Below are 141,035 nucleotides of genomic sequence, written 5' to 3'. Positions count from 1 at the left end.
TGAGGGGGTTGGAGGGGTGGTGGTGGTGGGGGCCTCTAGTGGTAAGAGTGTGCTGTTGACGGTTGTGAAATGTCTCAGTCCAGTGCTTTACCATTTCAAGTGCTGGGTCTTGATGTGAACTGGCAGCGCTCCATGATCACATTTCATTCTTCAGTGGACAACAGGGGTGTAGCGCAGTACAACAGCAGCTCCTACACTAGAGGCTTCCCAGAGCCACTTCTCATCTCTCCAACTCTGTGCTGCACTAACCGTTAATGCAGCCCCCTTTTTTCAGATGACACACAGTACAGAGCAGTAAAGAACATAATTGTTCTCTCTTTCTGTCAAGGCTTACGGTATATTATTCACGCAAAGGAACACAAAGACACACACATGCACACACAGGTGCACATACGCACGCGCATACACACACACAGACACACACACACTTACACACGCAGCCTCAAACACATAAACTGAGAGCTTTAGTTTGTTGTCATGGACACATTATTCAAAACCCCACATGATCTGTGTCCATGGCAACTGAGTGCTGTTCAGTGTGCCGAAATGGATTGGGGATGGTCTGGAAGTACCAAGAATCCATGGATCATATGTTGACTACCTGGGCTGTCATGCGAGGGGAGGCAGCAAAGGACTTTAGTTAGTTAGTATTTCTCTCTCCAGTTCATTGTATTAATTGTGATGAATGAACAGAAACACACCCATGAACACGTGACATACAATACATGCCCAACTGCAATTACAGAGGAGTGCACATGCAAGGATGTCTGATAATGTCTGCTCGCATGCACTGCTCTCCCCGTTTCTCGACTTCTCTCACACACACACACACACACACACACTCACACACACACAAACGCTATAACACACAAACATACATAACACAAGTCATCCTCCTCGAGCCTTCTCAGATTGACTGCTATTTCCTGTTTCCTTATAAGAGCAGTGAGTGAATCGGAAATGAAGAGTCCCCCGTGTCTCTCCCACACATTTGCCTTTCATCATTTCACAATTAGCGAAAGCATTTTCTGAGGGGAGATGGATTTCCTCTTACATTGTGCCCCGTAATATTCAGGCTGGGTGGAGAGCCTCTCTTCACTATGGGTGCGTAATTGTTGGACAAACACAGGACAAACACTTTACGTAGGATGCGAGGATAAAGAAGGTGTTATAAAATAATACAATGTCAACAACATGCTCCACAGAATCAGTCAGTCTCTTTAGTAGCCACATGCTACACTAAGCCTTGATATCATCCAAAGTATGAACCATCAGGGGTAGTTAATTACAAAGACACATTTTCCCATCTCTCTGGTTAATTTAAAACGATTTATTGGCAAATACTTAGGAAGGAGGGTGGGAGGGAGCGAGGGAAGGAGAGACAGAGAGAGCTGGGAATGTAGCTGGGTTAATCCCGGTGCCTGGGCCAGCGAGCGACAGAAGATGTTTTAGCAGATCTCCTCTGGTCCACATGAGCGGCCCTGTCGTCTGATGTGCGGAGGAACGCCGGAACTGGATAAAGAGGCGATGATCCCTGTTTGCATAGCGCCAGACTTTCACACCGACAGGAAGAACTCAACTAAATAATCGTCCACAAAGCCAGTCGAGACGACTACGGCCTTTCCTCTGACAATGGAATGCTAAGACATCACAGAATATCAAGAACAACATGTCAAGCCAGGCGGAAGGAGGTTGAGTCACATGGCTACACATGGGCCTGGCAGCATGGCCCCTCCTGGATCAATAGCTGAGTTTAAATGTTTTAACAATAAAAAATAAATTCACCTGATCTTTATTGTCATGCATAGAAGTCTTTAGCTGTATTGTTTGGCAAAAATTTCATACGGTCTTGATCTGGCGTAGTGCCTAACTATAGCCAAAAACCAAGAAGGACAACACATCCACAACACTGCTATAGAATCTGCCCTTCTGATACTTGCTCTTCCCGTAAAGGGCGTATTTACTGTGGATCAGGATGCTCCATGAGAATTTCAGGGCCACAGTGGGGATTTGCTGAAGGCCGGGAGGGATGTTCAGGCCCCGGGGTGGTGTTCTGTCGCCAGGGATAAAGACGCTGTTGAGTGAACACACAGACAGCAGGGGAGGTGCTGAGTCAGCTGTCCGCCCGGCTTAGCACACGCTCACTGCTCTGGACTGAGCTTCTCAGGAAAGACCTGCCTGCTTTTGCCACATTCTTTTAACTGCTCAGTGATCAGAAACCCAGAGCACCTTTACCTTAGTGACAAACCCTTCTTTTACACACTGGCCAATGAAAAGCCCTCCATTCTCAACACAAAACATAAAACTGGGACTATCCTTTACCTGTAAAGACCGCAACAAAGGAAGTATGTTTCCCTGTGGCAAATAAAGAACAGTACACAATGATCTTTTGCTTTCTACAGTTTAGCCACACCTCAAATCTACCAAGATAAATGAGTCTCGTGCCCTGAACCCTCTTATTCCAAAAAGCATTGCGGTGAGTTGGAGGCTGATGACTGCAAGGAGCTTAGTCACTGTGGCTGCTCTGATTCAGCTCTCAGCATGATTGGACTCGTCCACACAGGTAGTGAGAACTGACTGTGGCTGCTCCTCGGCCCATGAATGCAGCAAACCTGCATTCCCAACCCTGCCTTGGGCTCACTCACTCACCTCTGTAGTCAGAGAGACACAGAAAGCAGAAAACATTTTTTGTGCAAACACAAACATCCACTTCAAACACATTATTTTTTTCTTTCCAGAGTGAGCAAGCAGGCGTAGATGATCTGAGAAGAGTGGCTGGGAGGGAAAATGCACATGCCACTGCCTGTATCTGTCCTTTAAGTTACTGTATGTAATGGGAGAACATGTTTTTCCCACTGTGAACATCTGTTTCTCTATTAAAACTAGTGAAAACTATAGGTTAGGGTAGAGAAGCACAACGTATGGTCAATGAGCTTGTACTGTATCTGCAGGACAATATCAAATATTGTGACCTAATGGTCTTAATATAAAAAAACTAAAGAGAAGTTTCAAAGGAAAGTATTTTTGAAAGTGTTTTATAGCATTGGAAATATCAAAGGCAGCCTCACTGCCAGTTTTCTCACAGCAAAGTGAAGCTTGTTCATACCACATCTGGATATGTAACAGCTCAATAGAACTGGAATTTGACTGATGCCCTGCTTTCCAATGGAACCCATTTAAACAGGGTGGGGGGTGGGGGGGGGGGGGGGGGGGGGGTGGGGGGGGGGAGTCCCAGAGAAGGTCTCTCTGTTCTGGAACACGAGCAGAGCTGACAGGTATGTTCATTTTGGAATGTGCTTCTAAGCCACACCTGTGTGGAACCCGCCCACCAAGCCTGGCTTCTCTAATACTACTGGCCGATCTCTCTGTGATTGACAGGTTAAGACAACTATTTGGCTTAAATCCACAGGCCCCAGGGGGCAGGAATGGTGAGTTTTAATTTTGAACCAATGACAGCCAAGAGATTGTTCTGAGCCAGGCGGGGTTGCAGTGAAATAAAACTCATCAATGGGGTGTGTCTCAAAAGGTAGGCAGTCAAACCGTGAGGGGTTACTGAGTGAGTCGCAACCTTGGTCACTGCTCCCGGCGAGCAATGGATCCAGACCTAAGTCTTTTTTGCCTCCTTCCGCACATCTTCCTGAGGATGAAGCAGATCTGAATTTATTGAAAAAGTCACAAAGGGACTTCTTCCAAAGACATTTGCAGAGATTGATAGGAATGGACATATCTTATTTGCTCATGCAATGGGACAATAGTTTTAGGCAATACATAGGATGTTATGGACATTGTGAGACTGGCTCTTTGGAGGGTAAATTGGAGTCTCACTAAAGTACCCATCAGTCTGCTAGGGCTGCTGCTTTTGTTGAACCTATGGTCGCTCACATCTCCTTATCACTTTTCCAGCCCAGCTATCGATTCCGTATTCGTTGGACGGAGAACTGATAAGGGCATGTGTCTGACATTAACTACATGCTATGAACCCAACTGGAAAAGCTTTGGGTCAGACTTTTAGTCCTGTATTCGGTTGCATTCGGGCACAGGTAGAGAAATGTACTGTAGATAATACTGAAAGAACCAAATTAACTAAATTTTTGTTTTACTGTCACTGACTGAATTTGTGTGTTACATTATGTAAATAAGTTAAGACAGTTGGATTACTTCAGGCCATTCAGAGATATTTTGTACAAAAAAGTGTAATTGATTATTAAGCAATGCGTTTTGTACGAACGAACAAAGGAATGAGAACAAGTAACAAGGTAAGTCATGTCTACCTGCTGATAGAACAGACCTTATCTACTAGTTAGTCATTAGAGGTTGTTAATACATTTCAAATATGTCATGTTCCACTCTGCAGGAATGTGCAAATATATGTTTTCATACAGAACTGGACATAATTGAAACACTATTATGAATGTCTTGATATGTCTTTGTTATGACCAATGTAAAGAATGGATCTTTACTGTATTCAAGTTGCTTGACTATCTGATGTAACTTTGTCCACAAATATAATTCAGGTTGCAGTAACTGTACTGAACACAAGATGGTACTATTTAAATTTTTAAAGCTGATTTTCATCCAACTTTTCTAACAACCTTTTTTCTTTATCATTCAAATTCAAACTGAAATTTGCATTTAGCAAGATGGGTTATTATAGTTTTCAAGTGATTAACCCTAAGTCAATCTCTTTGTGATTTTATACCACTGTTTTAAATAGTCTGTGGCCAAAACGATGACGTGTGTGCCACAAATTATGACTTTTTGACTAAAAAGAGGAAAACATAAACTTAAAATACTGAAGTTAGTCCAGTTGAAGGTGGGTTCATCCTATGATTGAGAACATCTGGATATCACATTTTTAACATGATGGTAAACTGTATGGAGAAATAATAAAGAGATACCCAAGGAAGAGCATGCAAACCTATCTCCAAAACTGTGATTCTTCTACCATGTTTAATATGCATTTTATATTGTCCTTTATTAGATAAAGCAGAATATTTTCATAAGAAAAAAACAACTGTTAACAATTATGAGAAAATACAAGAATTATCTTAGAAAATATAACTACTAAAGAATAATGTATTCAAAATTCAAGGTCTCCAATGATGATCCTACCACTGGATTACAACTAGAATATATAAATACCAGTAGTGGTATTTGATCATGTTTCACTGCATGTTTGAAATCCAACACATTGGATCAGGAAACATTATACTGGTAAGTTATACAAAGAGCAAGCTGTAGATACAGAGAACCATGGAGATTAAAGTATGTCCTGTCGCAGTATAAATGGAGCAACCAATATCCCATCATTCAATTATATCATAAGTGGTTCTTTCAGCCCTGCACTGATAATATGCTTATTTAGATCCTAAAATATCCAAACCTGCTTGCATTTTACATTTACATTGGACATTTTAGTCATTTAGCAGACGCTCTTATCCAGACCAACTTACAGTAAGTACAGGGACATTCCCCTCGAAGCAAGTAGGGTGAAGTGCCTTGCCCAAGGAAACAACGCCATTTCGCACGGACGGGAATCGAACCGGAAACCTTCTAACCTGCTTGCAATAGTGCCAGTAGCTTTACCTCTTTGAGGATATGGACGGAGTGACTCCATCAGGCAAAGCCCACCATGGAGGCACTGAGATCCCACAGTCGTGTTGCAGCCTCGTCATCCCGGCCCTGTGGGGGCAGCCTCTTTAGGGGCGCAGTCACTGCCCGGGGGAACACAGAGAGAAGAGGATCAATGAAATCAAATCTGTACACAACTGACTCTAAACTTTGTCAGATGCTCATTCTAAAAACGTGAAGGAATTTCTTGGGAGTAGGACGTCACTTATTTTCACTTTTTAAACATGATTAAAAAGGAACTAAATCAGTTTTTCGTTCCTGTTGGTCAATAAGAGTTTGAGAAAGGACTTTCCCCTAAGCAAGGGTGTCAAAGAAGGGATTCCCTTTCACAAACATTTAGTGCTAATGCACTGACCTGTAGTACAGGCCAGTGACGTTGGCTTGGCTCTCATCCACAGCACAAAAAATGGTAGTCTGAGCCCCTTCCCAGGGCGTCTTCATGAAATTAATGTGAAATTAATGGCACAGCCAAGATCTTCTTCCACAGGGCTAGGGTGGGGAAGAAGTGACGGCCCAGCTCTGTACGGATGACGCCTGGGTGAAGGCTGTACACGGTTACACCCGTACCTGTGGAAAGTATGCCATCAAATAAAATACAAAAAAACACACAGTTAAGAGACTACAAATATCATATTTTGTCTAGGCTCAAATATTTATATAGTTAAACCCACCGTTTAGTTTGGCTGCTAACGCTCTACTGAAGAGAACGTTGGCTAGCTTGCTCTGAAAGTATCTTATATCAGGGTCATAGTCTTTGTCAAGGTTAATGTCATCGAAATGGATCTTGCCTGTAAAAAAAGGTTTTGTATCATCATCATCAAACAAGCTAACATGCAATGATTAACAGTTCATAAATAAAGAAATAATAATAAAAAAATCTTGAACTAAAAAACATTTTCAGACCAAATTGTCATTCTTTTTTCAATGTTGGTCAGTTAAGTCTCAGTGAATTTACATAGAATCCCCTTTACCTCTCTCGTGGGCCAGACTAGACACGTTAACAACACGACTGGGAGTGGATTTCTTCAGCAGATCCAAGAGGCAGTTGGTCAAAAGGAAGTGTCCAAGGTGGTTTACACCAAACTGCATCTCAAAGCCATCCACAGTCTTCCATTTGGGACACATCATGATTCCTGAATTTAACGGATTGGAAAAACAAGAGTCTGTCTACTGTAAACAGAACAATAATATTTTTTTTTTAAATCAGATCTATGTATTGTACTTTCCTGGTCATCAAGGCTATTTGCTAAATGCAAGGCCGTAGCCATGGAGTCAACATTCGGGGGACGAATATTTTAGCACATTTATATTTTTATATCAATATATTGGGGGGGCTTTTTGACCAGATTTTAATATTGGGGGGGGGGCAATATAAATTATGATTACGGCCTTGGCAAAATCGTGTGACTGTACTGCACCTGCATTGTTGATAAGGATGTCAAGCCTGTCCTCATTCTCCAGGATATCTTTGGCCAGGTCCCTGACTGACTGCAGTGAGGTAAGGTCCAGATGTTTTACCACCACGTTCCCATTACCGGTCTTCTTCCTGATCTCGTCTGCTGCCTTGTTGGCTTTGGTCATGTCTCTGCAGGCCAGGAGCACTCTGGCCCCTGTACACATGCAAGCATGCAGTTAGGGTACCACTAGTAAACACTTAGTGGGGATTTACAAAGAACAATTTTGGGGGAATTCGCAAGGTTTCACCTCTGCGGGCCATGTCCATGGCTGTCTCCTTCCCAATGCCAGTGTTGGCCCCTGTAATCAGGACTGTTTTGCAATCCAGCCTGACCTTGCTCCTGCACATTCCACCGGCCTTCCATCTGCGCAAGGCCACAATGCTCACTCCTGTCAGATAATTGGAAAAAAATATTGCAAATCCAGATATTCAAACGTCCATACATTTGATTTAGCCTGCTATATACAGGCTGCAGCTTACAAAGTTAGATTTACCTGCGATAAGGGCGACTGCAAGACCAATTGCATGTTCCTTCGCAAACTGCTTAAAATCCATCACGTTCTGCATATTTAAATATTATAAACTCCTTGATTTGGATTTCCCCCTGTTTAAATAGGAAAACAAGTAGGCTGAGCTGACAGATGAACGACGTCGCTCATCTCAACATCTCAACAACTTGAATCTAAACTTTAACTTTACATGACGCTGTAAAACATATAGGATTCCGTGAAATGCAGACATTGCCATTAGTCAATTTACAGTTAGGCCTACACTCTCTCAAACAGTAATGCATTAGCCTACCTCTCAAACCCAGTGATAACGCTATCTGTGACTGCAGTCACCGCTGAACTTCCTAGTAACCTAAGTCGACGGTATGGTCAAGTCCCTCCCAGAGCCATAGAAAAAGAGAGTTGCGACACGCTTTGATCTCGCTGACACGTGATCACGTGGTTCATGTAGCTCGCTGTAGTTCCAAAAAGCTCCACTGCTGTCAACTTTTTTGAATGGTTTTCAATGGAGCTGGCCAACGGAAGTCGCTTTCTCAGGCAAATTACGAATGAAACAGGCTCAGTTGAAGAAATCCGATATTCTGGCTATCTTCAGCTGACTCTTATCTACATTAGACAGTCCTCGCTGACGTTTTTGGTGAACAATGGAGTGAACTACAACATTGTGAACACTCACTGCCAGTGAAACGCAGGAAAAAAGCTAGAGCTTTTTTTGTCACGTGGTTCCGGTAGCTCGCTGTAGTTAAATGAAAACCCACTGCTGTCAACGTGTTTGAATGGTTTTCGGCGGGACCGACAGCAGCACCATCTCGATTCACGGATATTTTCGGTATATTAACACAATATCAATTGGTTACTGGTGTGTTGTATCATGTATGTATGCTACTTTATTAACATGTATGTATAACATTAACTTATAATGCATAACGCAATATTGTGAAGCAGAGCTGGAAATGGCTATGCTAGCCTATATTGTTCCACTTAACGTTTAACCTTCGACTGTTGAAGTGAATGGGATTTGTTCAACTTTTTTTTTCTTCATCAGCCCACTAACAATTTACCAAATTAACAACACGTTTGTACTTGATGCAAGTTGAATCTAACCATGATCACCGGCAACTGTTCAATAGAAAAACATTGAACAGAATATACAAGGCAACCAACTGAGATTCAATAAAACATTTTATTGTACAATATGTCCAGTGTTCTTCCAGCTCCTTTTGTTTGTAGTGAGCAGGTGATCTTAATCATTAAGTGAGCAGGTGATCTTAATGTCTGCTTTTCACAAAACTTAGACCGCAGTAGTAGATGCATCTAGTTGAGCTAACTAACTAGCTAGCTATTGAGTGGACCTGAAATTCCTGCCGAGCGTTGCTGGACGATAGGGGACCCAAGGCTTTAATCTGCAATTCATTGTTGCTAGCTATAATCAGATGTACTATAGGCTAATAAGAGCAGATTCTGTAAACTGTGTATGCCAAAGAACACCAATAACTAGAACTAATTTGACAGACTATAAACCAACGAACTTCTGGTTGATACACATGCTCTTTAGCTAGCTACAGTAAATGTGTTGCATATAGCTCTACTATAGTCTACTGCAAACTGCATTTAGAATCTAACAAGCCATAATCTTACAATACATTTTCTCTACAGCTGGCTATATGAAATACTACTAATAACAATTGATATGTGGTGGTTGAAATATGAAAAAATGCAGGATTTTCATCAATTTACCAGCTCACTTGCTTCGGACCCCATAAGCCATATATGGCTCTAACAGCTCTAACTGCATTTAGAATCTAACAAGCTATAATCTTACGAAAATGTTTATCTTAAGTTGGCCATATGAAATACTACTCATAACAATTGATATGTGGTGGTTGAAATATGAAAAAATGCATGATTTTCATCAATTTACCAGCTAACTTACTTCGTAGACACTGAAAATGAATGGGGTTCAACGGTGGAAAATACAATGTTTGGAACTATAGGTTGCATGAGACATGCTTAACTTCCGCATTCCTCGATAACAATGGGAGTCTATGGAAGTGTCGCAACTCTCTTTTTCTATGGCTCTGGTCCCTCCCATAGACATACATGGTCCCTCCCACGGTAGGTGTCCCTGTGCTGTGAGTCTTTTTGTAATACTTTTTTTACTTAATTTTTTAATTAAATGTATTTATTAATAGCAGTTTTACAATACAATAGAAAAAGCAGAAACATCAAATAAGAATTCTGTGCTGGTTCAACGTCAGCGTTCGCGTCAACCAGTCTCTCTTGTTTACATTATGAAGAAGCACCGTGACCCGGAAGAGGTTTAATACCATGCCACGTCAGTTGTGGTTGAGATTAGAAAAGTTTTTGAGCCTCATATGTCACATTCACTGCAAGGAATAATTCTGTTTCCTAAAACGGCGTACTTTGTAATTGTGACAGTAAATATTTTAAAGTTTTGCTCTCCTATTATCTAGCTGCATCATGCGTTACCTTGGACTTTGCAGTTTGATGTTACATGTTATCTGTGTTTGTAGCACAGAGTTAACGTTTGAATTACCGGACAACGAAAAGCAATGTTTCTACGAAGAACTTGAGAATGGCGTGAGATTTGACATAGACTTTCAAGTAAGTGATATTAGATAACGCTGTTTGGAGTCATATGCATTATTAGCATGGTTGATTTTAGTACGATTTTTGTCTAGAAAAGGTTTAAACACGTAGCCGACATGAAGGATTGAACACCTTGGTTGACTTATATTCCTAATACTTTTCTCCCTTCCTTTTTAGGTAATTGCAGGGGGAAACTATGATGTAGACTGCTTTGTCACAGATCCTTTGAGCAATGTCCTCTATCAGGATAGGAAGAAGCAATATGACAGTTTTTCTCACACCACAACCATGAAAGGTGTTTACAAAGTATGCTTCAGCAATGAATTCTCCACGTTCTCCCACAAAATAGTTTACCTGGACTTCCGTGCAGGGGATGAAAGGCCACTTCTCCCTGACATGAACAAAGCCACAGCACTGACCCAGGTAAACTTCAGAACAACTGTCTGTTAAGCGTTGCCAGGTTCCTATTCAATGCTCAAAGGATCTCTAATGCTTCATATAAGAAAAGAAAAAAACTTTTTCTCTAAACAATCTATATTTCAGATGGAGTCAGCATGCCTCTCTATCCATGAAATTCTTAAGGTGGTGTCTGACTCTCAAACGTGGTACAGGTTACGGGAGGCACATGACCGTATCCGAGCAGAAGACCTTCATGAACGTGTGAGCTACTGGTCCATTGGAGAGACCTTCATTCTATTTGCGGTCAGCATCGGGCAAGTCCTGATGCTAAAAAGTTTCTTCAGTGACAAAAAAGGCACTGTGGCAGCCCCCACTTAGTCACTTGGCCATCCTCCTTTGAACTACATGGTCCTGAATCCGTTAAAGCAATCTGAATGGTTCCACAAAACTACTTGACAAGGATATCTGTAGTATGATACAGTTGTGAATTCTCATCTCCTAAAAAATGCAACTCTTAGAGCACATCATTGTAGATGCACTTAATGGGTTCTCAGCAGTCAGATTTTTTTTTTACCCTATTATGTAAAATTTGTTTGAACTATTTCAGAAATATTGTGGCACATGATTAGTTACCAAAGAGCAATGTCTGGCTTGTTTATGTTTCAGTCCTATTTGATGCTGTTTTATGTTTCACTTGATTATGTTAATTTATGTGCAATCTTTGCATTTTGTTACTTTGGCCTCTTTTGAACATACACTTAATGTACATGATAGCATCATAACCTGATCAGGGGTTTGTAAGTGCAATTAAATACAAAATACAGTTTTTGTTTTACTGTTACATAAGTATGTGCTTTATTGTCCTTTCTTGAATGGTCTATATTATTTTTTCAATTAACATCAAATTCCCAAAGTCATAAAAATGTTACTGAAGCTACTTTTTATTTGTTGTTGTTTTTATTGATAAAGTCTATGACAAAAATCCTTTATCCAAAACTGACACAGTACCTATGATGATAATTTACAACCTTAAAAATGTCCAGACCACATTATAAACTTGACAACTTCAGTGTGTGTGTGTGTAATCTACATTACCTCAGCAGGTGGTAGCTGTTAGGATAATTTCTCAAGTAAAGCACAGAGTCGTCGGATTCAAAGAAAGTACAATGGTTTAATGCTTGCCAGCAAGGAGACAAAGTCTGATCGCAATACAAAGTTTGTCTAACTCCCCAGTCTTCAGGTAAGACCATTTATTGGTGAGAAGTCCCCTCATCAGCATGTCAGCTGTCAATATGATCGATCCCAGAGACAGAGTACGCGTGCACATGGAAACTTACAGAGTTCCCTGACCCTAGGCTTGACCATATGATTCACTCAACACAGATACGGTTAACACATTTATTGCACCTCTAGCATGATAATGGTCAACCTAGGTCAGTTTGTCTACGTAAGCCTAGTGTCATCTATAGGTCATGTGAGGAGGGGGTTCTCTGCTGGCAAGGAATGCTAGCACCAGTATTTTCAGAATATAACATTTCATCCAAAAATTCTCCTACAGTAGCATATGCAACATTTCATGCCCCCCTTCTCACTAAAATCATTCCAGTCCCAAAAAAATGACACGTAGTGTGTAGTGGCCTTAAAAGTCATAATAGTACAAAGTCTTTATGGCTATGGATGTATCTAACTCTTAAGACACTGTATTCCCATGTATGGGGATATAGCATACGAGGAGATTTGAGGCAGTCAGCCACGCCCACCTTCATATGGCAATTTTACTCGAGTTGAGTCGGTAGTATATTAATTTGGAAAGTTTGGGCAATTCAACGGTTTACAGTCAGATAAGGAAATTCCCAAACATGTCTGTTAATCAAAAAAAAACAAGGTTACAGGAAACGTGAAAACTTTCACTTAAATAAAAGGCTACTAATTGGGACATCAACATTACGTGAAAGAGCACGAGAAATACATGAATGTCAAAATCATGTCACTGATTGGCCATGCGAGGTTTCGTTTGTGTAGACGCTGACGTGGTGTGAATTACAACCGCCCATATAGTTTTGTAACCTCGTTTATATACCGGTTAGTTGTTCACTCATTTAAAAAGTGGGCAATCTAGTTTAGCGGTGTACGAAAACAGTTGCAGTTGACTATGGCAGGGTACCTGAGGGCTCTTTGCTCCATCTCAAAATATGCTGCCGCTTCACTGTCGGAAAATCCCACTGTGCTCGCGCCTGCTGTAGTTTTCCATAATTTACAACAGAGGAACTGTGAGTCAACTGAATCATGTTGTATGTAGGGTAGTTTGTTTGTGTTCAGCTAGTTTGTTTGAATGAGCTAAATAATGTCTTCCGCTTTTGTTTTGAAAATGTCTGAATGCTATTGTTATATTTAGCCAAACATTAGTAGGTATAGCAGATAGGTCAGATGGCTATCAATTTGATGCGTGGCACAATATGGTGCGTGGCGTTATATCATGATACATTAGCCAGGCGAAACATTCCAAAAACAACAACCATACAATTAAAGGAGTCGTAATTTTCATTAACAAGCCACATTTAACTCAAGGCTGTTATCTAAAAGCTTGACAAGCATTTAGAATGCACGTTTAGCGTACGGTTTACTCCAGACAGGCACACGTGATGACAAGTAAGTAGACATGGGGAAAGGTAGGTAACTAACAGGTTGTCAAGCTGGTCTTTTCCCTACTGGACAGCGTGACCAAGTAGTTAAGCAAACTAAGGAACTGGCAGAGGGTAAAGGATATCGATGCCTGTCAGACGGGCACAAGGAAGGGAATGGACAGATGTAAAGTGTGGTGCGCCATCTTTTCATATAATTGACTGGTTAGACAAGTTATGACAAATATAGTTGTAGCCTATGAGATAGGTAGAAAAGTGGTTTATGCTCTTTTCCCTTCCCTAAAATCCTAATGAGTATATTCTTAATATTTTGCACATGTCAAAATCTCATATTGAATCGTTATAGATGCTACTAAACGTATCAAGGTGGACCAGCCCGTGGTGGAGATGGATGGAGATGAGATGACCCGCATCATATGGGAGTTTATCAAAGAGAAGGTACCCTAACTTATAACTATCAGGATCTTATTAATGTTGAGCCCAGTTGTAAATATGTTGCATCTGTCCTGCTTCTACAGCTCATCCTCTCTAATGTTGATGTGGAGCTGAAATACTATGATCTGGGCCTGCCATACCGTGACCAGACTAATGACCAGGTCACGATTGACTCTGCACTTGCCACCAAGCAATACAACGTGGCGGTCAAGTGTGCCACCATCACCCCCGATGAGGATAGAGTGGAAGGTTTGTTGTCTGGCCACCATGCTGTCAAAAGATTGATTTGATGTCGAATACAATTGTGCATCCCTTCTCAACATAAATCTTAATGCATATCCTCAGAGTTCAAGCTAAAAAACATGTGGAAGAGCCCCAATGGAACCATCCGGAACATCTTGGGCGGCACTGTCTTCCGTGAGCCTATAATCTGCAAGAACATACCCCGTCTTATACCCGGTTGGACACAGCCTATTACGATTGGCAGACATGCTTTTGGTGATCAGGTACTGTAGATGAATCAGCTATTGTTGGGGAATTACCAAATTGGCCCTGCAATTATACTTCTGTTTATTTGGGATGGTTAAAATGTAAGAGTGCATACAGTGAATATAGCCTTGTTATGATGTTCTGTATAAGTATATACTTAGAGGTTTGATTGCAATGATGTAACCTAGATTGGAATATGTAGGCCTCTGCCATTGTATAAAAAAGTGTAAACTATACGATTTTATAGATTGTGTAGGACAAAGACGTATACATTTTAAGGACTGTGACTATTTAGGTTTACTGATAACTTCTCCTGAGTCGGGAGTGAAAACGATCAGTACGTGCTAGCACCTGATTTACAACCCTTAGTTGAGGGTCATATCTGGGAAAGCCAGATAGGGCTTTTCATGCTACAAGAAAGACTGTGTTCATTCACTATTTTGTAACACTCTGTTCTTGCCTGCAAGCTTGTATTAAACTTGGAGCCCGAGAACTGTTGGTCACTTGATGCTTGGCAGCATTCAGCAGATTAACTCCAACACTATGCGCATACTATTTGAGGATGTAGATGATTCTTGAAGAATGCTAGGTGCCTGTATTTGACTTCATTTCTTTGTACAGTACAAGGCGACAGACTTTGTTATTACCCAGCCTGGCAAGTTTAAGATGGTGTTCACCCCAAGTGATGGAAGCAAAGGGAAAGAGTGGGAGGTGTATGATTTCCCCTCTGGTGGCTGTGGAATGGGCATGTACAACACTGATGAGGTGAGCGTGGCCTTATTGGAGATTGAATTAGAGGTGCTGCCAATCAATATCATTATAGCTGTCAGTCAGGTCACAGTTTACTTACTTTTTTGTTTCTTTAGTCCATCACTGGATTTGCCCACAGCTGCTTCCAGTATGCTATCCAGAAGAAGTGGCCTCTCTACATGAGCACCAAGAACACCATTCTCAAGGCTTACGATGGGAGGTTCAAGGACATCTTCCAAGAAATCTTTGAGGCGTAAGACTTGTGTGATAATATACTTCACTTAAAGCCCTTTACCATGTGAACAGAGCATAATGTTAAAATAGATTGTTTCCTGCAGGAACTACAAACCAGAGTTTGACAGCCTGAAGATCTGGTATGAGCACCGTCTAATTGATGACATGGTTGCCCAGGTACTCAAATCCTCCGGAGGTTTTGTTTGGGCATGCAAGAACTATGACGGAGATGTTCAGTCAGACATTCTGGCTCAGGGTGAGGGAAAAAAGGCTGTCAATTTTAACTTCAGAAGCTATGCAGATTACCCACTCATTGTCTCTGAACTTCAAAATGCCGAATACCTTTTATTGGCGGCCACGTCCACTCTATAACCTGTCATGGATCCACTGCATAATACTCCGTTACTCACATCATAAACACAGAGGACTTCCCCTTGACCTCCTTTATGAACTTGATTTAGTGAGTGGATCTACTACAAGGTATTGATTTAGTCTTGTTTTACTCTACACGTCTGTAGGCTTTGGCTCCCTGGGCCTGATGACCTCAGTGCTAGTGTGTCCAGATGGCAAGACCATCGAGGCCGAGGCGGCCCATGGCACAGTGACCAGGCACTTCCGTGAACACCAGAGGGTAAGGCCCGGTCAACACTGCCAGATGTTTTTGAAATGCTATTCTAACCATTTCTAAATGCTTTTCTAATTCTATTCCAGGGACGACCCACTAGCACCAACCCAATTGCCAGCATCTTTGCTTGGACAAGGGGTCTTGAGCACAGAGGGAAGCTGGATGGAAACCCTGACTTAATAAAGTGATGAATGGAGATACTCATTTTCAACTACAGCACAGTTGCGTAGCTGCCTTAGTTTTTACAAAGTGGGGACTGTAAACATGAAACAAACACTGATTGTTCTATGTTCTCCTCCAGATTCTCTCAGACCTTGGAGAGGGTGTGTGTGGAGACTGTGGAGCGTGGTGTGATGACCAAGGACCTTGCAGGCTGCATCCATGGCCTTGCCAAGTGAGTTTTTTAGTTTTAGAATGCTACTCGGTTACCCAGGGTTTCCACGATCCTTGAAAGTTCATGAAATTAAAAAAATATATATAATAATGGCCTCAAATGGTTCTTGAAAACAGAACATGAACCTTGAATGTGTTTGGATCCATGGCTGATGTCTAGTAGAAGATTTTGTTGCATTCTTCAATTTGTATATAATTCTTACAAAGTCTTTCTAAATGACAATGTGGCTTAACTGTAATTCATGCTTCAAAAAAATGTCATGCTGAGTCTAACTTTCTAATTTAAAATTGTTTGATTTACGTAAGTTTGGTAACTCCTGACTTACCAATTCAACATGTAGTGTGTAGACCCAAATTATTGGTAAATGGTGGTTAGTTTCTGAATAAACTGTATGTCTGTGTCTTTGCAGCTGCAAGCTCAATGAGCATTATGTCAACACATCTGACTTCCTGGATGCCATAAAGACCAACCTGGACAAAGCACTTGGAAAGTAAAAAAAAAAAGAGTAACTTTTTGTTTTTGGAGAGAAACAATTTTCCGTCCACAGTTTTGTACCTCATTTTTACTCCATATTTGTAGGAATATTTGTATCCTGTTTTGAGGGAACAATGTTTGTGCCATTTGATATTTGAAGTCAGTGTTTTGGTGCTCCTCTGCCTTCTCCTGTCCCAAAAGTGTTTTGTAAAAACATACTTGTTGTCTAATACTGTATTTTGTCTTTTAACTGTTATTGAGTTAACTTGAAAGGCCATTACTATGAAGTTAAATTCTTGTATGTTCAACTAGGTACTCATTCCAAATAAATGCTGTATGAACAACATTATGAATGAATGTGTTATCAAGTTTGAAAGTTCAGTTTTTGTATTTGTCACATGATTGTGTCTCTAGCTGGGTAGAATCAAAACGTTTACTAGTTGAATCATAACGCTTACCCTTATACCTTTGGACTGCCAATCCCACATGTTTTAGTAGGTGTGTATTTAGATAGGAGTGGACGCTACATGTGATGGATCATCTCTGTTCACTCACCAATAAGTCTCTTTCTACCTTATGCCACCATGAGCATAGGGTGGAAAGGGGGACCGCTCCTCCATTTTAGATGAACCATTTAGAAATTCTTTGTATTCCGTGCCTTCATTTTAGGGTACAATTATTTGTGGCCACAGCCGTTTCATTGAGCAGGTGTATATGACTTGTTTTTGACATATGAGCTGTTTATATACAATTTTAGGCTTTGCACTGGACTTTGACAGTGGTGTTAGAATTTGACATGGGAAACATAGCAGTGTACATGCTATGTAACGTGGGTGGGTTGAGGCTCATGAAAAATACTTGGCATGCCCAAATCAACAGTTTGGTTCATTATTAACAAGAAAATCTTTGGGTGTAGCACCAGGATCAACCGATCAACATATTGCACATCACAAACTCCTTGTAAGGCTAAAGAACAGGTTACAGTTTGATAAAAAGCAACTAAAAGGGTGTAAAGGACACAGACTTGTGGTGCCCTAAACGTAAAAGAGGACTGGAGTTTCTATATTTTATATATTTTATATTTAAATTGTTTTAATTTTTTAGATTTTGTTTCGATTGTTTCTGATTCTAAACAGTTCATCAGCTGTGTGTAGTAATATGCTCACATTCAATGTCAGCACTAATCTCAGTCATTGAATTCTGTCAAATTCAAAGTTAAAGATAAGACTAATGAACCAACATAACAAAAACATGTCACTATTCATTGTTGATATTCACTGCTACGTTTATGTTCTGGAAGTCAGTTCACCAGTAGGGGGCACACTGAAGGCCATCGCTATAGCGACCTGGTTTACTTGTTTCTGATGACAGCTTATCCATAGTGTTATATACAAATCTAAACAGCAGGTGGGGCTATTTTGTCTTAATATTGTCAAAAAATTGCTACCAGCTTTAATCTTGCACGGCTGAATGTTTGAGAGGCAAAGACATACCAACACAATTACACGCAGTAGAAAATAATCTATGCAGACACAAACTTGAGCCATTTAAACTAGAGAACCTTTATTAAATAACAATTTCTATGAGGTTTTCAGTTTGATATTCCTCATTCCAAAAAGACTAGTATACCATTTCTCATGTTTAGTGTGCATGTCAAGGCTGACCTGCATGGCAGGTCAGGGGGAGTAAGGTGTCTCCCCAAAACGGAAACATAGTGCTGTAACTGAAACAAACATACCACTCATTCTCCCTCCAAATGGCTCAGTTACCATTTGTTTTTACCAACAAGAAAGATCAAGATAATTAAAACCGCAGGTAATCTATTGAAAAAGGCAGAACTGTCTTTATAAAGGAATATTGCCGTAAGGGTGACTGGTACACTTGATGCCCGCTTCACTCTTTTCCTTAAAGGCCAAGTTCTCTCAGGGTCACCTCGAAGAACATTTTCACTGAAAATCTTTTGATGAAAAGTGCATTGTAATCAGTAAGTATTCAAAAACTAGCACAGTATTTCCACTACAGGGAGGATTAATGTATAGCTAAATCAAGTGAAGAAAGGTGTGGTGGTGAACACTGAACAATGCAATGTTGTTTGTACAGTAGGAGAGCTTTACATGTCAGATGACAGTGGTTGTAGTAATAACCAACATGAAGCAATAGCAACTTTGGTAAGTGGAGCCCTGACATCAGCTCACAAAACCTATATCATGTGCACCAACAGGCTCCTGTTCCTGTCTCCTGAAGGTGACTACTTATCTATTAGGACGTTTTGAGTAAGAGAAGCATTCAAATCTATGACTGAATATGTTGTGACTTTGTATTTGATATACACATATAGTATCTTTAAGAGGGTGTAGGTTTTGTTGAAAATACTATCTGGCACTTTCTTCAATAAAAAATATAAGGGCATACATTTTGGTGAATAATGAAATGGTAAACAAACTTCTAGCACATCAAATTTAAGTAGGATGGCTCTGCAAAACCATTAACTTTTTTCATGTTAAGTACTCGATACATACAACACAACATACCAAGGTACAGGTTGGACTGTCCTTTCAAACTGTTCAGTGAAATGGTGGTCCGTTTATTTATAGAGCCACCAGACAGTCAACAGTCTCACAGTCGCTCCCATCAGAGACAAACCCAAATGGCCCCCTTGAAGTGCATCTTCTTGAGCCTAACCCCAACCCCCCCACCCCCACCCACCCCCAATTTGGGTCCATTAGTTCTGGCTCTTGGAGGGGGCTGAAATCCACCCATTGTCTTTCTGCCAGGGTAGCCATTTTGTCTCGTAAAATTCCAAGTTCTACGAATCCAGAATACACTACTTAGGGTGTAGTGTAGCTGCCAGTGTCCTTCCCAAAGTTATAATACTCCTCCATGTCATCCATGTTGGCTGTAGTAAGTTTAGTAAGGTTTTGAGAGCCGCTATTGTCCATACTGTCAGGTGATGCAAAGCCAAAGTTGTCCTCTGAGTATTGCCCCTGGCCTTCCATTTCAGGAAGGTTATCTGTAAGTATATATAAACAAAGCATCTACTAAGCGGCACTGAATCTGGCAATGAGAATAACAAGCCCCAGCAAAACCACACCTAATAGATGGATAGGCAAGTGAATAAAACAAGGATAACCTCACCTGGGCCATCTGGCGAGACATCCATGCCATGCTTGACCTTCATGTGTCGGCTAAGGTTGCCCTTCAGGTTGAACTTGCTAGAGCAGTATGGGCACTTGAAGGGTTTGCTGCCAGCATGGAGGTGCATGTGGCCCAGGAGGTTGTACATTCTGTTAAAGGACTTACCACACACCTGGAAAACAATACAGGATAATAACAATAATATCTTATTGAGTGTCTCTAACAGACATAAACTGCAAATATGGACTTCGTCAGGTCTGCAAACGCCTTTGTAAGCAGAGATTTGTTATAACGTTTGTTGACCGAGACCGTAGTCCATATTTGGTTTCTTATATACTACAACAATAATCTGGCAGAAAAACTAAAAAGCAGATGCCATGTTGTCAAAATCTCCAAGGCAACCGCTTGTTGCTCGGTCCGTAAAAAAGTTAGCAGACCTCTACGAACTTTCAGAAGTCTGAAAACGGTTTTGCGGACTTCTTAGAACTTCTCTGGACCAATAAGAACAGCGTATTGGTCTAATTATGATGATAGTATATAAGAAACATGGATACCACTTCAACACTATCAATGTCCCTGGAGTTACATTTGACCTCACCTTGCATTTGAATGGTTTGACCGGCAGATGGACGATCATGTGGGTTTTTAGAGTCTGCTTTTGGATGAAGCTCTTGAAGCAGACGTGACACTGGAAGGGCCGGATGCTGTTGTGAATCAGCATGTGTCTCTTTAGGTTGGCAGACAGGGTGAACTCACGTGAACACACTTCACACTTGTGCCCTTTCATGCCCTGACAAACACAAATATTAAAAAGGTCATTCAGGAGGGGGGGGATCGAACACCATATACAGCTGCAGACTAAGTGCACATTTAGGACAAAATAGCAGGTGTAGTTAATGGAAAAAAGAACGGATTAATTATACATTTTTGTTCGTGTTGTCTAGTTTATGAAGATCAAAGACTCATATATTTGCTTATTTTGACTACCAATCCTGCCAGGCATCAGTCTAGCTGTCACTCAACCCACTATGTTCCCAAACCATTTTCCCAAACCACCACCAGGAGGAGCAGTGACTGCCAGTCTCACTGCCAGACAAATAATCACCACAAAGGAGAACTCTCTCACTACACTGGGTTTATCGTTGGCTCCTTTTAGATTTTAAGCACTCATAAAGCTAAAAGCCCACATTCTATACACTGTTTCATGTTGTGGACGGCTGGAAATTACTACAAGACTCGTGTATTTGTCTTTTGTCTCAGCTAAATAGGGATGATGTCATCTCATTTTCATGAAGGACATGACAAGAAAGACTAACTTTCCACTTAAGAAGGTCTTAATGTAACACGGGGAACAGACGGCAGATACAAAATCTAAAATGGTATTTGGTCGCCTTCCTCTCTTCATGTCCGTATCTTCGTCTGGATTGGCTAGACAACTGACACGTAAGGAAGGGAGATGGCGGAGGACTGTTAGGGTATGTGGTCTTACCTGTCCAGTTCACTTAGATGACTGGAGATGAAGGACAGAAGATGAACAAAGGAAGCCCTTTGGACAATTGAAGTGTTGCCTTCCATTTGGCGCTCCCGTTATTTTTATTTTTTATTTTTTGGGGGTCGCTCGCCACTGTCATTCATGTCATAAACAAACCTAACAGTCTAGAAACTATGTACAAACATTACATTACACTGTGGGGCCACAGCAGTCATTGAGTCTGAGTGGGAGCGATGTCCGGCGGTGTCAGTACCTTATGAGTGAGCGAGTGCTGCCGGAGGTGGTGGAGCTGCACAAACTCCAGGCCGCACTGGGAGCAGGTGTAAGGCCTTGGGCTCTGGTGCTTCAGGAGATGGTTTTGCAGCTGGCTACGGTAGGCAAATGACTTGTTGCACTCGGTGCACTGGAAGGTGTGGGGCCCCTGGTGGCTGGTCTGGTGGCGTTTGAGGTGGGCGTACGTGGGGAATTCCATGCCGCACTGCGAGCAGACGTGGCAGCGGCCGCGCTCGTGTTTCACCTCGTGGGCCCGCAGCTCGCTGGGGTAAGCAAAGCCTCGGCGGCAGAAGCGACAGCTGTAGGGCTTGACGTCCGAGTGCTGCAGCATGTGCCTCTTCAGGTGGCTGGTCTGGGTGAAGCCTTTCTTGCAGACGGTGCACTTGTGAGGCCTGGTGCCCTGGTGGGTGAGCAGGTGGGTCTGGAGGTGGCTGGGCTGCTTGAAGAGCTTGCCACAGTGGGGGCACGCGTGCGGCTTGATGCCGTTGTGGCCCAGGATGTGGGTGACCAGGTTGTACTTGGACGTGTACGACTTGTCGCACATGCGGCACTTCCAGCGCTTCAAGCCGTCCCCAACGTCCACGCAGTAGGACTCGTCAATCTGGATGTTAATGTCCAGGCGGTCGACCCTCCGGCCGCCGTGGCGCCGGTGAGGCGGAGGCGCTACACTGGCTCCGCTCCCATTGGCCTCCACGCCCTCGCTCCACATCATGCCCTGGCTGTTCTCGTCGTATTCTCCTGCCATGCCCATCTCTCCGGAGTCGTAGCTCCCCACCTCGGACGACTGGAAGTAGCTGCTCATCTCCTCCTCCTGACCGGGCTTCATCATGCTATTCCCGTGCTCCACTTCCTCGTTTTCCACCCGCCCGCGGCTGTGCCCCATGCCCCGGTGGTGCCCCTGCGCACCCCGGTGTGCCGTCTCCGCTCGGTGGCTCACCTGCGCTGGAGCGTGTGGATGAGCGTTTGCCTGCTGGGTTTGCGCGTCCCTCTCACACTCAGAGCAGTTTTTGTGGGCGCCTCTTAGGGTCGCCGGGTCCACTTGCACCAGCCCCCCTCTGGGAGCAAGGTTATTCAGCATGTGAACACAGGACGTCAGGCCGGAGTTCACCACCTCCCCTTTCACATGGGACGATCCGTCTACGTGGACTCCTGGATGGCGGTCAGGCCCTACCATTTTTCCGTCTGGGGGAGGCCCCTGCCACCTCCTCTGGCTGCAACTGGGCTGCATGTGGCCTTCTTCTCCTATGTTGTCTCCGAGATAGTCTCCGTTGGCCCCGATTAATTGGTCTGCGTATTCGTAGTCGACTCCGTCTACTGGGGGTGCGGGCGATTCTTTGGGCTCTCCAGTGTAGAATCCGTTGGGGGCAATAGTGGCACCAAATACTTCATTCTGTGAAATGAGACCCAGAACAGCGGCCTGGGCCAGAGACAGCACTACTACGGGGTCTGTCTGTGTGCCCGCGTCCACCTGCCTGGCCATCACCTTGGGCTCACATCTATCCAGGCGCCGGCTCGCCTCCTCCTGAAAACACACACGCACACAGTCAGTCATCACTGCAGGGAAGCAATTAGGCCGTCTTCACAATCGAATGTATTCTGGCAAATTAGGCCTAGGTGTCAACAGCAAAGGGATTCCAGGATCGTCTCTCTCTCTCTCTCTCTCTCTCTCTCTCATCCAAGGCAATTGTAGGGGAAAGGACGTATGCATATGTACAGGAAGACTTCTTTGGCACTGCAAGCGTTTTTCTGTTATTTTAGCCTATTTTGAAGCTTTGTGTTCTGAGGCTATCAATAACTAGAGTCAAATTTAGGAAGAGGGAAAAGGCAGAAGCCATCAAACGTCCCCCTTATCAATCTCACCCTCACTAATACTTACGCAAATAATTCACTTATCACTGCTTTATAAGGAGACAACATGCTTAAAAATGAAGCCATGCCCTGTGCTAATAAATACATGAAATCAGGAAATATGAACACTGGCAAAAACTATTCTGATGTCAAATGTAAGCCTTGAATAACTATGGCTGGTGATACCAGCGTCCCAAATAAAGTACCCAGTCTGGAGTAATTCATTAGAGATGTGTCCTTTATGTACATAGATGAAGTAGATCTTAGCTGTCCTTCTATCAGAATGTTTCATTCAGTTGACCACCGATAACCTACTTCCAAATGCTCTCTTTCACAGTTAAGCTGGATGTCAGGAGAGACTAACTGCACCTGTCAGTTCTTTAGGTGAACTTCTATAGGAAGTCTGCTGGGCAACACTTTCAGATGCTGACTGTGGATGGACTAGAACTGTGGATGAAGAATACATCTCAGATCGCAGAAATAATAAAAACTACAAGAAACCACATCCTAATCCTCTCTGTTTAGTGCACCAATGGGAGGCAGTGGAGGTGGGGGGGGTATACTTGATGGTATACTCACTCACTCACAGTCAGAGAAAAAGAGAACAGAGAGAGACAGGGCAGAAGAGACAGAAAGAGAGAGAGAGAGACAGAGAGAGAGACAGAGACAGAGAGAGGGCAGAAGAGACAGACAGAGAGACAGAGAGAGAGAGAGAGAGAGAGAGAGAGAGAGCAAGAGAGAGCAAGAGAGAGCAAGAGAGAGCAAGAGAGCAAGAGAGAGCAAGAGAGAGCAAGAGAGAAAATGAGTGAGCACAATAGACAGAGAATAGAATATGAGAGAGGGAGAGAGAAAGAGAGAGGCAGAAACAGAGAGAGGGAGAATGAGAGAGCAGGATGAGAGAGAGAATAGAAAATGGGAGGGGTGAGTGAGTGAGTGAGTGAGTGAGTGAGTGAGTGAGTGAGTGAGTGAGTGAAAAAAAGAAATGAAAGAGAGGTGGAGGGAGAGGAGAGTGAGGGAGGGATAAGGAGAGGAGGGGAAGGGGAGGGGGAGAGGAGGAGGGAGAGAGGTAGAGAGAGAAAAGAGAAAGACACTGGTGAGGGAGGGAGAAAAAGAGAGGGAGGGGTAGAGAGGGAGGGAGGAAGGGAGAGAGAAAAAGGGAGGGCAGAGTGAGAGGATGAGAGAGTGAGAGAGGCGGGAGGGGGAGAGCATGGCAGTGAGCAAAAGAGAGCAAGAGAAAGAGAGAAAAGAAAAGGGAGGGGGAGAGGGAGAGGCAGTAGGAAGCACAGAGAGAGACAGAGAGAGAGAAAGCGAGAAGGGGAGAGAGAGACAGAGAGAGAAAGCGAGAAGGGGAGAGAGAGAGAGAGAGAGAGAGAGAGAGAGAGAGAGAGAGAGAGAGAGAGAGAGAGAGAGAGAGAGAGAGAGAGAGAGAGAGAGAGAGAGAGAGAGAGAGAGAGAGAGAGAGAGAGAGAGAGAGAGAGAAAAAATGAAAGGCAGACAAAATGAAAGATAAAATTATGAAGTGAAAGAGACAAGAGAGAAACAGGAACAGAGAGTTGAAAGAGACGAAAGCTGTTGGGACTGATGACGTGTTAAAGCAAGAAAAGTCTCACCTACCAGGTAGGCAAACATATTAACGACAACTTTGTCAGCTACATTTCAAAGAATTGTTAAGGAGCGTTTTGTCTTTTCTCAACTCTTAATGCTTATCTATGATAATAGCTAAACTACCACTTAACATGCCATGGGTGAATACCACTGCTACCATGCCAAGAAACTCACCACATTCCTCCTGTTGTGATGTTTCAGGTGCTTTAAGGATCTCATTCTTCAATGCGAGTGAGTGAGAGAGAGCTGTGTTCTGCTCCTATTTATGTGAGGAGAGGGGGGCGGGCCCTGTAGCTCCTCCCCCCTCCGACAGTTTCAGTAGTGACTGTGGTAAAACCTACACTTGTGCTCATACAAACATATGCAAACACCCACATGTAAACATCACTCATAAATGTATATATCTAGAGCCACAGAATACACATGTAGAGTACACAGAATCCATTACAAACAAAGGTATCATGCAAATAGGCTGTTTGAAAGTCAAGCAATAGATCAGTATCTCAAAAGCCGCAAACACAACAAATACATACAGAAACACAGCAGTCGCAATCAAGACAGTGTCCATCTTTGTATAAATATTCCTCTGCCACCTAGCCTTCAATTGCTCTATGCTTCTTCCTCTCCCTTCATCATTTATTTTCTCCCCCAGCACACCCCCCCCCCCTCCCCCCATCTCTCTCTCTCTTTTCAGTCACTCTCATATTTCAAGTTGATGAAGATAGGGTTATGAGAACATGAAAGTACAGAGAGATTATTTCATGCAGACTTGGATACAAGTATATGGCAAGAGAGCTGAGAGAGATGGAAGGGGAAGAGAGAAAGAAAGAGAGATAGAGGGTGACTGACAAGGAGAGGAGCAAATGGAGGAGAGAAGAAAGAGAGAGAGGCGGAGGGAGAGACGGAAGAGAAGGGGGAAGGGAAGGAAAGAACACTGAAAAAAAAGAGAGAGAGAGAGCAAGAGAGGGAGAGAGAGAGAGAGAGAGAGAGAGAGAGAGAGAGAGAGAGAGAGAGAGAGAGAGAGAGAGAGAGAGAGAGAGAGAGAAAGGGCGAGAGAGAAAAAGGGGGGGATGGGAAGAGAGGAACAGAATGCGGTAAAAAAAGAACAAGAAGAAATGGAGGATAGAATGAAAACAGACAGAGGCAGAGTGAAAAGAGAACATTGAGATTATATCCAAACCAGAAAGAGGTAAGCGCTCGACCTGTGTGTTTATCTTGAGCAACTCTTAACAATGCACCAAATTCATTGTCAACATGTTCAAGTGAATTAAATATACAAAGGCCCAATTAAGATACTGACTGATGTATATAGACTAGGACTTCTTTTCCGCCACCTTCCTGTTTCTTCAGAAGAGCCAACTAGACGACAACGTTATTTGAGAAACATTTGATAACCAGTCAGTTGTACCCCTGAGCCCTGAGTGCCGAAAGGTCACATACACATGACAGACACAAGAGTAGTGTTGTGTGGGCCACAGAAACAGCTATCTGGGCTCTTCAGAAGCCTGTTTGGAGGTGGACGTAACTCCCCTTTCGTGTCACCCTTCCATCATGTCAACCATGGTGGATTAGCATCCAAGGTTACGAGCAGGTCTGTGGAAAGGACCTACCAGAACTCAAACCAAGGCCAGTAATACTCCAGTGAAGCAGTGGCAGGAGAGATGGTAAGCCCAACCATTGCCTCAGGCGCAGGTTTCGCCAAGCACCTTTGGAGAGACGCTGCCATACAGATATTAGCGTGCAGTGGCCTCGAAAAAAACCTTTGATTGCGGTCTTTTCAAACAGCAGCCATGAAGAGGTTGTCTGTGAGAGACAGACCAAATAAACTTTCAGTTCTTCAGGATGCTGTTCTCCGGTCAAACAGAACCTTAAAAGTGACTACAACATTAAGGTAAGTAAGTTGGTCTTCCTGGAATCATTTTGAACTTCAACGCAGTGTGAGCCCATTGGTTTAAAACCAAAACATACAAAAGGCATGGTTGTCAGGTGTCAAAGTGTGAACTCAAAACAGGGCGGCCATCTTTGTTTTCAAGCCCCCAGAGACGGGGCAGGGTCTCAGACCTGTGAGAGTGTGAGGGATCTGTAGAATCCTCCCAGCTGATGTCAGATAGAAGAAGGAAACTGTCCAAATATGTCATTTGTCTGTGAACCTGGGTGTTGAGGCAATCACCTGGTTCACCTAGTTTACATTCCTGGAGGTATGACTCCTCTTTTGTGACAGTCTATTACTAGATACCAATTGAATACATTTACCATTGCCATGTATACACCAACTTCTATCATGTAACATCACCAAGACATTGATGCAGTGGGTTTGTGGGACAAAATGTATATATATACACAAATAGGGTATTCAACCTTTTGGGGGTATAGTTGGATGCCAAATGACATTGGCAATTGTTCCATTTATATTAATTCATTTAAAAGCTGGCATGTGTAACATTCCATAAAATGTTTTATCAAAACCAATGTCCCCTAAAATTGTGAATATGTGTAAAGAAAGTTTATCGTGAATATTTTGAGTTTGTAAAACAACAGGATAGAGAGAACATGGAGGAAAGAGGAAAGCAGGGAGGATAAGCTAGAGAGGACAAAATGGGGGCGTAATAGAGGAAGCACAGAGAGAGAGAGAGAGAGAGAGAGAGAGAGAGAGAGAGAGAGAGAGAGAGAGAGAGAGAGAGAGAGAGAGAGAGAGAGAGAAAGAGAAAGAGAACAGATGATTGCATGGAATGAAAGAGGGATTGAGGGGGGAGGGAGGGGAGGAGATAAAGAGAACAGGGAGGGGAGGGGGAGTGAGTGAGTGAAATGGTGGAGTGAGAGAGAGAGAAAAGAGAGAGAGAAAATGAGAGGCAGCAGCAGTGGGGGAGGGGAGGACGGTAGAGAGAGCGTGAGAGAGAGAGAGAGCGAAAGAGAGAGAGAGCGAGAGAGAGAGAGCGAGAGAGAGAGCGAGATGGGGGCAGGGAGCAACGTGAGAGAGAGAGAAAGAGAGAAGGAGGGGCCGGGTGCAACGTGAGAGAGAGGAGAGGGAGGGAGAAAAGAGAGGGGGGAGGGAGGAGAGAGAGCATAAGAGGGAGGGAAAGAGCAAGACAGAGAGAGAGAGAGAGAGACAGACAGAAAGAGAGGAGGGAGGGGAAGAGTGAGATGGAAACCGAGAGCAAGAGAGAGAAAAAAAAGAGAGAAAAAAAGATAGAGAGCTATAGAGAGGAAGAGAGAGTGGGGGAGGGGAATGGAGAGGGGGAGGGAGGGGGAATGAAAGAGAGAGAGAGGAAAGAGGAACAGAAAGAAGAGGGGGAGGGGAAAGAGAGAGAGACAGAGAGAAAAAGAGAGGGAGGGAGGGAATAGAAAATCGCTAGCTCTACAAAATGTGGTTACACAAACATGGCTGTAACAAAAACAGCTTAATACACAAACAATACTACAATTGGTTTAAACCCATGTATTAACCAATAAAGCATTCTCTAGTTCCTGAATTCAAAAATAAAAAATAGGGTGATCGACAGTCTGTACTTTCCATTGACAAGGAGAAACATCGTTCAGGTGTAGTATATGTTCAGTGCTGTCTCAAGCTCAAACCGAAAGGGACCGTGAGGTATATGAATCTACTATGCCTTAGACTTACTACATGCTAAACATCATGTCAATGGCATGAATATAAGCTAGACATGAGTCTATGTCCCACAGAATTGGTAGAGAACATTTAACCTCAAATGAATGGAAAAGATGTCACTGACTTAATTCATAGCCCTGATTGTAATGTGTCTCAGAGGGGAATCCAAACAAGGCCCCACTTTGACCTTTAGATCCCGGACACCTAGTCTATGAACCCACTGTTTCAGTTAGCTTGTTCAGCTAGACACTGCTAAAGGCTAAGTGTAGCCTAATCAAAATAACCAATTGTGTAATGAATACTATTTAACGTAATAAAAGCTATTTCTCAAAGCTCTGCTTTCCCCATATCTTCCATCACTCCTTATTCATGTTTCCATGGATACACCCTTTTCTTTCACTCCATTTGTCCCCCAGTTCATATGACACTATCTGAACACAGCAACTTCTCCATCTCAACTGACACTGACTTGGGACATTCAGCTGTGTTCGGTCCTCCCACTGTCCTAGCTAGCCTATCCTGCAACACTTAAACTATAGAACTTGTTGTTTCTTATGTAGCCCTTAGTTATTAAACCTATCCACTTCAACTTCTCAATTACAGACTGAGCTAGTTGCCATTAAGTCAGGCAGCTGTCACAATTATCCTACACATCCCACATAACAGCATGGGGCACTGACATACCTTAGGCTAATAAAACTAAACTAACAACACAGAACAACACGAGGCCATGGAGAATGACTTCCGAACGGCTTCAAAAAGGTTCTGGACCACCATCCGGCGGCTCAGGAGGGGGAAGCAGTGCTCTGTCAACACTGTATACGGTGGGGATGGTGCGCTGCTGACCTCGACGGGGGACGTCCTGGATCGGTGGAAGGAATACTTCGAAGACCTCCTTAATTCCACCAACACGCTTTCCGACGTGGAGGCAGAGTCTGGGGACATCGGGGGGGGCCCTTCTATCTCTGGGGCTGAGGTCGCCGAGGTGGTTGAAAAGCTCCGCGGTGGCAGGGCCCCTGGGGTGGATGAGGTCCGCCCGGAGTTCCTTAAGGCTCTGGATGTTGTAGGGCTGTCTTGGTTGACACGACTCTGCAACATCGCGTGGACATCGGGGACAGTGCCTCTGGACTGGCAGACCGGGGTGGTGGTTCCCCTCTTTAAAAAGGGGGACCGGAGGGTGTGCTCCAACTTTAGGGGGATCACACTCCTCAGCCTCCCTGGGAAAGTCTATTCAGGGGTCCTGGAGAGGAGGGTCCGTCGGATTGTCGAACCTCGGATTCAGGAGGAGCAATGTGGTTTTCGTCCTGGCCGTGGAACAGTGGACCTGCTTTATACCCTCCGCGGAGTCCTGGAGGGTACATGGGAGTTCGCCCAACCAGTCTACACATGTTTTGTGGATTTGGAAAAGGCGTTCGACCGTGTCCCTCGGGGGCTCATGTGGGGGGTGCTCCGAGAGTACGGGGTACCGGATTTCCTGATCGGGGCTGTCCGGTCCCTGTACGACCGGTGCCAGAGTTTGGTCCGCATTGCCGGTAGTAAGTCGAACTTGTTTCCGGTGAGGGTTGGACTCCGCCAGGGCTGCCCTATGTCACCGATTCTGTTCATTACCTATATGGACAGAATTTCTAGGCGCAGCCAGGGTGTTGAGGGGGTCCGGTTTGGTGACCTCAGGATCGGGTCGCTGCTTTTTGCGGATGATGTGGTCCTGTTGGCTTCATCGGGCCGTGACCTTCAGCTCTCACTGGAGCGGTTCGCAACCGAATGTGAAGCGGCTGGGATGCGAATCAGCACCTCCAAATCTGAGGCCATGGTAATCGACCGGAAAAGGGTGGAGTGCCATCTCCGGGTCGGGGAGGAGATCCTGAACCAAGCGGAGGAGTTCAAGTATCTCGGGGTCTTGTTCACGAGTGAGGGAAGAATGGAGCGCGAGGTCGACAGGCGGATCGGTGCGGCGTCCGCAGTGATGCGGGCTCTGCATCGGTCCGTCGTGGTGAAGAAGGAGCTGAGTCGAAAGGCGAAGCTCTCTATTTACCAGTCGATCTACGTTCCTACCCTCACCTATGGTCACGAACTATGGGTAGTGACCGAAAGAACGAGATCGCGAATACAAGCGGCCGAAATGAGCTTTCTCCGTAGGGTGTCCGGGCTCTCCCTTAGAGATAGGGTGAGAAGCTCGGTCATCCGGGAGGGGCTCAGAGTAGAACCGCTGCTCCTCCGCGTCGAGAGGAGCCAGCTGAGGTGGCTCGGGCATCTGATTAGGATGCCTCCTGGACGCCTCCCTGGTGAGGTGTTCCGGGCACGTCCCACTGGGAAGAGGCCCCGGGGAAGACCCAGGACACGCTGGAGGGACTATGTCTCTCAGCTGGCCTGGGAACGCCTTGGGGTCCCCCAGGAAGAGCTGGCGGAAGTGGCCGGGGGGAGGGAAGTCTGGGCCTCCCTGCTTAGGTCGCTGCCCCCGCGACCCGATCCCCGGACAAGCGGCAGATGACGACGACGACGACAACACAGAAAGTATTTTTGGTTTTACAGTGTCAATTAAGATGTGGTCATTCACCACAAGATGTAGCCTCGTCTAAATTATCTATTAGCCTTAGCTAACAGCCCAGATAACAACACCTACTGTTGGTACTTGCTCAACACACATCCCCCAGTGGGACCATTGTGATGATGCTACAATAACAGTTCCACAAGGGTGACACAGAGCCATGACAAAAAGAGCAGTCATTGACAGAGACAGAGAGAAAGAGATACATATAAAGCAAGAGCAAGCTAGCTACAATGGTGAGTAGGCATGACATTTCCAGACATTCAGCAAAAACAAATTTACCTGAATAGACATGTAGACAATACCTGTACCTTGAAAGGTAACATAAGCATAGTCTAGAAGTTGTGCAGTGTGTTATTATGCTGTAAACTTTACACTTGTTTTCTTTTGAGATTTTAGAGGGCCTACACGGATAAACATGGATAAAAACGCATTAGGCTGTTTATGAGATTTCAAATCAGGGTTAGTACAGTTGTAATACGTGCCCCAGTGCCAGATCATTCAGGTAGGTCATCATTTCAGGACAGAGCAGCAACAACTGATAAACCACTTGGTGCAAACAGCTAAAATCAACATTGAAGGTACAGCAACAACAACATGGTCCTACAATTCCCCAGACATGGTAGATAGTGAGTCTAGCCAAGGCTTTACCATCCAGGGCAGGCCTACATCTGGCTGGATTTGGAGGGATTGAGACCACTTGCCAAGACAACCTAGAATAACGACCTCAACCCGCAAAAGCCTTTTCGAAGCTATTAAGCCAGACCAGCAAAACAAGAGATTTTACATCAACATTGCACACAGACACACTTAAGGTTTTTTCACCTAACTTACCAACAATTGTGTTTTTCAGATAGCCTATCAACACAACTGCTATAAAAAAAAAACCTGCTTATACTTTGCGTGCTTACAAACAAATCTGCTATCATTCATCTTGGTTTCGTTCAGCATGACTGACCAACAGGCCCCTAACTCTGCCCATCATTCTAGAATCGTCATAGTCCCTTTAACCCTGCCTTCTATGCAAAGCACAACAAACTAATGATGCCAGAGTGCACTCCTCCAATCCCTTTGCCCAAAATGATATTACAAATTACACACCAAGCAGAGCATTAAGTTGTTTTCAAGCTTTTCAAAATAGGCCTGGACATTCATATCTGCAGCTCACATCCAAAACCTAGGAGGAGACAACTTCAGAATTCTAAAAACTATTAAACAAACTGGGCCATGTTGAAAAATACGTTAATCGGTACATTCCATTTTTCCTCATCGGAATGTGTAGTCCACTTTAGTTTTCACATGCCTGGTGTGGTCATATTTCCATTCACTAATACTGGTTTTGATTTCTATGGATGTCCTAATAAAACATTTTAGCTGGGCTTAGTACAGAAGTCCCGGGTAAAATCTTATGACACTCTGGGCTACAACGGCTGTAATATGTAGCTGGACAGACCGTTACGCATATCAGTCTTCATTCAACCAAGCAGCACAAGCATTATTTGCTGGCAACGATTCCACCCCCCCCCCCCCCCCCCCCCCACACACACACACACACACACACACACACACACACACACACACACACACCCGTATGTCATAACATGTTTAATAACTACCTACCAAAAAGCAATCAAGAAACAGTCGTTATAGAGCAGCATATTTGTTCAATCGGTTGGTCATTAAGTCTAGTCCTCTGAACATGCGCTGTATCTTTAAAAAGGTCGACAACTTGACAGAAAACTTTGTTCAAGACGGGCCTACACAAGACAGCTTGAGCTCGGCCTCTTAGTCGCATAGAGGGCATATTTTGGTGATGGAGAGAGGCGGACGAGTGTGGCCTGTGGTAGCCTACTCCTTTATGCGTCTCTTTTTCATTCTCTCCATCCCCCTCGCGACGCCATCTGTTTGTGGCATGAGAGAATGTGGAAGTAAGAAAAGGCGACATTTTGACTCTAGCACTGACCTAGATGGGCAATTGTTCACAATGCGATCATAAACCGTCACCAATATCACGAAACACAAGCGTCAATGGATTGAAAAAATTGCGGTGCATTCATAAATATGTTCGGTGCTGTAGCTAGTTAGGAATTTGGTTAAGTTAGCTACGATAGAAAACACACTCGTTTCGCCGGCCGGTGGTGCATTAGGTATCTCTATTTCCACCTATCATAAAATCTACAACTCACCTGGTTCCAAAAGCGTTGTATGGTGGCGAAGTAATTATTGTAATTTCTTATATAAAAAAAACAGTTTGCAACGGTGGGTCCCCGTTGTGTGTAGCAGGAAGGAAGGAAGGAAGAAGGGAATGAAAGAGGGGTGACGTGAATGAATAAACAAGTGAGCTCCTCCTTACTGCCAGAAGTAAAACAGGAATGCTGTTTAGTTAGAGCACTGTATGTATTTTTTACTTAGGCCTAAATTTTCAACTATAAATTAAAACTAACAACTCGTTTTTTAATATGTATTTTTTATTTTTACATAACATATAAGAATAATTTATTGTATACCTGTCAACAGAATACAGAATAGTTCAGAAACACATACTACCATCATAATGTCTAACTTATGATATCATGATAGCAATAGTTTTGATAACGATATTTTTCGCAATTTTACAGTATCTGTCCCAGCCGCAAATAGTAGAATACCACTAGATGGCGCTATGTTTATTTTGCGTACAAAATGTCAGGTCAGGAGAGATCGGGCAAGGCCCAGACCGCAGGAATTCTAATTCGCTCATACAATTTGTGTCGACAAAAATGTAGAATAGCTACACCAACCGAAGGTAGAACTGTTTTGTAATGTTATTTTGATGTATATAAAAATCACTGTGTAGGATTTACACAAATGTTCATGTTTCTGGCCTTTTGTTGTATGTACCCACACATGCACACACATGCACAGATTTTCTTTTTTAACATAATGGTACAGACACTTAAAGGTGCAGATGGACTTTTAACATCTGAAACACACCAACAACAGACACACAAATGGTCACAAACACAACTATAACAGTTTGTATCAAATCCACCTTTGTAAATATCCCTATTCCAACTGTAGATATGCTGTCAAATCCAATAGCATTTTACCAAAAATCATTTTTACCAAATTCTTAAATGTACCAGTTCATAGAAAGAACACTAGAGGGCACCAAAGCTCTATCAAGCTGCACACTCCTTTGGCAAATTCAACAAGCAGGTGAGAATGAGGACTTGTGTGAATGAGACAATTGAGTCCGTTTATTTTGTATATATTATCTTTGACCTTGTGTTGAATCTCCTGTGTTGTCATAAGCATTGTGTTACAGCAAAAGTTAATATCTATAGCAATCATTAAAGTTGGTATTATTCCAGATGGAAGGTTACCAGACAAATAGCCTAACAGTATTGGCAGTGTGATTGACAGGTGTTTTTATTTTATCAAGACAGACCGATGCCCTACAATTGTGAATGGGTCATGTGTGTAGAGAATGTTAATATCTGATATCAGTCAACTTGGTGCAGTCTGAGACTTTATTGATCATTTTGCAACCCATTCAAGGGTATCCATAAATTGAGAGAGGACATACTGTACAGTACCAGACAATTGCCCTTTCATCGGTTAAGCATAGTATTATGTGATGCACAGTTATGACCTTGGTTGTATAATTTTCCTGCAATAATTGTCTGCTTAAAGCCCTTGTTAACTCACAATATTTATATTTTATCCAATACTGCATGATGGCAATTCATTTAAAAACAACATTAAAATGCAAAAAAAAAAGCAAAATCAAATGAATCTGTCTAAAACCTTCCCTTTGTCTTATAGTTATATATGTGAGATTTAGAGATCTGATGGTGATAGCTGTGTCTCATTTGAATAATTAACGACAATTGGTGTGAAAATTGCAGTCAAACGTTGCAGTCACATCCAAACTACAAGACAAAAACATCCCACTCTCCTCTTGGCCATGTCTCACATCTGACACATTTTTCTGACTTTTCACAAACATTAAATGTTTTTATTAGCTTTTATTGAATAATTTTTTTAAAAGCACAAATATACTTGTCCCTCCGGATAGCTGTGTAGGCGAGCACATTTGCCCTGCTGTCTAGACCATGATTAAGATCCGCCTCATCACCCTGTACTTCACTTTGGCTGCACTTGCTTTTTCAGTAAATATATTATGAGAAGGTAGACTTGGCAGCCGAAAATGACATTAAATTCTGTCCTCTATTTGGAAATGCATTGATCTGAATGAAAAGATTGCTGGGCCATGGTCCAGCGTTTAGATGTAATGATCATCATTAACTGTAAGTGTCTGTATTATGGGAAAGTCCAGACAGTTTCATGTCATCCTGTAAGGTGTCCATGTGAGTGTGGTCTTTCAGATGATTTTAGGGAATAGATCGTTTAAGGGCCCAGGATTGCTAGCATAGGTCAGGATTGAGATTTTTTGTTTTGTACTTTCTTTAGCGGAAAAAATTGAAAGAAAGAAAATTCAACTTGACGACAGCGATCAAAATATGTGACCTTTTGTGCCAAGAAACAGACCCACTGCAAAATGTTACTATAGGCCAACATTTGTTAGCACCTGGGATCGAACACTCCACCTTCCACATCGCAAGCACTACCACCATCAGCTACCCTCACTGAAAGCTAGCTGGGTACTGGTCGGGTGTTACAGAACAGAAATTTTAGGGGAGGGTGCATTTCTGGGCAGGGCTATGATGGGCCTAGCCAGGAATTGCACCCCTTGCTAACTTTGACTAGGAAAGTGCAAGATGCCTGAAACCTACTGTGGTTACTCATCATAGTCCCCTCAATATACAGTAAGAATCATTAAATGCTAGGATATACAGAACAGAAGTTAAGGGGGGGGGGGGGGGGTTAAGGTTAGCCACAGCCCAACCCTGACCCTGTTTTTAGGGTTGGGGTTTAGGGCCCGGGCTACGGTTAAGTTTAGAGTTCTAGACTGCCGTAACCTTTACCGTTGGTCTGGCCCTGCTACCAGACCTCCCCCTATCTCTCCCATAGGCCGAGACAGTCTCAGGAGTACAAAGAGCAGCAATGACTAAAATGCTAATACTCAATGCATAAGTTTTGGATTTTGCTGAGATGTGTCATAAAGAACAAACCTTGACTTTGGAATCATAATTTGTATATACAGATGAAAAGTGTTGATTGACAGAGCCATTTGCCTGACTGTGTTTGCTATTCATAATACTAGTTCATGCACTGTCTTTTTCAGCTGCAGGCTTGTTTTATTAGGGTGTAACAATATTACCTCATGCGTCCTCTACAGGCCTCTGTGTTTTTTCCAGGGATGTGCGGGGCGTGTTTGGGGCAGCTGAAGTTCACATGCTTGCTATTCATCAAGTCCCCAAAGAAGCCAGATGTATGCTAACTATCTATGTATCTGTCTATCTGTTTATCTGCCTATCTGTCTATATGTCTATCTGTCTGTCTGCCTGTCTGTCTGTCTGTCTGTGTTACTGCTCATAATCCGTACATTTCAAGGGTTGCAGGCCAAGTGTGTGACCTATAGGACTGTTGTGTGAATACCATAGGGGAGTTCAGGATGGTTTAAGAATCCCGCAACCATTAGAGAGAGCTTAAAATAACCCCTGTGCTCCCCGCCTCCACCCCCCTTACTGTGAGAGCAGTAATTAACACAATGGCATCCAACTCCTACAGTGTCCACCTGCATGGAGCCCCACACTGACAGGAAAGGGTAGAAGTATTTCAGGAGTGTGTTCAGGAATATCACACACTCTGGAAACCACAGGCAATCAACAGTAGGTCTTTATAGTTGCAGTCATTTACGTGATTATACTTAGTACACAGGGTCACCATCAGGACAATACAGAACAGTGAATACTTTTATTGTCACACAGGACATGATATCATACAGTATTTCTTAGCGCTTAAACAGAAAATATACCATGATTGGAACATATTTTCAACATATCTCACCTTAATCTGCTTTGGATTTCCTGGTTTCTTAAAGCCACATTGTCAGGCTTTCAACAAAAGACAGTTATCAAGTTTGGTTGCTCCACTTTCTGATGGAGCTTCAGCGAACTGTATATGACTATTGGCTTATGTGTTTTTCTACCATAAAGAAACTAGCCCCATATCTGTGAAGGAAATCCTCATTACAAGGATTTGAACAATAGCATTGACCTGTCAGTTTGCTTGAAAGCGGTAGTTTGTAATCAGCACTAACAGGAGGAACTCTGAACACTTCATTGTTCACATGGCACCTTTTCTCGGTCGAACTTCTCAGTTCATTTTTTTCTTTCCTTGAATCCTTTTAGACTCTAAGTTCAAGAGCAGATTGCTAATGAGTAGTGCACATGTCCATTATGTTTACAGACTCATTTGACCACTCAAGCCTCGAGGTAACAGAGTTCAAAGCAATTACTGTCATACAAAAAAGTATTGGTCTCGGGGATAGTTTCAGAGCTGCAAAAACAATTCTCCCCATAGAACAGAGAGTGGGTTTTTAGTTAGAAGTGGCATTATGCTGAGTAGTGGGAGAAAAAATTTAAATGTGTCAATTAGATTGGGGAAAGACAGTTCCTTTGAAGTCTTATGAATTAAAGCTGAGACATCAAGCCATGTTCTAAAGGACAGAGGACAGAAAGAGGACTCTAATGGCAATCACAATGGCTTTGAAGTGCTATGCACAGTATAAAACCTTACTTGAAAATGTTTAAAAACCAAAAGGAATTCAACTCTTCTCCTTGTTGAAATTGAGTCTTGTGGAGTCACTGTGGTTTCCCTGAGCCGTGGGCAGCTTACTTATGAGACTGCAGTCTTGTTCGACAGGGGAAAGAAACAGGATTGGTTCTTGCAACAGTGAAGGGTGGATATCTGTCTACAGCTTTGATAGAAACATAGTGATTCATTGGATGACAGAACATAAGCTGAGCACCTGTTTGGTCTCTCCCCCTCTCTTTGAAGAGAGACTGTTTACTGCCTGAGGTGAGCCCAGTGCAGGCATTGCTTTTGTTTGATGTGGAACTTTCTTTTGAGTGGGGAAAGTACATCTATTTTGGACTCTAAATGAAAAACTTTCTCTCTGTACTTCCAAAAAAGGGACTTTATTATTTTGTATTTAACATGAGACATCCAATTTAAGACACACGTTTTTGTTTACTGCCTTCAGTAAAATATTTAATGTTGTAAATTGTTAGGAAATCTGTATTACGTAAAGGTAGAGCATCTAACGTTGTTGTTACCTATATACAATTCAAATCTTGATGGCAACCAATACATATAAAGGTTTTGACGAAACCTTTTTCCAATCTACCTACCAACCTACCTGCGCAGTGCGCGCACTCTGACCCTGCATCGAATGCGCATAAATCAGGCTAGGCAGGTATTCTTAACAACTGAGCAAGAGGCACAAGTATGGCAGGAAAACAGCAGGCTTTAAATCCAGTTCCAGAATTCTCAGTTAAAAGGCGAAAGAGAAATCAGAAAGTAGTTGAAAAGGTTACTACCAAAAAGAAATATGAAGCAAGAAGTCAAACCATTCAATATCGGTGTTGCTTTTCCATACTACTATAGCGAGAATTGAGAGATTTGAAGGGGCTGCAAAGCGAAGCAATAGTAGCCGTATTTCTCTTGGACAGGCAAGTTATCTGTTTTCCGTTAGTTACACTAAGCGTACAGAAAGCGTGGCTTATGTGTTTTGTGGGAGTGGCTTTGAAGGGAGGGGGTGGGATATTTTGGTTTGAATCGAGGCAAACAGAAGGTGAAATAGCTAGCTTCGAAAAACTTGCCTACCCCAGCTTTAATAATGACTTTATGATACACAACTCTATCTTTCTCTATTATTTTACTGTAAAGCTATTAAACCTGTTACAATTTACATGACATCAAAATAAAAAGGCAAATTGTTATCAAAGAACAATGTATATGCAGCACATAAGAAACTTCAGGTATATGGTGGTACAACATACTAGTGGATGTGTGTTGACAGGAAATTAAAGGTTAGATTTTCCAAGGACCTTTGATATTCTATTTTTTATGAGTCTATGAGATTGAGGACCTTGTGTTGAGCTGCAGGAGTCAGGTGCAGTGTTCCAGAAGCAAAGTGCAACACACCATAGCCGAAAAAATATGAGGTGGGACCTTAGAGTGTCTCATGACAGGCCCACCTCATGCCCATGGGAGCGTAGTTTCTGAGAAAAACTCTGGGATTTGTTACATGCAGCTGAAAGATTCCATCATCTACAGTAGCTGGATATATATTAAAAAAACATGTTTTCTGGAAAAATATTGAGTTAGTCCCTCTAGTCCAATTCTTGCTTGGTCCTATTCTATGCAGAACTCGTTTGAGCGAGCAGACAGAAATATCAATGTTTTCATCGAATGTCACTTGAAAGAGTTTGACCTCATCAGTTTAATTTAAATTGTCATTAATCATGGACCATTGGAATACAACAATGGCAGTTTTTTTCTTCATTAGTTGATCGGCAACATTCCAACAGGGTGTCTCATAAGGGCATGGGGGAGTAGGAGGTTTCAGATATGAGTTAAATCTCATTATAGTAGGACATCTGATACCCTGTGGGTCAAAAGATGATTGTGGCCTCAGTGTTCTGTTGTATTCAGCCAATGAGTCATTATTCCCTTTGTCAATCAGTTATACCCATTAGAAGGCCCCTGACAACCATGTTTCCTTTAACTGTGGGCAGAGGCTTGGCATTATGAAGCCATTATCTTTTTTCTTGATCCACTTTGATGCCTCACTTCCTGTGATGTCACATTTCAAAACCGTATTCTATGAAAATCACAGTGTTTCACAGTCACGTTTTATTTCCCCATCATTACATTTGCGTTCATTTAACAGACAACTCTGATTGGTGGAGACTTGTATTACAGTAAAAACAGCAGAGGTGTTCCCGTGTGATCACAGAGTCTGTCACTGGTGGCCCCTTGACAAATATATTTCTGTCAGACACCACCATTGGCGTACGGTGTGCATGTTACATGTGTTTTTGAGCTTTGAGGGCTACTATAAAATCAAGGCCAGATGTTTGTAGTCAGTTGTGCACTGTTACATAAGCAAGGAGACTGTTTTGACTTATAAAGGCAAGAACAGAGAAGATAATGTCTTTACTCTTCTTAATTCAGTTTAAGTATGGATAAACTAATCTGTTTAATGTGACAAGCTTCTCATAAAACGTAACTTTAAAAACAAAGTGGTTTAGGTACAAGTTAATAACTTTTGGCATCAACGTCCAGTGATGTCGACATACAGTACAGTCGCCATATCATGACCAAAACTATTAATTTCCTGTGCATCATCATTTTACATCTGGAATCAAAGACTCATTGGGGTTGGGCTAGAGTGACTCTTTCTGTTCAATAACAACCAGTCAGAGCAAGGATTGTTCATTGTATGCTCCCCCCCCGTCTCTCTCTCTCTCACACACTCTCTCTCACTCTCTCTCTCTCCCACACACAACACACACACACACATTAACACAGACTTTCTCATTTTCTCCCTCCCTCTCTCAGATGTTCTCGTGTCCCTCTCACATTTTTCTCATCTTTCACCTGCAGCTTGATAGCCGTTGAGTTGATCCAACATTAGGCCTGGTCCAAATGCACAAAAAAAAGATGTTAACACTTGCTACAGCTCTCTGAGGCAATGTGATTTTGTAGAAAATAAAAGTTGATATATCAATTCTTCATAGGTGAATAATAACCACTATGTTCTCTTGTTTTTGTATGTCTTCCTTGAGGACTGGGTGTGGATTAGGAGGAGAACATGCAGTGCAGATGCTGGCTGTGTCCTTGTGTTCGAATACAGACAGCCTATCTTTCAGAAACAATACTTTTTCAGTCCAATGCTTTCCTCCCTTTAACACCATTCCCAGAAACATGTTACCGTAAAAGCCTCTTTCAGATCTTAGAGCTGTAACTCCAATTGTTTTGTAATGGCCCCATCTGTTTCCACAGTACATTGATAACACCAACTCTGGAAATGTAGCCTTAAAAGGCACAACCATAATGCTTTAAAAGACAGTGCAACTGCAATTTGAAATGTTTGTTGCATGTTTCTGCAACATTTTCCATTAGTCAATGATGATAACCCTAACCCTAAATGTTTATCCTTTCATATTATTTTACGATGGACTTCCAAGCATTTCTGCAAACATTTTGCTTTCTCAAGCCTACAGCAACAAATTGAAGTTCATGTAAATGTGCTGATCAGGTCATGTTTGTGGAGCAAAATCTGATCAAATAGTTTATTTTCACAGCCTTGGTTTTAGGTTTTACTGTGTGATACAGTGTTTTTCTTTGGAATTTGCTATGACTCCTGGCAAAATTCAAACATCCTGTCTATTACTTAATCATTCAATTTCACCTGAGGCCTATCCACAAGAATGAACACTATTACAGGCTGCATAATCTTTCACCAATGTCATGTAAATCTCTGTATGTTTTCATCCCAAATGACAGGACTTATTTCCACCAGTGTGTCCATGTTCACCCTCTCCCACGGTTACCATATAAGTCATGCAGTGATTCGGAACATGCAGCCTTGAGAGGGAACTTTAGAACGTCCGATACCCTGGTTGAACACGGAGCTCTGTTCATGCTTAGCCAGGAGGAAGTTGACCTCATCCACATGAGAACTCTCAGATGGTTGACATCACAGGGAAACCGATCAACTGCACACACACGAAAAAGAAAAAAAAATCAAGAATCACAGCCAGCCCCAGACATCTGAATCTGTTTCCTCTCCCTGTTGGTGTGTATAGGGTCTCGTCTGCTGGGATGAGGAGGGTGTGTATTCAGCCTCGGACAGCCCCGTGCACAATGCTTCTTTGAAATGCATCAGGGGCATCTGCTGTGGGCACCCCTTGACGTCACATTGGATACAATAAGCCAATCAATCGTTAGGCCTTACCCCATAGCGCTATGAATAGGGTCTACAGTGAGCTGACAGGTCTTATTAGTTCTTGAGAGTTTATGCCCTTCACACTCAGACTAAACCCAATGTGACCATGCTGACATTTAACACTGACCCTGACAGATTCGACACAGCCAATTATGGAGACCCGCAAGGTCTTGACTGCATTTCCAGTTGACATGAAAACATCCCTCTTGTTATTGGTTAGGAGTAGGGGAGTTGTCCTATACATAGCAGCTAAAAGGTTGGGGTGACTGAATGCTACAGCATTCAGAGATTGGGGGTTCAAAATGTGGGTGTGAAAATGAGCCAACTTGCTCTCTCAGTCAAGGTTTCAGGTTTGTAAAGAACTTAGTTTTAACTACATGCTCTTATGGTTCTTCCCATTGGCACTTATTTGCTTTTCACAATGTATGCTTCATGTTTTGGCTACCCGCAATGTTTTGGGGCTATCTCATTGTTATGATCAGTGACCTATGCACTTTTGTAAAGCTCTCTCTTGGAAGTTGCTTTGGATAAAAGCATCTGATAAATGAATAAATGTAGTTTAAGGGAGCAAGTATCTTTTCTCAGTCATCAAGAAAATGTTCATAGGCTAATATTAGTATTCACGCTCTAAAAACGTGTTGCTACAAGATTCAACTGATAGCCAAGCAAAAAACGGCCTCCATCAGCAAAAAGCTGCCATAAATCCCTTCAACTTCATCTTGTCTTTCACCTGACTAGCTGCACTCCTCTTGAGGGTCTGAGGACAGAGAATCCAGCTGACCTGATCATCCTTCATCTGCTGCAGTGTTGGCGCAGAGAGGCCTTAGGAATAAACTGAAGCTCGCCAGGCTTAAGGCAATCAGCTGGATAATATGGGTGGATCAGGGGCAGCCTAGCCTCTCGAAATCCGTAAAAAGGGAACCTTCCGATTCTTACAGTATGTTATGGATAGAATGGTGTGAGAGATTCTGAAACAAAGATTTAAAAAAAAACTACAAATAGAGAGCAATAAATAAAATGTATACATAACTGAGGTTTGACAGGGATACTTTTCAGCAGCATTTTTAAAGAAACAAAAGTTTGACCGATAAAATTACCAAGGAAAGTTGAACAGTGGTTTCAGTCAGGAAAGTCCATGTTTTGTCTTTTCCCCAGTTTCCCAAAGGACTATTGTGTGGTTGATTTAGTTCCAAACATCCTGTTCCATCTCTCTCCCTCTCCTTCAGATGAAACACTCCTTCTTGCATCTGCTTGGGCTAGGCTCCTCTTATGGTCCTGAAGAACGTGACCAAGGGAGATCTCTGGTAGACTGTGTGATCTTGTTAAAACCAGAACAATTTGTTCTGCCTGAGGAGAACTGGCTGTTTCCAGCAAGAAAAACACCAATAAGAAAAAGTTCTTATAAGGCAAACTAGGCAAATAAAGCCAATGAGTTATAGGCATGAAGAGACAGTGATGGCCGTTCTCCTGACACTTCATTAAATCAGTTGCTGCACAATGTGGGATAGGGCCCCTGGTCTGAATATTGCAACGTACAATGTTTATGGCCCAACTAAATGGGACAGAGTAGAAACAGTTGGCAGCTTAATATCAACTACTGTTTGAACATACTAGATTTTGATTAGAGTTAAAGGACATATGGATTGTATGACAATATTACAAAAGTAAAGACTGAACCCTACAGCTTTTAGAAGCAACACTAGGAAGGACTACCTTTGTTGGTATTGTAATGCATTTGCTCTCCATGGAGGAGATTGCAAAATAATTTGCAGACTGGACACTTTTGATATTACCCAGAATGCACAATCCTGGCATTTACTGAGGACAATCTATCTGATGGCTCACCTTGACAAAATAATTAATGTTAGAGTAGCAATTTTTGTTAATTGACTTTGTCTTCATACAGATACACTAATTAACAAAGTTGATGTGACACTTGAATGAGCTGAATACAAAGCTGTTAGATTGGAACTAGATAGTGTCAGTTTCAGCCAAAGAAAAGTTTGTTCAAGGTCACAAGACCAACCTATATTATTTGCTGAAAATTAAACCAAAGACGTCAACTTCTTAGTCAGACTTTAACTCTTAGTTGCTGAAAATACCATATATGACTTTAATAAACCCTGGAGATGTAACCAAACCTTCATGAAACAGACATGTGGGTCTCTAGTGGGGTTTCCAAAAAGCCCTCTCTACCGCATTTGAGCCCTTTCCATTCCCTTGTTGTGGCTGTGCAGGTGTACGACTGGGAAGGGAGAGGAGGCAGACGGAGTCATCTTTCACAGCAGTGAATCCCCTTCCAAGCAGCCTGGGGGAGGAACAGAACAGCCAGTGTACGGAGAAAGAAACCCGGCCACAGAGTTGCCACAGCAACAGAGAAACAGTACACTGTGGTGAGAGAAAGGGATTGTGGGCTGATGGGGTTACCGGGGATGGTAGTGGACACCTTTGTGCGTTAATCTGCTCCATAGAACCTTTGGGGAGGGGAAGAAAGAGTAACTGGTGGTGGGAAGTTCCTGTAGTATACGAAAGAGAGTGAAGTCTCCAAGTTTCACTCACTGTATGCTGAGAAGTCTCTTTCATGTACTCAGAAGAAAGGTCAGTGAGTTCAGTGAGGTCCTGTCACAATATCATTTTACCAAACTGTCTGAAAATCGGTGCCGCTCTGGTGAAATTGTTGGAGCTTGCAACACATCTGTAATTTAACTTCACTCACACCATATTACTTGTCGTGTCTTGACAAAAACGTTATGAAAACAAGTTCAAAAGATTATTCTCTTGGTATGTCCCTATGAAGTCACTACTGCACTTATAGTAGTAGAACCCTAATAAGTAGGAACTCCATATACTGCATATCATATGCTGTAACTGGGTCCTCTCTCTACCACGCAGGTTGACCAGCAAGCAGAACATGTCTATTTTCTCTAGAAGTTGGTCACCCTCATTGGCGTCAGCGGGGTTAATTGCCTCTTGGTTTTCAGAGCCTGGGAACTCCGTCACAGTGTTGACTCAAGATATGACCCCTTCCTATCAAGGCAGGATCCTGTTTTTCCAAAGGATGGATGATTGGGGCAAGAAGGAAACTTACACATAACAAGCAATCTAGTCCAAAATGCAACATCTGCCCACTTTATGAAAATAAATACACAAAATCTGTGGTTGCCATGTTGTTCCATTTTTTATTTATTTAAATTAGTGTAGTCCAATCAAATTCTGTCTGGTATTTTTCCCTTTTGATACAAAGCCTTTTGGCATAATGTGTTGCTGATCCCTCAAACATGTTCTTCATTTTCTCTCAATCTGCATTTATGCCTAGTATCTATCTATCTAAGGACCCAGTATGTATTATATATTGTGTATGATGCACAAATGATTCACATCTGGCTTTGCCATCGAGGTTATGACATAAAGGCCAGAGGGAGTTGTAGTTTTTCCTGTGATCGGGGTCCTGACAGTCCACCACATAAAAGATGGAGGATTTGAAGTCTGCTTCTCTCATGTGGAAGTTAACGAGCAGATCATGGGTGAGATCAACATTCGTTTGATGTCAGTTCACCAAAAAAATTGGCCAAGATTGCATCTCTAAATGGCAATCCTATGATATCTAATGGGAATCTTGGTAGGAGACACATACAGTACATGGCCTCAGTTCTGACAACAAAACCAGACTGAAGACCAAAAAGAGAATAAAGTCATCATTCACTCATAACTTTAGGGTACAACAATTTATTGCTAATGTGTTGATCGAGGTCATGTGCTTGAACCTGTTTGGTCCTAAACAAAGGCCAATGGGCTCTTGTGCAGTAATATAGTTCTGAACACAGAAACAGCCAACATCTCTTCTGAAAAATATTACAGTAACATGGGCTGTGGATGTGGAGGGTGATACATACCCTGTAAGGCCCAGCGGGCTATGCATTATTTTGAAAACTTCAAACAGGATTATTGGAGCCATATGAGGAAATCTTTTCTCTTTCTGTTTTTTTTGTGCCTTATTTCTGCCTTATTTCAATTTATATTTTAGTCTGACAAGAGCTGGTTGCAGATCAATACAGAGAGAGGAAACATGTTCAAATGGCTGTCATGGTTTCCTGCTAACTTTATTTTGCTTTTGTTCTGTGTTCTCTCTGTATCTATGCATCTCTCTCTCTCTCTCTCTCTCTCTCATGTTTGACACTAAACAAAGACAGGTGATCCTTGCTGTAGGAGAAAAGCCAGGGCTTTCCTCCCTGTTGGAGAGTTAGTGTGTCAAAGACAGTTAAATCTGTGTATGAGTCACCTGAAATGTCATGGCTTTCCTGACAGGTTTTCAGCTTGCTCTTTGTCAAACTAACAGAGGGACCATTTGCTTCGGGTGGAATGTGTGGATTGTATTCACATTTATATGTATTATTATTACAGTGTTACATTTTATCTAAAAGCAACTTCCAAGAGAGAGCTTTACAAAAAGTGCATGGGTCAATGATCATAAACAGCGAGATAACAAACAAGCAAATAAGTGCATATGGGTAGAACCAGAAGAGCATGTAGTTAAACAGATTACAATTAAACAACATGATCCTCAAGAGTGCTAGAGTGCACCTGAAGAAAAGCAAGCAACAATAATATAATTCACAGCGAGTACAGATAGTTAAATCAGTTACGACTAACCCAACAAGAGCAACACATCCCTCAATAATTGTCATTGTGTTCCTGGAGGAAATAAGCCAACATCTGATCCAACAATCTTTCTTAAGTGCTGGTGTACTCCCGGAACAACTGCGTCTTTAGACTTTTTTGAAGGTATTCAAAGACACTTTAGTTGGCATGTGTAAATGGAAGAAATTTAAGGTCAATTTAAAAAACTAATATCATGGCAACAAAAATGTATTGCTAGCTAGGTGGTTATTTAGGGTCAACATTATTTGGTTATAATGGGAAAGACTGAGACATCCCCTGAAGCACACATGCAGGTCTGTGATGTCAGTCCACTATGATTTATTTGAAAGAACTTGAAATCTAAACACTACCCAGTCAAAAGTTCGATGTCGCTCAGTAGTAGCACATTTTATTGCATACATTTTCATTTACATTTATTCAATTAGCAGACGCTTTATCCAAAGCGACTTCCAAGAAAGAGCTTTACAAAGTGCAAAGGTCACTGATAATAACAACAAGAAAGCCCCAAAAACATCGCAGGTAGTCAAAACATGAAGCACATATTGTGAACAACCTAAATAAGTGCCAAAGGGAAGAACCATAAGAGCATGTAGTTAAACAAGATACAATTAAAGAACATTAATCGCTCTAAGTGCAAGTGTACCTGTAGAAAAGCAAGCAACAGTCAAAATTACATATCAAGAGGTTGCAGATTCCTGGTACGTCGCATTGGATGGTCTGGTCTTCAGGAGAGCAAAATCTAAGAGTTACCTGCTAGCACAATCAAATATGAACAAAAGTACAGTACGCACAATTTATTGATTGGCAAAAGCTTGTGGGATTATCTCTGATGTGAAGCATAGCAATACAATATTAATTTATTGTAGAGAGATAGGTATGCATACATGTGCGTGCATACACACACACATATACAGACCCAGACACACATACAGTCCCAGTAGCATTCACCATGACAACACCGTCTGCAGTAATCGGCTACACTATAATCATCTTGTGGTTGGCAGCACACAAACACACACAGCCACACACACAAATGCACACAGCGTTGCTCGAAGACTCTCCTCCCCCTTTCCCCAGGCTAGCCTAGCCCACCCCCACAAGCCTACCGTTTTGCAGGAACAGCCCATGATGTCATGCTGCAAGGCTCCTGCAAGAGACCCTACCCCTCTTCTGAAATCTGAATATTTCTCTCTCTCTTTGACACACACCCACACCCACACACACACACTTACTGCTCTCCCCTCCTCTTTTTCTACTCTCTTCCTTCTCTCGTCCCTCTCCATCTGCATTGGTAAGCGCTGTCCGCATCTGCTGTACCAGCCCTGACTCTACACTGTCTCCATCTCTCTCTCTCACACACACACACACACACACACACACACAGTCATGCACAGATAGACACGCTACTGGGGGATTCCTCTAGCCCTTGCTGCCGCTGCTCACTCTACCTGCCATCTCCGCTGTGTGGAGCATTATAAGTCCCTCCTCTGTTCTGATCACAATCACTGCTTACACCAAGACAAAAGGATGCACCCTGTGAGAAGCTATGCTGAAGTGGCACCGGGAGGAACTGCTAGTGAATCCTGAAGGACGTCTCTGTGAATGGTAAGGTTGAAAATCAAATTGTGTAAAACGTGTTCAGGTTTAGATTCCTGTCACCCCAGTGCTGGGTGCCATGGCAATAGATTGCATTCTGTCGGCTACTCTTTCTCTTGTAGTAAGGTGTTGGTAACCATGGTGAGGTGTGTGTGGCTACCCACACTTGCTTACTATCAGCTCAGGAAGTCTGCTCAAGGGTTTGTGATCTGTTTTGAAGAACAGTTAACATTGATGTGAAGAATATCTGGGCATAACGGTGACAGAAAGATTTTCTGAGACAGCTTTTAAGTGGAATCATATGAATGTCAAACTGAAGGATTGCTGCTGCAATGTTTTCCTGTCAGAATGAAAAAGATCCTTGCCCCTAGTTTTGTCTGACTTTGGCTGGGTGTGTGGAGAGAATATACTGCCTGCACAGGAGCCCTGACAGTCTCATTATGTGGGTATAGATTGCTTTTGTTGTGTCAAGAAAGACATGACACAGAAAGACTCATGTGCATGTCTGTGTGCCTGTATCATTTGGATGCTGGCAGGGTTTTTGGTCTCCATTATATACACTAATGTCTCTTATTGCATGGCTCAATGATATTGAATCTAATAAGAAGAGTAATTACATTATTTTCAAGGCTTTTGACTGCTAAATGAAACATGCACAATAATGGAATTGAAGAATGGAGTCACTGATGCCATTTTAGTCTGGGGCAGGACAAATGTGTTTTTCTGATGCATTGCACTGCACTGCAGCCTAACCTTTTATAGTATATGGGTTGAAATATTAATATTTCATATGGTTTGTCTGCTCCAAACGTAGACTTTGTCATGACTAATTCATCCAGATGTTTTGTATTTAGTATACAATAGTATTTTTTGTGAGTTTGTTGTTCAATAGGAAACATCCTGTAATCTGTGGATAAAATGTGCATCCCACTGGATTTGGGATGTTGGAAATTGAATTAATGTGTTTTGTAATACAAACATCCCATGCCATCTCTGGCGAGGCATAAGCCATCAAAAACATAATCATACATCAATCAAACATGGCAAAACAAAACACTTATTTCAAGCTAGATGATTTGCATGCTGTTCTACAAATTACCACGCAACAACACTTTGACTTTGAACTCAGTTAATAACAGTGTTTGCTCAATTTACATATGAGGTTATCCTGATGAGTTTTTACTAATCTACTGGCCTTCCATCTCCTTGGAGTCTGTCACAATAAGTTTAAGTAAATGTGCTTATAAATTCTCATCTTAACTGAGAAATGTCTAAAGTCATAAGTATGGCCCCTCAAGACTGTTAAAGTGTTTTCCTTTTTGTTATCTTAATAGGAAAGTAATTAGTCCAGACAAAGCCACCACCACACAACATCTAAGCAGGATGTCCAGAGCAGGTCGAGTTCTTATTGACTATTTAGCATCACATTGGTCCCAGGGGTTGAAGTGAGGGTCACAGATAGGCAGTAGAGATAGGCTCACTATTGATTTTTGCCTGTTCAAATTCCACTACAATTGGACACATTCCTATTTACCCATAGCTGGGACACAGCTCTGATTCAGAAATTATTAGTTAGTTTGGGCATCATGTTATCAGGTGAAAAAGTCTAATGTATAGTTTTAAGGACTAATATTAGCTCTATCTAAGGTGGATCAACCTACGATTAGAAGGGTTTTCTAGACGCACTCCAATGAGTTAGATGTCTGGGATCTACTGTTTGCTGCATGTCACGCATGACCTTTAATAAGACAATATCCTTCCAAATGACAGACAAGCACGTGTGAGGGAGCAGACAATGGAATCCATTTATTGACCAGATGCAACATCATTCTGCAAACTACAGTCTACATGCAACCCAATATCTCAATACAATCCCCTACAGAAACTGTATATCATAAGCACGTCTAAATGCAGACACATTTCAAAACATCACATCCATATTAACAATAGACATCTACCCCTACCCCCCAATCTGCTCCAGTGGGAGATGACTGAGATTGGTCTCAACATAAAAGCTGGTGGGACGTGTCACAATGGAGAGAGGAGCATGTCGTTGCTTCTGCATTGTCCATTGTCAGTTTAATTACTTTCACTGATAGTGGGGAAGTACACCAATCAGATACCTAAGCACTTGGGGACCAGGAGAGGAGGGGGAAACCAGAGAAGCCATCGCTAAACTCTTTGATATGGACATGAGGTGCCATCTGTAGTGGAGGAATCTGATCTATGCATTTCTGTGCACTGGCTGCATACAAAACACAAGCCTGGCCAGAAAGGGGTATATACCAAGAACTGCTCAGAGCTCTGTATGACTTATTGAATATGGGGCATTGCTATTCCAGGCCACTATAAGTAGATAATGGCCCAAGCAATATGATCTGATTGTTTCATCTGCTGAGTTGAGATATTATTGACATTTGTATGTAATTTGGGCTGTGCTATGGTGCCTTTAAAATATCGCTCGACAGACTATTAGCTGTTGGCTGATTAGAAACAAAATATATCTAAATAGGGAAGGTGCCTATGTCCAATGTAAAGGTACTTGAGTACGGTGTAGGAGGCATATTATAAGACGATGTACTCATTATAAGACAAATTGAGGACATAAATTGAGTCGCACAGATTTAAATAGACCTCTCTTCTGCAGACAAAGAATTGTCAAGTTTGAACTCATCTTACAGTGTGTTACTTCTATCAAAACAATTCCTCTGGGCTACTTTGGAACTTTCAAGATGTAATGCAGGCTTTTATATGACTGTTTTAACTGACGCATGTCTAAAAATGTCACCATACGAGTCTTAGAGATATTGCATTTCAGCTGTATTGCTGACCTTCACCTTATACTGATTGTATGTAGTATGGTGGATGAATGTAAAACCGCTTAAATACAATGTAATTATATCATTTATTCAGGAACCACACATTCACTACCACCAATGCTGTTGAAAGTAATTTCCTATTATGGTTCACTTAAAATTCAATATAACTATGATTTATTTGTGGCACAATGAGAACAATTCAGATTTTTATGAGATGCACTCCAGATAACACTTCATTTATATCACGCCACTTCCCAAAGCACAGCGGTAACTAAGGATGTTGTTATAATTATCCAAATAAACCAACATTGGGGAGTTCATGGCACTTTTATTTTGTATCTTAGCATGAGTTAAAGTGTTGAATTTGTATTCATCAACTGGGACTTGCATCAAATCGTCTAAATAGAAAAAGGTCCTTTTTATAAATCCTGAAGGATGAACACACACACACTTATTCAAACCAACTGGATGATGTGTTACAAATCCTCTTATTGTCCAATTAAAAATGCCTATTTTAACTTTTTTGGACTGATTAACATAATCAAACAATGATTTACACCATGTGACAGTGTATTAATGGTTTATAATTTGCCTTGAGTGATGGGCTCAGGTGTACTATGAATTCATAATGTTCTTTTTGGGGATGTGCAGGAAACCTGATTCAGTCCAAAGATTTAAAAAAGAAAACAATTGTGGACTAAAGAGGAAAAATCCTCCCACATGAAATAATTAATTCCCCTTAGTAGCTCATCCACCCCCTGTTGTTTCAAGCCTGATTTGTGCAGAAGTTGGGTGATTATAATCTTCCTAGAAGTAATCTGTGATTCAATTTTGAGGATTACTGTGCCCTTGGCAGATAAAGGGGAGAAACTTTGATTTGGTTTGTGTCCTACAAAGGACATACTCAGAGAGAGAGAGGCCCATGTCAGTTCAACCCCCACCAATCTCTGTTTACTTCCCAGAAAAAGAACTAAACAGAGTCTAAGACTGGCTTCTGCTCAGTCTCAGACACAGCCACGTAAAACCAGTCACTAAATGACAACTTAAAAAAAATATATTCTGGGGACGGTCTTATAATTGTCATCTTGATGTTCAGAAGTCACAGGCAAGATATTTGCCAATCTGTTGAAGTCTGTTATAGAAAATAGGAAAGGGCACCAATTACCGTGTTATCTCTTCCACTCCAGTTGTGCTTTCTGTCTTTGAGATATACGGCTTTTTATTAGAGTGTGTCATGAACCCTACTAACTCTTAGTTTCTCTCATCAGGTTTTTCTTCTCATGCAATGTCACTAACTGCTTTTATTTAAAATCCTGCCACTCCCTCTTGACATGTAATAACTCTTTTGGTTTCACCTGCAACTTATTCCCTTGTTGTCCCTCAGCAAGTATATCAGTCCACTAACCTTTGGCTACTCTGCCAGATTGTCTTTTGCTGAGTTTTCCAGTATTTATGGTTCCTGCTTTTCCAGATTTGCATGTTTTTGCTTGCCATGCTTGCTTGCTCCCTGCCACCCATCGGATTTGATTGCCTGATTGACTGATCCCCTAGCTTTGACCTAGCTGGTTGACTAGTAAACTGAACTCTTCAAGCAACTTTGTCTCATTTATTTGTCGTGCTTTTGGATTCAAACGTACTAGTACCAGGAGACTAAAAGTTCAAACGTTTTTATAATTGTACATTTAAGATGATACTTGACATCTAATTAATTTAAATCTAGGTAAGCATAGATGTTTGACAGTGGCAAAAGTTCCCTTGATTCTACAGTAAAAGACTCCTGAGGTCAATAGTTATCTATATGGTCCAACCCTTCAAAAAATACTCAATTACCAAAGTCTTCCATTGCCTTTTCCTTTCATTGGCACAAATAGATTACATGAATGGCTGAGTCCAGTTGTGTTCAAGACTGTGGCTTTGTTCATAATCCCTTATACTCGTTGTGGTGGATGCTCACAACTGTTCCCCAATGGTTGTCTTGCTTTTGATGAAAGAGATGCAGAGCTCTGTTACAGTGTGTTCTCACGTTTATACCTAAAAGGGACGTCTCTAAATAATTATTAACAGCAAGCATCCTCTAGTCTTGCCTTAATACTGAGAATAAAATATTGAACTTGTTTTCTGACAATTCTGGAAAACGCCAGCATGTTGCTCAATTATAATATAAACTGAGCGAGTGTGAGGGGAGGGACCAAAGTTTCCAGATTTGTTGAGTAGTTGGCGGTGGTAGGTTGTAGTATTCTGACCAACACGAACACTGTAGGCATGTGCTGAACTTATACGTGGTATTGGAGCATTTGATTCGCGGCTTACCTTGGAGATACTTTTTAACGCCAAAACTGCTCATTGTTTTTGAGAGGTTTATTGAAACGCATTTCCAGCGTTTGAATCTTGCTGGAATCTATTTTATTTAAATTAGGTAAGTGTTATTCACCTTCTAAACGAACCTGTTCTTTTCAGGTTTTATGGAGAAGTAAACCGCGTTTAAAGTAGTTGGCGCTTCGGATGCTTTATCATGTGTTGCTTATTGGTTTTAATATCTGTACGCTGTTTTCACAACAGTATAGTGAAGCAGTAGCTTACTAAAATTGGCCGAAGCGTTGCGAGAAAAGCCCTCTACCGATGATGTTGCTCAACCTGGGTGGGTGTATTGAGGGGGCACGGGCTCTTTTATTGGACGTCTCAGACTATGTAGCTGTTTAGCTAACCGCCTTGAAAGTAAACCTATTATCTATAAATGTCGGTACAAAAAAACTACCTATTTGTCTCTGTCAAATGGTGTTAAACAACAAACGCAATATAAAAAAATTGGCAAATGTGCCCATTTGTTTAACAGGGGTGATGTGTAGGTGTAATTTGGGGAGGGGAAAAGCCAGATGGACATGCCCCACTTTACTTGTTCTTCTCGTCCGGGAAAACAGTGGTCATTTGCATCCAGTGTAAAGGATCAACAGTGGCATGTTTGAGGATTGGGTCCTTTAATGTTATTCTCAGTCGGAAGGACATCTATTCAAGTAGCCTAGATGTTGCAGGAAAATCTTGTTTCTAGTGAGACCAGAAAGCAATTAAATATTTTAAGTTAGTCAATTGTTCTTGTTAGTGACTGTAAAAAATAAATAAATACACAATGGACAAACTACTTACCCATTCAACGTAAGAAATGGCCCTTGCTTTTCAGAAATTGGCACCAGCCCAAAGGATGTATCACATAAAATATTTTCTGTCACTGTGTTGTTAACACACAATGTTTAACCTCTCTCCACACATACAGTACATGTATACACACACAAACACTCCCACTCCACCCTCTTGATACTTCAGACCGATGGTCAACATGTGGAGGGGCTGTGGCAAGACTTGGGGCTGAAGGGAAATGGGGGAGGGGAGACCTTCAGCCACTACTCACCCAAAAGGATAACCATAGGCCTGGAGGGAGTAGACTGTAGTTGCATGCAATGATGGGAACTTTGCAAACTTGGTCTTAGGAGACGAAGAGGCCCTTCACTGTTTTCCCATACACTTGTCAAGATGTGGGAATCTGCCATCACCTTGGATTCAAGCCAGACAGATCCCCTATAATTGAGGAGACTAAGAGCACATGAATAAAATAAGTAAAATATCTCTTATTGGAATTGACCTAAGTAAAATATATGGTAGTATTTTTCCAGATTTGCATGTTTAGTAAAATATTCAGGTCCTAAATATCACCCCCCAAAACCTTTTATCATACATTTGACTTTACGGTTCACTTTTGATAGCTTTAAAAAAGATAACCTGCTACGATTTACACGGTGCTTTTTTTACAAGGTAATGGTCAACTTTTTAGTTCACATGGTGGGCCAGCTGTCTCCTTCATGGCTGTTCAGGTCTTTGTTTGTGGGATTGGGCCAGTTGAGAGGCTATTTACAGTCAGTGTGAGTCACAAGTTGTCTAGGAAGGTTGGTAATGTCCTGCTGTGGTTTAGATAGTGGGCAGGGGGGGGGGGGGGGTCTTTGAGGACAGAGACTGTCTCTGGGACAGTAGAGATGAGTCTCACATTCATTTTCTCTTATCCCAGTTTCATCCTCATCCCTGCTGCCTCCCTATTGTTCCCATCTTGCTCCTAAGAAAAGACCTCTGCTCTGATTTGCATGAGGCCACTAAGGAATCCACCTCTGTGCAAAATCCCCAATGTAAAGTTATTGTCCTCAACATTTTCCCTGTCTGTTTTAGGGGAAATTTAGACGAAAAATACACACTGATGCTGTCAGGATTTTATTTCAGATTCTGTGTGAGTCTGATGATATTTTAGTTGAAGTGATATACTATATACCATGTTGACATGGTTATAAAGCTTTCTGAATACATGGCAACACAACTAGCTGAGTGACACAAGAATTTAAGTATTCAGGTAAAGCTCAAAAAGCTTTATTTGAACTTTAAATGTACAATATGCTCACACATATTTTTCCCAAACATCTTTGTTGTAATGGGACATTTTCCATCCGTGTAACATATCATTTATATGCTCTGTTCTTAACATCCACCCCATCAGCATGATTAATTCCTCAGGGGAGGCCAGTGTTGACACATGACTTCCTATATTGGCTGTGACCACTCAGAACAACACAGAAACCTTACCTGACACCAAACAAAGTAAAAGAGCCTTGCCTGTGCTTTAAAGACCAGACATGTTTGCCAAGTGTAAACATCCAATTGCCTTGAAACCACAACCTGACAAAGAATTATCTGACAACCTGTGTCACCATTCCACATTCAATATGTAAAGTTTGTGGTTGGATGTAGTTGTGGTTGCAGTCTTCAGTATTTAAGGCACCATAGTTTACCTGATCTCAACTGAAGATGTTGCAAAATGAGGAATTTGAAAAATAAAGTCATCTGATACACCCTCTTTCTCTCTCTCTGAGAGAGAGAGCCTTTTGCTCTGCTTGTCTTGTCGTATACCGAAATTAGCCCTCAAAAAGGATAAACCACAGGGATTAATTGTGCTTCCCAACTTCATGTTTAATTTATGAGAATAGCCTACTAACAGAAAGTCTTTGGACTGGATTGTGTAATTACTGGATTAACAGTGAGACTAATGTTGCATGACTCAGAAACCAGGAGGCTATCATTGTGTCTTTGCATGGCCATAAACATCCTTTGACACCGAATGACTTGGGTATACTCATGGACAGCATTGACGTCATCACCCAAGTTGAAAAAATGGTTTGTCTCGGCTTGTCGGGGGCAGCTTTGATAAGAATTACCTAGATATCAGAGTTAAAAACATATGGAGTAACTTGGATGCCTGGTGAATAATGTAATACCCATATCACAGAAGCTACTAAACAAGGAGCAAGCATTATGTTTAACATGAAGAAATAGTCAAACTAAATCTGGTGTTTTGTTCGGTAATCTTACCATGTAATTTCCCTCTATCACTATTGGTAAATCCCTGTCGTATTCTACAGGTCAGAAAGTTAAAAGCCTAAAGGACTTGACAGTTGAGTAACTAACAGTAAACAATTGGAGATCAGGGTAATCTTTTTTCCATTCAATTCACTTGTCACAAAAGGATAATTTCAGAGGACCCAATACCTGTGATCCAGTCAATGATTAAGATGTTGGTGACATACACAGATTCCTGGAATTACAGATTAGATAGGAAATCATTTTGTTTTTCCATGAAAAGGGAAATAACACGATAGCACACTTGTCTTCCAGTTATGAAGTCCACACTGGGGCCCACAGTAACTACATCGGCACCATGTTTGGATCACTGCCTTCCTATAATTCTGAGTGACATACGTGGCTCATTATTGAAGCCATGCAAGGTTTTTCCAGAAGTGGTCTCCCACAGGTATCCATCAGTCTTGAATAATTTGAAGCAAGGGCAACTCAATATCAGAGGCAAAGAGGTGACCCAAGCTCTTTTTTCAGCACTTATCTCCTCTGCCAGGCCTGCTACTTTGACACATTTGAAAGGATAATTACTCAGACTGCAGCTGGTCCACGTGTACAGTAAACGTATGTTCAATGATTTTGAATATTTGCTCATGTTAAACCAGTGTGTGAGGAGGTTTTAAACATTAAATTAGTTTAATTCTTCAGTGAGTGTCTTAACAAAAAGGTATGCTGATGAAATAACAACAATGTAACAATGTGGATGTCAGTTGAGGCTTGGCTTTTATGAAAGCTAGCCAAATCACACTGCTGGACATGTAGTATTCCATGAAAACATAATCAAACCATTAGAACAAGTATATGCTAATAGGTGGTATTCATGGAAAGCCGATTAGGCCTCATCCTATGCTCCTCCTAGCACGATATTAGCATTAGAATAGAAAAAAGACCAAAGTGAAGGATGAATCCTCTGTTTAGCTTTGGGACCTGTAGTTGATGCAGTCTCTCAGGGAAATGCCATCGGGGATTTGATCAAATTAAGTGTTGGCAAACGTATCCGCAGTATCCGCATAGGAGGATATAACATTTTACGTAACAAGTCTTTAGTTCTTCGGGGGTGTAATGCTAATATGGAATGGGGGGATGGATTGACGGATGTTTTGGGCCATTACCATTGATGTCTTATCAATACATAACCCTGATCAGTAGAGGTAAATTGATGATGCATGTTCATATGGGATGTGTTTTGATTCAAAGCTGTGAAAATAAGATGCCAGGTGTGTCAGTGCAGGTTATTTTTAATCCAGTTGAATTGAAATAATCCCACACATCCCTTTGAATTATTAGCTGTTCCGTTGAGATTCAACAAGACCAAAGCCTGGTTTTAAAAGGTGTTCACGTGTGTTTATAAGTCAGAGGGCAAGTGAGGAAGCACGAGTGACAAGCAATGCAGTGGGGTTTGTAAAACCTGCATGCAAAGATTCAGAAATAATTAATTAGAATCAATAGCAACTGGTCAGCATTCAAGTCCAGTTTTTATGCTTTAATGGCAAGCTTGCACACTTGCCATTCATAGCCATTGCGCCTGCAGGCTTCCTGAATCTGAATTGAGCAGCTGGACTCAGTTATAAAGGCTGGTTTGGGTTTTTGTTGAGAAGGTTTCCACTACCAGGAGTTCAAACCCTGTCTATTTTGTTTTGATATGGAGACTGTGGAGCCAAGATTGAGCAGTCTTACCTGGAGGGTAGAATTCAAATTAGAGAACAAAGAAATAACATTAGTTGTGGCTTATGAAAGTTCCTGTGATGTTCAGTTTTACTTGCGGTATTGTTTTTCTCCATTCCTTACTGCTGAAGTGAGTTCCAGAGTTTATCCAGCTCGTATGTTTAGCAAAACGGAAATTCTGCTGGAACAAAAATGTACAGGCTCCTATGGATGCATCTATTTAGTACAAAATTATGATGTTGGCGACCAGACTTGTGACTACAGTAGGAGGGCTTTGATAAGATATCCTGGAGACAGGTTACTGGTGTCATCTACAATCTAAACAACGTGACCTATATATGAGCACCTTGGTTGATGTGGCCTACTTGCACCCTGTTGTACTGTTAGACTTTGTTTTGGAGTTACTGAGATTTTATGGTAGAATGCAATGTCCACAAAAGTGTGTAAGATGTTGACAGTGAATCGTCATTGTTGAATGCATCATCATCATCGGCCCATATTCTCTCTGTATGTTGCTGATTCATGCTTTGGAATTGTTTGATCTCTTTAAGATCCAGTGTGACGAATTGACTATGAGCTTTGCCATCTTGGGAAACACATGCTGAAGCTGCTGCTGAAGGGAGTTCTCTGTTTATTTTTAACCAAGCCCTGAATGATTCAGGAGTCTGAGTTGGTGCTTGGAACACTGTATCTGCAGTCTCTTCTCTGCCCTCCCATTCCAGTCCACAGATACGTGGGAAGTCTGTAGTGTGAGTTACTGGAACAGACTAAAGACCCTGCTGCCACCATACTAGCCTGCTGTGGGTTTGTCTGCCCAGCCAAAAGTCCAATATATCTTCCTAGAGAGGGATCTATGTCTGTATGTAAATAACAGGTTAACCTCACTGGAACGCTCCTCTCTCTTACTTATTAGTGTGGACTGCATACTCAGTACCTTGCACTGTCGACTCAAAGGAAGAAGGTTCTGGGTTTGATTCCTTTGAGGCGCAATGTCTGGCGCTCAGGTTGGCTCTCTCCCGGCCCTTTGTGTGTGGAGTTTACATGCTCGCCCCGTGATCATAAAGGTTTCCTCCGCAAAGAACTCCAATAAAAACATGCAGACAACAGATCGCTCTCCATGTCCCTGGCCAGGCATGAGATGAGCACTTTGACTTCTCCTCCAGGTTACCTTGGATGTGGCTCCTGGCTGTCTTTGGAGGATGTAGGAGAGGATGGTAAAATGCCAAGAACCAATTTCTATGGGGGACACTCCCTACTTTCGTGTGTCTCTTGACGTTAGACAAATAAACGTTTCTTCTATCTTTAGGAACTTCAATCAGTGTTGACTGTGCTGACACCAAATAGCCTTGTCTGGCTTCCAGCCCCAGTTTCATAGACTGACTCACCACAGAGTCCCGGCGAACAGATGATTATTCTCACAAGTGTTTTAGAGAAGTCTAAGACTAATCAAGAGATGAGTCACTAAATATTTGGTAGCACCAGGTGTAGGCTAGCATGGAGTCCATTTATGTCTGTGGCGTTAAAGACGTCCTACTTGGTTGGCACTCTGACCGCTCACTCTTTAGTGAACTTACCACCACCCATCTAAGTATGTGACCTAATGTGTCTGATGCTCCTCTTCAAGCTAACAGATGTTGGTATTAGTAGGGAATCTCAGGGGAGAAGGTCAAATGGTTAATGAGGCTATACCCTCAAGCAACATGGCACCATATTGGCCCTCCACAGAAATGAGGCCCACTCCTGGCTAAGCAGTTAGGTGCTGGGCCAGAGAGGTCTTCCATGCTGTAGGAACTGTTGTTTTTGAAGTGATGTGGGTGGTGTTGGATGTGAGTCATTATTCGAGAAAAAATGGGTTGACTTTGTTAGTTCTTTACCGGTGAGTTTTCACTAGGACTGTTGACAGCCCCCCTGGTGTCACATCCAGCAACAGGCCTGTGATCATACCTGAGAGTCGTGAGTGCTCCACTCCACACCTGTCGGTGCTCGGGTCTGTAATGTAAACCTGAGGCATCTTTATCATGAGTCATCAAATGGTTTGGATTCCCGTGAGACTGAGTGTTTCCCAAACTGCTGCAGGGGCTGTTTATACTGAAATATCTTTCATTTATTATTAAGCATTTCAAGTGTCTGCGACTAAATAAAATAACACACAAGGCAGATAAGGTACATTTTGAGAAACCTGAAGGTGTGGATCTTCTTAGTAAATGTATGTTTTTCTATTTGATGATGATGATAGTAATAGAGGATATCATTGTCATTAGGTGATCAGTTCTTGATCAAAGATCTTGCAAGACTTTGTCTGAAATAATTGCACTTAGTGATATTTTCTATCAGTGAAACCATCAGTACTGATACTAGTAATAAAGTAAATTTTTAAAGTTCTTACATTAACACTAAGCCAGTTCAGGCCCCATACCCCATCACTTACCCCTCAGAGACAAGCCTTAAAAACTCCTTAAAACTTGGCTTGAAACTTGAACAAACTGGGTTATGTAAGTCTGTGTCCTGGGAACAGGGAGGGCTGGTGTGACGCACACTGAGCTGCCTTGCAAGGCTAGTCCTCGTCCCATTCCCTTCCCCCACCTCCTTCCTCCCCTGGGCTGGAGCTGCTGCTGGACCCACACCGAGCCATGGAGGGGGGGGGGGATACATGGATCCTATCATCAGTCCCCTGGTGCCTCACTGGATCAGAGTGGGAATCACAGTCTGCTGACGTGAAAGTGCTGCCGGGTGACACTCAGTGGCTTACAGCCAGTTCATCCAAGAGGACAGTGACCAGACTGAGGTAGGGGAAAGAACCAGAAATAGAGCCTAGCCTGGAGAAACGGTGTAAGATGGTGTTTACATGGGCCGAGGTGTGACCAGAGAGGTGATAGGAGGGTCTTTGCGTTACCATGGGAACCAGCTGAGTGACTGACAAGGTGTGTGAACCGGAATGACCCCTGCTCAGTGTACTACACTGCCCACAGCAAGACGGCCTGGCTCCCATCATTGAGACAGTCAACCAGCCGGCCAGTCACCCAGCGAGCCAGTTATTCAGTCAGTCACTCAGCCAGCCCGACTGGGAATGTGGGGACAGTGTCATAAATCCTCTGTCCTGGTTTCTCCAGTGTTTCAAGGTTGTTTACATTTTTGGAAGTCCCCTAAGGACTCACCATACAGCCAGGGACAGTGGAGTCCTGTGTTGTCATTGGCTTTTTCGAGACCATAAACATTTAAATGAAGTTTTTGTAGGTGTTGTAGCGATGTCATTACCTCACATGCAGATAGCACTTTCTTTACTTACAAAACGTAATTACCTATGCGATTCTCGGAAAGAGGCAGAGGACATTGAAGTTAGAGAAGGGGGTGTAGCTGACTCAAGGGAAGGGAGTTCTGGACATCGGTCTCTTAGAAAGACGGTACTCAAAGAGTTCTTATGTTACATTGTGTCTCCTGCTTCACAAGAATATCCCATTCTAGCGGTTCCACCTGCAACAATGTTATAAAACAGAATGACCTGTTTTTAAAATCTTTTGTTTGACATATCACCAATTTATTTTACGTGGGTTAGCTGCTTTGCCTTTTTTATAACGCTCAAAGGAGTACAATGGGCAACCTCCTGATATATTTCAAAGACAACATTGGGACAGATGGTTAATATCTGTTTGAAGTTTTTAAATAAACATTTTTCAAGAAGCTCCGAGCTCAGCATCTACAGTACATGTTCTGCCTCTCACATATCGAGGGCAATAAAACTCAAGCAGCTGTGTTCAGTCTGTGATTTTGAGATAAATTACAGAGTCTTGTCTAGATGGTTGTTTGGCTCTTTAATTTCCCTGCCATGTCTCTGCAAATGAGAGCCAACACTGCCATGTCATCTTCTCAATGATATCGTATGAAGGTTTTTTGGCAGTCTAATTAAACAGGACTTCTGTAGCAAATTGGCAGTTTATTTACCAGAGGTACTTAAGTACTAAACAACTGTATGACACGGGAGTTCTAACAACAAATAGAATATTTGAATATTTATTTACATTCTGGCTACTGCTGAAATTAAAACCCATCATATACAATACATCCTGATCTCTTAGCTGGAACATATGTGAATATACAGCACTGTGACAAATCATCAAAATACAATGCCATATTCTTCTCTCTGCAGATCTCACAGGATATGAAGCGTTGCTGAATGGATACTAAGAGAGGTTGAAGAAGTAGCCTTCCCTGGGTCCAGATATCTGCTATATCCACACAACCAACCAGTATTGGAGAACAATTGAGTAGAAAGTCAAGGACGCCCTACTGCCTCCCCCCCCCCTCCCCCCACAAAGGAAGATAGGAGCAAGAAAATAAGCACTGAAGTGGAGAAGAACTTAATGACTTCCAGGGAATCCTGAAACAGCAACATTGTGTGCTACCCAACAGGACAGAGGAACCATGCAGACAATAGCCTCAGCTGGGCTGTGTACCCTGGCTGCTACGCTGCTATTGGTAGGATGCCTCAGAGCAGTTTCTGCCACTGAAGATGATGTCACTCCTCGTATCAGCTTCCCTTACAGTAAGTAACCATATCCACTATTTGCATTTACTATCAATATTTATTGTTTTAGTGCCCCTGTTGGTGACTAGTGTCTCTGCACTAAAACACGCCTTAGTCCCAAAGTGCACTCAAGACCTTGTGACGCTCATAGGCTGTTGCACTACAAAGGTCACATAATCAGGACACATAAACATGTGATTAGTGTTAGGCAGGTTAACACACTCAATGCAAACGGTACACAAACACGCTACAACTGGAACAGCTTGAAGCCTGTTTTCCCACCATGCATTTGGAGGATAGTGAAATAACAAGTATTGTTTTGGCTCCACATCCTATGCATGCTTGTCCTGTCCCTTACTGCTAATAGCCTTCTCATAATGCTTAGTTGAGAACACCAATTTGTCTGCGGAATTAATGAATGCCGTCTCTGGCAAGTAAAGTAGAAGGTCCTTTTCGTTGGGGGGTGGGGAGGGGGCTATTTGCACCTGACTCCATCATGTATAATTATTCCACACACTCGACTGCTCTTTCCATTTATATTATAACCTTGAATTAGGTATTTGTAATTTTAAAAGTGTCTGTGTTCTGTTTTTTCCCCCTCTCAAGCTTGTTTATGTAGGAAAGAGGAACAGCCATGTTAATTGATTGATGTATAATGTGAGTTTGACGAACGAGGGAAAACAGAGTAAATGGAGGCAGCTGTTGGGCTGTGAGTGAACGTGTAAATTGATGGGCTGTTTTAAATGCTCTTCAGGGCAATGTCAACAAAGACAGCCATATCGGTAGTTTATTATACCTTTAACTGTGACTGGTGAAACCGTACAGCTGTAGAGCTTGCTCGGGGGTTTGTTACAGGACAAAAAGCCTCATCATCCCACTCTTGTTTTTGGAAGCCTAATAAGGCAGCATGTATGCGGTTGCACTGTAAGCATGACCACCCTTGGTGCAGAAAGCATTGTCTACCTGTCTCTGCTCGTACCCATCTCCTTAAAGGCTCGTAAGGCTTATCTCACTCACCTGCCAGCCTACAAAATCAGCATGGCAATGGCATTCAGATGGATCTTTACACAAGCATGAAGCTTGCTCTCTGAAAGAATATTGAATATTATTATTGTTACTTAAGACCTAAATGAGGTAAGTAAAATGAATAGGTTGTCAGATGTTTGGTGTTTTTCTAAATGTTGGTGTTGCATCTACTTTTCCCACTAGTCAGCCTTTTACCAGTCCAGACCACCTGTTTTTGCGTTTTGTACATTTCAGTAAATAAATGTGTGGGTGTTTTATATTTTTATATATGATAAACATTCTGTAAAATAGGCAGTCTCATATAATTCTCTAAGATGTACTTGCCAGTAAAATTCCTGGACAAACATTAGTGATGCTGGTTTCAGGCTACCCTAAATGTTTACTCCCTCAGTCCAAGCAGCTTTGTGTAAAGAGGAGCCAGAGCATGAGCAAATCATTAGTGACGTTGGTGTGTGTGTTCTATGTAAATTCCGTTCCATTCTCCAACTGGCCCACAGAGGCTCAACATGTGAAATGGGAAATCGTCCTCCTGCCCCATGTTCATTTGTGAAGTCCCAAAAGAAAAAGGGGACCCTTGGCATTCTTTCGAGAGAGAAAAGGGTCCCTTCCTCAACTGGGAGTTCTCACTTCTCCCCCCAGCTCTGCTCTTAATGAGCAGGCTAATCTTCCATGCGTAATGAGAAGAGGTTTTGTGGGTGTTATGGTGGGAATGTTGGTCTGCTTCTCATTATAGCTCTAGTGTGCAGTGAGACAGCCCAGTAGATCATGGGACTGGGCTGTGGGCTCGATGTGTACTGTAGCCACTGCTAATCCATGCTATCCCACAAGCGATGCCCGTTTAGATCCTGTTGCAATAAACTGGACACAGACATGTATTTGTTATGTGACGACTGGATGGAGGCTAATGATAACTCAGGAATTCACACGGATGCAGAAATGGCCTGGAATTGTTAAGAAAATAAATCAGGATGTTTCCTACAGCGTGAAGATCGAATGACCAAGCATGTCCTGCATGCACAGTGTGCGGTCCACTGCTGTACATACACATTGGGTCCATGTTCGCTGGATATGATGTGCTTTCCCTCATGCATGCAAATCCAATGACCTTGCCTGTGGATTGTGGTGCAGCGAGAGGGGAGTCAGGCCAGATACTCGTGAGGTTTTAGACATGCTCCGATGCTCACCTAAACCCCAGCAAGGACACGCCTGCTGATCCTGAAAGACAAGCTGTCTGTGGCTGGCTGCAAAGGTGGCACTCGGAAAGCCTGCAGAAGCGGCCAACAATAGAATGGAATTACAGTACTGCGGTATATTTGATTGGATTATTCAAATCTATGCCTTATGTCCAAAGATTTTACAGTTTGGAGTTGAAAATGCCAGATTGGAAAAAGAAACTGCTTGGTCACACATTAAAACATATCAATGCCGAATACCACTGTTGCAATTCCTCTCTTGTCTGCATAGTGGTGAGGATTTAAATAATTTGAAACCATAATAATGTAATGCTACGTTACATTTAATACAGTCTAGTGAGTGTCTATACAGTCTGCAGTGATTACACTGTATGAGTAAAACTGAGTTTATTTTGCCCTGGCATATATTTTCATAGAGTGATGAAAGGACTTTGCATTGAAATGGATTTGACTGCTTCGGCGAAGCCCTACTTATTAAATGGCTTCAGGTAGGAGCCATAAATCATAGTCGACAACTTACCCACAATAACCCTAACCATTTAAAAAAAGGCTTAATAGCTTGTTCTTACGCGTCCGTTTGTCTGTCGGCATGTCTGTGTCTGATTTGCGACAGAAATCCTCTCAGAGAGACCTTACAAACATGTGGACGTGGTCAGATGAGGGAGGTGCATTATGGGAAATCTGGAAACAATGGGTGCTTAGGTGTTCTGGGCTTTATAGCCCAAAGCCACCATGACAGTTGAGATGAGCCAACTTTGCAACGAGGCTGTTGTGTTGGATGCCAATGCATAATGGTTGACTACTTTTCCTTCACCCTCCAACGGAACAACATTTGTTTGAGTTGAGATGGCTTTCTTCCAGACAAACAATAACATACCTGTTTTTGTAATGCTCCAGCTACAGGCATACAGGACCCAGCATCTGTCGTGATGACTGCGTCTCGTCTTAAAATCCTAATGGCTCTAGGCCACTGAAAAAAACACACCCACCAGTTCCCTAAACACAGGGTGTCTGTGTATCTTTCATAATGACGCTTGCAGAGGCTGTCCTCCTACTCTGCTGTGTTTATGTACTCCAGATGCCCTGTTGCTCCTCCCACACACATGCGCAGGGCGCGCGTGTGTTGATGGGTGGGAGTGAGGGACTGTTTGCCTTGGCCGCTCCCTTGGCCTGTGAGTGAACTCCGGATGCCGTACACTTCGCTGTTCTACAGCCATTATTATTTCTTCCAGTCCTCTCACTCCGAACCATCACTCTGACAGAAGTGCCGTATGGTCTGGATGTAAACAAACGCACCTCCTCCTCTTCTATGTGAAGAGGTTATCTTTTAGGCGTGTGCGAGCGTCCGCACACGTGTGTAGAGCATGAGTAAGCTCCGTTATTTTCGTCTGGGACTGGTGCTGGGAGATGTTGCGGCCCCAATGCACTCCTCCTATCAAGGACCTCTCAAGAGATAAGAGAGGATGGTGCTGAAGGGGCCCGTGTTTATGCTGTAGTGGTCACTCCTCTCCAGGGCCTTGAGCACACGCTCATCCAGAGCGAGAGCACTCGGAAAACCCACCAGCACCAAGAGCTCGCACAGGTGTGTGCATGTATGCAGTCAGGGCATTAAGCCACCATTAACTCTGGTGCCGTGTAATCCACCTCACAAAGCAAACAGTGGATTTAAAGACAGTCAATCTCCGCTTCTTATCTGTGAGCTACAGCTTTCTCAGTGCAGAAAGACAGACACTAGCCCCTCGCTCTCAGACCTCTTTATTTTATCAATGTACCACCCATCATTTTGGTGTTATAAGGATAATTTCTTTTGCCTTTTAAAAGGTGCCTTTGTTTTGCTGGTGTTGAATGATGGCTGTCCATGTTTACCTTCCTGTTCTGCTTCTTTTCTCTGTCCTCTTCTCTCTCTCTCTCTCTCTTTCTCTTTGACCTGGCACTGAGCTGTCACTCAAAGTCATCCTTATTAAATCTGTGCACGTCCATGACTCTAGGTGGAACACAGCACAACACACTGCTCTCTTCTCACCCAATTTGCCCACCCGCCAAAGGTCTGCAACCTCCGCATAGACACTTGTGTTTAGCCCTGTTGGCTGGCTGGTGAGGATGACTAACAGGATCCGGGAAAAACATCCATGGTGGACAAAACCTTTTTAACTGTGCCAGTTCACAATTTATCACCCTGCACACACACCATACACACTCCGTGTTGGTTCGAACTACAGCCAAATCCACCTGAAGATTCATGTCATATCATTTAGCTGATGATTTATGCAAAACAATATACAGAGGAGGATTTTAACCTGCAACCTACACACACTATCTAAATGCATGTAGTTCTAAACATTCCAATGAGCTTGTGTGCAAAGGGTGTGTGTGTGTGTGTGTGTGAGTGAGAATGTGCTGTGATGGATAATGGTGGTGCAAGGCACTGCCCTTCACCCAGCATCCATTTGTCCTCACCTCTGCTCCCCGTCTCTCTCCTCTCCCTTCCTCTCCCTCGCTCTACTGGTCTGTTTTTCCCGTCCGCCCCATTTGTCCCCAGTGGCCCCTTGCCTTGTGACTTGGCTCGTGTTGTTTTAGTAAATCTGGGGCATGTTTACGGGCAGTCTTTTAGGAGCCGGAGGGCGGGCGTCCACCTACAAAACCGCCATTCAACCTCTCCTTGGCACGCTCTTAAACTCAACAAGTAGAGGTAATTTCAGTCTCTCTCTGACAGACGTGATATATGATGCCATGCAAAGGGCTGGCATTGTTTTATTAGCTAGCTAGATGCTGTGGGCAAGTTGGCGCTCTGGGGTGATGTCTTAGTTACCTCAGTGTCGAATAAGCAAAAAAAGATGATGTACTCACTCACAACTGTGAACCCCAAGCACACAGCGCTTGATAGAAATGAAAAAATATTGAAAACCTAGATCATCTCCTAAATTAATTTCACCTAATGGATCACTTATGGGTGTTTACAGCCATCAGCAGAATTTCTTCAGTTGAAACTGTTTCCTTTAGCATGCTTGTAGTGCTGATGTTTTATTGAGTTGTGAGCCAATATACACCGGTCTTAAAACATTACATTTAGTCATTTAGCAGACGCGCTTATCCATAGCGATTTACAGTAAGTACAGAGACATTCCCACGAGGCAAGTAGGGTGAAGTGCCTTGCCCAAGGACACAACGTAATTTAGCACGACCGGGAATCAAACTGGCCACCTTCAGATTACTAGCCCGTGACTCGTCCCTTAAAAAACACCAGAGTGTTGGTCCAGTCTCTCGTTAGCTCAGAGTTGCATGAAGGCACCACTGTGTTTCTGAGGCTAGCGAGGACACATGGACTGAGGGTGTGATGTGTTCTATCAGCGGTTTTGGGTCCTACTTGGGGACAGGCAGCTGATTAAACAGCCCAGTGATGAATGGAGCTGTAGCCTGAGTGTGAATTGGCCAGCATGGCCTATAATTGCTGGAGCTCTCGATGGACACCTTGCATTCAGCCAGAGGCGTGTCTGAACACACAAGTGCTCAAATGAAACACTGTGTCAAAGAACATTCAGAAGTTGAAGTCTGACTGTAGACCAGGCTGGCAATTCGAAAACAACTGTTTGAACTGCTTTTGCTGCCGCCAGAATAAAGGCATTATGCTAGGTCATACCATATCAATAAACTCTCTGGACTGCAGTCAGAAAATTGCTGTTCTCCTCACACAATGATTTTCTTCTGATGGCCCCCTCCCCCATGAAGTAATGCCCCAGGTCTGCTCCCTGAGTAAAAAGTAAAAGTTTTATTGCCTTCAAGTTCACTCTCTTCGTCTTGTTATTCTTTAGTCTGTCTTGCGGGATGTCACTGTGATTCATGTCAAGGAGTTTTAATCTGCTGTGCTTGGACTGCCCATGCTCAGAATGAATGGGTCTAACCCTTGGGAGTAATGGCAGTCGGGGCTATGATATGTCTCCCCTGTCATGCAAAGATGGGGCACCCTTTTGTCTGCTGTCTACAGCCTCCACCGGGACCGAATATGGCTTTTTATAACTTGAATTAAGCTTTGTCTCTCACAATCATAAAGGCTAAGGGAATTTAAACAGACTAGATTTACCTTGACGTAAACCCACTGAGACGACCCTTTACTTCCCTGGGATATCTTTTTATTTTTTGGGGATGGCTCAGTATGAAAATAAGAAGTCTTTTAATTCCATATACTGTCTTTCCTCCTCACCCTCTCTGATGTTAATGGCTGGCCTCTTTCTCATTGGCTCCAGATGTCACAATGGTTACAAAACAGAGAGGAGGTGACGATCTGAGTAGCTTATATTAGATTTTTCGACAAGATGTGGCTTGCACAGCTGGGCTGAACTAGATCTCCAAAGACTTCCAATGCCAAACTGCCTCAAGATTTCAATCTGTTTGTTTGCAAGCATGCTGAAGAGTTTAAGTCCTTGATTGTAAAAGTTTATTACAGTTTATTAGGTCCATTTGTGTAAGAGGCCAATGCACCACCTGGAGTGATACAGATACACTTAATGCTGGTGTCTTTTTTTTTTCTTTCTTTCTCAGAAGTCTAAAAATCTCTATACAATTTGGTGGTTGTTATGTGGGGGAAAGCTTGTAAACAGATTTATAGCAGCAAATATTGGTGTTTATGACCTCAAATATGAGCCAAGAATCTACTTGGACAAGCAAACAGAGTCCATGACCCAATTTGTTTAGTTTGTGTAGCACGTAAAGGCTTTTGAATGTGTTTGGAGTCGTAGCCTTTAGATAAACATTTCCAGAGATGCAAAGAATGCAAAGGGTATGATGCATGCAAGTACTGGACACACAAACATGAGCTTCTAACCAGCTTTTGTCTTCTTTCTCGGGTGTATGTAGGCTTCTCAGTTACAGAGCTGTGAGGATACTCTTGTAGTTCTGTTGATAGAGGCTGAGTGATAACATCTCCTCTAACCAGGGCCAGGCCCCTCAACTCTGCAAATGTTTTTTCAGAGGGCCTACATCTGTGCTGGAACTTAAGGTCTTGGGGTGGCCCATGTTTTGGGGCGCTATCTCTTTGTTGTCTTCCTTAGGTCTTTGAACTGAATTTCAAATCCATCCGTTTTGCAATTTGACCTGATCTTGAAAAGCAAGTTTCATCAATGTCCTATTGGAAGTACGAGAAAACTTAGTCAGGGTCACTTTAGCAGCTACATGGAAGCACTATTTATTTTGAAGCCAAAGCTACATGTTCTGAAGCAGTAAGAGAAAGTAAACCAGAGAGAGCAAAAGTGATCTACTGCAGATGAATATTTCCCAGTGTTTTATCAAAAAATTCTGAGGCGGCAGGGCAGAGTGACATGGGAAAGAGTTACTCGTTTAACTTAGTCTTTGCACAAGGAACAATTTTAAAAGGGTGTCAGACAGAGATTTAGTGCTCTCTCTTCCGTCAGAGGGGACATTGACCGTACTGCCAGCATTCCAAAAGAACTCCAGGACAGGAAGTACTTGACTCGCCTTGTTGGCTTACAAATCAGTGATCCTCCTGGTGCTAGTGGGTGGCCCCCACAGACCTGAGGTCTCATTGTAGGACATTGTCGTGGTAGTTTTTGCAGACAATCAATTGTTCAAGCTGAAGTTGGGTGAAGTATAGAGTTAATGTTTATTTGACGTAGGTTTAAGCATAATAACGTTACCAACATAACATCATCAGCACACAAACATAAGACAATAACACAAAGACAATTCCATACAGCTCCATCTAGCATTCTAGAATGGAACCGGGAGAATCCAGCCCACCAGCACTACTCAGCTGATGGCCCTGAACCCCCCAGAACATTCTTCAACAGACCATTTTATAGATAACAGTTCTCAAAAGCCATTGGTCCATCCTACAGACCTGAACCTATACCAATTCTCTTCTGTTATTGGTTAAATCCTTAGAACAATACAGTTGAATCCACATTTTCTTCAGACCAACTGTCTCTTCCCCCCAGGTGACAAGAACCCTATCAGGTCACCCAGACTTCATGTCTCTTAGACTTCATGTCTCCTAGTTAGGTGTTATAAAACTACAGGTGGTATCTCTACCAAATGGAGTTGAATTAACATACATTGTATCAAGCTTCTTCCTGAAACACATTTATTGTACATATAGGCCCAAAACTTCTTTCACAACATCCCCGCATGCTCAGTGCCAGCAAGATGACTGCCCCCCGTTGGATGGGAGTTTGTGTTGCCGTTTTTCAAGATCCGTACAGTATCTGCTATAGCATCTACTGCTGTAATGACAGTTGGCACCTGCATGTTTACAAACATTTGCATCCTTGTATGTTCATGTGTGTAGTGTGACCCTGTTAGTTGATGTTCTTTTCTGCCTGTTGACGAGGACTCTGTCCAATCATGTTCCCTTTTGTGCGCAGATGCAAAAGAAAGGTCAGCAAAGAGGTTCTCCGAAGACGGCGTCTTCAATTACACTTCCCTCCTGCTCAGCCAGGAAGACGACACGTTGTATGTAGGAGCCAGGGAGGCCCTGTTCGCCCTCAGCCTTTCCGACATCAGCAAGACCAAGCTGCAGAAGAGTGTAAGAGTCTGTGTGTGTTTGTGTGGAAATTCAGAAGTGGGGATGCCTAGGCACAACCCTTACCTCTTACTCTTACTTGGTTACAGTAAATTACTAATCACATAGTAGTACTGCATGTTCTATTGTGGTGCAGTTCAGGGAACCTTTTGTACAGTCAAATCCTCACAGCTTACAGTGCCAGTTGGCACAACTTAAATGAGAGGAATAACAGGGTTTGCCAAGTTCCTATGTCTCACTTAGGTTGAATGTTTCTTTGCAGCTGACATGGGACACTCCTGCAGGAAAGAGAGAAGAGTGCAGCTTCAAGGGGAAAAATCTGCAGGTAATATTCTCCTATATCTTGTAGTCACTTGCGCATGGTTGTCCTGAGAGCAGAAGAAAACCACTGTTTCAACAAGTAGAAACAGACTCATTTGTGCATGCTCGGTGATGGCTCATGTGGGAAGTGTAGGTTTTTGGTTGCAACATGTTGCTGTTTTCTGTCTGTTCTGCTGTCCTCCCGCTCTCCCACCAGATGGTTTCGCCTTGAACAATATGTTCTGGGACGGTCCATCATAAGCTTAGTGGCCAAGTGCCTGGATTTGGAAGTTAATTACAATAACTTGACACATGTTTCTGTGGGGGAGTTGTTTCTGTCTAAGGTAGAAATGTGGGCAATATCGTTGTCATATATTCATTCAATTGTACAGGAAGACAAAAACTCCCAGCGCTATATAAATAAATGCAATTCATTGCTGGATAAAAATAAAACATTCAAAGACATTCTGTTCCGTGTTTTTCTCCCCTATACAGTCCAAACTGATGTTCTTTTTCTTGTTTCTGATCCAGACTGATTGCTTCAATTACATCAAGATTTTGCTGCGCCTGAACAGCACGCATCTTTATGTGTGTGGCACATACGCCTTCAGTCCCGTCTGTGCATACATAGTAAGTAGAGCATCCTCCTCCTTGCTGATTACTGCAGCATCTTAATTATCCTCAAACAATCAGTAGCCCCTGTTGCACTGCCTTTTTGAGTCATGTGGTACCTTTACGCCACTTCGCAGTTTTGTATAAAAGGTACAAAACCGGAATGTGGGGTCTTTGTTTTACTACTAAGGATAGGCGCGCTCTGCTTCCAAAATAAATAAAAGGTGATATTGGGTACGAGTGAAAAAAGACAACTAACTTAAAGTTGAAAAAACCGCACTCTCAAGCTTGCTCGTTGCTTCTTTGACCAGTTTATTAGGATGACAGACGCTTTTCGGCCTAAGCCATCGTCAGTACACGGACGTCTGTCATCCTAATAAACTGGTCAAAGAAGCAACGAGCAAGCTTGAGAGTGCAGTTTTTTCTACTTTAAGTCTTTGTTTTACTGGCATTAAGCCGGCAGCTGAGGGTTTCACAAAGCTGAATCGATGTCTATGTAAAGTGAGAGCTGGCATTACACGGGACTACACACACTGACACCTCTGATTCCGGAAGGCTGGCATACAATCTGAAATCACACATGGGACGGGATTATGCCGCCTTTGTTTAGTTCAGTGTAAACAAACAACGGCGCCTTAAAGAAGGGTCTTCTTAATGGCATTGGAGTGGGATCTCTGATTAAAAAGGGGCTAGTGAAAGCCATGATTTTCTTTCACTCAACTTCAGTAAGTTAAAATGTCACATCTTTGTAGGGGGGTGTTGGGAATCACATTTATTTTTGTTTTTGTATTATCTGGCATGACTGTATTGGAGCTCTTGCTGTGAGTGTGGCCAAATGCTGTTGAAGCACTTTAGCAGAAATAAGTCAACAAGGGGTGAAAGGTTTGTGTCATACTAATGTGATTGGGAAGCAGAGAAGCCAGAAAGTGGTGTTGTTTGTGTCTAGATCAAGTACATAGGGACGGGAGTCTCATCAGCCACTAGGCAGGGACATTTGTTTCCTGACAGGAGGAAATCAGCTTGTAGAGACCTAGTTTGAATCCAGGGAACTAAGTGGGGGACTAACTTGGACGTCATAGTGAAGAAATCATATGGGATCTGTGCAGAATAAATAGTATCTGGCAGGACTTAAGGTCCTGAACCAGGATTCCAGAGGCATCCTTCAAACTAGATTGTCTGAACTGCTTGGCCTCAACATCAGAATGTTGACACGATCCAGAGGACTTGAGACAGCACTTAGTTCAGAGCAGGGTCGTTAGTAGACAGTCAGATTTATGGGGTTTAAGCATGATCCTGGCGAAGGAAGTTGTTTATTTAGTTAAATGTCACTAAATGGGAACAAAACAGAAGACTTAAGCACTGCCAGACATCAATTGGGAAGTTAATTCAATAATAGATGTACATTTAATTTGATTGTCTTTAGTCTTTTGTTATTGCTAACACAAAATGGTTAGTTGGTTAGTTGTAACTGATTTATCTTCTAGTACTCGCTGTGAATTATATTATTGTTTCTTGATTTTCTATGGTCTTTTCGTATGGTTCTTCCTATTGAGTTTTTTCACAATGTATGCTTCATGTTTTGGCTACCCACAATGTTTTTGGGGCTATGTTGCTGTTATGATCAGTGATCACGTTTGTAAAGCTCTCTCTTGGAAGTTGCTTTGGATAAAAGTGTCTGCTAAATGAATAAATGTTAATGCGTATGTTGTGGCTGTCTGCTTGTGTGTAGAACACCTCTACGTTCTCTCTGGAACGGGATGACACGGGGGAGGTGGTGATGGAGGACGGGCGTAGCAGATGCCCCTTCAACCCCGAGTATAAATCCACCGCCATAATAGTCGGTGAGCACCACGGGACATAAAGCGCTCACATACCCACGAGACAAATAACTAAATATAGATCTGTTGGCTTGAAAACAAGGGACTTCCCCCCTTGTTGATTTTCTTCCTGTGTCGTGTTTCAGATGGAGAGTTGTACGCGGGCACGGTCAGCAATTTCCAGGGAAACGAACCAGTGATTTACAAGAGTCTAGGTCCTGGCACTGCTCTGAAAACAGAAAACTCTTTGAATTGGCTCCAAGGTAAAAATGCTTGTCATCAAAGAGGGCCGATGTGCTTCCCTGCACATCTCCAGTCTATCCAGGAAAGAAGATAAGACTCTAAAAGTAGCGATCATTAGCGAGACCATTTTCTAATGCGTGTAGAGCGAAGCGCAAAGACAAGCTCCTTAAATTGCGGGTACTATCAGTCACAGCGTATGCACATCAAAACAAGATGCCTGCAACATTTGAATCTATAGCAAGCTGCACTTTACTCACAATTAAGACCTCTCTTGTCTTGATCTCAGGATAATTCATGCAGAGTGCCCACTAGCATCTGAGTACAATTATACAGAGGATGCCATATCCCCATGGCCTCCTTGTTGACTTGTCCAGAATGAAACCGTCTCAAGCCAGTCAGAGGTTTCCAAACCTAACCCTTTGTTGTGAGCAAAAGCAGAGGATTAGACTGTATTGTTCCCCACACAGTGGACCATAAAGGGACATGATTGACGTGCTTAGTTTTTGTTTGTCTTAAATGTTGTCTTTTGACTGAAAGACTTGTTCTTTTCCAGATCCAGCCTTTGTGGGGTCGGCTTACCTCCAGGAAAGCCAGCCGGCCGGAAACCCTGTGGGCGACGATGACAAGATTTACTTTTTCTTCAGCGAGGCTGGAAAGGAGTTTGATTTCTTTGACAACACCATTGTGTCACGGATCGCTCGCGTGTGTAAGGTAAGACACCCAGGGAGGGTGTGGGGCATCGTACGTAAGCACCTGGTCAAACCAAGACACGCACGGTAGCCCTTCCTTCTCCTTTTAATCCCAGTACAATCCTACCTAAACCAGAGAAGGGAGTGTCTGTGTGAAAGCACATGTAAGGCATGTAGGCTGTAAACATGGTATGGTACGGTGTGCGTGTACGAGTGTTAGAAGTGGAAATATGTAGCTGTCTGTGTACGCACTTTGTGTCTTGTTTGACTATTTGTTTGCATATCTAGGTGGGAGTTGATCCAACGACAATATCACACTGCAGATTCGGCTTTCTCGTTCTGAAATCCACCTCCGCTTCCTTTCTCCTCTGCCTTGTCATCTCTCCTTCACTCCCTCCCTCCATCTTTCTCCTCGTGTCAGCCCTAGTCCAATCCCCCAGCTCTCTTCTCTCCCCCTTGCTCACACACTGCAACCATTATTAGTATTCAAGAGCGCTCCACAGCAACTTGAAATGTTTTTAATCTCCTATAGACTCCGCTTGTTACAGGCAAACTGTGCTGCTGTAATATCTCAGAATTCAGAGTAAATCAATTCAATCATACAGTATTTAGCCCCATTCAGCTCTTTTCATAAGCGGTTTCATTTAGCTGGTGACCCAGAACAATCGACACCGAGGCAGTATCCCTTTTCACCTGTCATCGGGAGCTGCTTGCTGTCCACAAGACCTCCAATAGGCCTCTAAATTCTCAGCATCCTTTATTGACGGCAACCGTTTGTTCATAGAAGCAGTAATGTGAATAATCGGGGGGACAGTGTGTAATCTTAAGTGACAGCTTAATGATATCCCTCCTACTTTCCGGCTTGGCATTCAGCACTCTGACACCTCTCAGCCAATTGCAAGCCTTGGGGGTTCTAAATATGGAAGTCATTGGCAGAAATACCTCTGCACTGCAGATCCACTGTACAATAAGATGGAAAATTGGAGCCCGCTAAATATTTGTTTATTGCTCTGGAAGGTGATTTTGTTGTCATTGAAGGATTGCATTTCTCAGAAGTCATTTATATACTCTAAATGCTATGTGGATGAATGGGGACAGCTTATTTCACAATTCTCGCCCTGCTTGTATATTTAATTGAATTAGACCCTGGTTATTGTACGTTTTTGTTGTTGAAGGCATATCTATAAAGAATAGACATGTACACAGCTTAAGTTAAACACAACATTCTTTGTTTCTTATATCAGTGTATTGTGTTAGTTGGAGATGGTTGCTGGATGTGATAAAAATGGAATGAGAAGCCACAGTCCACATGTTAATATCTTGACATGTTCAGTAGCAAGTTTGTTTGCGGTCTTTTCTAACCGGTTAGGTAGTGTTGACAGAAACAGGATACAACCCACTCTAGCAGCTGACTAAACGGCCTACTCCCTCAGTAGGTGTGGGGGGGAGGGCGGGGCTGAACTCAGGACTGAGGGACGGGTAGGATGGCCCCATCCCAGCTGGCTCGGTGCTAACATAGGTCTGTAGGCAGTGGCAGAAACATACACTTCATATTTCTGTGTCTGCACCTCTGCTATAGAGTTGTTGGTTTTCTCCTGCTCTCCCTCCTTTAGTTTCTCCCACCCTCCCTCTTGGCCTCCTTCCTTTTTCGGCCTGCTTGCCTTCCCTGTCCTCCCTTCCACTCCCTTCCTCCATTGTTTATTCAGGTGTGCACAATGAGGAGCAGTGGAGAGCAAGGGGGCCAGCTCCTTATCAACATACAGCAAAACTGTCTCTCTTTTCTATCCATTTACCTCAGGCCAGCTCACTTTTGTCTCAGGAGAGTTCAAATCAAAGACACGACATTTAAGTACAGAGTACCCATTGGTCTCTTTCTATAGAAAAAGAGAAAGAGATGGATAGAGAGAGTAAGGGTTAAGGCCTAGTGTGGTTTGGAGGATGGGAGGGGGGATGGGGGGCGGGGGGTGGCCCCTAGTGAAAGCGCTGCTGCTGCTGTACTGGAGAACAACAATGCCAGGGGACAGCTGAGAGAGCAGGAATGTACTCTGCTCATTATCTCCGGCAGGCTACCGCAGCCTCGTAATTGCCTCCGAATCCAAGCATTAGTCCCATGTGGTTTCACCTCGACATTCAAGGAGATGGTTGTTTTCTATTAAATGGCAGACGTAGGAGGAAGAGGAGGATTAAGAGTTTTTACTTTACAGTTTATGATGTGCTGTAGGTTTATTCACTCCTCAGGTTTCTGGCTGTTGACGCCATGGCTGCATACTGTAGTAGTCTGCAGAACTGCAAACAGTCTTGGGGTGAGGCGTGTTGTTTTTGTCCTCCTCCACTTGTTGTGCATGTTTTTGGTGTAGCACAGGCCGATTCTTCTGAGGAGTGCCTCATGTTAGGGTGTAGCTAAGTACTTTGCCACTCCTTTTTGGTGTTAGCTAAGAGCTCTGATAACAGAGTTTTGTAATGTTTTACAGTTGAGGGGAGTGACAGATGACTAAACAATCTCTCTCACACTGTAGCTACTGGGCAATAGTTCAAAGTTGTGTTGTTGGTGTTATTTGACCCCTCGATATCTATCGTCTTTAGATGCCTCATGAACTCAAGTGCTTTAAGTTCTCAGCCTATCACATTCAATGTATTTTATGTGTGTAGTTCATATATATATATATATATATATATAAGAAAAATCTGGCAGTTTCTGTTTCAAAGACAACAAGGCTGATCATTTACTGTACAAATATTCATATGATTCTGCATAAATACACAACACATACCAGGCTCAAATTCACTTGTATACGTGAACCTTCCCCAGAACATGATATCTGTCTGGTGTCTGGGTACATATTGTATTCTCTTAAGAGTTCAGGACATTTTACACGATTCAAACCAACTCAACACCCCAACATTCCCTCTATAGACTGGAGAAGGAACTGCAGCTGATAAATCATTTCATGCACCATAATAGTATTAACAGACTTCCATGCCCTTTGTACATAATAATAATAATATTAATAATAATAAGACTTTATTTTTATAGCACATTTCATACAAGTATTGCAGCTCAAGGTGCTTAACATAAAATCAATAAAAACAATAACACAAGTGATAAAAGTAATAATTAAAATAGCAAACAATAATATAACTAATTAAAGTAGCTAAACCCTTCTGAGATCAAATTAGTTAAATGCTTTGGTAAAAAGGTAGGTTTTAAGCTGTCTTTAAAAAATGTCTATCGTGTTTGCTTCCCAAATATTTATGGGTAATTTGTTTGTTTGTACATAGGGGGATAAGGGAGGTGAAAGGGTCCTACAGAAGAAGTGGACAACTTTCCTGAAGGCCCAGCTCCTGTGTTCCCTCCCAGACGATGGCTTTCCCTTCAACATCATCCAGGATATGTTTGTTCTCAAGCCCAATGGGGAGGGCTGGGAAAACACGGTGTTCTATGGGGTCTTCACCTCTCAATGGTAAGAAAGCTGAAAAAGAAGACATGCTCTACTGAACACTAATTGGAAAGGCACCATCCTATGAATCTCATTTCATGATCAGCACTATAATCTCTTTTGACTCCAGCAACTAAATAGGGACAAATGTACGTAGAATGTCGTCTTCCGTTGCAATGCTTAGCTATGGCCCTGGACAGGTTCTGGTTTAATTTGCCTGCAGCACTGCTGCACACTCTATGGGCATTTAGTGTGCAGGGTCTGTATTGGTTTTCCTCTAAAACATTCTCAGAAACACGTAAGACTAGAAGCTCACACACAATTCCCACCTGTATGCGGCTCTCTCTATAACCAACAGTTAGATGTCAGTTCACATTTGTATTCTGCCCGCCCAGTCTCTGGCGAGTCGCCACCCTCCTCACACTCTGGGCCTCAGAAGTTAGAACAGCCGTAATAAGTTTCAACACTGTACTCAACCGGGCCACGCACATCTCTTGGTGATTAATTCAGTAAGCAACGGGGTGGGTTCTTACATGGTAATGTTTCCAGTATTCACTCGGACGCTGTTACACACTAAAATGAGTGACTGTTTCAATTTGCCTATGGAAATTACTACACTACCTGGGTGATATAATTTACATGGTCATTTGACTGTAAAAGATAAAAGGAGGAATAGCTTGCTGGAAAGAAAATAGGTGTCATTAAATAGGCCTGAAACTGAACTCAGTTGTTCTCAGTGTATTTCACCTATCCGGTAAATAATAAAGTTATGTGTTCACATGTAGGCCCAATGACAAGTGGAAAAGTGTAATCAAGTTGTTGATTGCAGGTATAAAGGTGCGTCGGGCAGCTCGGCAGTTTGTGCCTTTACCATGGCCCAGGTGGAACGTTCCTTCAGCGGGCGATATCGTGAGGTCAACAGGGAAACCCAGCAGTGGTACACCTACAACCACCCTGTCCCTGAACCCCGCCCTGGAGCGGTAAGTCCCCAGCCCTCTAGGACTTACGCAGGGCATGGAAACAAATTCAATTAAACCTGATAATATATATATATATATACATGGGAATGGCCAGTATACCCTGGGCAGGCCTGTTCTAAACGTGGGTACTAAAACACTGTTCGATTTATGACGTTTTGTAATGATGATGGAGTCGTTTGACCAGTCGGAATTGATTATTACCATCTGCCGTATGATGGATCTCAGCTCAGTCAAGTTTCCTGAAATCAGTTAGTCACTAAAATATAGGCTGAGATGGTGACAATTTGGTCCTGCCGGACCATTCAAATATGGGTCGAAAAAGACCCATAGAACCCGCCTTAATAACTTTGCCATCCAATCACCGATTTTATTTCTGAAAACTGCCAGATACTCATGACAACTTAAGCTCAAAGCACATATCATTGGTTAAGGGGTTAGTGGGAGGGGGAAATAAATCTATCGTCTGCAACGGCAGCCATTGTTTTCTGAGGCGGAGCCAGAGCGGAGACCATGGGAGATTGCCTACAGTGTTAGATATACAGCTTCGAATTGAAATCGGAGACGATATTATGAGTTAAGACAAGTTCCTTAATATGTGTTGTCAATATTGTCTATTAAAAGTCTCAACTTTTTACTTACGAAGAATTTGTTTGTGGGAGTGACGCGAGTGTTTTCAGGAAAGAATGACGTGTCCGGCTTGGCCGTTTGTGACAGGCAGCAATGACGGTAGTAGCACTGTTTAGCTTCGATTTGAGCAGATTTCTAAAAAGCTTCGAAAAACAACATTAACTAGGTAGATTATGTATACGCTAAGCTAAATGTACATGCCTTGTTTGGCCAATTCGGTCGATTGTGGAAGAAACTCGAACGTTTTTTACTTATCGAGAGGAGTATCTAGCCATAGCGCTAGCTGCTTTTAGCTGCTTTTGGGACAGGATAATTCCGGTTTCCCCCATGTCTCCACTAGTCACAAGAATGGTCATAACTTTTAATCAAAATAAGGTATTTCTAATATGTCTTCTGTTCTACATTGCCCACAGACTTGTGGATATTCCACCTACTCAAAGTTTTTCTCTATCTTGTAATTAAAGTGGTGACAAATTCAGTTGTCTGATGAGGTATGGTGGATGGAGAAGTTTTTGTTAAAAATATCTACCTGAAACCACTTTGATAAAATATGATTTGCCTTAAGTAATCATATATTCATTTACATGATAAAAAATCCCCTAGTTCTCCTCTTCAAGATGGTATAAACAGTTAAGGTGTATGATTTTATATGAAAATCCATAAAATATGAATATTAATATGCATATCATATTTCAACAGCATATGGAATGTTCGGAATTTTGTATTAGGCAGTAAAGGGTTAATGGGTTATGTGTTGATCAAATCAGTGACAATGTTTTGAATTTTAAAAGGCTTTGAATACTTTTTATTTAAATTTAAACACCTCTGAATTTGTTGGTTTTGAATTCACCTCTTTAAAATTGAAACATGAATTTATTTCAATGTAAAAAAAGTCTGATCCACAAATTCAAGGTTTGGAAATTCAAGTTGCTCAAATTCAAACAGTAAAGTTCAGATACCAAAAATTCTATAAAAAAAACTAAAATCCAACTTCAGAAATCCAAATAAAACTAAATTCAGGCTGCTCAAATTAGAAGAAAATCAATATTAAGTATTCAGTTCCTTTTAAAAATTCTACACATTATGTCACTGATTTGCTCCCATAGATATTCATGTATTGTTTGGCTCATGGCTTGTTCCTCTCCTCTCACTCCACAGTGTGTGACAAACAGCGCCCGGGAAATGAACATCCAGTCATCTTTGCACATGCCCGATAAGGTTCTAAACTTTGTCAAGGACCACTTCCTAATGGACAGCGTGATCCGCAGCGCGCCCCTGATGTTGAAGCGCAGTGTGCGCTACACCCAGATCGCCGTGCACAAGATCCAGGGCATGGAGAGGGCCTATGATGTGCTGTTCATCGGCACAGGTACGGCAGGTGTATCTGAACAGTGAAGAACGACTCTAAACTGAACCGTCCTGAATTGAAGTTCTGTCCTCATCTTGACTTGTGATCCCAGGTGTTTGGTTTGAACAACTCTCTTGATATCCCTTTTGTGCTCTCCATTCCTTAGACGATGGCAAGCTTCACAAGGCTATCAATGCCAATGACAAGATGCACATCATCGAGGAGATGACCCTGTTTCCACAGCCTCAGCCGGTTCAACATATTGAACTAGACTCCCAGAGGGTACGCTATAGCTAAATCTTTGGCTATTTTTATATTTACCAAACTGTTGATGAACCATAAAGCTCTTGGCATCCACTGCTGTGCATTTTGCAGTTAGATCTTGCTCTCAGAGCCAGCAGAGGTTGAGATTCTCCGGAGCACTGGACTGGCTTGGTTTATATTCCTCATGACACGTTATCAGTTACATAAGGCTGTTCTCAGTCCAAAATAAACAGCAATGAACCTAGGATTATGTCATTCTTTAAGAAAGGAGAATACAGTTCAATATAGTCCTCAGATAAAATAGAAATGGTTGTATGAAAGCAGTATGAAATGAAAAAAAAAGCTATATTATATATTTATAGGTAGATATTGTTTGACCGAATCCAAGGTCAGAGTTGACCCTCTCTTTCTCTTGCAGGGTCTGTTGTTTGTGTCCTCCCATTCTGGGCTAGTGGAGGTACCGGTGGCCAACTGTTCAAACTATCAGAGCTGTGGAGAGTGTGTTCTGTCCAGAGACCCGTACTGCGCCTGGACTGGCCGTGTCTGCCAGGATGTCCGGATGGCTCCTCCTGATAGGTGGGTTTAGTTGTACATACAAACACTTGTAAATGCAGAAACACACACATACAAACACGTGCCATATTGTCTGTTATTTCTGTAAACTAAAACATTGACTGTAACTATGACTGCCTAGGGCTCTGATATCATAGTTAGCTCATAGACATGTTCTTTCGTGTCACAATTAAAGGTTTCCAGGTGGTGGTTCTGGGTGCTTGTAAAGAGGGTTCCTATCATTAAATCCAGTAAACCCATCTATGTATTGTTTTTTTCTTCCAGTCATTGGCAGCAGGACGTGGAGGAGGCTGACACGTCAGCCATTTGTAACAAGACAGCGGCCAGCACCCGTTCTGCTAGACCGCCCCCCTCCCGTGAGTGTCCCCATGCGTGTGTGACAGCACCTAATGACAGGGCTGTCACTCAACAGGCCTGTCATCTTTCCTTGCCACAGTCCCCAACATGCACACACACAGTTGTCAATTGAGGCATTATACTAAAAACATTAGTATGTTAGACGCAATACTGTGCATTACTAGGTGTTTGTCATACTGTCCATGAGTGACCTATTTAAACATTGTCACACAACAAATGTAGAAGTGTGAATAACAAATCCGGAATCAGGTAACTACAATAAAGAGAACACCAACACATTTTTGATAGCATTTACCACCACAATAAAAGTAGCCCTCGTGGAAGGAATCTTTAATGGTCTGTATAACAACATTTTCTCTTTTTATAGGCGGTTCCCAATGCCAGGTTATTATCATCCCAGCCAACACCTTCAGGGTCCTGCCATGCAAGCTCCGCTCCAACCTGGCAGAGAGGAGATGGCAGTACAGCCAGAGTGCCAGCCAGTTCCTGTACGCCACCCCTGAGGGGAGCTTGGTAGTGGTGGCACAGGCTGACAAAGACGAGACCTACGAGTGCTGGTCGCAGGAGGAGGGCTTCAGGCAGCTGTTAGCCAACTACTGCGTAAAGGCGGAGCCCAGGCAGGAGAGCACCACCTTGATTGGCCATTCGCGGACCCCCCACATCGATCACGAGGAGTCCATCATCCTGCCTGGCGAATCACATTCGGCTCAGATCAACGCAAAGACCTACTGGAATGAGCTGATTGTGGTGTGTGCCCTGTTAGCATTCTCCTTGGTGGTTTTCTCCCTGTTCGTGGTCTACAGGAACCGTGACCGCATGAAATCCATGCTGAAGCAGGGGGAGTGTCCCAACATGCAGCAGAAAAAGGCTAGGATTGTGGGGAAGCCTGCGGAGAGTTTACCCCTCAATGGCAACACCATCCCCGTCTCCACCTCCGACCACAAGGGCTACCAGACGCTTAATGACAACTACATCTGCAGCACGCCCACCCTGGAGTCGTCGCCAGACAACAGCAAGAGCTTCTCCGAGTCTGAGAGACGGCTGCTGAACCTGAAGGAGAGCCATGTAGAGATCTCCCCCACCTGCCCCCGGCCCCGAGTACGACTGGGCTCAGAGATCAAGGATTCGATAGTATGAGAAAGGGCAAAAGTGGCTGGCAGAAATGCTGATGGACTGTATCTCAGTGGGATATAGGCTCAGCCATCCTGCTCCCATCACAGCACAGAAGGCCATCTCTTTTGTTTTCTGTCATCCTTTTTTTTTCTGTGCTACACGTTGGAGTTTTTTTGGTTAAAGCATTGCTGCTCCAGAGTCGGTGTCTATTTGCATGTGGGTGTGTGAGTCCCCATGTCATGAAGATAGTAGCGAGCCTGCCTATCTGCTGAGATCACCAAACCACAACGACTGCAAAGAATGGCCATAATACAACCGTCTTCATTTGCCGAGTTATTTTTTACCCACTTTTCATATGTGAATGTGCTGCAGATGTGAACCATCACAGTCTTACTATTAGTCAAATAAGCTACAAGTAAGCATTCTGCATTGTCCTTCATCACATAAGTCAGAAATGACAGAAAAGAATAAATGCAACACCCATTCTACACGTTCATGTGAGTAAGACACGCCACCATCATGGGATAAACAATGCCTGGGAGGAACACGACAGTGGTCCTGTTCGTGAAATTGACATGGAGCCAAGTAAGGTGGGTGTGATTACATATGGCTCTTGCCTACCCTCTCAGGGCTGCACAAGCATTATGGGAGCCACTGTTTAACAAGGCACATGGGGACTGACTGACAGCAGTACATTTTCCTGAGAGAATTAGAGCTGAACTTACCTCTTAAAACCTTGGAGCTGCTCAGAGATAAACGCTCAGTTGCCATGGAGCCTGATGTGTGGTCAGACTTGGAAGCAGGGTCTCTGACTTTGTGTCCACTCCACCACAATTAGACACTTTTCTCAGTATTGAACTGCAAAGGCAGTAAGGTCTTGTGAAAATGGATGGACTCGCCTGAACTGTGACAGACTTTCCCAGATGTGAATACAAATTATATCTAGGGACTGGGAGATCTATTAGAGGAACACAGGTCCTGTTCCACCAGAGGACGTTTCCGGACGCAAGTAAGACATGGACACCACCCGGTCCTCAGTCCTCAAGGCAGAACCAAAATCATTGCACACTGTGCCAAGAATGTCTTTGATTTTTCAGTGTGCCATGACTCGTGTCATTTTCTCGCAACTGCTCTGTGAACTGCCTTCTGTCAGCTTTGATCACTGTTAAAGAAAAGTACATGTTACTGAACCAGTTCATAAAAAGGGTTGACAACTGTCTCTTTGTCCTGCACTGTGAACTAAGGGCCCAGTGTAGAGAAGAGCAGTATTCACACCAGGTACCATACACATTCCTACAAGTCTTGCCACTCACTCCATGACCACAATCAGTCAGACCATGTGAAACTTTAAAGCACAAGGGAATGGGGATTGAACACTTTCAAGTTGTTTGCACATTTCAGTTATTTTATGCTTAACCTAGGAGCAGTCTTGTGTGAGACACTACTGAAAGTTGTGGGGTTATACTGATCCAGATATGTCATCCACTTGTACAACTATATTGAACTATAGAACAGGGACCATTTTTGCAATTGTTAATTGTGATGACTAATTTCCAAAGATGTAGCAAACTCATGGTAACTATAACCAGCCATAGGGAGAGAATGGCACATACAGTATTGTGGAATGTATCCCCAATGTTATGTATCGATGAATTAATGTATTCCAAAATGCAAACAATATTTTGCTTTATCTAACATCAAGGATCTTTAAAAAAGCTATGTGTCTGCTACATTTTGACAAAGTAATTGCACAAGGAGCATACTGCGTAACAATGGTCACAGTGGTTTAATGTATATACCTGTACTTATATTGTGTGTAAAGGGACCTGGTGCAAGATGTGTTGTGGTAGAGATAGTAATGTACGTGAGATTGCCCACTGCTGAAATGTTCTTTTGCTTACTGCCTACTTCTGCGTACCTTTTTCTGGCACAAACTACTGCACACTAGTATGTCGTCAGTTAGTGATCAAAGCCTAGACACATTTTGAAATGCCTTCAGACACCATCGAGTCCTGCCTTTAGCCACATGCCACATACTGTCCAATGTAATGCTACTAGGTGGTGACCTCACCAACGGTACATTGTAGTAGCTAACATGTTTGATTGTAGCCCACTAGGAGCGTAACTAACAAACTACATGGATTGACATCTGAATGGAGCCTTACTAAGGGCATCATTCCACCCAAGCTTGTGCTGTTATATATTCCACCTAACAGTCAGGGCTAGGAGCTGCTCCGCTTTTCGTTTTTTTACTTGTATTGGATTGTGTCAAACGTATTTTCAGGCTACTGTAGACATGCTGAAAATGTATCCATGTGTAACAGATGTCTACCTGTGAATTTCACATGGAGAGATGTTATACCGTTACTTGATATTTGTACTTACAGATCGATTAAAACAGAAGGTAAATATTTGTGATGGAGCTTATGACAATTTTTATTTATTTGACACAAGCTGAAGATTAAGGTAAAGGATATTTACAAAGACACGCATTGTTTTGCCTGATATTTTGGGCAGCTCTCATGGTGAATGTAGCTGTTATCCAAGTGAATCACATGGTCAGGTCTTAGCATCTCAAGAACAATGCAGAACTCTATTTTCTTTAAAAGCAGGATAATAAGTTGCTTCATTATTTTTACTCTATTATTGGGCACAGTGTACTGTACTTTAATAAGGTAACTATAGAAACAAATGGAAATTTTGTTGGGTCGCCAAGGTTTATTAAATAGTATCACAATTCTATTCCTGTCCATACAACAGTTCATGAAACACTCCAGTTAGCCTCCCAGTTACAGTATGACAATAATGTACACCATATGCTTAGTTGACTGAAATATTGACTTAACATGGTCGTCTATGGCCTGCATGAAAATGTTTTTTTTAATAGACCTGTTGTGTACAAAACTGTTGTGAACTGTATTACTTGTATTATACATTATTATTGTGACAGTTGTTTTTATTATATTGTACATACAAAGCACTTTATTTTAATTTTTTAAGATAAATAAATGTTTTTGAATATAGTCTTTGGGTTGTATTATTTCGGATTATATTGTGCTGGGTCATTCCTTTTAAATACTTTATCGTGTCATTTGCATAGGCTCAGCGACTTATGCCCATTCTAAAAGGCTTGATTGGAATCTGAAATTTGAGTTGCAAAAGATACATTTGCATAAAACTGAAAGTGAACAAAACTACAGTTGGATACATTATTTGTGATTGTTACAATTTGTTTTACATTGGTTGTGACATACACATGGACCGACAAATGCAGTAGTATCAACAATGAGGAGTACTATTCCATTTTTACATGGCAAAACCTTTGGGAGAAATGTGAATGAAGCCTATAGTATCATGGCTGTGCAAAACTGACTCTTATCAGAGTGGAGAGAAAGATTAGCTTTGACTCTCACTTTAGCATTGTTCTGTGACAGTCAGCACGCATACTGACAGAGCACTCCTCCTTGGTAAGTGTTCATCGAGATTCTATTCAATTTGGTGCCATCATTCTTTGGTGCCATCATCCCAAATTCCCTCCTTGTTCTCACTGTTTGTGCAGTGTGACCTTCTGTATGTCTTCCATAGTTTAGACTGGTTTTGCTGCCATGGTGTCTGCTGTGTGGCTTCTCTGGTGTCTGGCTGCTGTCTGGGCTGAGCTGGAGAGACCATCCAATGAGATAAATACAGAAAATTCAGAGGAAACATTTCCATGGAGGAACCAGAGGCTTCCCATCGTCGTTCAACCCGACCAGTATTTCATCTGCATCCACCCTGACCTCACCGCCAACACCTTCACTGGTCAGGTTCACATCCTGGTCACGGTGTTGAACGACACCAGACTTATTGTGCTGAACAGCAAGGGTCTGGCCATCAAGGAAGTTGTTCTCAGAGACCTCACCCAGCCCGCTGCCACTTACAGACGGGCGCAGCCAGTGGAGATACAGAAACAGATTCTTCTCCATGAAGCTAATGGAAGACAGGAAAGGTCAGTGAAGAACCAGGTGTCCCTACGTGTGTTGGAGTCAGAAGCCAATGAGCAGCTGGCTTTGATCTCAGACGTTCCTCTCAAAGCAGGACATCAGTTCCAGCTCTCCATCTCCTATTCCGGGAACTTCTCCAGGAGTTACTCAGGTCTCTACAAAGCCACTTACATGACACCAGATGGAGACCTCAGGTAGGAAAAAGAATGTGTCTTAAAAACTCAGGTTTCGAGGAGTGCTAGAGGTTCTATTGATGAGTGTATTGTTTTTTCTTGATCAGAACTATCGTGGCGACCAACTTTGAGCCTAGTTATGCCCGAGAGGCTTTCCCTTGTTTTGATGAGCCTGGAATGAAAGCCCTGTTTTCTCTGGTGGTGGTAAGGGAGGCTGGACAAATATCCCTCTCTAACATGCCAGAGGTGAATAAATGAGTGCCTAAATTATATTAGTTTACTTAATTCTTGATTGTGTTGTTTTCTGTGTTGTGATAATTGCAATGTAGAAACAGATTTTTGTTTAACCTTAGTGTTATCAAAGAGTTTTGAGAATCATAAAGACAATATATGTTTTAATGCATATTTTAAGATATCTCTCTTTTTATAGTTATACACCAAAGCACTGCAAGATGGTCTGGAGGAGGACCACTACCAGGCTAGTGCGAGGATGAGCAGCTACCTGGTGGCTTTTGTCGTCTGTGACTTTGCCCAGAACACAGCACAGACCAAGAAAGGGGTCAAGGTTTGCTCTTTTGTCATGAAGTACTCGTATTATAACACAGAAATTGCGCATCATTGCCTTTTGAATTTGTTTACGAGATGGAATAGAAATCTTTTGGGGGTTTGTGACAGGTTTCAGTCTTTGCGGCAGACCATCAGATAAACCAAACTCACCATGCTCTCAAAGTAGCTGTGGATATCCTAGAGTTTTATGAGGAGTACTTCAAGATCTCATACCCCTTACCAAAAATAGGTACGGATTACATGATAGAAAAACATATCTGACCTACTCTTTGGCCCTTCACCAATGACCAAGAACCATGTGTCCAGATCTGGTGGCAATCCCTGATTTTGAGGCAGGAGCCATGGAGAACTGGGGTCTGGTGACGTTCAGGGAGACATCCCTGCTGTACCAGGAACACCGGGACAGCCTGAGGGGACGGTCCTGGGTCAGTCTCGTCACCGCTCACGAGCTGGCCCACCAGGTAGGACTCACAAAGCAACCTCGGATAATACTGTCATACACTACTGTTTGTCATCCTCTATCTATGCGGTTGGATTCATCATTTTACATGTGAAATCCCTGGGCAGTGTATACCTTACAGTATGTATCCCAAACATAATTATAGTGGTTTGGGAATCTGGTGACCATGCAGTGGTGGGATGACGTGTGGCTGAATGAAGGCTTTGCCAGCTACTTGGAGTATGTAGCCATAAAACACCTAGAACCTCACTGGGGTATGGTGAGTGACAAGCATACATTTTCTTTTTTACACAACTTTTACTGTACAAGTTACTCAGGAAAAGCCCACTAGGTCAATAGTTGTTGAATACAGTGTAACCCATGGTGGTTACTGTGGAAAAATACCAGGCCTTAGTTACATGGTGTGTTGTTGTGTTGCAGGAGGACCAGTATCTCTTGATGAACATGTACAAAGCCCTGGAGAGAGACTCTCTCCTGACCACTCACTCTGTGTCACTACCCGTCAGCGGCTCCACTCAGATCAGAGAGATGTTTGATGCAGTATCCTACTCCAAGGTCACGCACATAAACAAACATACATTAACAGACACGTGCATAGCAACTTGAAATTCTCAAAAGAAGTGTTTTTTGCATGTTGCAGATTCTGTCAATGTAACTGTTGTAATTGTAATCTTTACATTTTGTCACAGGGCGCAAGTGTTCTTGGAATGCTCCACATGTATCTGTCAGACCATGTGTTCCTTAGTGGAATTCAAAGCTATTTGAGGACCCATCTCTACAACAATGCACAACCAGACGACCTGTGGACAGCAATGTCAGAGGTTCTGTCCGTCTGTCCATTTGTCTCTGTCTGCCTGTCTGTCTACTTATATCTGATTCCTACTGAGATGAAGCTGCCAGCTGAATAATTCCCTTATTTCCTACCCAGACAGCCCAGCAGAATCACATGTTCACTGATGTGAAAGCCCTGATGGACACATGGATAACCCAAAGGGGATATCCTGTTGTGTCAGTGAGCATTCAGGGGACGCACATCCACTTGCGACAGGATCTTTTCACCATCTTGCCTCAGAATGACACAGAGTAATTAAAACAAAGCCCTCCTGTCGTCTATCTGTCCATCTCTGTCTCTCTACAGTTGTCTCATGCTTTTTTCTCTCTTTTCTCTCTCGCTCTCTTTCTGTCCCTCTATCTGGCTGTCTAGGCTTCCTAGAACTGAATTCTAATGTATTTTTTTCTGTTGATGTTAGCTCCTTGTGGCAGATCCCATTTACTTTCTACACCAGTAGCTCATCCACTGTCACCATTCATTTGATGACAAGCAAAGAAGGTAATTTGGTATTCATTATTAACAAATCATCGTGCTGTGAAAGTGCTTTTGTGTGTTTCAAAATTAAATCAATTACAGTCAGCTTACATTTTGTTTTAATGACTGCAGTGCATATTTCATGACAATGGTTCGTTGATGATGAAATTGAAAAAAAGAAACTGATTTACTTCTAGGGTGAATTAAAGTGGCCAGAGAGTATGAATGTGGTCAGTCCAGACCTTAACACACTACACTTAGTATTGATGGCAAGTAGCAAAAGAACTGGGTTAGAACACCCAAATCTACATAAGCCTGAAGCAGTAACTCTGATATCCCTGCAGACCTCCTCATCCCCCTTTTTCTTTTGCTCAGAGATCATTGATCTTCCAGAGGAGGTGACATGGATCAAAGCCAATGTGAACTCCAGTGGCTTCTACAGGGTCTTCTATGACAGCCACACACTGCTAGGCCTGGTCACACAGCTGGAGGGGGGACAGGCTCGCTTCAGCTCTGCTGACAGGGCCGGACTGATCGATGACACCTTTCATCTGGCCAGGTACAGAGTTTAGTCATTCTGCACTACATGGGGCCAGGATGATGGCATAGCTTTGTATAGAATGTTCTCATTAGTTTGGGTATGTGTCAACTGCATACAGTTCATATATATGTAGAGTTAGGCTGCAGTTTGTTGCTTTAAAAAGCAATTTGATTCTGTATACTGTTGCCATTCATAATAAAGATGAACCCATTTCGCCCTCAGACAAGGATCCTTGCACTACTGTGAAGCATTCAAATACACTCTGTTCATGAAGACAGAACATGAATTATTGCCCATAACCGTCTTTATCAATCACATGACCAACATGATACACAAATTCTCCTTCAACAAACAACCTTGCATTGCTCATCTTCTCAAGGTGAGAAATGCCACTTCCATCACAATTAAATCAATACTGCACAACGACAAACACACCCCTAGGCCACGTTTAGACAAAAAACAACTGAAAGTCAAGAATTTGACTGATGTTCTTCTTAGCCAACCAGAGGACATAGCTATTGTATCTCCATATTACATCTGTCAAATCACCACAGGGGTCGATTTAGGATGATTAGTTCCTCTATAATATCCTCCAGCATCTGGCGTCACTGTTCAACCCCTTTTTTGTGCCTGTGTGTAGGAGCACCTGTGGAGCATGCTGGGAAGGCTGGCGGACGCCCAGCGTTGGGAGGATGCCGGGTCTTTGCCTTTCCAGAGCAGGAGAGTCAAGCTTCTGGAACTGGCAGCCCGATTGGGACGCTCCCCAGAAACAGAGCAAAATGCCCTGCGCCTCTTCCACTTCTGGATGGCCAAAAATGGAGACCACCCGTGAGAGGAACCATACTATATATACATATATATATATAGGCTATGTAAAACAAACTATCTCGCCCATTTCACAACTCCCTCAGCCGAGCCCTTACCCAGATAATCTCCATCAAATTGCTGCAAAATAATTGCTGATTATTCTATTTTAGTACATTCTGCCACCTGGTGGCCAGTAGGCTTCATGACATGTTGCTAACTTCAGTGCTTGTTTTTTGTGTCATTTTGATGCAGACTGCCTGCTACATTGCGGGGGCTGATATTCCAGGTGGGTGTCAGGAAAGGAGGTCATATCGAGTGGAAGTTCCTTCTGAAAAAGTACCAGCAGAATACATCTTGTAAAGAAAAGGCCATCATGCTAGCCGCTCTCTGTCACACCACCAGTCAGAGCAAGATACAATGGCAAGTTTATCATGTATTCACCTTGTTTCAGAACAGTGGGTAAAACACACAAAAACAAGCACCTTATTTTGATAGGTTTACCTAGACACTATATCAACTGAACCCTAGGGTTCTCCCAATAATACATGGGATGGTCTTAGGTATTCTGATGAGAGTAAGATGTGTATCCTCTACCTAATATGTCAAAGGGCCATTCTCCAGGTGTTTATGTCTACAGCCTGGCTGGCTTTATGTCCGACAACACAAGCCGTTTGGGTGGTTGCGGGGATTAGCCTAAACTACTGAGTTTGCATTCAGGTTGCTGAATGCGTCTCTCCAGCACCATGTGATCAAGACTCAGGACTTCTCCCTCATTGTGGAGCAGCTGGCATTCCGACCCACAACCAATGAGATGGTGTGGAAATTCCTGCAGAAACACTGGGAACAGATCTTGTTGAAGTAGGTGCCATTGCATAATTGAGTTGCATAAAGCATTTATGTTTGTATATATAGTACTTATGTTGATGAATGGTTGAGCTGAGCATGCTATTGAAATCAGGTTTCTCCTTAACAAAGTTAAAACTTCTTTATTGCCATAGGTATCCATTGGGGTCACCTTATTTGTCTGGTATTGTAAAATCTACTACATCCCATTTTAATTCTACTGAGAAATATGATGAGGTAATTGTAACAGATCTTTCTCACAAACAATTCAGTCAAACAGTCCAAATGTTGAGTCTGAAGAGGAAGAATTTAATGTTTTTGTCTCTGTCCTATTCTAGGTTTACGACTTCTTTGTGACAAAGAAAAAACTAAGTTATATGTCCTTCGTCAAGCAATCTTTGGAAACAATCAAAGTGAACATGCATTGGATTAAAACTAACACAGTGACCATTCAATCTTGGCTACAGAAGACATACCCCAACAGCTTCAAATCATATTTATTCTGCAAGAAGGAGGTTGCGTATCGCTTTAAATGGGGAACTACCATCCATATTCGTATTTAGGACAGGTCATCAATGTGGATTAATACAATAAAAAAAATGTACAGCATATAAGGAACCAGTTTCCCAGACATTGAGTAAGACTAGTCCTAAAGTAATAGAACATTTAAATGAAGATCTCCATTGAAGTTTTTAATCTAGGACTAGGTTTACTCCATGTCTGAGAAACTGGGCCTATATGTCAAAACACGAAACAATATTCTCATTTGGGTTAAGGGTTTAAGAAAATAGATTATTGTTTGGATGTCAACTGATGTATTTTACCATTCATTCCCTAGCAAATTTGTAATTACTCTCATTGATCCCTTTATATTCTGAAACCATTTGATGTAGACTCAGAGATAAAATGGAATACAAACGAGTGATGAAATTAGTACTGAGATCCTGTGAGATGCAGTGGAGGTCACTAATTGTCACACTCGGAATGATTGATGTTCTTGATGTTCTTCATGGTGTGTGATGTGAATAAATCTGGTAGAATTGAGCACAAGGATGTTATTTTCAGAGTTCAAGGTCAATAGCACCAAGATAAAAAATGTAATCCGTAAGCAATGACTGTGTAGTTCTTATTAGGATGTGTACACAAAACTCAAGTTAATTATTGTCTGTTTTAAAATGGATTACTTACAATGGCATCGTTAGACATGTTATCTTTCATTAAACCCAACTGACTACGTACATACTCCTATTAACATATTCCTATTAGTAGTTGTGTAAGATGCCATAACTATCATGAGTCCCACAAAGAACAAGTGCCAAGAAGTCAGACCAATGAGTTATTGTTAAATTGAATGCATTTCTCTGAAAATGAACTCCAGTAAATGTGAACTAAAAAGACACACTTTATTTGGGGTCAGTGGGTCATGATTGATACAAAAATACACAATTGTTATGTAGCTTTATTCTCCAACACAATTGACACTTTTTAATGAAACACGTTTTTAAGTGGGCAAACTTTATTTCACCAGATTAACATTTTAAACTAATCCAAAATTCAACACACAATGTAATTTGCCATAGGAAAGAATATAGGTTTGTAGGATTCTATTTTCCGGAACCTAGACAGTATGATTGCTCCATTCTCAAAACTCAGAAGTAAGCGAAGCGAGGGACGTCCTTTACGAACTGGACTCCTTTTCCAAGGTTATTTAGACTTGTCACTTCCCTTGTCACTTGCTTTTTTCTGCTTCTGTTGCATTATCTCTGCATCCCTACAAGAGATCACATTCAGGTGAGTTGGAATAATAAACTATCCCATATTATAAAGTGACTGCTTAACTACACTGACGACTACGCTATTGTAGTATGTGTGTACATGCAAACTCAATTGAGCACAAATTGTCAAGATGACACACTACCTCTGCTTACGGGCTGCAGCAGACAAACCATCATTGCTCCTCTTCCCCTTATTTTGGTCCCCTTGCTTCTTGGCATTCTTTAAGCGGGCAAGATCACGTTGATTTCCTCCTGTACATAAAATGAATGTACTTAGCTAGTATCTGAACATACATAGGATAAACTATCAGAGCTACAGCCTGTTAAGGCTAAAGCAACCTGAGATATAGTTAGCCATAGCCAACGTGGAAAGGTGGGCTCCTGTTTACTAAATTAGCTGGCTACCAAGATAACTACCTAGCTCATGCTAGTAGTATAGGTCAGTGGTTCCCAACCTGATCCTAAGGGCACCCTGTCCTGCCTGTTTTAGATGTTTCCCTGCTCCAACACACCTGATTCAAATGAATGGGTTGTTATCCAGCTCTGCAGAAGCCTGCTTATGACCATTCATTTGAATCAGGTGTGTTGGAGCAGGGAAACGTTTAAAACAGGCAGGATGGGTTGGGAATCACTGGTATAGGTTAACCAGTGCGACTAGCAACCTAAATATACAACGTTCTGAATCTAGAACACGCCAACATGTCATTAGCCTGTAATTCGAATTAGAAGAGTTTGGCCTACCCACTTATTTTGATTTTGATTATTATTTATAGAATGTACAGTATTTGATAACCACATCGGACATGCATATGACTGGGTGTAAAGCAAGCCTAGGTTAGTTGCACTGTAAAAACAGATGTCCTCAAACTCAGGACGTTAGCTAGCAACACCACCGCAGCACTCGTCGCTATGTCTATGCATAGCAGATGCCACAAAAAAGGATAAACTTTGGTTATGTATAGGCTTACATCATTGTCATGGTATAAACATAAGACGCCTTACGGTTAGTTAATATGTTGATACCCACTGGTCATTTTTATGTTGTTGATGCTTCTCGAACTCCAGATAAGCTCACCCCAAGGGCCGCTCACTCTCTCCTAGTCGAGCCAATTTCTGCTTTCCCGCACGTCCGAGAACAACCTACCAACTATTGTTCCGCTGGTGAAGTTGATCCAACATCGCGAGACTATATAACGCGAGAACATCCTGAAAGCGTTTTGGAATCCACAACATGTCCTTCAAATTATCTGGGTTTTATGGCGATATCTAAAAACGCACAATACAAATAAATAAATACGTAATTTGGCATGGCCAGGAATCGAATCGGCAACCTTCTGATTAATAGCCCGATTCCCTAACCGCTCACCCATCTGACCCAATAATACATCCAAATAAATTGCTTGCACTTACAGAAGCCACCTTCCAAACATGTCTCACAATTCGGTTCATAACTGTATCATAATGCCACACTAGCCTAATTTCTTCTCTTTCGCAAACAAATATTTGTCTCCAGTCTCAGCAAGACGAGTCTTTCAGATTCTAGGGGTGGGCGGATCGATCTCCTATTGATAGTATCGATACCAACGTTGGTATAAGTATTGATCGATATTCAAGTAATGAGATCGATACTTAAGTTTAAATTTCACTTTAAATTCAGCACAATGAATAGTGGTTGTGCAAACACCGCTCCTCTCTCTTTGCTCAAGCTCACTTTGCTCCTCCCCCACCTCCCCTGTGAGTTGTTGCAGGTGTTGTGCGATCAGATGCACGGCTTTCATGAGCCCCCCCCCCCCCCCCCTTCGCGGGACGCAGCACGTGCGAACCACTCGGAATCAAAGACCCTGCAACATTATATCAGGTGAAAAAACAGCCTCTCTGTACAATCCCCTCTGTAACTTTTGCTAGAAAAGAGCAGTCATCTCCATATTATCTCAGGTTGTTCATTGTGACCAAAAGAACACAGAACATAGCACACATATTGGCAGGACAGACCCTTTGCATGTTAGGGGAGGGGGTATACATTATATTAGGTGAAAAAACGGCCTGATATAATGTGTAGGGGAGACCGGGGTTGGTTGGCTACAGGGGTTGGTTGGCACACAGCATTTTTGGGTCGTTTTGAAGGTCACAGAAACAAAATTGTAACATCAAAATGTTTATTTTCTCGACCTGCACTCATCTACTATGTTAAAACATCTGAAAATCACAAACTGTTTTGGTGAGGGTAACATTTCACTTTTATAGTATCAAAAGTAAAAAAGTGGTCTGTGGACTGAATTTATTATAAAACTGTGTCAGCTAAAGATATTTAAAACATGTTACATGTAGTTAATAGACATAGGAATCAGCTACATTTTCATTTAAAATTTGAAAGTTTGTGATGAGTGATGGTAGATAGCCAACATAATTTAATCACAAAATTGGGTTAAATTTGAGCGGGGTTGGTTGGCACAGTGATTTTGAAGATATAGGAATTTAATCAAAAAGTGCTAAAACATGTATTATAAGTTTGATGGGGGAGAGGGGCTACTAAGAGGGCTACTGTTAGGCTACTGTTGGGGTTATTATCCCTTTTAAATGTTGTCTAATAAGAATGTTGTTGTCAACATTCCGTTCTTCAGTCTTTTTGCCTGATTCTGAGGATTAGGCATAGGTTTAGGTTTAATACAAACATTCCTTCTACTAAATTGCATAAAACATGTTATAGAATGATTAATTGGTTACACTCTTTTATTAAATGTTCAAATTGTTTCTATTGCTTGCTTCATTTTGTGTAACTATAGCATTTTAACATTGTGCCAACCAACCCCATATTGTGTGCCAACCAACCCCGTGATGGGGCTGGTTGGCACAAATGCACAACATGATTTAAATCTCAAATCACCACATTTAAAACAATTATTTGTGTACTTGTAAACATATTTAATTATGGCTTAGACCATAACGTTTCATTTGCTGCTGGTTAGAATATTCTATCATAAATGATGCCAGAGAAATATGGCAGTCAGTGAAAAGTGTGCCAACCAACCCCGGTCTCCCCTATCCCCTGGTCCCCTCCGTAACATTTCCTAGAAAAGAGCAGACATCTCACCTATGGTCACGAACTATGGTCACGAACTATGGGTAGTGACCGAAAGAACGAGATCGCGAATACAAGCGGCCGAAATGAGCTTTCTCCGCAGGGTGTCCGGGCTCTCCCTTAGAGATAGGGTGAGAAGCTCGGTCATCCGGGAGGGGCTCAGAGTAAAACCGCTGCTCCTCCGCGTCGAAAGGAGCCAGCTGAGGTGGCTCGTGCATCTGATTAGGATGCCTCCTGGACGCCTCCCTGGTGAGGTGTTCCGGGCACGTCCCACTGGGAAGAGGTCCCGGGGAAGACCCAGGACACGCTGGAGGGACTATGTCTCTCGGCTGGCCTGGGAACGCCTCGGGGTCCCCCAGGAAGAGCTGGCGGAAGTGGCCGGGGGGAGGGAAGTCTGGGCCTCCCTGCTTAGGTCGCTGCCCCCGCGACCCGATCCCCGGACAAGCGGCAGATGACGGACGGACGGAGCAGACATCTCCACAAATAAACGTATTTATGTAGATAAATGAGTCCCTTGTTACTATGGAAAACCCCGTTGAGTCTTCCACGTCGCTATTTGTTACATTTAAGAGGTGAACTTGAAGTGCCGCAGTTAAAACTCCGCTTCTCTGAGTGCATCCGCGCTCCCGCGGCCAGGCGATGCAAATCCTGGTGGGGATAAGTGCCTTCGCACGAGACCGGCATGCACGTGCAGTAACATGACCCAGCAGCACATTATACAGTATTGTTGACACAATTCTTTGTCCTGTGTTTTATTAAGATCATAATCATGATCATCTAATCACAAAATCATCAGATTCACGATTCACCCCAACAGGTGGCAGTATACACCCGGTTGAGCACGACCTGCCAACCCTGCTTGACCAGAATTAAGTATCTATCCATGGACGCTGACACAGGACAACCTGGGATGTTTTCCCAAGCTCAATCCTGATGGGGGAGCTCGTGTACCAGTCTTTCATGAACAATTTAACATCAGAATCTAAAGGTAAGTAAAATAATGCTTGAACCAACTTTAATTGGATAAACTAATTCCCCCCTACCGTCCATCCGTGCCATCGAAGAGCTAGCTGGTTCAGTTCAAGTTTAAATAGAGAGGTGGTCTTTGCGTTCACAAGTCACAATACCTGGGATTGCACCCCAGTTTGAGTAGGCGAGTAGGCCTTGAATAGTATGACGATCAGGCCTAGAGTAGTATGACAAGCGACAGGACAAGAAGGTTCTCTTAATATTTGAGAGACAATTTGAGCCCACTCTCAGTTAATATTAGATTGACATTTAGTCATTTAGCAGACGCTCATATCCAGAGCGACATACAGTAAGTACAGGGACATTCTCCCTGAGGCAAGTAGGGTGAAGTGCCTTGCCCAAGGACACAATGTCATTTGGCACGATCGGGAATCAAACTAGCAACCTTCTGATTAATCGCCCGACTCCCAAACACCTCAGCCATCTGACTCCCCATATCATTAAGACTTGCAGTAGCTATAGTGAAACTATTCAATGCACAAACATCGAACTGTGTACAATGTGACAATTTGTTGTTCATACAAATAACTATATTTATAACCATGCAAAATGTTGGCAAATTCTGCATGAAAGAATATAAATCAAAGCAAAACGATCAGCAACAGAGCACTTTAATTGTGTACATCTGTTCTTTTTATAGACTGTCTATGCTTTTCGTTTTCCTGACATAATTAGACAACATTTTAAAAGCACATGACAAAAGAACACACAGTATTCACTGTGACATGTGAACAGGTTGACAAGCATGCATTGCAGTCTGGGCAGTTTATTAGAGTGATGGTAAGAGGGAAAAAAACTATCTGACTCCGACTTGGTTTTTCTTGACCACAGCTGCTTTAAATTCTGGCATCCTGTTAAAATGTAGCTATTTTTGTCATGCAGTGCAGTAACCACCACCTGGTAATGTTGACTATTTTGATGGCTTCTGCTGTCCTACTGACTAAATGGAAAACAGCACAACAGCAGTTCACACATTGCCATTCATTGAAGTTTTAGGTGGCAGACCATCTGCTGTGTAAGCAAGCATGTCTGAAATCAATTCAGATTAGGGTGTGAAACGTGCACACTGATTTAAATGAAGGGACTAAGTCAAGATTCAGAAAACAGGAGAATGATGAATCCCAGACGTAACTTATTTTACCACTTTGAAGGATCTTCAAGCTTCACAATAAATGTGTGTCATTAGGGTTGTTGTTACTTTATTGTAAAACCCCCCTGATTTGAATACTGAACTGCGAGTTATAAATGCAGCAAAAATGCTGATGAATCAATACAAATTTGGTGTGACAAGTGGATTGTAAGATTCCTTCTACTCTCTCATTTTACCGATGTCATCCATCATACTGACAGAATCCAGTCCTCTGTCCCCAATGATTGATGGTTCTTGTTGATGCCATCTTTCTGTGTTGCAATGATGTTTTCAGTAGGCGTTTAGCTGTTGCCAAGCAGAAACAGAATTGCCACAATGCATTGGATATTGCTTTTATTTGGTCATATTTTGTAATATAAAGATCATTTTTATCTGCGTCTTATCCACCCCAAAATAATTTCAAATGACTTGTTCTACCTTGCACATCAAGTGCATTGCTTGCAAACAGGGATATGAATGAATTTCAACTTGTTTCATAGTCAAGTAAGATGAGATGAGTCAGCCATGCCTACTGATTGGTCTACAGTATCTGACTTTATATTCACTGTAAGGGATCCACATTAATTTGATTCTGAAACAAGTGGTGATGCTATGCTGATCCTGTACTTCCCTGCAAATGCTCTACTGATTCAGAACTCTGAATATCTGTGTTTCACCATCCAGTTGGACATTTAAATGTTTTTCTACTTTTACTGAATTATTGTATTCAGCCTATATGGTATGTACCTCCCTGTATCACCAACCATCTCTGGAGGAGGAGATCTCTTGGTGAACTGCTACTCCCAAGGTTTCTTCCATTTTCTGGAGGAAAATTTCATTTTTCCTGGCAGTTTTTCCTTGTCTTCTTTGTGGTGTTTAGGTTGGTATTGCCCAGGTACAATTCAATGGGCATGTGAAGCCCTCTGATATTGGTTGTAAAAAGGGTTATACAAAATTGGATTTCATTTGGTCCATGTCTGCTCTCTGTGCACAATGATGACAGTGTTATCTCGTTGAGTATGTGATATCAATGTGCCAAGGCTAAATGCAATAAGTTTGTGTGAGTGAGAGCCAAAGAGTGTTTTGGCCAAGGCCTTACAGAATTTAATTTAAAAGTGGAGCACAGTGGTCTCTTGTTAAAATGAGGGGAGGCTTATATTGTACTTTCTTCACAGCTGTAGAGTAGGGTAACACACACAGTCTTGCTCTACAACACAGAAATGCACTTTGCTCACACTAACATCTGCCAGTGATAACGTTTTGCCTAAGGTGGAGCGGGCATCTGCCAAGTTCCTGTGACTATGTTTTCCTTGCCATTTCTATGAAACGTTGAGTACGTTTGGATTAAGTAGGATGTATTATATGATCTACAACACACCATTTTTGGCATGACTTAGAGGTCACTCTTTAATATTTTGAAGAAAAAAAACACTTAATAGAAAATAGATTTCTGCACTTATGAAAAAGTAATAAGAGCAAGAAGGAGATTTAAATACCCCTTTGTCGGTTGAATTTAAAGCCCTGAAGGAACACTATGACCCTCTTTAAATCAGATTCTCAATAGTATTAGTCTTAGGATATTCATATTTTACATTTTGGTTGTGCTCAGTGGTGTATAAAGACTTAGAATAGTATGACAAAAGTTCAAAGTGTACACCTGAAAATCTAAATGGGACAATGTGTTACAAGAACAAGCACATCAACAAGTGTTGAGATTTACTGTGTCTTGTCGGACAGTGAGAGGACGTGAGGTGAAAAGAGACTCCCTTTGCGTGTCATTTGAGCCACAAGGATTATTTTACTGTGCGCTCCTCAGGCAATGCTGGGTGGCTATTAGAACACTTATGTGAGGTACCTTAGGGACAGAACAGGGGCCAGTCTCCCTGGATCACTATGACTCTACTATGATGTGTGCTGAACAATGATTCCTCACATAGGACCCTCTCCCACCCTGTAATTCCTCCATACACCACCCACCTGTGCAAGTGGAGGGCAGCCCATTGTTGATCCTTTTATGAGGGGTGCCACACTGCTGCCTCAGGGTGAACAAGATATATCTCCCACAGGATTAAAAGCATACTAGTGACAATAGAGGGCTCGTGAGCTTGCCCACAATTACAGGGCGTGAACCAGCGTCAAGGTGATCAACTGGAAAGGCAGATGGTGGACTGATTGATCCTGTGCTGATTGTCTTTAAAGGTCTCTAGTGTTCTACTAAAGTCTACTAAAGACATTGCAATATTACGTATTGGATCTTTTGCGACACAGAACTTGATTTTAACTTGTAATCCAGCTTTATGGTGTTACTGTTCCCAAATGGGCCTATGACAGTTGTTGACAGCATCAGTGCACACACGTGCAAAATGAATTTCTTCATCTCAGATGAAAGGTAATCCTGTATTATTAATTATATATGACCATGAGGAATACTGAATGCATACATAACGTGATAAGTATATATTTCTACCGTAATCATAGTATAGTACATCCTTCACTATAAGTAGTTGTGCAAAACAGGGAACCCCTGAAGAGACATACCAGCTCCTTCTCATCTGTCTCTTCAAAGTTCCAGAAGAACAACTACATCTGTCAGACTTGTAAATAAATTAAAGACAGAAGCTCCCTTTGCACATATTTAAGTTACAACTTTAGCATATTGTTTTTTGACAACCCGATGAGGAAATCTACCATTCCTAGCTATCAAAATGTGCTTTCACAGGGGGACTGCATGAGCAACAGCTTTCTGGCAGGCAGAAAAAAAACGTTTTTTTATAAATAGATCTCAGACATGAAAACTCCACCCTCTGTTAATTAAAAAACTGAGTGTAAGTAGTCTAGCGGAACGCGAGACTACATCCATTGTGAATGAGTTGGGTGTCTACATGCTCACTGTGTCTTCAGTTAATGTCACCTGTGATTTCCAATAATGATTTATGCATATGCACATTCATTCTTATTATATCTTCCAAGGTCTGGTCTAGCTGGATATAGATTAATCTATACAGACCATTTTCATTGTTTAAACCATAATAGTCTTTCATTTCCTCATCCTTTTTGAGACAGTGTTATCTAGGATAAACATTGCTTACATAAATAGAAATATATTCACCCTGTAACAATGTCACAGTGTCATTAAGTTAATTAAATTAAACTAGGATAATGTGCAAACTATGTATTTTCTGGTTGTCATGGTTAAACTGTCAGCTAATGCAAAATTCAGCAGGCTAGTTTGACTACTATAATAAGAAGTAGCAGGTGCTGTGAGTATTTGTTTGAAGCAGAAATTGAAAGATCATTTTCACAATGGGATCACACACAATTTTTCCACATACTAGAAAAGCCTCATAAGAGCTATATAGGTGACATCAGACTTGTCACTCCATTTTTGATTGACATGCACCCTATTTGTATTTTTTATTTTTTATATTGTACATTATAGCCATTTTATACTTTATATTTATTTTATTCTACATACCTGTCCCCTTAGTATTAGTCAGTATTAGTTCATTAGACTTTGCACCTTTTGTATAGTATAGTTAGACTTGTTTAAACGTACACCACTTATTTAAGATTTACTCCTATATGTTGAATGTATACACCCTCCTGCCAAAGTAAATTGTCTGGGCAAACTTTCATGGCGATTAAAACCCTTTCTGTTTCAGATTCTACATTTACAGTCTTCTGATTTACATATACATTTACAGTCTTCTAATTTACACATACATTTACAGTCTTCCATTTACTTGTCCCACTTTCAGTTCCATCACTTTGTACTGAGGGTGATCTAAGGATTTTCTCCTGGCTGGCTCATCCAACTAAGTCTGCTCAACTATTTAACTGTTTCCCTCCCAGGTCTGACTGGGAATTGTTCACAGCCTTTAACAAACCTTTAGGTACATAGTGAAGATAGAGCACTGTACGTTTGCAAGGTATTCTCCTCAGTTGGAATGATGTCAAAGACATGGGATTTCAAGTTTAGTAAAGAATGCAATTTCTTAATTGTCATATATCTCTTAATTATTCAATTTAATGACAGGTCTTGCAAATGTCTAACTGACTAAATATATTCTATAAAACAGGCATGCCATGTGTACTGTTAAAGTACACATGGTATGCCTGTTTTATAGAATATATTCTTCCTCAAAACTTTAATTGAACATTGAATAACATTGGCATGACAATGTGCATTAAGCGTGCTTGTATACAATAACTCAGTACCCATGGGGGTTGAAACAGGACTGAACTAGAACTCTGTTTTTGTCTAACCACCCATCAAAATATTTGTCACCCCTTGGAAGCTTAGGGAAATGGCACAGTGGATATGTGTATCCTTCAACCCCACAGTAATGGGCCTTACTGTACTGTATAGTGCTTGTTCCCTCTTTACTCCCTCTCTTCCCGTCCCAAAGGCTTTTGCTTTAGAATAGATGGGCGAGCAAGGCCTCCTGCGACCCGCTGCTCTGTTAATTAAGACCTGGGCTCGAATGTTGCCATGACAGTTTCTCACATCTGGGACATTAATTTTAGCATCATACTACCTGGGAACCTTTGGCATTGTAATCTTTAACACCGGTGCAAAGTGAGGAATGACAGCAACTTGACCCCATGGCTGTTTCTTAAACGCTTGTGTCCCATTTTTAATTGCTTAAAGTACTTGATTGCTGCTATAACAAAATTATTTAAAACAGTTCTGTATTATCTGGCATAGGCACTGAAGCAGCTTTGATGTGTACATCTCTGACACTTGCAGAAGTAATATGTTGAGTCGATACCTTCAGTCAGGATGACATCTGAACCGGTGAGTCATCTGAAAACCAAAAAGCTTGAAAAAGGCTTTCTTGCATAAAAAAAAGGCTTGAAAAATACCTTTGCTATAAACTTTGTGATATTGAAAATTTAATCTAGAAAATCAACATTAAATAAAAAGCAATAAGACTTGACAGACACTTGTTCAAGGAGTTGGTTCTATCTTGAGACATTCAAGTCTGTGTCCATGGTTACATAATACAGTTCTTGACAACTTTCCAATCATAAAAAAACAGACACTACTGTTTGGACAGGTTTTCCTACATATCTAATTTCAGAATCACTTAATTATGTGACATTGGATTAAAATGTAAATATACAGTAAACCAGCACTGATATAAATGATCTTTTAAGCGTTGTATTGATACTCTCAGAATCCCTAGTCTGGAAAAAATGTATTTGTAAGGACTCAGTGCTCAGACACACATCAGATGTTGTTCACATAAAGCTGTGTCTTTGTGGTTATGGAAGATTTGCTGCTGACACTAATTAACCAACCCTTTTAAAAGCAGGCACCACTCTTCTTCAATAACTTGTCTGCGTGCAGCAGACACACCAGGCGTTACCACTGCCTCTCTGTTAATGCCACTAAGGAAGACAGACAGAAGAGAGAGAGGGAGGGAAATGGAATAGAGTTAACAAGTGTGGCTTTACATGTGCCACGCTTCCATAGCTGCCACGTCTTACACAATATCCAAGCTGAAGGCAGACAAATAGCACAATGTAAGACACACAGACCCACAGCTGTAAACTCCTTCCTTGACAAAACACCACAGCTTTTGACTTCTGTTATAAGCTCACTCTAAAAGGGGTTTCTTAAAAAGCCTGTGGTCTCTATGACACTTCAGCTCCGGAACAATCTCACAGGATCATGTACATGCTTGCTTGATGTGTTTCAAGCAAACACATCATTCTATTATTTGGAACATTCTTTTTAAGTTTTTAATGAAAACAAGCCCCAGAGAACAGCATATTTTGTGTAATTTGCTGTTATTGCTAAATAAGCCTACTTTTACTGAGATGAAACCACACATACAGCAGCAATAAATGTATTGTACAAAACATCTCTGGAAAGATGATGTTGATCTGTCTTACAGTAAACCAGAGCTTAAAAATATTCTGGAGAGACTGAGGTAAGTGGGTCTTCGACCCACTGTCATCATGACTCATGGTTTAACACATGAACTCCACATTCCTTTGATACAACATAATTGAGAGAAAACCTTATCTCCACTCTGACCTGGTCGAAAACCTATAGAGAATACTAGAGAAGAGTGAGTCATATCAGGAAGTCTTTAGGCAGGGTCTCTCACTTCTTAACGGTTACATAGGTCCTCATCCGCTTCTTTTGACATGAAATTGCCACCAAGCTGTGTAAATCGCTTTGATAGTCAGTGCCTGTATAATAGCTGAAAGTAATGGAAAAATATGATTTCCTTGTGCTTTATTTGCATTGATTCAATAGATCTCTTCATCAATCATGCAATTCGAAGATGGTGAGAAGAACAGATTCTTTCGCAACATCACTTTTTGTTATTCCCTTTCACGGGTTGTTGCAACTGTTGACCTGATGCTTAGTGTGGTTAGGCCTGAACAGACACTTTCCAAATGTTTATCACTTCCTTTGCAAGAAAATGTAATTTAATATCCTGCCTGCTAGGTCTTGGTGTGTCTTCACGTTCTAAAATGTACTGTTGTGTGACAGTAGTTATTGGCCTAACCTGATACTTCAGAAGTGTTTTCTTACTCTACCCGTCCCACAATCCTCCCCAGCTGCAACAACAATGTGCTCTCTCCCCTGAGTCCGTAAAGGTTACATAACAATACTAAGCAAACCTCTTTGATCGCCCACCCCTTTTAAGCTGCACTCTTTGAAACATTTGCACTGCCTGTTGGGAAATATCTAGATTAAACATTCATTACTCAACGAAAAGGCATTTAAACAGGTTATGGTCAAATGATCTTAATGTGTGCTAGCCCATGTTACACATACTTCAATGTGTCTTTAGGATGTGCTGACTTTAGTTGTGAAGGCTTCACGTCCTACGGATCACACAGCATTAGTGTCTTTCACAGTAGCAGATGGTCACTTAGATACAATGAGTGTATGAGACAGTTAAAACAGAGAGGCTGAAAGGGATCATCTTCTGCCTTGTCTCAGACTGTAATGACATGCAGGTACAAACCCTTTCTAACAGCAAACACATGGTGGCTTGACAGGTGTGGAGGTGCCTGTTTTACCAAAAGCAGGGTACAGATTAACTTTGAAGAATCATGCACAAGCATTTGATGCCAACATAAGCGTGAATACTTACTGTAAAGATTTTGGGATTGGAAACTTGGCGTGTAAGGGGTCAGAGGCACCTGTTCTTTTTAAATTCCCTCTGAGAAACACCCCCTTCCCCTGAGCTCCTGTGCAGGCCTGCTTCCATTTCATTGCAAGTGCAGCCAAGCCATTGAACTAAATAGGCTTATTCGTCAGACTCATCTGCTCTGGAGAGATCACACTTTCACTTGTGTGCACTGCACATCTTTAGACAAACGCAGGTGCTTACTGCTTACGTTGGCTTTTTAAATTACGAGCAATCACAATTTAAATTGTGTTGTGTTGTGTGAAAACAAAGTTTACAAAAATAACATTTAAAAAGGTTTACATTTTGTCATTTAACAGACGCTCAAAAGTTGAAACAATATTTTCGAAAACCATTTTTTGAAAGAAAAGTTTAGAAAGGTAGAAACTATTTTTGAGAAAGAGTTTGATTTTTGGGGGTGCAAGGTTGAAAAGAAAGGAAATTCACCACCTGCTAACTCTGATTAGGAAAGTGCCACATGCATGAAACTTACTCTAAACTTAATCTTACTCATATTAGTCCCCTGAATGTACAGTAAGAATAATTTGATGCCGGGATATACAGAACATCAACTACATGCGTTTGCGTACAATGCCTGCTGCGCTTCTTTTATGACGTGCAAGAACGCTGTTGTCATACGAAACCCCGCCTCTGTGACGTTTGAATGAGAACGTCTTGAACTCGAGACACTACAATTCCCGAACCCAGCGATGGCAGCGCTGAGGCAGGAGCACCGCTATGGACTCTCCTGTGGAAAGATTGATAAAAACATTCCAAACAAGACACTTTATCACGTCAAGCTCACCGACACAGCCATCAGAGCCTTGGAAGCCTATCAAAACCTGAAGGTATCATCTAATAAAAAAATGTTTTGCTTGTCAAAGTATTTGGTTTATAATGGGTTGCCTTTTATGATGACTGTATTTTCAGTTTTTACAATTACCTGTGAATTACTGTCAACGAGTCGTTACCGAGATTGTATTTGTCCAAATCGATATATCATACAAATATTTACATTGTTGCATGCTTGGAGTTGGAGGTGGCTATGGAAAGTATGGCTACTTGTCAGTTGTTCCCTTGCGAACTGATGTCGATTTAAAATTCAAGTAATTCTATACTTCGTCAGTAGCTACTGTTTGCAATAGTAATTAGGCATTGCTCCTATGAATTTCTAGGAGTTTGAGTTGAAAACGCATGCGTCTAACCGTGTTTTTCTGTGTAAACAAGTTTATCTTTAAGACTCATAGATTTAAATAAATAAGTATTATAAAGTGTTACTGAAATTTGTCTTCACTTGCCTTTCACATTTATTATGTTTTATAACAAAAACAATCTTCTCCCTAGGGATGCTTGCCAAATCAACCGTCTATTTGCTTCAAAGGACATCAGGGGGTAAGACATAAACAGTTGACTGCTTTATCCTACGTTGCCAATAAATGAACTTCACAGACAATTAGCAAGAGATTGCTTTGTGTCTGATGACCCTATTAAATTATTTCCTATTCTTTAGACGTAACGTTTATTGATTTCTTCCTTTGGGTAAAAAAGGCATTAATATTTCTCACTTCTTATTGTTATTATGATAGCTCTACAGTTATATGTTTTACAGTAACAGCAACAACTCTAGAACCCTGGAGTTGGAGCCTTGTAGTCTTTCTGAAGATCTCAGCCATGCAGGTTACTCGGTCAGCCTGCTGACTGTGGGGAGGCTTTGTTTAGTGAACAGCAATGCTGAGGCTGAGGCAGGGGACAAGAGGGGGCAGGGAAAGAGAGCCTTGTGTCTTTTGCGCAGGCATAGCAGAGAGAGTTCCCTCAGCTGGTCATAAAGGAAACCGGTAATAGGTTTGAAAGTGAGAATCAATAACAAAAAATCCAACAGATTATCACAAGCCACATTACTGATTGACTGAACAATGGGAAAACCATATTATATAGCCTACTCCTGATGGAACCCTAGTCCGTAGCCTCAATCTAATAATCCTAGACTAAATGTAGGAATAGAGAAAGCCTTTGGGACTATTTCGCTTTTGCCTATTATACATTCTAATTGCATGAGCTGGTTGAGAACTCCCCATGTGGTGAGTTAAGGGGTGAGGAGTGCACTAGTGTTATTAAGGGATCAGATTAAACCTTCTAGTAGAGGTAGTACAGATAGATGATACTGGAGCTATGGTATGCGTGTGTCTGTGTGTGTGTGTGTGTGTGTGTGTGTGTGTGTGTGTGTGTGTGTGTGTGCGTGTGTGTGTGCGTGTGCGTTCACAGAATAAGGAAGTCTGGTGTGGCTGTTTTAATAGGTGGCAAAACAAAAGTGTGTCAAGCTTGTTTAGTGTGACTCATGTCTCATCATAATTTATAATATAATTGGATTTAATTTGGGACTGCACCTTACTCATCATCTAAAATGTGATGATAATTATCATATAAGTTAATAAGCCTTTCTTAAGCTTCATAAACCGGCGGTAGACCCACAAGTTGTGTGGGAAAGTGGCATCAATGTTTGCCTTTAAGGAAAGGCACTTTGACATCAAGCCAAAGTATATACTATTTACCATGCCCTAACTCAACCCTATGCCCTACACTTGAGAGATGGGAGTGTGTATTCAGAATAGATTTCCCAGAAACCCTGTAGATGCCCCTGCTCTAGAATGTCATGGTGCAGTAGGATAGTCCACTTGGGAAGAGTGTCCTACTGGGTGTTTATTAGCTGCCATTTTCCTATGCCTCCTCTGAAGGCACAGAACACCTTCAATCCAGCGTTCCAAAAAAAACGAACAGAATGGCAGACTTGTTTTAACAGGGATCCAGTCATAGGTAGACAAGACCCAGTAGAGGAGTCCAGATGATCTTGATCCAGATGGCTGTTTTGATCTTCTCTATTCCATAATGAGCAAGGGATTCAAGTTATTTCTCCATCACAAAAGTCAAAGAAAGAGAGTAGGCATATCACACTTCAGTCCAAATCATGATTTTTGATGTGGGCCCAACTATTATGAAAAAAGGAAGCCATGGACGGTTTCACAGGTCAGAGGCACTGTTCACACTGATTACAGTTCATAGTTATTGTTTTTGTTGATGTGAGTGATATAGTAGTATTACATGATCTTTGATTATTTTCTTTGATTGTCACTTGGGTAATTACAGTAAGTGAGTAAATTTAACTGACAAACTAACACATGTTAGTGGACCTGTCAGAATTAATTCTTCCACTTATAAGCATGCTTCGGCTTGATTATCTGTTCATGCTACGTGTATCTCACCTCCCTGTTCCCTCCTGCTCTGATCCTCGTACATCCAGAGCCTTAAGGGCTGTCTGAAGATCTGGAGCCCTGTAGCAACAGAACCCTCTCCACTGCTCGTGGGGCACTTGGTTCCCTGCAGTGAGTTCAGTCCCCATGGGTCTGCCCCATGATTGTTTGCTGTCCTCCTCTGATCTGAATAACAATGAGAGGAATGCCTCTGGAATGTTCTCCATCATCTGAAGAAGACCAGAAACACGTGGCAGAGCTCCTGCCACTCTCTATGTCCAGATGTGTTTTGGTGTGCCTCGAAGGCATTGTTTGTGTCCAAGATGACTGCTGTATCAGCCTAGTGCCCTCGTGTAGGCTGCTAATGGATGTGTCTAATACACATTCAGTTTTGGTTTTACTCTGGGTTTATTCTAAGAGCCTTCTAATCAATATGCTCTTGCTATTATACGAACAATGGGGAAATTGTTGAGGAATTGTGCTTACTACTCGTTGGAGTTATAGCTCACCCCTTACTTAAAACGTTAGCCGAGAACACAAATATGTTGTGTAGTGGAATGGATTATTAATTGTGAATGTGAGAAGCGTCAGTGGTTTAGAGGGTGAAAATGTGTTCATTGTTTGCATTAAGCAGCTTAAGGAAATGGATCACAGCCTGCTGGGGAACGTGTCATTCTAATTCCTTGATGTGAAAACCTCCACCACGGCAAATGACACATGAAAGGGTGCTTGTTCTAACCGAGTTTCCCTCAAACACGTTCTATAAGTCCATGGCCACCGCACCTGCCTTCTCTGTTGAGATCCCATTTCAAATTGTGATGGAGCTTTGTGTTAGGCACACGGACCCACAATTTGTTGACGCTGACAGGTTGGCCTCTGAGGCACCTGGTACAGACAGTTCATCTTAGGCATTAAAGGCAAAACCTTGAGGGAATCTTGAGCCACAACGTCCCCCCTCCTCTTTCCGCCCTCCCTGTTCCCAACCCCCCTTCCAGCATCCATCCATCCCACCCCTCCTCCTCCCATATCTCTCTCCAGTGCTGGAACAAGCAGTCTGCCCAGACTTAGCTTGAAATTGTAAATGTAAAGGGATGGAAGGTGATTACAGGCTGGCTTGATTACATGCACTGTCTCCCACTCATGGCAGCCACATTAATCACTCAGCGGCCGCACGTGGAGCTCAGCTCGGAGGGGAACGCAGCGAGGCAGCTCGGGCTGACGATCGCAGACACAGACACATTGTGTTTCTGTGATGTCGTCCACCCCATTGTGGATGCATGGGCGAGGAGGGCCATTGTGCTCCTCTTAAATGGCTTGTGTCGACTTGTGGGCCCCGAGAACACTTTGGCTCTTTTGTGCGTCTTGGGAAACGAAAAATGTAGAGGTTACTGGTGGTCTGTTTACAGGATTGGGATAGGGGATGATTCAACTGTGTGTGTGTGTGTTCCAGTCTCTGAGATGTTTGGCAGAGAATTTCCAGTCAGCCCCCCCCCCCCCCCCCCCCCCCCCCCCCCCCCCCCCCCCCCCCCCTCCCTCTTCCGTATGTCTGATGACTGGCAGTAATGCTCATCACACCCTGGTGAGAGGACCTGGAGTGCTGCCTCTCACAGCACATGCTGGATTAGTAAATTCACACTAACACACTCTCACACTCTCACGTACGCACACATGCACGCACAACATATATTTGCACCCTCAGTGACTTGCAGCCAACTCGCAGGCAGCAGGTTTGCTTATTCATATCTGACAGAAAAGGGAAGCAGAGCCATGGCATCACACTCTGGAGACGAGGAGCGGAGAACAAAAGACAGGCTGTTTTCAGGGGCCATTACTCAGGGTAGTGAGGATGTGAAAACAATAGGCTGCATGAAATCTACACCCAGACCCCACATTCAACCAAAGTCTGGCAGGAAACACAATCCTCACACATACAACTCTCTCTCAAACAAATTTTGTTCAATTGACTTGATCATTTGATAAGCCCAGAATGATGTAGTTTCTGCCTTGTCAATTCTGTTGGGGCTATATTATTGCACAAATCCTCTGAATTGTATGTGTGTGTGTGTGTGTGTGATGACCCAGCCAAGGTTTGAACCATTTTTGTTCTCGTAAGAGTGACAGGCTGGTTCTTCCGGTGTTTGACCCTGCAGGGAATGTGAGAAGGGGCTCCTATATCTCCACACATCACATGACAAGCATTGTTAGTCGTAATGCTTTGGAGGTTTCTATTATCTTAGACACATAGACAACAACACTGCAACTGCACCAAACGTACAGCCTCGACATGTTCCCCATGTGAAAGGCAACAAGGTTAAAAGTTGAAATGTCCGAACAGTTATTCAATATAATTTGAATCTAACATGATTACCATAAAAAGAATGTTGAGACCCTTGGGGAATGGCAGGATGCCAGAGGGTGTGTGGAGAAATCTCTTCACTTACTCACTTCATTGGATCTTACTGTAGCTCTGCAATCTTATTGGTTTCTTCATGCGTTCCAGATATCTGTCTATTGGGCTTGCAATGAATTTATTTCGAGAGGGATAGACACACAGAGAGAAAGAGAGAGGCAGAGCCAGAGAGCCGGACCAGGCCCAATGCTTTCCCCCCCCCCTGACATCTGGTGATGAAGATGAAGGAGGAGGCTGTGAAAGAATGGACCGCTCAGACTGAACTGACCTGAGTGACGTTGATTAGAATGAGAATATGAAGCGTGCACTGGTGGAGTGAGGGAAAGACAGGGTGTGGCTATTAGCAACTGTGAGAGCGAATATGGATAGAGCAGGGTAGGGGGCGGGGACTAGGACCAGGGTTATAAGAGAGGTTAAGAGTTGAACCACCTTAAACCTCTGCTTTTTGTGCTGCAGTCTTGGCCCCAGCCTTAGGGGGTCATTGAGCATTATTGGGGTTGTAAGTCACTCCCAAGTGCAGGGGTTGTTTTGAATCCACAGCCCAGTCTCTGATTTATGGCTTGCTAGCATAGCTTACATTTTGACATCTGATTATTTCTTGCCTGTTGTATGTCTGGTTTTCCCATCTCTCACTTCTGAAATCCAAAGCGAAAATTCCTTGAATATTTGACTTGAAAGACGGACATAAATATTTAATTATTCATGGTCAGTTGGTCTCTTGAATTGCCAAGTCCTTTGTGGAAGGGCGTCTAGTGTGGGGTGCCATGAGTAGCTCTCTGGAGAGTGTTAGACTTTGGTGTGAGCCCAGTGGCTTAGAATGAGAGAGTGCTTGTTGTGTTACTCTCAGTAGGGGTTCCTGGAGTCTGCCTGTGGAGGTCATACTTTAGGAAGAGCTGTCATTGGCTAGATGCCAGGAAGTGCTTCTGGGACCTCTGCATGACTGGGCATTTCTAACAGCTGGACTCTTGCATTTGCCCGTGGCACAATCCTATGAACACAGACTCAATAAATTATTAATATCCCTGTTAGCTAGAAGAGGACTGGCAGTAAATATCCCTCTGTTAGTCTGATCAATGCAGAATTCAGTCTCTTTTGTTCTTTCTCGCATCCACAGAAACTCTAGTTGAGTGAGATGTTTAATGTGATCCAGTTATTATGGTTAATCAGCTTGCAGCTCAGACTGTTGCCAATTTTCTGCTTTATTTAGCACTGTGTTGCTCAGCTATTACTGTGATTCAACTGAAAGTTCAGCTTTTCTTTAAAATGCATGTAGGCCATGATGAGCTGAAATTTCTCTTAGGTCTCAGTTAGAAAAAACTGTTGAAGGTTATTTAAGGTTGTCTTTAAAAGACTCCTTTGTAGTTAAATAGCTGTCTTAAATTTTATAGCTCCAAACCTAAACACTAATAAAAGAACATATTTTCATACAGAACATGCAGCTTTTCACAGTCCTTTCTATGGAAAGACTGGTTACTTCACATCGACTTGAATTTCATTCAGAACGCACAACAGCCGGGTCATATTTAACTCTTCGAGTTGAATAGCGAAGGCTGTTCTTCCTGTTAAATGTCTTGTATTTGTTCTAAAAGACACAACACCTCAACAACTGTTTATTCCAAACCTCTGTTTATGGAACAGTCCTTTTTTTATGGAACGCTTCAGTAGTCTTCCAGCTGTTTCTAAATTGCGTAATATGGAGCAAGAGTAATTTGACAGATGATGAAGGTTATACCACATTAAGTTACTAAAACAAACAATTGTTTGTCATTATTATTAGTTATTAATTATATTTATTCTATTTATTTTATTAGCATGCGAGTACTCACAACTTAAATTTTATTTTGCACTGTGTGGCTATTACAACCATTTAGCATAGCCTACAGCCCTATTAAACAGGCCTAAAAGGAGCAAAATGTAACACGCAATTGACAACCACAATGTTGAAAATCAGGTTGCGCTATAGTCGGACCTGCTATTGGCCTTATTATCAGCAGTGTAACCACACACAGGGACTGCAGGCTGTGACTCCCAGTGCTATCAGCTTTAGACGGTGATGTTTTGGTAAATTCCTGCAGTGAACGCCAGCGTGCACGGACATGTGCAACAGACAGATAAGATAGTGAAGTTTCGATTCTTTCATTGCTCCAAAGACGGGCCTGAACCCTTGATTCGTGTCATGCACAGTCCTCAGATCCCAGTGCACTGTGACCTATTTCACCTTTGGTCCAGGGAAAGAAGGACGCCAAAGTATCATCACAAAGTAACAGCAGCTCACAGACAACCAGGGTTAAAGGAAGGCAAATGCTGTTTTAATGACATCCTGCTTTGAGCTAAAATGAAACTGGACATATAGGCAATAGCCTACCTGCAGCATAGAGAATGAGATTACAGTGAAGCTGCTGGCCTACCTGCAGCATAGAGAATGAGATTACAGTGAAGCTGCTAATACATTCAAAATACATAGGAGGATTTATGTGGCCTTAAAGTGTCCCAGGTACTTGAAGTGCAGAATTTTATGTTGTCTATGTTCCCACTAACCTCTGATAAATCCTCCATTAGATCCTCTCCCTTAGCCGTTTTTATTAGACTCACTGTAAATGTGGTCTTGTAACTTTGAGGTCACTAACCATGCAAGTCTGAATTCATTAGACTTGTCCTTTGGCCATGGAAGTCAGAGGGCAGTGGTCATTCTGATCCAAATCCAGTAGTTACTATAGTTTTGTTTTTAGTAGTAAAGTAATATTTCCCTATCATTATATGCTGCTAGACTGTTCCAGTCTGTGGTGAGACAGATACTGATTATAGTAAAGCAAGTCATGCAAGGCATAGCTACAATTGAAGCATTCCAACTAAGTGTGGTAAAGCTGTAGATCAAGTTTAAAACGTATTTATTACTCACTAATGCATGTGCATCTGTTTTGACTGTGTGTATGTTTATGTGTGAGTGAGTGTTAGTGAGTGTGGTTATGTCTGTGTATGTGTGCACATGTAGTTATGTGGTTATGTGTGTTTGTGTGTGTGTCAGCCCAAGAGGTTGGACTCCTGGCTCTACTGTGCTCCAGTGAGTCTGCAATGGGATCTCAGGGACGCCATGGCAGACAGGACTTAAAAACACTGTTTACCTAGGGAGATATATTTATGGTCGGCTGGTGGATACACTGTGTGTGTGTGTGTGTCTGAGGAAGAGAGCGAGTGAGAGAGAGATCAAGAGGGAGCAGAGGTCCTGTGGGAGGTCTAAAGTTCACCAGGCTGTGAAAACAAAGAGCAAGAGCGAGGGGTCAGAGTGCAATGTCCAGCTCTCTCTCAAGGCCTAACACCAATATTTTATCGTGCCAGTTCATTCCAGTTCAAAATATGGTCCACCATTCATTCGGAAATGCATAGTGAGACACAGAACAATGTATGGGTCCTGCCCTGCCCATTAAACGCTCCTGCCCTTACATTTCTAGCTCAGCAAGATATACATGCGTTACACTGCATGGCAATTAGACATCCTACCCAGTACTTGACTGTAAAACTGTCAAGCCCATATATCAACAGTAGTGTGTATGTTAGGACAAGCTCTTACCCTGGACGTTTGCTTTTTCTTTGCTGTATTTCTCCTGCAGTACGTCAAAATCCCCACCGTCTCGCCCGAATCCCCAGCTGCTCTACGCCTCTTCTCCTTCTACCTGTCCAGTGACAGCAAGGACCAGCCCCAGGCCAGCTTCGAGTGTGTCCACCAATATGTTTCCAGGTAAGGACAATCCTATTGGTTTGTATGAGCCATTTGTATAATTGACAGAATTGTTTGAGGAAACTGTGTTGTGAAGGGAAATATACAGTAAGCAGTGGTTTCTCTGTGAGCAGGATATGGGACGTGTCCACTGCAAGCTGTCAGTTTGTTAGTGGCCTAGTGCCAACTCTTTGCATGTGGCCTTATCCCTTTAAGAGTCTTCTCTGCACCAGGAGCGTGAGCACTGTACTTAGTTTCTATTGTGTATGGGACTTCGCCATGGTAATATCCTGTATTTTCGGGAAGAGACCCTCTCATTATGTGTCAGTGAGAGCCTGTTTGTGTTGAAGAGAGATTGAGACAGTGCTTTACTTCAATGTAGCCTGTTGGTGCCAGCTGCCTAGCTGTGGTCTGAACTTTGCTGCTCATTCTAGACAGACGTCAAGGCCAAGACCAACATCACAAACACTGGGCTTATGTGGCTCCATTGGTCTCACCGGTATGGATGACCCTGGAGAAAAGGAAACGGATTCAGACTCTGTTTCTTTCTACATCTCCAGTTGTTGGGATAAAATGGAAATAATGTTTTGTGTTTATTCATGTCAATAGAATGACATCTGAAAGCTATCATTCTTTATAGTACGTTGTGTATCTTGAGAATTGCCTAAAGTAGGTTTTTCTACAAATCCCTTTGGGTATTCAATATTTTCTAAGGAGCTACTTCTTGGAAAGGACAGCACACATAATTCACATGTGTAGCCTAAACTAAGTAAATCCTGAGGCACCTATCCTCATCACAGTATATGGCATACATAGATCAGTTAGCCTCCTCTCTGTAATAGCTAAGCTAAATATGGACGTATGCTGTGTACATAAGCAACAACGCCACACTGTATATTTCACAGACTGAGCCTTGTGTTGTCTGACCCCTCAGTGCTGGTCGAGAGCAGCTAAAGAGCCAGGGCAGTATTTTGGACAAGATCACAGTGTGTGCCACCGACGACTCGTACCAGATGACGCGGGAGAGGATGTCCCAGGTGGAGAAGGACATCTGGAGCCGGTCGGCCATCGAGATCAAACCGGGCGCCACACACCCTAGTGAGACTCCCCTGTATCTCTCTATCGGTCTCGCTCACACATTCTTTCTCTCTCTCTCTCTTTCTCTTCATTTTCTCTTTCCTTCACTGACTTTCTCTCTCTTAACTCCTCTCTCATTCCCTCTCCACCCTTTTTCTTCCTCTTATATAATCTACTGTGGCACTAACGAGGTGGCAGGAAATGCTTTTCTGTTTTCGGTTGTAAAGCTTCTTTGTGTTGCAACCTACAATCTGTAATACATCGGTGTGTGTTTCCCTGCGTACACCCCCATTGTAACACCAGTGAATTAGGTCTCGTCACAGTCAACACATTCGATTAAGGCCTATCACACAGTGTCATAACAGTTACACCTGTGCAGGATCAGGTGTGACTAAATCAAAAGCATACATATGTAAAGGTACTGCATGTTGGCTGTACAGCACTCTGAGAGCAAAAAAAAGGCACAAAGGTTGAATTGTTGCTAAAGTTCATACAGTGACATGCCAATCTTATCGCAATTTCCTCTCACTAGGTAACACTAAACTTGAGTGGCGAGGCATGTGCTTGCATGCTATTGTTGGTGTTGTTCCTCCCTCAAAGCTTTCAAACTCTGCTTATGCAATCGGTTTCTTCTTGGCATGGTCCTGTCTTCCAGTGTTTGCACAGTGCTGGGGTTCCTGTCTCGAGTGGCTTGTGTTGGTTTTAAGTCTCAGTGTTGCGCAACATCAGTTTTTGAGGTGAAGATGAGCTTATAATGTATACAGTGTGCCCATAGGGACTCATTTAATTGAACCCATGCTCATTCAGTACTGTACGAAGATATAGAACTATCACACTTGCCAAAACCCATCTATAGTAAATCCTACTAACTGTAATCAGTATTGCACAACCACATCAAGGTTGTATAATCAAATTATACAATCTATTTAAAGTGACTAAATAAAAGTGAAAGGTTGTCTATTGAGCAGAAACAGTGGAAGTGAGATCTGAACTGAACCTCGAACCCTCCACTGACCCAGAAAGCAGAGCTTAAGTTATAATGAGATTATAGTTGTTAGGTGCTCTATCTGGACTTGAAGCACTGACCTCACTTGACACAACCTGGTCCAGGGACCTCAATGAGTGATTATCCCTAAAGGCAAAATGTACATTATAAGACACATTATTAAAAGCATTATGTCATCTTGACAGGTGTTTACAGTTCTGTATGTTTGACTTCTCAAAAAAGGAATGTGGAAAAGCAGTTTACAAAAACCTTAGATGATGTAATATAAGGTTTTGCAGCCATCTTGACATTTGTATTTTCTGTGTTTAGGTAAATGTGTCAAGTTACAGAAAAAGCCAACACCTCTGTCTACATCAGACAGCCTCCACAAGCACTCTCCCACCAACAGGAGGAATAGCGCCCTGGGCCTGCTCACCCAAAGGCCATTGCGAGAGCGCATTATCCACCTTCTAGCCTTAAAGCCCTACAGGAAACCTGAGCTTCTTCTGTGGCTGGAGAGAGAGAGGGCCAGCCCTAAGGACAAGGCCGAGCTGGGCTCTTTACTGGATGAGGTACACACAGACACACACACCATTTATGTTTCAGCCGAAGTGGCCAGGCCATCCAATTTGGAAGGTTTGACTGTAGTTTTCCAATATTTACATTTACAAGTATGTGTGCGTGTGTATACGTGCAAGCATGCGTGCGCACAAGCGTGCGTGTGTAATTAGGTCGGGGGGTGTAATTATCTCTGCTGAGGGGATTGTGTTTGCAGTGGGGTGGGGTGAGCCTTCTGGCAGGAGAGCTCTGAAAGATGAATGTCCTTAGAGAAAGGCAGTCTGGGTAGATTATAGAGCGGACTACATTAGTACGTTACCATGAGAGAAAGCCAGTCACTAGGGACTAGGATGACAGGGCTTCTGTGTAAAGTAGAAACAAAACAGGCATTGATTTTAAAGAGGATTTGCGTATAGGAGTAATAGTTTATACTCTATAGCATATTCACAGACTGTATGAAGGAAACAGTGTGTGTATGTGTGTGCTCTGTGTGTGTGTTTGAGAAGATACAATTATGAATAATTTAAACATGTTGCTAATTACCCTGAAATTATGCATGCTGTTGCGTTTGACTTTGAATTATTAATCATTAGGAATTAATACTCATTAGACTTTGATTCTGATGATCAAAGCTGGGGAGTGCGCAGTATAGAACTACGATGTATTACACGAACAAAATACCCATGTACAATAGACAAAGAAATAAAACCATTCAATTTGACATAAAAGGACCACCCGGGTCTTGCTATTGAGCGTCAATAGAAATGCTACCACACTGCTTAGCATTAATCTGCTCTTCCTGGTTTCTCTTGCAGGTGGCCAAGGTGAATCCTAAAGATAACAGCTTCCTCCTAAAGGACGAGTGCTACAGACTTGTTCAGAGGGACTGGCCTGGCTACGTGGAGGAGGAGAAGCAGCTAGTTAACAAGCTGCTGGCCAGGTGGGTTCCTGATTCTGACTACTCATCGCCATAAACAGATGGCGTCTACCCAGCATATAGAATTACTACAATAACATTTCTTTGAAAGGAGCATTTGCGTTCAGTTTTATTAAACGAGGTATTTTCTGGCATTTTAAGATACACACGGGAGCCTGTCTTTATGACATTACTTCTATCATCATGATATACTGTTAACAACAACAGGTGGTGCTAAGCTTCACCTCAAAAGTGTTACTTGATGCAACGCTCAAGGTGTATAGATATGTAAACACAAATATTTAGATGCTTGATGGAAATGGGGAAGGGAGTTGTTTGTGGAATGACTTGGATGAGGAAATTGACTTAATATGGTAATTGTTTTGTTCATACTGGCAGACATGAGACATGATTGTTATCTGCAGCCAGAGCAGCCACATGCCTTAGTGCAGTAGGCAGGCAGCAGTGTGGTGTCTTCCTGCAGGTGTTACCTAATGCTAGAAAACAGGATTCAGCTTGTCTCAACCTGCTGTATATAATAAGTGTTAGCCTGCTTATTTTTCTCTAGCCCATAAACTATACTGTAGCACAGTGACAATTATAGTAATGTCTTGCACACGCAACTGATTCGATGTCACTTAAATTTACATGTATATTTCTAGCTGCTTTTGTAACTGTCATTTTTCTGCCTTGGCTTGTTTGCAGGAAATTGCAGCTGCAGAGCAGTAGCCAATCAAGAACTTTCCAGGCAAACTCTACAAACTCATTCCACAAGACCTCATGGGATTCTCCTTTGCATCACACCTCAGTCAAGAATCCTGCCGGGGTAAATCTGATGTCTATGACAAGCTGAATTATTTTTTGCAAATGTAGCTGTCTGCAAAGGACAGATTGCATCCTGTCAACACATTATTATAAGAGCAAACTAAATATGTTACAGATAGTGACAGCTCTTTCTTCTTCCTTCCTCAGAAACGGCCTTTGCCTTCGGACTCATTGGATAGCCCAGCTCTGAAAAAACAAAGACTCATAGACCAGAGGTTGCATCTGCAGCCAACTACTAACGGACTATCAAATTGCAAAGACCAATCCCCCTCTCTCAATCCTATTTTCAACACAAACACTGCGTTTCAAAGGACAAGTAACCACATTTCAAACAGCCAAAATGGCTTCCTCCCCCCTATGGACAAGTTGAGTAGCTCTACTGATGATCACACGTCAGAGAGAGGAGAACACAGCCCCCAAGTGACCGGCCAGGAAACACTGCAGAATGACTCAGAATGCGTTCAGCAGCAGCTCGCCAACAGTCAGCATAAAAAGAAAAAGTCTAAGAAGCATAAAGAGAAAGAGAGGGAGCGATTAAAAGACAGGCAGACTAGCGAGTGGCTGGAGAACAGCCCAAATATCAAACAAATTCAAGATAAACCTTATGGTAAGGAGCTTTCACATACAATATCACCTTTCTTTTCCCTTACATGTGGTTAGTCATGTAAGCAAATTTTCATTCTGTCAAAGTTATGACATGTTGTGTCCATGGCTATTGGAAAAACATTATTTTGCATCACAAACATGATTTTTCCTCATGGAAAATATTTATACGTATCATACTACATCAAGGGGGAGACTTCAAAATATGGCTTAGTGGAGTATCAGATTAGATTTTTTGGTTCATTGCATACACATAAAATAACATAACGTTATGTTATGCTTAATGCTTAACAAGGAACCTCCAAGGAACAAGGAACCAAAATATATATATATTTATTTTTCACAAACGAGTTACGTTTGTGTGGCCTCACTGCATGAGTACCTTTGTTTATCTTCAGCAGTATACTTACAAAGCAATATCTCTCATAGGCCAGGTTGTGTTCACAACCTTTACTAGTTCCCACAAGTCCACTCTCTTGGGTCCCCGGTGTACCTTGTGTCTGATTGAGTCAATAACAGCCAGAGAAGAGTGCATTAAGTCTCTAAGCTGCCTTGTCTCCTGACACTTTCAGACTCTCTTAGTGTGTAGCTGCACACTTATAATAGCATTGCAATGACACATGAGGTATTTAGCAGAACACAAAGCTATATTTTGTGTGTGTAATAGCATTAACCTCATCATGTCTTGTGTGTTTACAAATGCAGAACCTGCCATCACAAATGCTGTTCCTGTGGTGGAGGAGAAGCCCGATTATGTACTGTGAGTATCAACAAATGATACTACCTACTAACGCTTGCCTGGAATCAAGTGAGCTATTGAGTTTGTGATATATGAAATAAAGCTGTCTTGACAGCAGAACTCAGTGAAACTGTACTGCCACACTGTGGACCAAAAGAGAAACACCGGGTACAATCATTAATGCAAACACATCTGTCTCTTCAGAGCTTACAGTCCCGTTAGTAATGCGGAGCAACGGCAGAGATACCAGGTAGACTTCTGTGCTGAGTATGATGAGTACAAAGACCTGCATTCCAGGATTGCCACAATCACACATATGTTTGTCCAGCTTGGCTCAAAGATCAAGAGTCTGTCTCCAGGAACACAGGAATACAAGGTACAGTATGCAGCAGGTATATGCTGTGATAATGACATGACTGATTAAGAATGTTATATCTTACGGTCTTACATTATTGCATGACTGTTCTATTAAACATTTTCTGGTCTGATGAATACTCTGTGATATTTGATGTGTTTTTGTTTTGTATTGTGCCACATAGATTATGGAAGACCAAATACTGGACAAGTACAAGAAGTATCGAAAGGTGGGTCATGATTGTGTATGGTTGTGAGCCTAAAAAGCTAATGGTCTTATAGGCATTGTAGTATTCAGCTGTCGCATTTGACATTCACCCACTGTAGTTTAACAGATTTAATCATTTCTTGTCTCTGCAGAAGTTTCCAGGCTATCGGGAAGAAAAGAAACGCTGTGAATATCTCCATCAGAAACTTTCCCACATAAAACAACTCATTACAGACTTTGACCTCTCTCATAACCCCTCATAGTGCAGGCGTATCCTGTGATCTGTGTGCAAGAGAAATGGAACCATCAGCATTAGCACAAACTTCAAATGCATTTTCACTTTAAAGCTCTCTAGAACTTTCCAATGACCTTTTAGAGGTCCACCACCGTCACTCAGAACATTAGGATCACTAAATACTGATTCAAAGAAGAAAAAGGCTACTATTTCTAGTTTTGTTATTGATTTGCATATTAGTTTTGAATGTTTGTTCAGACTATAAAATACCAGAGAAAACCACTTCCTTGTTTTGTTTTTCTCCCAAAACATATTCAATAATGGTTTTGCTTTAATATTTTAATTTTTTGTTCTGCAACTTCATGCCTAGAGCGCTGTTCACTAGACAAGATGATAAAACAATTAGACAGAATTAAGTCTGTCTGATTACATAAGGCCAAATGGTGCAGTAGTTGCCCTGTGCCTGTCCAAATCAGTCACCACAGAGAAAGAACACTTGGTTGGCAACTTTTTCAGTCACTTTGTTATTGCGGTATTCTTTGATAGGAGACTTTGGTCTTCCTTTCTCTCTAAATTCTTTGAACTACTGATGTATTTATTTAGAACCGTGGACTTCTGTCTTGTTCTGTTTATTGTATGTGATCTGTCTTCTTGTTTTGCACTGCCCCCTGTCAGCCTTGGGGGTGAGGAACATGTCACATGACATCAGTGTGTTTGTACTGGGTGGTGTGAACAAGGAGAGGAGGTTTGTGAGGTACACTAAACGTCTATCAAAAGTAGTGAGTATATGCTGCAGATTCAGGTGAAACTCAATTTCCGTAACAAGATTAAAACAGATTTTCAAGAATTTGAAAATAGTTTTAATACAATACCATATTGTCAAAACTAATGATGGAAACATTTACATTAGTCATTGTAGAGGTCATCAGTTAAGGTCATTGTTAGATTTGCCAATGCATTGTAGTGTCAAACCAATCTATTTGAGAGTGTTTTGATGGTTACTTATTATGATTAAGTATTTTGCACTGAATGTTCACCACAAGGGTTTCGAGGCCTTATAAAACAAACTGCCATCATCCTTGACATTATATTGGTAGATCTGTTTTGTCATATGCTCATGATTTCTGTCTTGTCTGTCTTCTTTACATCATTTACACATTCAGCTCTGTAGCTCTGTCGCTCTGTCTCTATCGCCTGTGTAAATGTCATTCCTGGTTCTAATTGCTATTTCAGTTGTGCCCATTATGGATACTAAGATCCTATACCATTTAAAACAGAACTATATTTGCATTAAATATACACATATATCCCCTGTTTCATTAAGCAGTTGTGAGGTTCATGAAACAACATTGACCAAACATTGCCCTACTTTCACTGCGTAACTTTTGCACTTAAATTTGTGTTGTTTTAGGATGGCCCTTAAATTTTTATTGTTTTTAGAAAGGATTTATTTTGGGGTTCCTTTTGCCTTAATATTACTCTTTTTTTGATCATAAGACAGACAAACAGGAACTACACATTGATGAAAGTGATGTTGTCACTGAATGATGGACAGACATATCCAAATGTGTGGGAGTTACACCAAATACAAAATAGTGTTTAAATGTGCTTACCAACAAACGTTTCAATAGTTAATTGTTTTTATTATATACTTTATTATTATTCTTGATTGTTGAAAACCAAGTCATAATGACTGATTTGTTATCAGAAATATTGTGTGAAATGAAAATGTTCCAATTTCCAGGTAACCACTCAGCCTAAATCACTATAGCCTATGGGTTATATTAAACTGTGAGACCACAAATGAGCGGCTAATATTTCCGGCATAATGTTTGCCAAAGTTAAAAGAGAAACAACGTAATGCCAGAGCCAGCGGTGTGTCCAGACATTTTTGGGGTGGCCAATCAGATTTCAGGGGTGGCCCGTGCCACCCTAGGCCACCCCCTGGACACGCCCCTGGCCAGAGCCCGTCTACGGATCCATATACTGTAGACATTCTCTGGGAGGCTAATGCTCAGTTACAGCAGGCTCTGTGTTAGTTTATCCGTCTGGAGATAAGCCCACCTAGGACATAGCCTATTGTGGAAGTGAAACAAAAATGCTTTAATGGGCATTGTTTTAAAATAGCATTTTACAAATGTGATCCCTTATTTGTCATGGTGTACAGATGCAAAATAATACAATGTATGTCTACTGCGAGGTACTAGTAGTTCTGTGTTGTGTCCTGGAAAGAATGTATAATTGTGTTAAGACTGCACAATAGCACTAAATTGACCTGTGGTCAGTGAATATAGCCTACAGTAGGCCTATTGGACACACTACACTATTCTGTGTAGTATGGATGATACACTTGGATAAACCCATACCAAAAAGAACTCTATATTTTCATCGAATGCAGTTAAGTGAAGGCAAAGACAGGTGACAGCCTGAGGGGGGGGGGGGGGGGGGGGGGGGCAGTAGTACAGCTGGTTGGTTTAACCTGTGTCGAGCAACGTACCTAATACAACGTATTTGAACTAGAGCTCTACCTAGTCCACCACTTAAGGGACCTGTTTGTACCCTGTATACTTTGTGTGTGTGTGTGCGTGCGTGTGCGTGTGGATTTGTGCGAATTTGTGTCGTCATGACGACCCTTCACAACACTCCGGAAAAGGCAAAACGCACACCAATCAACCAAGGTGAAAGCTGGGTCAGATTCGCTTTAGAAGTAGGCCAGTTCAATTTAAAATGCAACTCAAGACAAAATTAAATATTTCGTTATTACGTTAGTTAGCACTTATGTGTGCGTGTTTCATCTTGTAGCTGCTTGGTTAGCTGGAATTATCGTTCTGTTAGCTCTACTTGCTTGCTAGGCCAGTTATAGCTCTACTGCATAGTAAGATACAGTTTACAGTACTGTACAGTAGCTAGACTACGTCAACTACTGTTCATTTAGCTATCCAGCCTAAGTAGCTTACTGTTTCTGTATTTTGTCTGATAACATAGCACAAGTTCTGGCAGTGACAGATGTATGCAAATATCTGTTCCAAGGATGCCTGTCTACATCAGAAAATGTCGTGTGGATATCCCCGGGCCCCAAGAGAATGGACAAGGTGCGGATGATGAATATGAATCATACATGAGAGACCCAGACCAGCTCCGAGATCAGTTGCCTCAACCATTTCGAATGATCGACAAGGTCCTGAGCAGACTGATTGATAGTGCATGGGACACTATTTCAGAGAGAGAAAATATTAAGATAGCAGAGCAATCCAAGAGGAACATCCCAGTTGTGGAGCTGTCAGATCACTTAAAGGTAAAACCGACAATGCTTAACTACTAAAACAATTAGGTTTTTAAGTCTGACAGTTCGATTATTTCTGTATGTGGACTGAATTACTTGTTGTTTTGCCGCAGCTTCCCGTGAGGACAAACTGCTTGACTTGTTCTGAGGATGGCAGATACATATTTATGGGTCACTCCCAGGGCTTGTCTGTTAGCAGCTCTCCCTCTCTTATCTGTGTCTCAGCATGGCTGGAGGATAGAGTGGAAATCACATCCCTTCACATCGCTTGTCTTGGGGAGATGACTTATCTACTTGGTGCCCTGGATGATATGGGTATCACCTTTTTATAATGTGGTGCTTACCTAACTTACTGGCCTCCAAGCAATTCAAGAACCATACACAGGCAGCCCTGGTTGTGATACTGTCTCTTTTTAATTTGATGCATTTCAGGTGTTGCAAGGCTCTTTGCATTTCAGGCAGAAAGCATCCACCTGATCAAAGTTATTAATGAAACAGTAAGTATAGTATTGAAAAGAATTATCATGCAGAAATTCAGCATTATACAACCCCATGTTCTATTCTGCTATTATATCACCAGGAAGACTTTAATCAGAGAAATGTTTGCTCAAATTTTGAATTATCCAAACGAGGAGATTTTGGATCTGCATCAATGAGCTGTAAGGTTTACCTCACAGTTTTCTTTATGTGTTACTGTGTGACTCAAAACACCCAAGTCCTACATTTCAAAGCTTGTAAAATATTTAAAAAAACATTTAACTTACTAGGCCATGGTGCTCACTGGCTTGAAGTTTACCGCTTCCCCAAAGAGTCATGGCTGAAAGAGCTGGAGATGCTTCCTGTGGCATTGCAAAAACAGGTAGAGCTTAGTCATGCAATCTTATTGTTCGCTGTATTTGAAAGTTTCCACTTCAATAAAGTCTGACATTATCTTAAAGGACTAAGATTGGTTCTTGATATCTTTCTCTTCACAGCTCCCCCCAGGAACTGGAGATATAAAATTGTCTCCTATTGTTATGTTAATGAAAATCAAGCCACCAAAAACTCAATCAGGTAAGTTGACTCATTCTAATTCAACAGAATGAATGGAGTGGTCACATCACCTCGCAAAGAAACCTAGTTCATAGTCTTGTGTGGGTAGGAATAGTGTCATATTTCCTCAGTATTTGAGAAAACCAAGGATTAATTTGCCATAGTCAACATAAAAGTGTGTAAGATAAGACAACGCTTTGTCAGTGTATAAGAGTGAACTTGATTTGCATAGTAATGCAAAGCCTTTTGGTCTGTCTAGGTTCCACATTGAAAAGTCCATTGGAGGTTCTACAGAAGACTGATGATGGCACTGTGATAGGCTCTGGACAAAACCACCTGATTAGCAGTTGCCAATGGGATGATCAGGAAGCTATTTTCAAGTCCATGTATAGAAAATACCTCATTACTAACCCCTCCAAAACAAAGGACACAGAGGAAAAAACAAGGTGAAATGTAGTCATTTGACCTACAACTGTTTAAAAATACAACCACGGTATTCTTAACAGTCAAAGGTGCAATACATCTAGATTGATCAAATATTACTGTAGACTATTGGTTTGATTTTTATAGATTGTATTCCTTACTTGGCATTGAGCTTTATACCATCTACTGGGTCTACAGGAACTGCTGACTCTAAGGGTCTATTTCATTAAAACTTGTGATCATTTGTCTGCAGCCATTGCACAAGCCATTTCCTGCTTCCTGGGGGTCTGTTTCCTGTCCATGGAGGGACAAAACCCCTATCAGGTTGATTACATGGAAATTGTATTTTATTCATTATTTCCAGTTACTCAATCACTTTTAATTCCACAGTTGTACTCATATATGAACTGTGGTGGGTCTATTAACCTTTTTCAGATTTTTTTTTTTTTTTGTATCTTTCCCAACCACTTCTCTGCAGGACTGCCTGTTGCTGTCTGCATGTGGTGGACTGGTAGCCATAATCTTCTTCAGTATTTCTTGTGCAAAGCTCCCAAGGATAAGCCTGGTAGAGCATTTTTCATTCAATAACATTCCGTCAGTTGTGCACAACAGATAAGAAGCCTTTTCAACAAGATTTGAATAAGAACCATATTGAATTAGAAGTCTTGAGTAGCAAACTGTAGGGCCTATTTTCTATCAGCAGAGGGCAGTCCTCAAGCCGCTGACTCATTTACATCTTGTTACTGATTCAGACATGGAGCATAAACCAGATGTGTTGTGGCCCAACGCACAGGAAATCTTCTGTTCCACTGTTAGCAGTTGCACAAACTACATTGCTCTTGGACTGGACACTGAACTGGTTACTGTATGGGACAGATATTCAGGTTAGTGAACAGTCCACAGTATGAGTTCATTTGTTAACAGATATTCATTTCCATAAAGTACAGTTTATAGAGTATGTTTGTTAGCAGTTATGTACATATTCATAATTTTTCCCATACAGCATGTTAGTATTCTATATAAAAAAAATTGTATGATTTTTTCCCTTTTTTTTCTTTTTTTACAATTAAAGCTTATGAGGCAAAGTTGCATTATGCAACGTTTTAGCAACTAAAGACTCCACAGACTATTTTACCAATTCATTATGATGACTTTAAAATCCCCCCGTTATGAAGCTTTCGTATATGTTATGACTAAAAAATCATCACATGAATAGGATTATGTGCTGTAGGATTTTCTTTATCTTTTTTTTCCACTATTCTTTAGGGCTTCCACTGCCTATTCTCTCGGTGTCAGCAGACAGTGCCTTCAGCCGGATGTTGTTTGTGGATTACCGCCATGTGTCTTCTGAGGAAACCCTCCACTGCCAGGGCCAAACTCAATGCAAAATCCACCTCCTGGTTACTTGTAAGAGTGGAGCATGCCACATACTCACCACAGGGTCGGGAATGGAGTCCCATGCCACACAACTAACAGAAAGGTTCAAGCAGTTAATGGGGTATTAAGGCTTCAAAATGAATTGGCTTCGGAATTAATTAGAATTCAGATTTAATCCAGTGTGTTTCTCTAACGACTAGACCTGCAGATCCAAGGACTCTCCCTACAGTCACAGAATCTGTGCCATTCCTGCTGGGCTTGGTGAGACAAGTTGACTATGTTAATTTAAAAAAAGCAACATTTTCTGTTAGCATTAGTTTTTTTTGGGTGGAGGTTATATTGGTTGATTAGCCTGCACACACACATCTGTTTGTTGCCAACTGCCTGATGTATTTCCATTGTGATGGGATCGATGTATTCCCAGAAGGGGTTTCATCCCGATGTGTACCATAACAGGGAAATTATGTCATTATGTCATTATTGAAAGGGGATCATTTGACATATTGGTTGAATTTTGCAAAATTTTTATTGTTCTTTCTTTCTTTTTTTAAATCTTTTTTTTTTGTAATCAGGTGTGTTTCATGCACAACAATGGCACAATATCCTTGCAAGATGTCATTAGAAAAACCACAGTGTGTTTTATCAGCCTCCCTGCAACCCATCTGCTGGCTACCCCCTGGAGTCCAATTTTCACTCTAGACTCAGTCCACCAAACTCTGTTCATACGAGGTATAGCTATACCTTCATTTATATGGTGTTTAATAAATACCAGTACACACATAGCCTACAAACGTATTATACATTATAATTGTCAAATATGTGCATGCACAGTAGGAACAAAGTCTGAATATACTGTATATATGCTTTGAACATGTAACATGCGTTGGTCCTTTGTCTGCTCTTTAATTTACAGGTGACCAACAACCCAGTGAAAATGGGTGTACAGAAGGAAAAGACAGCAGTCTGTTTGCCTGCCACTTTCATCAGTTAGCGATTGTTGAGGCCTACAGAATGGACATAAGAGATCATTTGAAGGTTCAAAGAAGAGAAAGATTCACAGATTTGGAGAATGGATGCAATCTTTATTTCCAGCAAAGGTTTGCCCACTTGAACACATTTTGTCACTTCCGATGCCACACACAAACTCATTGAGCAATATAAGAAAACATTGTGAAAGGCCACAACTGAATCATATTCTACCTTTATTGGCCCACAATAACTCTAAACTATGATTTACATACCATCACTTAGTGTTTTATCAACTACTCACCCATTCAATAAGCTGTTTCATTAATGCAGTCAGTGCTTTGTCTCTCTTAACATGTTGTGCAGAGTGCAATCTCTTGATGAAAGGAACAAAGCCATGACGCATACCTGGAACCAGCTCCAGCAGCATGCTTGCTTACCCTCCACCTACAGTAATGCACTTTAGCGGACATGGCATTGCACTACAGCGGATCTGGGTGGTTTTCATACAAGAATAAATACAGCAGTACTGTTCACGGCATCTTTAAATGTACAGGCCCAGTCTGGAGCTGCACTCCCTGGAGATCTGGAGTACACTTAAGTTAAATGTATGGAAGCTTTACCTGTTGTAAACATATTATTAAACTTGTCTTTTTTTTTTTCTTCGTCAGTATCTTTTTCGCCTTTGACCAGGGTTTATGATATCGTTTCAGGATTTTCTTTTTTTACCAGTGGTTCATTGGTGCATGCTTTATGACATACTGCTCAGCCATTTGTCCCAAATCAATGTACGTGTTGTGCATGAAATATGACATAATAATTGGAGTTAGTTATCAGGAATTAATGTCAGCTTGAAATGGATGTTGACCAGGAGTCAGGAGATTGAAGCGAGCCACCCCACACTGCAGTTGCAAAAGCCTGACTCTATATGCTTCCATGTGTGGCTTGTGTTCTTATATGCCACAATAGCCAATGAGGAAGTGTTTGGATTCCCGTTCCACTTTCAGATAATCAAAGCACGTGGTGGTGACAAATGGACAGTTTCATTTTGTGAGTTGTCTATGACTCAATCGTAATTACTGAACATTGTTTACAATTTGGTGAACAAACATGGTAGGAAATGTCTGCATGAAAAGAGGTGACCTATTTTGAAGGAGGGTCACTTGCTGCACATAATCCATTAGGAAGCTCCCTGTGTTACATCCTTGACTGCCCCATCAATGCAGTATGTCCACTTATGCCCCTGATCCAGAATCTGCACAAGCAAATACACAATGGCGACAGAATGGCATCAATAGCGCGTTCCTCAAGGCCTAATGGCAGAATCTGTCATCTTGTGATTAGTGTACCAAGGTGTGACATGGCCCTTAACAGGATGCACAGTACTCTACAGCCGAAAGGCTCTTATTTAGCCATCACAGGACATCTGTTAATGGGTTTGGGGAACCCCTATCATTGTCCTTAACTATCATCTTGTGCAATGTGTGGTTGCTGAAAACCACTGCTGCAAGCTTTAAATTAGGCTTGTGTCTGTAGAATGGGTACTAGAAATGTAATGTTCTTCAGTTATGTTTGACTTGAAAAATATCACCTTTAACTCTTTGATTTTAAAAGGGGTTGAAAGAGATATAATTCAACAAAGCATTTTGATTCAAGCGATGTTTGAGAAATTGTACATTATATCCAATGTGAAAGGAGCATTAAAGCATAATGATGTCTATTGGATTAGACAATATTGCTATATTAAAGGTTGGAAAAATACATTTATCAAGTAGATTGAAGTGTCACCCTGTGCAGGCCTCATGATTTGGTAGAACTTGGAGAACTAAAGTTTCAATCAGGATCTCTTTGTCAGTATCAGGAAATCCATTAAATGCTGTGGATAGTCTTCAACATGAAAGCATTGAATGCATTTGGCCACAAAATGTTTTTGTGCATTTTTTTACTCAAAAAGAAACCTCTTAAACATCACTTTGCTCTTCAGAATTCAGCAGGTGCTAGTAAAGGATCGGTACTCTTCTTTTTTCTTTCTTTTTTATCACCAACGGTTTAATTTCTTATTTTCCCCTCGAGGGACTGGACAGGAATGAGGACAATACATTTCAGTAATCACAGGCTAAACAGTTGATTAAAGCCAGGAGAGCTTGTACTGCACATTGAGATATCCCTCTTGGGGTTACAGAACAAAGGGCATTCCTTATCTGTTTCTGTCAAGAGTACTGAATTTGTCCCAGTCCAGGTAGTCAGGGCATGAATGCTCTTTGCTGACCTTGGTGTTACTCATCAATGATTATATGTTGTCATCCCTTGAGGGGTCCAAGTAGATCACTAAAAGCAGAAGTATGTTTGTGCCACAATACTGGCACGTATTTCGAGGGCAACACTGAATGATCCCAAACTGACATGCTTATAAACATGGCTATGCCCCCTCAATTCCCCTCCCCGCTTTGAAGGGGCATGATGAAATACATGCCAATGTACTCAGCTCAGAAAACAGCATGTACAGTATTGGATTTGACACAGAACACAATAACAAGCAAGCATATTTCCTCCTCAATACGTATTTGTGAAAAGAACGGTTCACAAGACATCAAGACATTCATTTTCCTCATACTGTAAAGCACATGTAATGTTACGTAACCCTGTGAAATTATTTTAGTCTTTTTTCAGAGACACATTAAGGGCATTGCCCCACCAGAGGCAACTCACATTTTCCTTTTCTGTAAGACTACACAGGATTTTACTAATTGAACGCGATATGGAAACACTTAATATATAATATGGTTATATTCACAGTTGCAGTGATTCAATGTTAAGTTTCTCTTCATCACACACCAAGCCATCAGGACTGGACCGACTGAGATCCACCCGTCCTTGGTCATTGTAAATGGTTAAATAGCTGACTTTTGCGCTGGACATTGGTTCTGGTTCTTTCTGGACATGACTGGGTTGTCGTATTTCTTGTCTGTCAGTGGCATGCCTTTTCAAGGCCAAAGAGGTGGCAGAGCACCTGAAAGATCCAGTGATGGCAGTATTATTCTCTATTTCCGACATTCTAGTTGCATTTTGGTAGTATCGCTTCAGTCCTTTACGGAAGTGGATGGTGAAAAGCCCGTAGATGATGGGATCTAAGCATGCATTGAAGAGCCCAAAAATGAAGAGGATGTGGGTTAAGGAGTGAGAGACCTTTCCCTCCAGGTCTTCAGGGAAAAACCAGTACCAAAGACCCAGCAGGTAATATGGGGTCCAGCAAATGATGAAAGACAGGACGATTACAATGCTCATTTTCAGAGTTCTCATTCGGGCTTTGGGAATGTTGTTCTTGGAACGGCGCAGGTGCACTTCATTTGAGGAAACTGGAAAAACAAAAGAAGACAAAGATGTAATTATTTACGGTTGGCTGCTGAGGCATACTGTTAGCATACATTGCATAGTTTATTTTAGCAGTTAATAAACTTCAGTTTGATTGATTTGATGCTGTGGATACATAGATTTAACATTTACAACCATTAGCGGCCTTTGATGTTAATGCAATTGGTGTTAAAGAGGAGTTTTTGAGATGCAAATCTGATTGCATTCTCAGTGCTGATTCACTTACAATTGTCCTTCGTCATCCTCGAAATTTCAATGAGAATCCTGGTGTAGCAAGTAATCATTATGACCAGAGGGAGCAGGAATAGGCAAGAAAAGGTAAACATGTTGTAAGCTGTCTCCTGCCAGTGCATGAAGAAGCTGCCTCGTGTCGTGCATTGAGTAAACTCTTCTGGAAAAGTGATGGTCACGTTGTGGAAAATCAACAACTGAGGATTTAAATGAACAACACAACATAGTATTTCAGACATATGAAGTGACCTGTAAGCATATTTCAGTATTTCATCAAATATTTTGTATCTTTCTGGCAAGCGAGGGGCACATGGTAAGCCAAGGAGCGAGTAATGTTCCCAGATGCGTGCACTTCTAATGTTCTGCCAAGTAATCAGCCATAGACAAATGGGATATTTTAGACACTCCAGCATGTTTTTGTCATATATTATTCAAGTCAAAAGGTATAGCCTTCGATTCTAGATGTAGATTTACACAATGTATGTTTCAATGTGCTCAAATACAGTACCTACTTTGAAGGATATTCTATTTTGTGTCTTTCAAATTTTGACCCAACACAAACCACCCACATATTGCTACCCCAATTTAAATTACCATGTGAATTGCGCTTTTCAAAAGGTTTCTAGTCACCTCAAAGGGATGACCACTTTAAATTATTGAAACGTATATTCAGTAGCTGCAGAGCAATCAGTTGCACAGGTAGGAGTCTGTTTGACTACTCCTCATAGACTGTGATGAAAACAGACAAGCACCGCTTTGACCAGCGGCATTACATGACCTTACCTGAGGCACCGACAGAGCTATACTCATCAACCATGCCACAGTCAGCATACATTTGTTTCTCCTCCTAGCCTTGTTGATAGCCAGAGGGTTGAGGATGGCTGATTGGCGGTCCAGACTTATCACCACGGTGACAAAAGCACAGGAGTACATGGCCTGGAGTTTAAGGAACATCAGTAGCCTGCAGGCAAAGTCCCCCGCCAGCCATTGCACTGTAATGTTCCATACTGCATCCACTGGCATCACAATGAATGTGACCAGCAGGTCAGCAACAGTTAGGTTCAAGATTAGGACACGGACATGGGACTTGCGCTTGTTCTTGCCATTAGAAGCCCATAACACAGCAAGGTTACAGAAAGCAGATATGATGCACAGGATAAAAGTAATGATCACTCTGACTTTAGCAGCGGTAGAGAATGTGGGTAGCAGGAGCCTATCACCACTAGATGTCCAATTACATAGAGGCCAGGACCAGTTGCAGCTAGTGTTCAGCTCGTATCTCATTGTCTGGGGACACGTTGTGACAACAGACTCAGTGGTGGAGGTGTTCATCTTCTGAATGTCCAGAGGAAGTAGCATTCTGCTCACTCCCCATGAAGTACTCTGACAAGGCAAAACAAGATAAAATAGGCATGAGATAGTTCTATATAATATAAATACATTATCTTTGACATTTAAACAAGCCATTTTAAATAGTACAATAGCATGTTGCGAGTAAGAAATCTGCATGAAGAGGATGATGAATCCTTTTTTTTGCAAGAAATGAAAACATCCCAAACCCAATGCATATCGCATGTCATCTAATAAATGACAATTCTGCTAGTTTGTTTACAATTTCACTGTTAATTGCCCTCTGCCCACAGGGTGTAGGATTCTAATGAGTCATTACAGTGTGTTAATGAACAGAACATTGTGTAACAAAAAAAGATGAATGCATAAGAATGAGTGAGATTGTTTACAATACTGGTGTCCTAAATAAAGTAAACAATCTAAAAATGTAATTTCTCAGAGTAGACAGCATAAAGTATTTCCTAATTACCACCACATAGTACAAGCTGGAGCCTTGATTTTCACTTGATGAAAGTACAATGAACTGCAAGATAAGACTGAATAGCATTGTACATCTAGCTAAATCCTTAAAACTTAGAGAATATGCATTGCCCAACATACCTTATTCGTTTAAATTAATTGAGGGCCATTCATTGCATGACTAAATAAAATGAAGAAGTCAGTCTAAATTATAAATAGCTAAACAGCATCTTTAAAATTAAATTGACATACTTACGTAGACATTCCAAATCGCCAGAACACTCGTTGGAATGGTTGCGCTCAACTTGTTAATCAGACTACTCCTCGACAATCTCAATATATCAAAATAGCTTGGTGGAAATATAGCAACTGTCCGATGATGTGAAGTTATTACACACATAGATATGAACCACCGTCTTGCACAAAAACAATACTTTACAATGTGCGCACCTGAATGGGCATTCCAGAGTGTGTTTGCGCACTGGTCTCCAAACGTTTGTGCGCGTTTTACCACTCTCAATACTGGGTATAAACCATAGAGGCGTGGTTAAGCCACACATTTCGCATCCTCCATAAGCAACGGAATTATTTTTGTAACATTTTACAAACGGCTATGATGAAAGTGAATAGTTTTATTTGACACTTGCACATTTAAGGCTCGTTTTTAATTAAGTCGCCAGTCCCGAAAATGTCACTTTACACACGGATGATCTTGAAAAGGATTAGGTCCTAGGAAATAGTCATGTGATCTTACCTCAAACAATACAGAGCTCAAAAAGGTGTAATTACTCAGACACATAGCAATGTAAGTGTTTAAGTCTTAATTTTTATGTCAACATGGTTTCTGTTTTTGAGTCTCTAATGCAAAAACAAATGTGGCCATACCTACACATTTTGAGTCAACCATAGGGTTGTGTCTTACTGTCAGCAACAGGTTGATATTTACAAATCACAGTATTGTATGAAGTATGGTATGAGGTTTGGTGTGAAACGCTGTAGTGATTCACACATCCGTACCTTCTCTCAGTGACAACATCCTTGCCTGTTTAAGCCATCCTGTTCGGGTTCCACTGAGTTAAGTCGGGTGTTGTTGTTGCTGTTCTTGTTTCAAGGGGAGTGCATGGCTCGTGTCACTCATGGTCAGAGTGGAGCAGGACAGACTGACCCAGAACTTTGAGTTTCTCAGGGTGTCACTCTATCTTATCCGGATGACAACCTCGGGGCAAGACCTCGGAAGTGGAACACTCAGCACATCTGTTGACATCAAGGGCAGTGCTCACATCCAATTCAAGAGATTAGTTGGTGATTATACCAACTTTCTATTAGGTCCTAATATAACTTGATCTTTTTTAGGACTAATAACCTTAGATTGGTAAGATTTCATCTAACTAGCCAACTGCTGTTTTTTGTGTTTTGTACTGTAGTTTCTACTTTGCTAGTGGAGTTTACTATAAATCTCAGAGATTCAAACCTGGCACAAAGATTTTAGGATGATACCAATACTCATTGTTTGTTGACCATTCAAGATTGCATTTGGAGTGGGTCGTTGCATTGACGACCCCATCATTGCCAGTTGCTCATCCTGCTGCTGTTTGAGAACAGCAGTGTATCTCCAGTCTAGCAAGGCTGTGTCCTGACCTGTCCTATCTCATCAAATCTATCTGAAACACAGAACTCAAACACCCCAGTGAGCACCACATCACTGGCATCGCTTGTCTTAATTCAGCCTCCACATTCAAGGCTTTCGACAGCTCATGATACCTAAGGAACTCAATAATGAGACAAAATGTTGGGGTGGGAGGGAGTATAATTCAGTGGTACTAAATGTTTTTGAAACCAAGTCTAACAGTGGAACCTACAGTGGGAGTGTTGTAGCTGCGTATCTCAGGAAAGAGGGAAGCTGTCATTGTTTTCTTTACAGAGACTAGGCTCTGAAGTTTATAGAGGGCCTGTATGAGTAACCTATAACCATATGCAGGAAGCGGAGGGCCCCAGGCTTAGGGTTCAGACTACACCAGAGGGGGAAGGTATAGGTGCACACTGCTGAGTGAACTTGTTACCCTGAATAGACTGTACCATCTGGGCAGGGTAAGAATTATATAATGACACTGCGGGGGGGGGGGGGGGGGGGGGGGGGGGGGTAATACAGGGGTCGTCTGGGGTAATACAGGTGGGCCGCCAAACCAATTAAACCTCAAGTATGAAAAATGAATGAATATCAAAACATGTATATATACTGTTGGTAAATGATTATTAAAGTTCTTACTAATTTTACAATAAAATGTAGACTTTATTTCATGACCGAAACACCTTAACTTGCATACGCCCACTTCAATTCACATCACTTCCGCATTTTGCATAAACAAAGTTAACAACTTCAGGTAGCTAGCAGTAACGTTAGTTCTCAAACACAAAATGATGGTTTCTACGAGGAGTTTGGGTTGCCTTCCCAAAATGACAATCAACGATGTACATAGGAGTCTATGTTGCTGTCCTTCAAGCAAGAGGGAAAGGGGGTTAAAATTGTACGTTTCGAGTGCCGTTGACAATTACGAAGGTAAGGTTTATCTAACTCACACCGTAAAAGTAGCGAGTGCTAGCTCTAGCTAGGCTAGCTCTCGCTAGGATTTGAGCAGTAACGTTAGCTAGGCTCCTAACTAACAACATTTAGCTAGCGTTACATTATAATGTAGGCCTACTCAATTATCTGTCAGCATGCTTGCTAGTCGTTAATGTTAACTCAGATAAATAATGATTTGCCATATTTGTTCCCTATGTGTAATGTAATGGTCTCTCTCAGTTTCTAAGAACAATCTTTAAAACAAATCTTGAGGGCAACCTGTTATCGGTCGATGAATAAATGCAAGATGCCGCGCAATCTGAGTTGTACGGTTAATAAGAGAGCAATAGCTAAGGGTTAGCAACCTGTACTGGTTATTAGAGGTCACAATTCTAAATTCACCGCAAGTTCTAGGCCTGGCCTGGCCTGGCTGTGGCAGTCATGCAGGTTGCCTCTCTTTACAATGTGTGTTTATTGTGGCGCTGATGGAAACGTTGTCTTCTCTGATCGCTCAAATAAATGTTACCATAAGCGAACTGTTAGGCTACCGTGGTGTTGTTAAAGATGGTTGATAAACGCGAATTAAGTGAATGGATTTTTTGTGTTCGTTTGATAAAAGAGCAAGTTATAGACCTGTTTTATAGGAAAGGTCACCTTAAATGACTTATTTTGTGATCTGATCTGGCGCTATATATATATAAAGAAAGGGGGGCGCCCCCCTAACATAATGATAGGAGAAAGTAAAACTGTCAGTAAATCAAACCCACACACACAACAGCAAAACATAATTTTCGCTGAAACAGACCCACACAATGCTGTACCAGAACAAGAGACACTATCAACATTACAGGTAACAATTAATACATTTTTCGACCTCCGATCTGTTGTTTTTATCTCACTTGGGGGGTCCAAGTCTTAATTAGGGGGGTCACACACCCCCTAATCCCCCATAATTCAAACCCTTTATCTGGGGCCGTTTTATATCCGTTCTGTTATGTGTCTTTAAGTTGGACCCCACATCCTTCCTTAAGTGTGACTACTGGTGAATGAGGTGTAAAAAATCAGACTGAGGTTGGCTATTATAATTATGTCATGGACATTTTTAATGAGAAAGCTGACACTTGGCTCTATCAAGCCAAGCAAAAACTTCCTCCATCTCCTTTGCAGTTCAATTATTCAACTGTTGTTTTGTTGTTGGTTGCATGGCAAAGCAATTAACGAAAGCTCAAAGGAACAACTAAAATATGTCTTCTAGTGTTAGGCAGGTAGTTAGCCCAGTTTACTGAAAGGCATGTAGTGTTGTATAGAAGAAGATCTTACATTTTATTGATCCTTACAGTTTTTGTTTGCAGGTGTACATATATTTAGTTTGAGTGGCATTTTAGTCACTCAAAATAAATCTCTCCTTTTGAGTTTGGTTCAATTTATGTTTGAGACATCCAGTTAAATGGTTATGGAGATGGGCTAATCTGTTCTGACTGGATGACTCATAATGAACTCTGGAGGGAAGACATTTCATTTAGCAATATATTCGGCATGTATCCCTGGAGGCATCATTCTCCCAGATTGTGAACACCACTGTTGTACTCTGCTGTAGTCAAAGAAGACAAGCCCACATCAAGGGATTTCATAGAATTAATATACAATAGATAAATTCACCTGTTCCTTCTGTGATTTATCAAGGAAATTACGTAAGGAAACACTGGACAAATATCCCAAAGATCCCAAAGAAGGGAGAGGAGCTTTTTCTACTTCCTGTTTGACTCTCAATGACTGCTAATATCATTTGCATTGGCTTAGATAGAGTGTTGATATAACCATGATTCAACAAATGGTAAATGGTTAAATTCCACTGTGAACATGATATATGCGTGAGTCAATTCTAACTTGATTTGTAATGCCACATTTACAGTTGCAGGACCTTTTTTAGACCACTTCAAGTTGACCTTCTCAAATATGTCGATTTCTTTGGGGGGGGCTTCTAATGAGCTTTACAGAACTTGTATGTTCCTTTTTCGTTTTTTGTGATTTGTTTGTTTGTTTTGTTGTTGGTTTGTTACGTGTGACATCTCCCTTTCTAGAAGTGGTTTGTTGCCTGCAGCTATTGGCCGATGTGGGCTTCCATCATCTGCCTGGAAATAGCATCTCATACTCAGATGATGAAAGAAGGATGACTTCACTGACTCATGAATAATGTGATTAGTACTGTTACAGAAGCAACACAAAGTGAGAGAAATATAAATATCAATGGACAAAGAAGAGTTTTTTCTTCGGGCACTAAATTCTGGCACACCAATCTTTGTGTACATTAGACTATGCATTTTTGATAATTCCATTCACAAAAGCATGCACTGCAAGTGTACAGCCCCCTTGAGATGAAGTACAGTGTCTACTTCTGAAGCACAAATGCATGTGGACCACCAGTGGCTTGCATCCACATCCATAGCTGTTTCAATATCTATGGCCTAGACATGCTGTATACCATTTTTGCAATTCAAACTTTCTTAGTTTCTGATAGCAACACAAAGGTTGAGAAGGTAAACTCCTCATGAATGTACATTACTGCATATATAGGCTAATCCGTGATCTATAGTAAGCACTGTAACCGTAGTTTATGTAGTTTTGTGTTACAAACTTGATTGATGCAGTAGGATTTTACAAATAAGGTCAATGATCTGTAATCTGTTTTATCAGATTCATATCTACATGACGTGTATGAATGTATTCAAATGATTAGCACCTTTGGTGAGCGTGTAAATGTGTAACTATTATTAGTTTTATGTTATCGTCCTATAAGTAATACACTTTCCTCTTCTGTTTCACAACTGAAGTAAAGTCTGTCTAGATGTGAACAATTTGATTTGAAATACAATATGTTGACAAAATGCTGAAATGTTATTAATGTTAATATTCATCGCAATTGTCAAACATCAGGCAACAACATATGGAAAGTATCCTCAAGGGGTGGAAGGAGGTTGGTTTTGACACCCAGGTTGGCAATGACTAAGGTCCTTATGGTGAGCCACAGCAAATGATTGCATAAACTCAGAATCTAAGATCTGAAGTGTGATGTATGTCTCAGTGTCTAGCTGTAATACTGTGAGCCTTTGGCGATATAATTCATAACAAGCTTATTTGTCCATCTGCCAAACACTCTTGAATATTCTGTGCTATTTCCCAAAAGGGGTTTGTAACAATAATGTGGTAGTACAGTTGGTTAGTATAGAAATGTCATTCAACTTGACCATCATTTATACAGTGAAATGTGACCTCCCACCACTATTCCTCATGGGTGAATGTGTGGGTGAATGTGTGCTGTCCCTGTGTGCTGTTAGTTTTAAAATGCTCATGCTGTAAACCCCTGCAAACAGATACTTAGTACTGTAAATATGT

The 141,035-nt window shown here is 41.9% G+C and overlaps 10 protein-coding genes across 13 annotated transcripts; 6 read left to right on the top strand and 4 right to left on the bottom strand.

Moving 5' to 3' along the window:
- Positions 1–1,315: 1,315 nt before the first annotated feature.
- On the bottom strand, positions 1,316–7,999 carry si:ch211-107o10.3 (uncharacterized protein LOC407663 homolog). The gene is given in 11 exon segments (XM_047041650.1): positions 1,316–2,074; positions 5,454–5,688; positions 5,690–5,714; positions 5,987–6,090; positions 6,092–6,198; positions 6,303–6,419; positions 6,603–6,764; positions 7,050–7,241; positions 7,336–7,476; positions 7,582–7,691; positions 7,889–7,999. Coding segments are annotated over 9 exon segments (993 nt in total). The 5' UTR covers positions 7,655–7,691; positions 7,889–7,999; the 3' UTR covers positions 1,316–2,074; positions 5,454–5,616.
- Positions 8,000–9,915: 1,916 nt separating this feature from the next.
- tmed3 (transmembrane p24 trafficking protein 3) lies at positions 9,916–11,542 on the top strand. Its single transcript, XM_047041651.1, has 3 exons — positions 9,916–10,221; positions 10,384–10,629; positions 10,750–11,542. Exons 1-3 carry the CDS (start codon positions 10,078–10,080, stop codon positions 10,981–10,983), a joined length of 624 nt encoding a protein of 207 aa, XP_046897607.1. The 5' UTR covers positions 9,916–10,077; the 3' UTR covers positions 10,984–11,542.
- A 1,077-nt stretch (positions 11,543–12,619) lies between these two features.
- On the top strand, positions 12,620–16,994 carry LOC124481581 (isocitrate dehydrogenase [NADP], mitochondrial). 2 transcript variants are annotated; one of them, XR_006957669.1, is made up of 11 exons: positions 12,620–12,875; positions 13,594–13,685; positions 13,766–13,931; positions 14,028–14,188; positions 14,793–14,936; positions 15,038–15,174; positions 15,260–15,411; positions 15,674–15,786; positions 15,867–16,001; positions 16,082–16,174; positions 16,584–16,994. XR_006957669.1 is itself a non-coding variant. In XM_047041649.1 (11 exons), the coding sequence occupies exons 1-11, from the start codon at positions 12,758–12,760 to the stop codon at positions 16,666–16,668; spliced, it is 1,359 nt and encodes a 452-aa protein (XP_046897605.1). In that variant the 5' UTR covers positions 12,620–12,757; the 3' UTR covers positions 16,669–16,994. The 2 variants fall into 2 exon arrangements, 1 of the variants encoding a protein (XP_046897605.1); XM_047041649.1 differs by having other exon boundaries at positions 15,867–15,964.
- A 1,197-nt stretch (positions 16,995–18,191) lies between these two features.
- znf710b (zinc finger protein 710b) lies at positions 18,192–25,849 on the bottom strand. The gene is made up of 5 exons (XM_047041981.1): positions 25,176–25,849; positions 21,529–23,070; positions 20,382–20,573; positions 19,784–19,955; positions 18,192–19,658 (listed from the first exon to the last, which is right to left on the bottom strand). The coding sequence occupies exons 1-5, from the start codon at positions 25,218–25,220 to the stop codon at positions 19,477–19,479; spliced, it is 2,133 nt and encodes a 710-aa protein (XP_046897937.1). The 5' UTR covers positions 25,221–25,849; the 3' UTR covers positions 18,192–19,476.
- A 22,390-nt stretch (positions 25,850–48,239) lies between these two features.
- Positions 48,240–86,896, top strand: sema4bb (sema domain, immunoglobulin domain (Ig), transmembrane domain (TM) and short cytoplasmic domain, (semaphorin) 4Bb). 2 transcript variants are annotated; one of them, XM_047041464.1, is made up of 15 exons: positions 48,240–48,323; positions 62,385–62,780; positions 71,356–71,516; positions 71,776–71,838; positions 72,345–72,443; positions 74,155–74,266; positions 74,389–74,505; positions 75,039–75,196; positions 78,454–78,635; positions 79,441–79,591; positions 81,377–81,587; positions 81,733–81,848; positions 82,249–82,406; positions 82,668–82,759; positions 83,128–86,896. In XM_047041464.1, the coding sequence occupies exons 2-15, from the start codon at positions 62,660–62,662 to the stop codon at positions 83,895–83,897; spliced, it is 2,511 nt and encodes an 836-aa protein (XP_046897420.1). In that variant the 5' UTR covers positions 48,240–48,323; positions 62,385–62,659; the 3' UTR covers positions 83,898–86,896. The 2 variants fall into 2 exon arrangements, with proteins under 2 accessions (XP_046897420.1, XP_046897418.1); XM_047041462.1 differs by lacking the exon at positions 48,240–48,323 and adding an exon at positions 53,353–53,549.
- A 184-nt stretch (positions 86,897–87,080) lies between these two features.
- Positions 87,081–93,297, top strand: LOC124481500 (endoplasmic reticulum aminopeptidase 1-like). Its single transcript, XM_047041461.1, has 18 exons — positions 87,081–87,340; positions 87,459–88,047; positions 88,134–88,272; positions 88,457–88,591; positions 88,702–88,822; positions 88,900–89,054; positions 89,199–89,312; positions 89,474–89,608; positions 89,743–89,874; positions 89,982–90,136; positions 90,304–90,383; positions 90,735–90,918; positions 91,123–91,279; positions 91,541–91,728; positions 91,960–92,127; positions 92,425–92,565; positions 92,706–92,787; positions 92,889–93,297. The coding sequence occupies exons 2-18, from the start codon at positions 87,479–87,481 to the stop codon at positions 93,111–93,113; spliced, it is 2,880 nt and encodes a 959-aa protein (XP_046897417.1). The 5' UTR covers positions 87,081–87,340; positions 87,459–87,478; the 3' UTR covers positions 93,114–93,297.
- Positions 93,298–93,314: 17 nt separating this feature from the next.
- serf2b (small EDRK-rich factor 2b) lies at positions 93,315–95,531 on the bottom strand. Of its 2 annotated transcripts, none has more exons than XR_006957659.1 (3): positions 95,328–95,531; positions 94,469–94,577; positions 93,315–94,321 (listed from the first exon to the last, which is right to left on the bottom strand). XR_006957659.1 is itself a non-coding variant. In XM_047041465.1 (3 exons), exons 1-3 carry the CDS (start codon positions 95,357–95,359, stop codon positions 94,255–94,257), a joined length of 183 nt encoding a protein of 60 aa, XP_046897421.1. In that variant the 5' UTR covers positions 95,360–95,493; the 3' UTR covers positions 93,315–94,254. The 2 variants fall into 2 exon arrangements, 1 of the variants encoding a protein (XP_046897421.1); XM_047041465.1 differs by having other exon boundaries at positions 95,353–95,493.
- Positions 95,532–107,410: 11,879 nt separating this feature from the next.
- On the top strand, positions 107,411–124,782 carry LOC124482177 (RNA polymerase II elongation factor ELL2-like). The gene is made up of 12 exons (XM_047042588.1): positions 107,411–107,567; positions 108,064–108,111; positions 115,983–116,110; positions 117,024–117,187; positions 118,482–118,723; positions 119,525–119,649; positions 120,331–120,451; positions 120,598–121,057; positions 121,759–121,813; positions 121,997–122,168; positions 122,332–122,376; positions 122,507–124,782. The coding sequence occupies exons 1-12, from the start codon at positions 107,430–107,432 to the stop codon at positions 122,615–122,617; spliced, it is 1,809 nt and encodes a 602-aa protein (XP_046898544.1). The 5' UTR covers positions 107,411–107,429; the 3' UTR covers positions 122,618–124,782.
- A 263-nt stretch (positions 124,783–125,045) lies between these two features.
- On the top strand, positions 125,046–130,194 carry wdr93 (WD repeat domain 93). Its single transcript, XM_047042325.1, has 15 exons — positions 125,046–125,884; positions 125,986–126,187; positions 126,305–126,369; positions 126,453–126,531; positions 126,640–126,731; positions 126,847–126,925; positions 127,164–127,350; positions 127,581–127,651; positions 127,806–127,892; positions 128,080–128,211; positions 128,594–128,807; positions 128,905–128,965; positions 129,277–129,433; positions 129,618–129,801; positions 130,037–130,194. Exons 1-15 carry the CDS (start codon positions 125,600–125,602, stop codon positions 130,134–130,136), a joined length of 1,995 nt encoding a protein of 664 aa, XP_046898281.1. The 5' UTR covers positions 125,046–125,599; the 3' UTR covers positions 130,137–130,194.
- Positions 130,195–132,460: 2,266 nt separating this feature from the next.
- Positions 132,461–134,605, bottom strand: LOC124482002 (gonadotropin-releasing hormone II receptor-like). The gene is made up of 3 exons (XM_047042324.1): positions 134,057–134,605; positions 133,269–133,470; positions 132,461–133,026 (listed from the first exon to the last, which is right to left on the bottom strand). Exons 1-3 carry the CDS (start codon positions 134,603–134,605, stop codon positions 132,461–132,463), a joined length of 1,317 nt encoding a protein of 438 aa, XP_046898280.1.
- Between the last annotated feature and the right edge of the window lie 6,430 nt (positions 134,606–141,035).

Source organism: Hypomesus transpacificus, chromosome 19 (genome assembly GCF_021917145.1).
Source record: "Hypomesus transpacificus isolate Combined female chromosome 19, fHypTra1, whole genome shotgun sequence".
In the NCBI taxonomy this organism is placed as follows: Eukaryota; Metazoa; Chordata; class Actinopteri; order Osmeriformes; family Osmeridae; genus Hypomesus; species Hypomesus transpacificus.
The sequence above is the reverse complement of the archived record's forward strand: the minus strand, read 5'-3'. Positions and strand labels throughout refer to the sequence as shown.

Coding starts and splice junctions, on each gene's coding strand:
- sema4bb (XM_047041464.1), top strand. CDS start 62,660: ATGCAGACAATAGCCTCAGCTGGGCTGTGTACCCTGGCTGCTACGCTG. Junction 74,267..74,388: donor ATCCACCGCCATAATAGTCG/GTGAGCACCACG, acceptor GTCGTGTTTCAG/ATGGAGAGTTGTACGCGGGC. Junction 79,592..81,376: donor CTGAACCCCGCCCTGGAGCG/GTAAGTCCCCAG, acceptor CTCACTCCACAG/TGTGTGACAAACAGCGCCCG.
- znf710b (XM_047041981.1), bottom strand. CDS start 25,220: ATGAGATCCTTAAAGCACCTGAAACATCACAACAGGAGGAATGTG. Junction 19,956..20,381: donor TCAAACCATTCAAATGCAAG/GTGAGGTCAAAT, acceptor ATTGTTTTCCAG/GTGTGTGGTAAGTCCTTTAA. Junction 19,659..19,783: donor TGTCTCGCCAGATGGCCCAG/GTGAGGTTATCC, acceptor ATATACTTACAG/ATAACCTTCCTGAAATGGAA.
- serf2b (XM_047041465.1), bottom strand. Junction 94,322..94,468: donor GCTGCAGCCCGTAAGCAGAG/GTAGTGTGTCAT, acceptor GATCTCTTGTAG/GGATGCAGAGATAATGCAAC.
- LOC124482177 (XM_047042588.1), top strand. CDS start 107,430: ATGGCAGCGCTGAGGCAGGAGCACCGCTATGGACTCTCCTGTGGAAAG. Junction 117,188..118,481: donor ACCGGGCGCCACACACCCTA/GTGAGACTCCCC, acceptor TTCTGTGTTTAG/GTAAATGTGTCAAGTTACAG. Junction 121,058..121,758: donor AATTCAAGATAAACCTTATG/GTAAGGAGCTTT, acceptor TTACAAATGCAG/AACCTGCCATCACAAATGCT.
- LOC124481500 (XM_047041461.1), top strand. CDS start 87,479: ATGGTGTCTGCTGTGTGGCTTCTCTGGTGTCTGGCTGCTGTCTGGGCT. Junction 88,048..88,133: donor ACACCAGATGGAGACCTCAG/GTAGGAAAAAGA, acceptor TTTCTTGATCAG/AACTATCGTGGCGACCAACT. Junction 90,919..91,122: donor GACACCTTTCATCTGGCCAG/GTACAGAGTTTA, acceptor TTTCGCCCTCAG/ACAAGGATCCTTGCACTACT.
- LOC124482002 (XM_047042324.1), bottom strand. CDS start 134,605: ATGAACACCTCCACCACTGAGTCTGTTGTCACAACGTGTCCCCAGACA. Junction 133,471..134,056: donor TAGCTCTGTCGGTGCCTCAG/GTAAGGTCATGT, acceptor TTAAATCCTCAG/TTGTTGATTTTCCACAACGT. Junction 133,027..133,268: donor GAGGATGACGAAGGACAATT/GTAAGTGAATCA, acceptor TTGTTTTTCCAG/TTTCCTCAAATGAAGTGCAC.
- tmed3 (XM_047041651.1), top strand. CDS start 10,078: ATGCGTTACCTTGGACTTTGCAGTTTGATGTTACATGTTATCTGTGTT. Junction 10,222..10,383: donor GATTTGACATAGACTTTCAA/GTAAGTGATATT, acceptor CTTCCTTTTTAG/GTAATTGCAGGGGGAAACTA. Junction 10,630..10,749: donor AAGCCACAGCACTGACCCAG/GTAAACTTCAGA, acceptor TCTATATTTCAG/ATGGAGTCAGCATGCCTCTC.
- LOC124481581 (XM_047041649.1), top strand. CDS start 12,758: ATGGCAGGGTACCTGAGGGCTCTTTGCTCCATCTCAAAATATGCTGCC. Junction 13,686..13,765: donor GGGAGTTTATCAAAGAGAAG/GTACCCTAACTT, acceptor CTGCTTCTACAG/CTCATCCTCTCTAATGTTGA. Junction 14,189..14,792: donor GACATGCTTTTGGTGATCAG/GTACTGTAGATG, acceptor TTCTTTGTACAG/TACAAGGCGACAGACTTTGT.
- wdr93 (XM_047042325.1), top strand. CDS start 125,600: ATGCAAATATCTGTTCCAAGGATGCCTGTCTACATCAGAAAATGTCGT. Junction 126,370..126,452: donor TCAAAGTTATTAATGAAACA/GTAAGTATAGTA, acceptor TTATATCACCAG/GAAGACTTTAATCAGAGAAA. Junction 126,532..126,639: donor TGGATCTGCATCAATGAGCT/GTAAGGTTTACC, acceptor TTAACTTACTAG/GCCATGGTGCTCACTGGCTT.